Here is a 144,179-nt window from a genome sequence, read left to right on the forward strand (position 1 = left end):
CCCGAAGGAATAGATCGATGTTTCACTCTGTGTAGTAAGAGACGCCTGTTGCTGTAAAAGAGGCATAGTTTCATTCATGAAAATGGTAAAATGTATATGCATTATACCATTTTAAATCTTTGCGATAATTAAAAATTATTTTAATTTCTGATTAATTTAAAAAATCAATATGATGTTGTTATATTTTTATTGAAAGACTTTTGTATTTTTAATGAGTGATAGTTATACAATAATTATTTATTAATTTACTAGAAATAATCATATTACTTGTGTTTTCCAGTATCAGTATTCTAGCTTCTCAATTATTTCCACGTAGAGTTATTAACTTTCAAGCTTTATGTTATTATAAATATAATTACATTAGAAAATACATATGCGTAATATTTATCCTAAATTGTATCTTGCAATTCTATATTTATAGATACTAGATACTAAATGGTGAATTTTGTAATTAAGTTTATACAACACATTTTTATTGATTTCACGTTCAAGAACATTTGAATGAGAAATGTAAACAAAGGAAATATTTAATTTCACATTGCGAAGTTTGCATTTTAATAACATTATTCAAAAATGACAAGATGGCTGTGGCAATACCGCTTTCTGTTTAGTAGATTGGATTTTTAAATACGTGATGGTGTCAATTTTATTAATATAAATATATATGTTGAGTACTAAATAAGTGGATTGCATGATCTTTGATGATAATTAATTCATCGTATTCAATGCAATAATAAAACGAGTGAATAAAGAGCAAAATATGGCAAGACAATCGTACAGTATTGTTGAGTATTATGGTGAACAGGATGGATATAAATGTGGTTATTGCAAAAGCCCAAACACAAATTTCAGTCATGGCAAGTATCAAAGCATACAGCAAATATCAATTATGGATTTTTATTTTAAATTATTTTACTTATATATACAGTATTTCATACTTTTATTAATAGGTTATGTAGTCTCAATGATTATTTCATACATGTATAATTTTTGTTCTTGTCATGCTAAGTTTCATTTATTAATGCGTCAATGTTATTTGAATAATATGTCTTGTATTGCATCTTTATCTTAATTGTAGTACATTTTAGGTATGGGCACACATAGATTGACTGTGCAAGATTACCAAGCTCTAGTAGATAGAGGTTGGAGAAGGTGTGGTTCTTATTGTTACAAATCTACAATGGATCAAACATGTTGCCCAATGTATACAATTAAGTAAGATTAAAACTTCTAAAATGTTTTAAAAACGAATTTCCTACATATTAAAAAATATGTATATGTATATATTATTACAAATTATATTACAAATTTTTCATATATATAAATATTTATAATAGATGTGAAGCATTACAATTTAAAATTTCTAAATCACAAAAAAAGGTTTTGAAAAGAATGGCAAAGTTTTTAAGAAATGAATTACATAAAAATGATACTATGGATACGTACGATGGAGATTTTCGTAATAACATTGGTAAAGATTCAATATGTTAAATTATTATTCAATATGCACTTTAACATGTGATTTTATGAAACCATTTTTCATAGATATTGAAGAAATTCCTAATCACAGTAAGCACTTTTTAAAAGTTGACAAAGATATTTCTGATATGAATGTGAAATTTATTAATGATGAAGTTAATGCAAGGTTACATCCTAGCACATCAGATAGAGAACAGAAAAAACGTGGTCTAGAAAATAAAAAACATAATTCTGAAAGTGTACCTGCTGCATCAAGTTATATCAATGATTCTCATAGTACACCTCAAAGTCTACAATCTGTAGAAATGAATCCTACTCGAATACCTTGTATGAAAGCAAAGCTTTTACGTAAACAACGAAAACAAAACAAATTAATGACACAAGGAAAAACTCAGGAAGAAATAGAAGCTATTTTCAAAGAAAATAAACAAGAAAACCAGGCTAAAAGTTTAGAGCAAATATTTGATGAAGTTTATAATGGAACCAACAGATTAGAGGTAGATACACATTTATTCCATCAAGTTCAGTAAATGTTGCATGCAAATGGTTTCTATAAATGTTGGTCCTCTTTTCTCCAATTTATTTAATATTTAAAAAGTAGGTAGGGAAATATTGAAAAATACTCGAATGATGTTTTCACTATTTCATACTTTTTTAACTGTTCAGTTCAGTTACAATATTTCGTTATTAGTTCATTGTTAGTTCAATTTCGTAATTATTTTGATAAAGTTTTGTAAAATTTACGACTTTTATTAGCTGAAACTAGTTAGAACTTCACCAATGAGCTCTGGATATTTAAATACCTCGAAACAATCTTATGAGGTATATAAAAAATATCAAACAACAATACATGGAGTTCTAGCAGAAAAGGTTACAGAGATGCAATATATGGGATTTCTTGTGAACTCACCTTTACAGGTAATTTTGCAATTTCTATAATTTCCTGCTGAGCTATCTTAGAGCTTTACTTGTTAAAGAAGGATTATTACAATTTTTTTATTTTCATTTACATAATATCGTACATAATTATTGTTAAAGTAGATAGTTATACAACAGTATTACAGATTATTAGATATTAATTAAGAAATATATGTATAAAATACTGTTTTGAAAATTGAATAATTGAAACAATGCTTAATTGGAGCAAAGTGGACCACATTTAAATGTGTATTCTGTACATTGTGTTCATCAAGTATTATTCACATGTTTAAATTCATCAGATGAAGTTGGTGAGAACAATGTCGGACGAGTTTATTAAAACACTTAAAATAAGTGCAAACCTGTTTAAAAAATATCAAATGACTATTCATGGTGAAACAGAAAAGGAGTCAGATGATAAATCATTCTTCAACTTTCTTGTAAAAAGTTCTTTACAGGTATACTTCGTATTCAGGTTGCTATTTCAATCTGATTTTATAATCTAATCTTATATGACATAAAAAGAAATATTTGTTCATGTTGTTCCTTAACATATTAAAATGTTTAACAAAATTATGTATGATATTTTTACAATCCTTTTTATTAAATATTGCTTAAAAATTTCATTGCTTTGGCTAAAGAATATATACAAATAAGGAGTTTATAATTTTGAAGCCATGGACACCAGATGATGGACCACCAAGTGGATATGGTTCTTTTCATGAACAATATTGGTTAGATAATGAATTAATTGCAGTTGGTGTGATAGATATTTTACCATCTTGTGTTTCAAGTGTTTACTTTTTTTATGATCCGGCTTATTCTCATCTCTCACTTGGCACATTTAGGTTGGTACATTTGGCACATTTTGATATTTAAATTATCTCCAATAAATTGTTAACTTTCTATATTTTATTTAGTTCACTTCGAGAAGTTTATTTAACAAGACAATTAAATAAAATTGCAAAAGATCTGAAATATTACTACATGGGATTCTACATACATTCATGTCCTAAAATGCGATACAAGGCACGAATGAGACCATCAAAACTATTATGTCCTGAAACTTATGCGTGGTTTGATATTGAACCGTGTTTATTAAAATTAGATAAACAAAAATATAGCAGACTGAATGATGATATTGATGCTATTAACGAGGATAATATAGTTGATATTCGTAAGGTAATAAACGACGTTATTTTCATATCTAGTATTACAAACTGTTTAATTTATTGTAATTAATGTCATTTGTCTCCAGGTATTAATTTTGTATCGGCAAATTGCGATGCCGTATGAAATCTATAAAAAGCAAGCTCAAACCATCACGCAAGATGAAGAAGATGAGATTAAAGAATATACTAGTTTAGTTGGCATGAAGTGTGCACAGAGATTGTTGCTTTATCGCTGTTAAAGTATGCAAAAAGTTTTAACTTATTTATGAAAACAATCGTGTATTTTATCAAAAGACGAATTGGAATCTTATTATGGATAATTATTAGTAAGTGAAATTAATAAAATTAATTAATAGCTTCAAATAAAGTATTTGTGATGATAAGTGTGTAATAAATTAATAAATTCTTATCAAATAAAAGTGATTCTTTTCATGCTATGCATACGCTCTACAATATTTACTTCCTTTTCCTCTTATTTTGCAATATCAAATAAATTACTCTTATTCTCTGATATAATAAACTTAATTGTATAAAAATTTCAAATTCAGCTAATGTACAAAACACTAAGACACTAAATTGAAAATATTGTACGTTTCGTATGCAGTCTTTCAATTTCATGCATAAATACTTTATTTTTATGTGTAAATATAGTCGTTTCATTATATTGATATGAAATATTTTTCATTGAGATGGCAGAAGTGAATGATAATATCGTATAAATTTATTTAATAACGAAACATTTAATAACAATTCTTATCATATAAAAAATTAAGTTTCATTTGGTATATAAAATTCGTCAGTTCAAATTCTAATAAAATTTTGCATTATAGCTATCGTTGACCAATTTATAAAATATTTACAATATTCTTCGGCCCACGATAATTTGTTCTAGTTGTTAACGTCTCAAATATTATAAAATGTAATTCTAGTTTTTATAGATGTGAAATTGAAAATACATCTTAATACTTGTTTTTGATCACATTCGCGTTCACATTAAGATATTCAATATTAATAAAAATGTAAGTCAGAATTTAATTAGTTTCTGCCGCGCTCCGCATCCGGTTGGGTTCGAATCTCATTCCAGCTTTGGATATTTCCACTTCCTCCCAACAGAAAGATAATCATACAAATTATGCACACACCCGAACCAATCCAGAATAACGTTTGCCATCTGTCAATAGGATTCTAAAAGAGAAAGGCAATTGTGTATAAAATCAAGATAATTCTCTACAGGATGAAAACATTCATAAATTAATAAAAATGACATATTATATAGACTAATTTATATAAGCGTAAGCGTTAACATATATATATGTAGTGTACATAAATTTGGAATACACATACCGATACACTTGCACATCTTTGTTAAGAGTGATGAAAATAGCAAAATGTTATACTGCAGTATGGATGAATCACTTAGTGATGCGTCTTATAGGTACTTTTCGTACTATAAATTCGATAATATAGAGACGACTAGTACCCACGAGGCGACATCACGAGTATTTGGATGCATGTGAGGATTAGTTTGGCAAAGCCTTCTATTTGACTTATGCAATTTCCTACACTGTATACCTTACTGATATTGACACATTAATTAATACTTTATGCACATGTATGATGCGAAAATTACAGAATATGTACTTCGAATTATATGTTACATATCCAATAACATGTTAATTATTTAAACGGTAGAGAAATGAATTGCAAAAGTAGGATATAAGAATAAAGCTTGTTTTAGCTAAGAGAAATCCTAAATCGATCATAGTGAAATTTTGTGTTGTTAAAGTGTTTCATTTTGAATGCATCGCAGACACGATTCCTCAGTACTGCCCGTACTATGAATTACGTAACATAGTACATGGCTGGACTGAGGTTTCGAATATGCCAAGAGCACCTCTGCCCGTCAACAACTCGGCTGTAACAAGATATTCGTTTCTCTATGATGACGACACACGACCAAAAAAAGTTATGTAATTTGTACGAATAATTTAACATGTGATTTCTCACGAAAATTGTCAACTGTTGCGAAAAAGCGATAAGCAGATGCAAAGTAAAGCTAGCAAGAAATATATACCATGCCACAGTGAATGACATAGAAAGCTACTTACTCCGTATTTTCCAGCTATTTCCTCCACCATAGGAGAAATAATCATGCCAGAAGCGCAACCAACTGTGTTCATGATACCGTATATAAAGCCGGCGAAATTCGGCGATAGATCTTGATTGTTAGACAAATTAGAGATACTCGCTGCTCCATTGAAACCTAATGCCAGCACGAGAAAAACGTTCGCGAGAATTAAGTCACATCCAACGTAGCCGACTAGAATGAGGAAGATGCCTGGCAAAAAATGGGCTGCAGCAAAAGAAAAGAAACTCATTTCTGTTCTTGATGAAAATCGAAATTAGATTACTTACAGAAGAATGTGGCGCCTTTACGTATTATGGTAACAGAGACTATTTCCTTCCGCTTGAGCGTATCACCAGCCCAACTAAAGAAAAATCCGAACAACATCCTGCAAGCCCAAGGCAGACTAGCAGCGATACCTCCTTTCGTCAATTCGAATCCTAGAGCTTTCGTTAAGTAAAGCATCATGGCATTCTGGTAGAAGAATAAAAGAAACAAATTCCCGAAGTGGCAGCAGACTAAACTGAGGAAAGGTATCGAGGTAAATATTTCCTTGACTGGAGTTTCCTTCAGTGAAGGTTTTTCTTTCCTCACTGTACCTGCTTGCGAACTGAAAAATTTACAGAACAATTTATATAAGAATAAGTTAGTAATCAACCAATGGCAAACTTTTTATCAACAAAAGCAAATAACAAAAAGTATAGTATTCAAATGGTATTAGTTCAACTATATTTACCTTTGAATGTATTCCTTTTCTTCATCTGAGATACCAGGATGCTCTGCAGGTGTATCGTATGTAACTATAGCCCAGAAGAATATCCAAATCATCATTAGTAGCGATGGAATGTACCATCCGTTCTCCCAGTGTATATTTTCTGCAATACCAGCTATCATAGGATACGTCAAGATGGTACCGAACGTACCGCCGAGTAAAGACCAAACAAAACGGGCCTTCTCGTTCGGTGGTGCCCATTGTGCAACCAAACTATGACAGGCTGGAAAAGTTACTCCACCAGTAACACCGATGATTATTCTTGAGAATAGAAGAACTCCCCAGTGAAACTGCGCAAGAATCGGGCTGATCAGTGACACTATAGCGGCTACTATGGATGTCCACAAGATCGACTGCTTAGCACCCCATTTGACAGCCATCAAGCCACCGATGAAGTTACCAGGAACATTTCCGTAACTGTATGCAGCAATCAGTTGACCGCGAATCTCAGGCCTCCAGTCGAAAGGTAGGCCATTAAATAGTTCTATGGGACTGTTTGTTGGACGAATCTTTCCTTTGTCATTATTCCTGCGTACACGAATATTGTGTGCCATTGGATCCACTGCATTTTGTGTAGCTTCTATCCTCTCTGACAGGATGTAGTCTTCCAGATAGGCGCCCGGATCCAACCAAGAAATCGCGCGGCGAACTCGAGACTGCTCGGCTCTGCAGACACCCTCGGTTATGTTACCCGGTAGAGCTTTTATCATTGGCACGGCGAGGATTGGCATTTGCAGACGGCACATGTAGTTGGTCCAACAGGCCGTGAACATCATTATGCAGATCAGAACTCGTGTCGGAATCCATTCTGCAACAAATAAAAATGCCGGTGATAATAAGTTTAAAGTATTTTAATTTTAAAAAGTCTTTTGAAGTCTAACTGCTATATTCCTATTAGTTATTTCGTTTAGGAAAATGATTATTTCCGACAAAATGTTTGCAATCTACACAATAATTTATTAGCTTCAAATAATGTTCCTCGCTTTCACGATTTTTCACTCACTTAAAGAGGTCCAAAATGGAGAGTCAGGATTATTAAAAAATCCGGGTATACCGGCTACCTTTTCTTGGATAGATCTGAGGATGAACATTTGGAATCAAAGAAAATTGAAAAAAAACGTAGCAATATATCCTATGATTGACCAGTGATTAATGAAGAGAATTTGACGGATTGCCATGACGACTATGATCGCTCGATGTTTAGCAATGAATTTGACATTTGTTTTTCAATAAAATGTGCTTATTTCGCGTGAATGTAACTTTTATATGTTCAATCATATTGCTACACGGATCTTGCATTTACTTTATATTTGTGTATTATCAAGATCTAAAGGAGATTAATTTGATATAAAAATATAAATTAGAAACATTCTAATTTTAAAATGGAATTTTTAAATTAAAAAATTTTAATCCAGCATAAAGCGATCGAAGTTTTTACGCGGAGAATGGAGACAATATTACGTTCTATTAAAAACTTCTCTAAGTAATTGTCGTTACAGCTAGTTAGTACATACATATAGTGCGTATTTCAAAGAAAGTTCCCGACCACTTTCTAAACATTCCGCTGAGTATTTACAAACTATCGCTACCGTATGCTGTTATTTACAAAATTCAAACTGTTCCTGTTACAGATCCTACTTCCGTTTCGTGTGCTATTCCGATGAAAGTTTCCTTTGGATACTCGAATCAGCTTACCAATCGATTTCCATATGAAAACAGTATCCAATGATAATGAAGAAAAAGAAATAATACCGAACAATATTAATCTTTATACACTATTAATCTTATCGGCTCTCGATGATCCAGAGACCAATCGATATGGAACAAAAAATAGTTTTTTGATTAAATGAATAGTGAGGCCGTTACAAGAAACAATGGAGATTTTTCAAAGGAAAATTAAGTGACCTAAGTAAGCAATCTAAGTGATTGTAAGAAGGTTAAATAACGGACATGATTCGAAAACTGTGCCGACAAGAGTGGAATTTGTGTTGAATACATACAAGTTTCGACATTCGTCGAAGATCAGACTTCGTACTGCCGGTAGCAACAGTTTGAAAACAGAAAACCGCTTTCATTGAAGACAGAGAAATACAGAAGTGAAAACTGATTCCTGATCGAACTATCCGATCGTTTCTCAAAATTTAGTTTAAATTGGAAAGTAAATAAGCGAATGAAATAGGAAAATACATGCTTTACTCACGTGGGAAAAACTTCTCGTAATAATGCTTGTACATTCTGCGATTTTAGCAGAGGAATTTACAACATGCACCAACTAACGCGATATTCGAGAAGTTTCCTCAGGACATCGTTTGAGAAAGACGTGGAAGCAAAACAGAGGACAAAACGATGCCCACGAAAACTAGCTTTCAAACACGACACACATCGGAAACTGCCGAAGGAGTAACTGGATGACATTGGTTATCCAGCCAGCTTATTTAAGTAGTCAGTAGGTAAGAGTAAGTGGGGGAGCCAGGTATATACATCCCTTCCATGAAAAGTTAGGAAAGGGCACCGAAATTTGGGGATAGACACTCGCCACCCCTGCAGACCTGCCACTGACCATTCTGTTACATTACACAGGGACCCAAAAGCTTTGAAGAATATTTTTAACTGAAAATTTTTCAAATATTTCTTATTCATTCTCATTGCGAGAATTGATTGTAAATTTCAATAAATAAAAAAAAAATATTTCTTATTCAATATCTTTCAACATCTTTTATTGAATTTAGTTTCTATTAAAAGTACGTTATATTTGTAACGAATGATTGCTACGTTCAATTGTATTGAATTGTAAAAATCGTCCAGTTATGCTATTGTTGTTTATGCCGTTGCAGCAAAATTCTAATTATACGTATTTTCACTTGTGTTAAAACAATCTGACAAAAATTTACGAAATAAGCGTTCTTTGTTAGGATTGTAAATATTTTGCATTTACATAAACAAGACCGAACGAAACATAAATGCAAAAAGTCGAGCTCATTCTTTTTTTTCGTCGCGTGTTCCTCGCGCGACTCTGATTTGACATCATGAAACAAGGCTTCCTTAATTTTCAATAATTTGCCATTTTACGTAATTCCGCGGTCTGCAGATTGCACCACGAATTTGTGCGCTGGCTACGGAATTTCTGTGTCGGTTTCTTTTCTAATGTAGCGTTACCGCATTTTTTCACCGAACGAATAAAGGTCGACTTATACTATGCGGCACAAACCGTCACGTAACAGCAACGTCACGTATCGGTCAGTGACGAATAGCGTGAGCAGTTTTGTTTAAAACACATGTTTCGATGTTCTGTCGTACCGGTGCCGATCCCATTTCGTACGTAACATGTCGGAACGAATCCGCTACGGTGAACAGTCTTATCTTAATATCCGCGAGAATGTTTGTCGGAACATGATCGTGTCGTTACCGTGTCGTAACCGTGCCGTGTGGAAACAGATAATGTAAATCCGTTTTATTCGCCAAAATATTCAACGGCGATTTATTTTGTTGATGATACATTTTGTTTTACAGGAATGTCACGATCGAATTTCATCGTTGTTCCAAATGGAACACATTGATTCGAATTATCGCGCGTGCTTAAAATATTCGCGGCACGTTAACTCGACTGGTGTTATGCAAAAGATCATTGTGTTCGATAGCCACCGATAAATTTTCGCCCGACGGTAGCGGGCTATTGATAACACGCCCTGTTGCTACCGTTTCAAACCGCGATTTTAATTGAAAGAAGATGCTATGCATCAGTAGCATACTCTGATAAAAAGGAAGGAGGAAATTGAAAATATTGAAAATATTGAAAAGCTGATTGTTGATTGATAGACAGGTTGATCTTAAATTTATAGAAAAAATTAGGATAAGACGTTGTGAAAATTAAGAGTACGAATACTTTTTTAGGCTAAATTCTTTGTTTAACGAAAATATTTGTAATTATGTTATATTTTTAATTATGAGTATAATTAAAATGCGCTTTTGCTTGTATCACCGTAAACAGCGGAAACAATTAAACTATATGCTCGTATGTTGCATCGATTAATGGTAGTTGTTCAGTTTTAAATAAAATTTGATCTTAAATTTAGATAAAGAAATATGTGATGTTTTGATAGGATGATTACGTAACCCACGTGGGGAATTTCCATTTATTGAAATGAACACTATAGCTCCATCTCTCCTTTTGAACATTTATAGAAAAGGTTTCAACTGTAAATTAAATAATCATACAATGTACCGTAGTTCCAGAGAAGAAACGTGATTTATTAGTTAAAATATTCCACGCTTAAAATATACAAACTACTTTCTAAAAATTTCATGGACAACTCTGTTCCACAAAAATTAATTATACATTTTAACCGTTAATTTACCGAATATCCAGCTGGACAAATTGTAAAGTACAAATTAGATAATAGAAAAAAGAAAAAGAAACATTTTAACCGGTAGGTCGTCTTATCCGCTGGGACTATTCTATATCCTTGGACAATAAACATTGTGTATTTCTTAGCAAAATTCTTCGTCCCAAGTAAATCCGCGGTTCCGTGTACAGAAGTGTTCAATGGACCTATCTACCTGTAGGATAATTTTAAGCTTCAGATAAGGTCAACAGCAGGTAAAATATTCGTCGTTTCTAAAGTGACGACTATAGACAAGATTTTTACTCGATATTCCTACTATACCTAAATAAATTTTTCATACAATATTCAAAATTAATTTTTAAAATTTATTTAAAAATAGGAGTCCATATAATGCGTAGTTATATCTCGAATCTTCTAATTTACTCTAGCAAAATAATACATTAAAAATGGAATCGTCTGTGGACGAAGATGTTAGTAACTCGCAACACAATACCATAATAAATCATGGATTTCCGTCACAGTACATTTTTCGAGGGCTAGGCATTGACAATAAGGCAACTCAGAAATAAAGGAAACGGTGAAAGTTTTTGAATAGGAAAACTCTTGCAAACCTCGAACGGTCGTGTTTCAGGTATCCTGCAAGTCATAATTTGGAGACCCGTTATCCTTTTCGCACTAAGCTCCGTTCAGGTACGTGCTTTTAAATAAAGAGACAGCAGTCCGAGAAACGACCTGCCGCCCAAAAGACGGCGTACATTCAATGTTACAGTAAAATTAACTTTCCTTTTGTTTAATAAAAAAATCCAGCTTTCTAACTTTTTATTTATTTTTATTTATTTATTTTAATTTTATTATTTAAAATTCATATTTGGATAAATAGATAAGTGTTTATTGATATCAATTCTGTCGTTTATAAAAAATAAGTTTGTTATTTTTCTTGAAGGACACGTGCGACTTTAAAACTGACGACCATGACCTTGAACCCATTAGCAATTAAAGGAAATGATTACTACGAATGATTATAGGTGTTCCGTTTTTGGAACAATCTCTACATGGTAAATTTAATGTTTAAGTATGTAAATACCACAAACAGGCTGACGGTGCCCAGAAATTTGTCTACTAAAGGTCTGTTAGAATTACAAGAAAATTGAATTTTTTCTCTTTTTACTAGTTATAAAATTCATCGACGCGTCGACAATGGATACGAAGTACATCACCAGATTTATCAGTTGCTTGGAATTGTTGTAACGGATAACATCGTATTGTGGGAATCATATTGATAGAATCGATTTAAAAATGAAAAACGGAAATCAAATAACCGCGGAATCTTTAAAAGAACAAGTATGTAATCAGACTTTATTTATGTTTTTCTTGTCCCTTCTGCTTTTCTCTTTTTTTTTATTGTTGTCATAATGACATTTAAGGTTATGAAATGTTTTTATTTATTAATGTTATAAACATATATCCTTATAGTCACCTAGATAAGTTTTGTTTGCAATATCATAATTAGAATTATAATCGAGCTGCGAATTAATCGTCATAAATTACAAATCAGATTTATAAAAATTCCATTGTAACATTCATGTCAGATGATAAAGCGATTATCACTTATGACATATATGAATGCAATAAACTGACAAATGACATTATCATGTAACATTATCAAAGACTGTTTTTAATAAAATCCTTTTTTAATAAATGCAATCGGTTGGTCGAATTTTAATTAGAAAATTCAAAGGAAGTGTACTTCAATTAAAAAGTCTCTTAAAATATGTTTCTGTTAAAATATGTAAATAATTTTGATTTTAGTTAAAATTAATTAAAAAGTTTCTTAAAGTATGTCCTCTTTTTGTTTTGTTTTGAAGATTTAACTAATTAAGTTCAATTAGAAATTTCCCAGAGATCTATGACTTGTACCTTACAAAATGAACTATGAACTTTTTAAATTGTACAATCTAAATACATATAACTCATGTTACAGGCAACGTTTACGAATAATCTATTTCTTAAGATATTTTATATTTATTTCGTAACATAAACTTACAAAGTTGATCAAATTTTGTCTCATAAATCATTATGATTGTTACGACTTCATAAATAGTTACTTACGTTTCTTCACTCGTGATATAAGCGGAACTCGCTCTTCACCATGACGGAACATTTCCCTTTCGTTCCAACTAACTTTTAATTTAATTGTATTCTAATTACTTTCCCAATGGATTGTTGTATAATAAAATATATAAAATGCAGTAAAATACAAATTACGTTATCTTTAAAGAATCATGAACAAAATTCGAACCTTTATTTCAATAAAATACTTATACAAGAAATTTATCACTCCACTGCAACGCGCAGAAACATTCTTGATAACGAATACACATACAAACAAAACATTTATGTAGAAACTTCCGATTCTTTGAATTTGTACTCGCTTTATCATTTAAATTTGTATAACTAATCACCATCAAGATAACTATTTATCATCCTTGTTCTTAGTATACAAAATACAAAAAGCGTAATTAACTTATCCATTGTACTCTTAGTTTCTTCAGGAAAGCTTATCGTCTTTTAACTGATTTCTCATTCATCGTGTATCAACCTGATAACATTGCTAGAAGTATACACGTATTATACATACATATTCTAAAAACACATCATACTAATTACGCTATACAATATATTAAAAATATAAACATTATTTTATTAAATTTTTCATTTTGGAAATACTACACATTTTCCTTTTTTTTTTTAACAGGGTGTCGAGTATACTTTTGGTATAATGGGACATCCTGTAATTGAACTAGCACTATCCATACAGATGGCGGGTATTCAATATCTTGGATTTAGAAATGAGCAAGCTGCATGCTATGCTGCGCAAGCTTACGGATATTTAACGAGTAAGCGCGAAAAAGTGTGAATAATCAGTATAAAATATAAACAGAGCATAACATAAAATATAAACCTCAGCATAGAAATCGAAAGATGTAATTAGAATTCATCATAGCCCATAACAATCTTTTTTTATTGCGATGTCCTTGTATTAATTAGATTAATCTGATTAGGAAAACCAGCCGCCGTACTGTGCGTTTCTGGACCAGGATTGCTTCATGTTATCGGTGGTATGGCGAACGCTCAAATAAATTGCTGGTGAGACTTACTCAAGTTTTTTTATTGCATATAATGCAGCATGGTTCATATTATAAAAATTTGTAATCAAAAGTGCGTGTCCTAGCTGAAGGCAAACACAGAGTTAATATATCTTCTGTGGGAAATTCATTAGCGCAATATGTTGCAACGATTTAAAACTTTATATTATTGTCAGATTACAACTAATGCATTTCTGTGATATACAAATCTTTCGTCTCGTAAAAAAAATAGTAATCTTACATGAAACGTTTATAGTCGATTATGTAACCAGTTTCGCATTCATTGTGCAATATTATTAAAGAAAACACATACTATATAAATTAGATTATGATTATGTAAAGCGTGTCGTATAAGAACCATGTTAAAAGGTGCAAAAACGTTGGAAAACAATTTTTAATTTTTTGCTATGTTACTATTAGTACATATTATAAATTCTTAAACAGGCCGCTCATAGTACTTGGTGGATCATGTGCTCAAGATCATGAGGGCGTCGGGGGTTTTCAGGAATGGCCGCAGGTAGAATCCAGTAAACCCTATTGTAAATATGCTGCCCGGCCGCCGTCTGCAGCGGTAATACCGCTTCATGTGGAAAAGGCCGTCCGACTTTCTACCTACGGTCGACCAGGTACATTCACTGCATACTATTTTTAGCAAACATATAAAATATTGCGCGGTCCTACGTTATGAATATTTGTAGGTGTTACGTACCTGGATTTACCAACTACTTTATTAATTCAATCAATCGACGAAGAAAACATTTATAAAGTTGCATCATGTCCACCACCGCCACTGGTATTTCCCGATGAACGATTAATCCAACAAGCAGCTAATTTGCTTATGAGAGCAAGGAAACCATTGTTGATTATAGGAAAAGGTAATTAATAATACAATATTATTAAAAGAGCTATTAATTATAAGAGAATACACAAATAAAAAATTTCCGATCAATATATAATTGCAAAATTGTATTGTAGGAGCAGCCTATGGAAGAGCAGAGAATGAAGTCCGTAGTATGGTATATTTAACCGGTATTCCTTTCCTTCCGATGCCGATGGGAAAAGGAGTCGTTCCAGACACGAATGAACGATGCGTTTCTAGTGCTAGAACATTTGCATTGCAACAAAGCGATGTCATTTTATTACTAGGTGCTAGATTAAATTGGATGTTACACTTTGGCAAGCCACCCCGTTTCCAGCCTGATGTTAAAGTGATACAGGTATTACAATTTTATTTGTATGAAATAATTTTTGTGAACAAAAATTCAGTGTTTATATTTTAGGTCGATTTGTGTCCAGAGGAACTGCACAATTCTGTTCCTTCCGCAATCGCAATTCAATCTGATATATCTACAGCTGTAGATAGTCTTGTTACCATTTTGAAAGAACGTAAATGGTTTGTTGAAGAAAATAGTCCATGGTGGAAAGATTTACTAGCCAAATCAAATAAAAATAGAGCTATAATTCAAGTAAGCATCATGTATTAATATTAGTTTGAGAAATAATATATTTTGTTTTTATTATTAACATTTTTTGCCTATTTTACAGAAAATGTCAATGGATGTTTCGGTACCGTTAAATTATTATGCCGTTTTTAAACATATTCAAGATATAATTCCATCTGGTTAGTAACATTTCTCATTTAAATTAAACGATATTTTATAATGATAATTATGGAAATAAGTAATAAAAATATTTAATTTCTTCTTGTAGATTGTATTATTTGCTCAGAAGGAGCTAATACAATGGACATAGGAAAAACGATTTTATTAAATAATCAACCCCGTCACAGATTAGATGCTGCTACCTTTGGTACAATGGGGGTCGGTTTGGGGTTTGCTATAGCAGCCGCCCTTTATTGTAAAAAAAATGCTTCCACAAAAAGAGTTATTTGTGTAGAAGGAGACAGTGCATTTGGATTTTCTGGCATGGAAATTGAAACAATGTTTAGGTAGGTAACTGAGATTACCAAATATTAAGATCATAAAAGTTAATTTTCTTAGTAATTTTCAATATTTTAGGTATAAACTACCTATTATTGTCATCATTATAAATAATAATGGTATTTATAGTGGTCTGGATAATGAAACATTTAGACAAATACAAGCTTCAGGAGAACCAACACAGGTGTAAGTCCTATTTTTTAAGGATTCATAAAAATTGACAAAATTACACATGTATTTACATATATAACTTTTAGAATACCGCCAAATTCTTTAACATCAGAAACACATTATGAAAAAATGTTAGAGATGTTTGGTCGCAAAGGTCACTTCTGCACCACTGTACAAGATATACAACGTGCACTCAAAATATGCCTTCAAGTAAATATAATTTATATTTTTCATTTAATTCTTATAACAGTCAGTAGCTTTAATGAATAAATTCCTTATAGGTCAATGATTCTCCTAGCATGATAAACATTATGATTAATCCCCAGGCTGAACGTAAACAACAAAAGTTCGATTGGTTGACAGAATCAAAGCTTTAATAATGAAAAGCAGGTAAAGGTAAAAAAAAATATGAACTTTGTACTTGTTTCTACTTTTTGTATAAGACAATTTGTAAATATAAATATATAAAATGTTTACCAAAAATAATAAAGATCACATATTATTTAAACATGCCAATATTTTTTCTTGGAAAGCAGCAGAAGATATAATATCCCTTAAGTTGAATTGAGATTCATTTTCACTTTTCTCATTATTTAAAATATTCTCAACATTTATGCCCATATCTTGGGCTACTACAGATAATGTTTTATTTGCATCAACCACAGCTGTGTGAAGTTGTCCATCCTTTTTCACGAGGTCATTAATTATGTTCAACTCATTTTTTCTGAAAAACAAAAGAAAACTGTATCATTTATTTTTGTTTATTGAATGAATGAGATTATTTTCTAGAATATCTTTGTATGCCAATTTTTTGCTAATTACAGACATAATTTATAACAGAATATAAAAAAAATTAAATTTCATATTTATTTGAAGCTTACATTTTTAATATTATTTCGTTAAGAGATATCAGAGTCTTTTGAATTTCAACTTTAGCATCAATATCACCACTATCCATTTAAACACATCAAAATTGTATACAACTGATGTATGATATAAATTCCAACCAACAAAATAATGGATTATAAGATATAATACATTATGGAGAGTTTCAACATATGTATGTAGAGTATACAATAAATAGTACAATATAACCAGTGATTATCAATTCTGATAATCAAATATAACTGACTTAAAATTTAACTTAAGACCATGCTTAAGACATAAGAAATGAGTTTAAAATCTTGTCGAGTACTACTTTTTCATTGGTCATCTTTGTACTTTAGATATATGTTAAGAAACTTTAATTTGTCAACAATACATGGATAGATGTTTATATAAAAAAATTACATTAGAATATATTAAATTATTATTATTAATATTTTTGCAAAACATACGATAAGTTAATTACGGTACACAGTATTGGTTGCTAGCTGAAATAACACTCTACCAATGGCAACACAGAAAGAGTGTTGACTGTCGTTTCACCAATGCATGCAGCTGACGTCACTTAAAATCGTGTCGCATGAAATAGAACCTTGAAACTGTAAATTATCGTAAAAAAAAAGTCATGACACCGAAAACATTGAGTATAGAACAGAGCGACGAGACAAAACGTGTCGTAATGATAATGAATGGAGGTCCATAAACTGGAGACCGTGTACACTAGAGGTTAATCTTTCTCGGTATCACACTCCAAATGCTTGCGCAGTTTGATCGTAATTTTGTTCGAGTGCCTGGTTTTTCTATTAGCTGATGAATTCAGAATCATTCTGTGGAATCGCATAACTGAACGATCGTCAAGGATTTTCTAGTCTTTTGAAGACAAAATAACATTGATATGGCAGATTTCGCGTTAAACGGATTTAGTAGTGATCAGACTGAGAAGATCCTGCAGTTTCAGGTGATTCATTGTATTACATGCTGCACCATACAATTTTAAATTCATTTTCTGGTGTCATTATAGAGTAACAATATTGAGATGATTTCAGGATTTAACAGGTATCGAGGATCTATCAATTTGCAGAGACGTCTTACAGAGGCATAATTGGAATTTGGAGGTTGCAGTTCAGGTGAATTTCTGTTGCTGTATATTGTTTAAATATCTTTAACTGCAGCAAAAAGTTTCATGCTTTTATAAGTATAAGATTGCATAAAGAAATTGACACATAAATTCGATTGTTTTGTAAAAATTACAAAGAAACTGTATTCTTATATCACATATAGGTCAATTGTGTAATAGAAGTATTTATGATATCTTAAAGATTGATAAAAATCCTTAAATAATTTTATATATTTATCTTGTTCATCTGAATATTTTGATGTTTATTAATTATTCTCTTAATTATTGACACAAGTAGATTTAAGCATAAATTGTTATAACTAAAATGTCCTCATTCTTTTTATTTAGGAACAACTAAATTTGTATGAAGGAAGACCATCAATGTATGCACAGGATTCAAGATCAAGACCACCACAAGTTGTTGATGATAGCAGTTCTAGAATATATTTTCATTATTCTGGAAGTCCTAGTGGCAGGGGTAGTTATTTATGGTATATCTTTTCATTGTGTTATGAAAGGGTCATTAGCATCCTACAACTACTTCTGTCAATATTTAGAAGAAATGTCAGACCTGGTATGTTGTATTTTTGTAATAATTAATTTTAGAGAAAGATTCTACAAAAAAAATTAACATATTGATTGCATTTCAAGTATCTTCTGATCCTGTGGAAGATGTGATTAATTTCATTCGATCTTATGAGGAATCTTATGGTAACAGTCATCCTGTTTTTTATCAAGGCTCTTACAGCCAAGCTCTTTCTGATGCAAAACAAGAATTAAGGTTTTTGTTAGTATATTTGCATAAAGATGAAGCACAAAATGTTGATCAGTGGTGCAGGTAATTTTATAAATCATGCACTAATTGCTGAAAATTTTGTAGAAAAGTAAATAACAGAATTAAATCTTTATTAACAGGAACACATTAGGTAATGTAGAAGTTGTTCAATACGTAAATACACACACCTTATTTTGGGCATGTAATGTGAAATCAGGTGAAGGTTATAAAGTAGCAGAAGCTCTTAAATCTGGCTCTTATCCTTTCCTGGCTATTATTGTTTTAAGAGATAATAGAATGACAATAGTTGGTCGGTATGTAAAATAATTTGCATATGTATATACCTTAATCTTTCATGTGTAATTCTTAAAATAATGAATGTAACACTGCCGAAAATTATATTTATTTTACAGGATGGAAGGTACACCATCACCTTCTGAATTAATATCTCGATTACAAACATTTATAGATCACAACGAAATTAATTTAATACAAGCTCGTCAAGAAAGGTAGAAAAAATATAAATATCTGTAAAATTAAGCTAAAATTTTAATTTTATTTAGGTGAAATATTGTTTAATCTACCTTACTATAGGGCGGAGCGTAGTGCGGCGCAATCTTTACGTCAACAACAAGATCAAGCATATGAGGAATCGCTACGTGCGGATCAAGAGAAGGATCGGAGGAGAGAAGAGGAACGAAGAGCACGCGAGGAACGAGAGGCTAGAGAAAAAGAACAACTAAATGCACAAGAAATGGAAATTCAACGTATTCGCCGCGAGAAAGAACTTACAGTTTGTAAAGTGCCCCTCGAGCCAGAGCCTACTGATCCTAATGCATGTCATCTTCAAATTAAGCTTGGAGAAAGGACAATGAAAAGACGTTTTCTAATGTCTGACACGTTACAAGTGTGTTATTTATTTTTTAACTTTTTCTTTGTTGCTTAATTTCAATGTTTTAAACAAATTATTTTCTTTTCTAGGATGTATATTATTGGATATTTAGTCAGCCGGATTCTCCAGTGAGTTTTGAAATAACTACTAGTTTCCCGAAGAGAATTTTATATCCGCGTAGAGAAATTTTAACATTATCAGACGCCGGTTTAACACACAGAGAAGTTCTCCATGTTAATGATTTAGATGATTAACCTCTATTGATATTTCAGTACTGCATTCTTTGTGTTTAAGTATCATTCCAAGGAAAAAATGATACTGTCGTAAGAGACATTTATCAAAAGATAATAATAATAATATATATATATATATATATATATCTAAAGATATATATATACATATATACATACAAATATATATATATATATATATATATTTAAGTATTTTATGTGAAGCGTACACTTGTGTCAGGAATGCAGTTTTACAGCAGACTTAAAAAATGTATTGGAAAAAAAGTCAAAGAATGGTTAATTATGCTGCATTTTCTGCATAGAACTATCGTATCAACTATGAGTACATTTATCATGTACTACGAACAATACGCTCCCTAAAGTACACATTAAATTGAAAACAACAGATCTTGTTGTAAAAACTAAAAAAGCAATTTATATATATATATCTACGGTATACATATATACGGTATATATATATCTATAATACGACATTTCACAAAAGCTGTACACCAAACATTTATTATATTTGTCTTAATACATTTTAGCTTAAGTCTTTTAATAAGCTGACTAAGAAATGTAAGTAATTTATAAAATAAAAGAACAAACCATGTAAATATTATAGTTAAAGCGCAGATTTAATACATATGTATATATACTTCACAATTTTATGAAAGTCGAAGTTACATTATTATAATATTGCATTGTTTTAAATCTGTACTTTAAGTATAATTGATAAAACAGTTTCTAGCAAGTGTGGTTCCTTTTGCATTTTACCGTCTCCACAATTTTGGTCAGTCTTATTAAAAAACGCTATTAGATACAATGAAAAAACGCAATAGATTTATTGATTACATTAAATTCTACTCGATACAAGTTTCTGTATCAGAAAAAAGAAAAGAAGTTAAGCGAAAATAGTTTATCTTAGATTAGAAAGTAATCGTATTCTTTTTTTTATCACAATTTTATGAGTGTGCACGCAGCGGTAGCTTCTTTTCCTTCGTATTAAGAGATGTCTTTCTCTCTTCTATGACTAAAGACTAAATTAAATGTTATTTTACATATTTTAAAGAATATCTTAAGAAAAATTGCTTGTTATCGTAAGTTCAAATAATTTTTGTTGCTTTACTTGTGGGTTGTAAGGAAATTGTTTAGCATGTGTTATTGGTTTATAAATGTTGGATATTGGAAATCAAATATCTATAATTTTTAAAGTATTCACTTGAAATGTTCGCGAATTAATTATTTTTTATGCTATGCTTTTTTCTGTAAAGAAACAACCGAACAAAACAAACATACGACTTTGTATTGCTTCTTCTAAATGTTCTATAGAAGAATATACAATATTCAAGAGCAATCTATAGCATTTATACATACATAAATATACACATATATATACATATGCATATATAAATCATTTGATAAAATGAATACAGCAATTTGTGCAATGCATCAGATTGTTAATCATTAAATGTAAACTTTTGTATACACATTTTGTGATCTAGTTTTGATACGTCTTTATTTTCCTTTAGATACTCTTCTGTATATACGTAATTGACAGTCCATTTAATCCCAGCTAGTGTCTGATGCTGGATATTGCTGTTTCTTTGTTACTATGCAATGCTTAAATAAACATGTTTGAGAATATATATTTTTCGTTTGTGGACATTTTATTACATAGTTTATTGCATTTTTAATATTATTATTAAGTATTTAAAACACCCCAACTATTTTAATTGAATATTATGTATTTGTATAATATACCTATTTATGTCAATATCAAGCATCAGATGCAGATACACCTGCTAAATAAAATGAATTGAGTGGTTACTTGGAACAAATAATTAAAATAAATATGTTGCAAATAGCTTCATAATAAAATAAAAAAATTTTTACAGTATGAAAAGATACAAGGGCTAAGACTATAACAAAATATGTAATTATATATAAGTTTATAAAAGCAAATTTCCAACGTATTTGAATGTATCTACATATGTATATGATAATACACAAAAATATTTCGTTATCTTTAATATATTTTCGAACATATTAAATTCTAATTTCGTTGTTGTTTTTTCTGAGATAAATACTCCGAAAATGGTTGATAATACAATTGAACAATTTGCTAGACAATTATTTTTATAGATATCAGAACTTCCATATCATTATTTTACATAAAATATGGAATAATTGTATCATGAAAAAAGAGACAAAAAATAAAAAATGGGAATGATGTCTTTATGAATACGATGTTTCAGAAGAGTTTCTTCATTTGTGAATATTGTGAATTTTAAATGTGAATAAATTTAAATATGATAAATGCGAATTCGTTAAATATCCTAAGGATTTAGATGATTTTTGGATTAAATTTCCTGCTGAATCACATCCTGTAATTAAAAACAATTAATTAACAAGTAAATTCGTTTGGCATCTATAGAAACTTTTTGCGTTGCTTCTTCATTGCTATAATACTAAGAAGAAATAATATAACTTTTGCTTTGTTATCTTGTTTTGGATTCATGCAATAGATCTTAGTAGGCTAAATCGAGCGTCTTTTGCCAAAAACTATAGTCAACTGACAAAATGATCCACTGAAGCATCACACTTCTTATAAACATATTAAAAATGTTTATTTATTTAGTAGCTCCAGTGGCTACGTTAGTTTTTATTTTTGGACTCTTGCACATCAAGTGCCTGTAAGTGAAATCACTGTGAATTGCATTTCAAGTAATTTTTTCTAATCAAATGTGTTTCTAATTTAGAGATAATTGGTTACGATCATCGATGCGGTGTTCGTTGGCCTTGTATAATGGATTGATATACAGAACCGCGATCCAAGCGTCATTAAATAATAGAAATTCGGAAAGTAATTTGACAGGTGAAAGTCCTATGGCTGTAGTTAGTGATAGAGATAGAGTAGAGTATGACGAACTATTGGCACAAAAAACAGTAGTTAACAATAATGAAAGATTACCGGATGCCTTTTTGGAAGAAATTGGAAACAAGTCGAAGAACTTGAATCCATCACGGTATTCTTTTGAAGATATAGTATCAGAGGAAAGGAACAAAGATCTTGGATTACGTGGTATAACGAATATTGAATTCTTTATATATATAAAGAATAAATAAATGAATAAAGAGAGAAAAAAGTAATTAACAGAATTATTCATATTTTATAGTCAAAACACATCAATTAGGAGTACCGTATGATAATATTACACGAACGAGCAAACAAGAAGGGAAGGAGAATATATTAGAAACGTTGAAGAATTCCGTTGAAAAGTCCAACTATCCGTCTTCTCGTTTAAATAAACAAATATATAATCTGATCTTGAAGGAAGGTCAGAAGGAATGTGAAGCGAGACAGAAATTACTTGACAGCGATAATAGCAAGTTCAATGAACCGTTACCGATTGAAATGTGAGATATTCATATTAATATAGTTGCGATTTATCATTTAGTATGTTAATTATGAAGTCATTAATAAACGAATTTTCACAATTTTGTTCATAGAAAGGAATACCTTCCATCATCATCGGAAAAAAAGCTGGATTGAAAGATAACATCCATAAATGATCTAAATTTAACAATTAAATGTTAAAATGTAATACGCGTCAAAAATAAAATTATACCATAGAAAAATATACAATTTTATTACTATTTTTATAAAAAATTAATATTTTAAATTTTTATTCCTGTTTCCCGGTTTTGAGCATAATTGGCGTAAATCGGAAAAAAGAATCTGTCACAACCATTTGTGAGTTGATCAAGGTTCCCAAATAAAACAGGAACACAAAGGAATAATAAAAAAGAAGCAAGTTTAGTAACAGGAATGTAGGGTAATGAAGGTCATAGACAACAGACTTAAAATAAAAAATTAGCAATTAATAAGTTCATTTATTTAATCTTTTTGTACCTTTGTATTACAATATAGTAATATTGATATCATTGCAACATTTAATAAAGTGTTTAATGTCAAAAATAATTACGTTTTAAATGTTTCTAAGACCAATCCATTTCTGATACAATTAAGCAGTACGCGTTTGCACATAACGAGAGAAAGCCTGTACAATAATAAATAGTATCGTGAATTCAAATTTAAATATATTATTATAATATATTTACACTTACAAGATATATAGTTAGTTTATTTTGTATGTGGTCGCGCTTTCGCTTTCTGTCTTGAACTCTGAGCATGACTATGAGCTCTTAAACTATTGAACACTTTATTGTTTAATTTGACATCAAATCCTCCTGTGTCCCCTGTATGAATACCTGGTGGGAATTGTAAAACTCTGCAGGCATTTATTCTTGATGTCATTAACATATCATGTTTTGTTACAATTTGGGATCCTTCACCACCCATTTTTCTATACCCACAACGTGGTATAGAAGCATATTCTTTTTCTATGCTCTATTAAACAATAGATATGTATTGAATGTTCAACTTTTTTATGAAGAATTTTGTATAGAATATTATGTTACAAAATATTTACCACAAATCTATCAAAATCTCTAGTTGTATCTTCACTGTCTGTGTCTTGCTCATCCTGGTCCTCACATAGAGAAGTTCGATAGTTCGTATAAGTTATATTAACTATAAAATATATGGTGACAAAAATAAAAAAATTTTAAATAAGATTTATTAAAAAGAATATCTTACCTTTAGAATCACGATTTAACTTTTCCTCTGTACGTTTTAACATTAGATCATATTCTTTGTTAAATTGATCTTGCAACATATGTGCAATCACTTCATCATTTTCTGTATCATTTGTTTCACATATTGTATAATTCTCAATGTTTACATTATCTACTGTCTGAATGCGACTCTTTTTCAATTCTCTATTAGAAGATAAATGCATATTTTTATACTTTTACTGACAAACCATAATAAAAATATAAGAAATTACTTATTACTTACTTTTCTTGCAAGCTCTTTGCAAGTTGTTCCGAAGCAATCTCTAATAAATTGACAGGGCCTTCTACTGGCTGAATTTTCGCCCATGGAGTTGACATTCTTATAAATAATAAATTAAATTACAAATCTTGAAAAATAAATGTATCACGGATATAATTTTACTCTGTTTTTACTGATATAACGTAAACAATGGTTAAGTTATCTAATATGAAAAATTGAACTAATACAAAAGAAAAAATATATCAAACTTCATTATTTAACTAAATTTTGTGATTGTTTGATTCCGCTGTGATTCATACGTAGAGATAGCCATTTCGTAGAAGAGTCTTTCTCAATATTTTGCAATACTTGTTTGACAAATCGTACCATAAAATAATTTCGATTGTTTTAACATAAAATTAAGAATATTTGTTACACAAGAAAATTAAGAAGAGAGTGCGTACTTACCTTAAAATTAGAATAAATAAAAATGTGGAAGACGATGAAAAATAAACGAATGAAGAATTAGAAACGCCTAGTACACTAAAATATATCGCGTGAAGTTAAGCCAAAGTGAATCGATAAGGGTGTTTGAAATAGATTACAGTTAGAGTGGGAATTTAAGTTAGCGATGTATTCAATAAAAAATTTGTTTAAAAATAACTTTATATATAGTTACATTTCCTTTTATTTTTGAAATTTTTTATTTACTAACCAAAATATTTTTTTGAATACTTTCTTTTGATGATAGAACAAGTATACATAGAAAGGTATAAAATGAGAATACAAAATGATCTATACATGTAATATTGTTATACATTTTATTTTATATAGATATCTAAATTTAAAAATCAAGTGAAAATCAATTTTAATTTCCTTATTGTGCAGCTTCAATTTCTCCCAGATATATTTGTTTATCACTGGACCCAGAGCAAACTAAAAGTAAGAAAAAGACATTTAAAATTATTATGATAGACTAATCATTACAGTATTTTATAATTTTATATGTATTACCAATTGGTTCTTTTGGATGAAAGTCAATATCATTGACGGAACCATTATGACCAGGTAATTTGTATAATATCCTACGACTTGTAGTATCCCAAATATAATGAAATCTATCTGATGATCCAGCTGATACTTTACTACCATCTGGAGACCATGCACATCTCAAAAGATTCTGCAATCATTTAAATAAATAGAATCATAAAATCTTAATAATATATGTATCAAAAATTAAAAACCCACCTTTTCAAAATTATGCTGATGTCCAGAAATAATTTTTACACAACGTTCGTAAGGAGCAAATGGTCTTACATCCCAAATTCTTAATGTGTTATCCACAGCATTTGATAATATATAAGAACCATCCGGACTAAGACTTAATCCAGTTATAGTATCAGAATGTCCTTTTAGTTTATAAAGAATAGAATTTTTTCTTAAATCCCATACTTTTATATCATTATCTATTCCTCCACTTATTACTTGTTCTGCTGTATCATTAAATGTCACAGCAGTAACCTACATTAAAATAAAAAAAAAAGAAAAAGAGAATAGAAAATGTCAAAGCCTGATAAATACTGAATTCAAACAAATCAAAAATCATTATGAAAAAGGTATTACCTGATATGTATTATTTAGGGTATAACACTGTCCTCTTTTTCTGGGATCCCAAACACGTATTGTGCTATCATCGCTACCCGAACAAAGTTGTGTAAGGCCTCTCCTTGCTCCAGACACAGAGTTTACAAAGGAAGTATGACCTTTGAGTTTTTTTATTCTAGTTCCAGCAGCTATATCCCATAAACCTAATGTCATGTCTGTACTAGCTGTATATAAATGATTGCCATCAGGACTAAAGTGTAATTCCATAATCGCTCCACTATGTCCAGTTAATACAGAAATATTTTCACATTCCCCATAGACATTCCAAATAACTGTAAGTATATATATTATATTTGCATCTACTATAAAGTATATATAATGCATTCACGGTTTTCTAAATCATTGACAACATACAAATTTGTCTATCAAAGCCTGTGGAAGCAAGATATTGACCCTCTGGATGAAATTCAAGAGAAAATATATCTCCTTGATGTCCTTCAAGGAGCATAATAGGTGCAAATAGAGAAGATGTTCTAGGTGGACCCTGAAGAAAAAAATAAATTATTATTTCAAAGCTTTATTCAACAATTATAAGATGAATAACATTAGTTTAACTTACATTTTGTACAACTGCTTTTTCTCTACTACTAAAGACTACCTCATTTTTGGTACGTTTTGAGGCAGGAACTAATGCTAAGATATCATCTCCTTTACGTTTATCCAAAATTGGCATAATGAATAATTTTAGTTATTAATTATAATCACGATACTTTACAAATACGTTTATGACAGATAAAAACATAAACCAGCTAGCTGATAGCAGCGAGGAAATGAGACTACTCACGCCCGTAGTTCTAGCTATTTCACAGAACAGGTGCTGCACCATGCGGCTAAATGCTGAAGTTAATTAAAGTTAGTATATACAAGAACCTATTGAGTTTCACGTTATAAGAACCAATTTGTTCTTGAATCCGTTGTACAGTTAGTACTGTACTCTACGGAAATGTTCATATCTACTTTTCTATTTGAGATAGACAAGTATGAGAATGACAAAATCGCGCAATAATGATTTACGTCAGTAAAAGTTCAGTTTTAGGAAAGTAAAAAATAAAATAGGTTTCACTTATAAATTAATACCCAGATACATTGTCTCAGCGATATCTGATATTGGATCATGTTACACTATCTGATCGAGCTTCTTGGTGCGTTTAAAAGTGCCCCCCTCCCCCGTCGTAGTATGAGCGAGTGCTCAAGTGTGCAATTATGCAGAGGATCTTTTTGTACAATTATCGAATGTTTCCTGTATTCGACAAATGGAGGCAAGATATATCGATTTTGAATCTTTTCTTTTCTTTTTTTGCACGTGGAGAAATCCTCATGGACACACCGCTGCTGCTAATAACCGATAACAGCAGAGTAGTGTCGGTCTCCTACCGACTAAAACTCCACGATGACCATCCTACGCGTATGACAGGAGTGCTCCAGGAACCTCCTATGAATTATCTTCTGTTGCATCCCCTTCCCGCGTCCTCTTGTTCGAATCAGTCCTAATAATTTTCTGACTGTTGAATTTGGCGTTAGGGGGGCCATTGCCTCTAGCGCTATCCCCCCTTCTAGTCGTGGTCCGTTGGGACGGCGATGAAGCGGTTCTAGGTTCTTATCCTACAAGGGTGAGAGTTTTTCTTTCTCTCCCTTTCTGCTCGCTCCTTTGCGAGCATAACTCGCTCGCAGAAGAGGCGGACAGCCTCGTATTCCTGTGGCCCGCTCAACATCACTTCTACAATCGCCGAGGGGGTCAATCTTTCGCCTATGACGTGCCGCAGGGTGTAGCGGGACAGCTCCCACGCCGGACAGAGCTCCAGCGTGTGCTGCGTCGTGTCCCTGCCCTCCCCGCAGATATCGATTTTGAATCTGGAAATTACGGTTTGAAGTTCAAGAATCCATTGCTCTGGTTCAAAAATCATGCATTGTTAAAGTATGGTATTTTTAGGCTATTTGTTGTTTAGAGTATTTGTATATATAATATACTGTCTGTGATTAATATTGTCTATTTACATTTTCCATTAAACAAGTGTAAGCCTTAGGACCTAAGACTTGGGACCTCAGCCTATATTCTAACAGCTGGGAAGTAGCTGAAGATTCATAAGCACGATATAAGCCCGACACAACAAAAATATATAACAATATCGTGTTTGACCTCATTTTAATCGGGGAAGTCTCACAATTTAACAAATAATAAAAAATAAAGAATTTTTATTATTGCATTAACATTGTCTGACCTGTTTGAAGGCGATATAGATCTTGAAAGACAAGCCGCTACCGTGTCACATTACTTGCACATTCATGCTACAACTATTTACAAACACGTTAAGTAAAAAAATAGAAATGGGCACGCTGAAAATAGCAGCTTGGAGCTCCAATGGTCTACAACGACGAACCCTCGAAACTAAAACATTTCTGTATAACAATAATATTGATATATTACAGAGATAATATTGGGTTTATTATCTTTTGTAAATTTTTAGTTTATTTTCCATACTGAGTTTAGAGTTTCGACTAGTTAGCCAGTACATCTGTCTTCTTTTTATCCGTATTTTGTCTATAATTGTTTTAGTATGTTGTTTCCATGTAAGTGGTGTGTCTAAGTGTAGTCTTAGATATTTAACTTGCCTTGTTTGTGTTATGTGCGTGCCATTTAATTGGATATTTGGTGGTTTCCGTTTTCGTAAAGTAAATGTAATATGGTTGCATTTACTGGGGTTTGCTTATATTTGTTTATTTTGTAGCCATTTTTTTATTTTTGTGATATGCTCTTGTAGTAATGTGACTGCTGTTTCTGAGTTAGTGTGTCTGATTAGACAGCCGTGTCGTCCGCGAATGTCAGTAGTTTGCTGTTGGTAGTTGTTGGTATATCGACCGTGTATAGTGTGTATAATATTGGTCCTAAGACGCTTTCTTGCGGTACCCCTGCTTTGGTATCTCTTACTTCAGATATCTTATGCGTCTTTTATTTTTACAACAAAGGTTGCTTAGATATGATTTGAGTAAGCGGTGAATTTGTTCTGGTAAATGTTTTTTGATTGTTTGTAAGAGGCTTTCATGGTTCACTTTGTCAAATGCTTTCTCGATAAATAAAAATTGTGATATTAAATTTTCCAATTAGTTTTTCAGCTTAATTTTCAAGAAAATAGAATTTGAACGTGTTTAGTTAAGAATTGTTCTAGTGTACACGTACGATAAATTTATTTTTCTCGAAAACAAACCGTTTTGTGAATAAATTTTATTTTACATTTCCGACTTATTCTCACATGTAGAATAATCTGATTATTTACTTCTATCTAGTCTGAAATTAGCAATGTTCAAATATACTTAATAAATTTTCAAACTCAATTTTCGTAAAAACAAAATGTCATACGAAGATTTTATTTTATATTTTCTTCTTATTTCTTCATAAGGAATCACCTTACGTCCGCTTGTATTGTACCATATATACATGTTCTAAGAATAAAATGTGTTCTGTTTTAACATATACACTATTATTTCTTTTTAAAATAATATTTTTTTAAATATAAAAATACGAAAGAATTTTTTCATATGGAAGTTAAACCTATCGCTTAGTGTAGAAACGAGATACTTCAACAAGAAATTACACATTCATGCACTTTAATAAACAATTTACATTTAAAGTGAAAAATGTACTTTTATAAGCTACTAGTTTTTTAACATTTTTCTCTCTTTTTCCTTTTCTCAAAGTGTTTTTATTCTTTGCAAAGTCATCAGTCGTTAATTCTTCTTATTTCTCTGATCATTTACTGTACGTATCATACGTATCAACGAAAAGAGTGAAAGTTCTATTAAATCTATGATACCTTCTGAACGAATACTATAGGTTATTTTCTTTAACGACATATATGTTTATTTATATGTATTGAGGTTTTCTACAGCTGAAGGTACGTACCGAAGCTTCTAGAATTTCCAATTACATTTTAATAATGGAATAGAATTCACATTCATATTTACTAAGTCAAACATTCAGCCACGTTTAAGTGAAAAGTCACGACCTTAACTTTAATTTCATCATTATTAACAAACGTTAAATATCGTCACAAATATTTCGCTTGTAATAATCAATAATTCACAGAAAAATCAATATATACACTGTATGTAGCACCGGCACATGAAGACGAGCCTAAGAATTTCTTCTTTCGAAGTCGATCCAAAATCTTTGGTCAAGAGTCATCAGAAAGATCGTCTTGCTGAATTCGGTATGTGTTTGCGTCTTTTCAGTGATTTTCATGCGGAATATGTGCAATGGATTAGCTACCAGAATCTTGATAGTTTTAAGGCAAAACGATTACCGATGCATTAAACGGAAAGTACGTACAAGCAACAATGTTATGCTTGTTCTTGTCGCTGAAACGTTCTGTATCGAACTTCTTTGGACTAGGGAAATACATGGGATCGTGTAGTATATAACCGATGAAGAAGATCTCGAAATTACCACAACTGGCATAAAGAAAATTATTATACTAGCATACTTTAACACTTTAACAACCATTTTAACAATCGGCACCGTGAATTGAGAGAACCGTGAAAACGAAATGGGGAAAGGGCCTCGATGTTTGTAAGAATGTGAATTTCATCGTAATTTACAATAACTATGGCACCCGAATGCGATTTTGAATAAAGAAAAAATACATTGTAATTACATTTCAGACAAGCATAATCCAAGATATCAGTTATTACAAAAAAATTAAGCTATATATGAGAACAGAACCGGATTCGCTTGCTTGCTTCGAAGCTTCAAAGTGCACAGGGACATGAAATCATCAGGCGAAAACTTGCGAGACTCGCTTTCTCAGCGATTGTCCTCTCTATTATGACATCTTTCATTTACGAAGAGACCTATAGTAGTTTGCTGATTTTAACAAATTATATCGTGTTTCATGTTATCTTAATTATAAAAATATCACGGACATGTTGATGAAAATTTCATAAAAAATGGGTCACTAATATAGAAGTTTTATTGTTGCATTGTTGCTTCGTCGATATCTGATCTCAGATCGAGTAATATTGCTTGCCACTATCTTTATGGTCAGTAGTAGACGTTCAATAAAGAAAAGCTATGTAATTGTTTTATTGTAAATCCTAAGATATCATCAAAATGCTGAAATGCCTCTATTATGAGCATATTTTAATTGAAAAAATAGCTGAACTTTGTCTCCAGGTACAATTCTCCCTCAATTATTATTGCGTCTTTTGACAATACAGGAAACATTTGATAATTGCACAAAAATCGGGATTCGGGAAGCTGAGATCTTAGACGCGTCGAAAGTAGAAAAGAACAATGCGAATGAAAGAGAAGGATAGACTGAGAATCTAAATGATCAAATATTAAACATATTAAACACACGACAAATATTAAAGGCCCGCGATAAGCTGAGACTCAAAACTCAAACTTTCTTATTTTTGCTTCGTGATCAATGAAACATTTACCAACATGTTTCTTACATTTTTGTAATTAAAATGACACAAAACACAATATAATTTGGAGCATATTTGTTTACTTATTTTAGTCAGAAAGATCTCACAAATACGTTAGTAAAAGTTTAATCTTAAAAAGATAAAAATAAAAAGTTTCACTTTTAAATTAGTACCTAGATACATTGTCTCGGCGATATCTGATATTGGATTATATTATATCACTCGATCGCGGCAGACTATCGAGCTTCTCGGTGCATTACGGGAACCTCCGTAGTAGGGAAAAGTGCACGAGTGTGTAATTATGCAAAGGATCGTTTTGTATAATTATCGAATGTTTCCTGAATTCAATAAATGAAGGAGAGATATAACGACTTTGATTACAGGAATTACGATTTGAAACCCAAGAATTCATTGCACTGGTTCAAAATTTGCACATTGTTAAAGTTTAATATTTTTTTATTAAATTATCTGGCCTATTACACATGACTCTTTTTTCCTTATACGTTGTTCGTCTTTGTTGGTACTGTGAGTGTAACTGAATATTGTCTTATGGAAATAGAAAAATACAAGTAATATTAGTTGCGCCACGTATATAATCATTATTCAAAACGTTATTTGACAAATCGATTTATACATTGATGATAAAGCGATATTACGTTATTCTGAACACAATATGTGTTTAAATAAATAATAAAATTTACTGTTTAAATGCCTGTCATGTTAAAGTAAGCTATACAGTAATCTAAAAGTACCAAACTTTAAAAACGCAAGACTTTTGAGCCAATGGATTCCTAAATTGGAAACTTCTATATGTCGTCTCTATTCTTCTCTATTCATGAGAGCTATCAGAAAATGCTAAAAAAGCATTATAACATTTTACAACAACAAATGACCTTATATGCAAGATCGTTTAATTCATTTCAACGAGCATCATCGTACTAAAGAAAAAGAATATATGATTTTATGCGACGATGAAAAATATTCATGCCAATACAATTAACACACCAAGTGCCAAAGATTAAAGTTAAATCTAAATGGTGTATTAAATATAAGTAATGGTGTATTAAAATTATTGCATCATTCCACTAATCCATAATCATTTAAAAGGGAATATTCTTTTATCTCCTCCAAATGATGTTTTATTGTTGCGCGATTTTGTCATTCTCATACTTTTCCATAGAACTGTACAATTAAATAGGTTCTTGTAGCGTGGAACTTAGTAGATTCTTGTCTATTCTAGTGTGTAACCAAACAGGACAGATCCCTGACTTTAAGCTTCGATGTATAGGTTCTTGTATCTGCTAATCTTAGTTAAATTCAGCATTTGGTCGTATGGTGCAGCACTAGTCCGGGAACAACCAGGTCCATAATCCACTCTCATTTCCTTTCTGATCACGCATGCGGAGAATACATTTTTCACAACTAGTCACGACTCAATTTTCGAACGATTTTCCCTAGCGAGTCTGGAGATCTATTTATATGGTGGTAGTCACGACTTGATTTTTGGACAGTTTTCCCTAGGTTTCGCTATATGAATATCGAGACCTCTATATATAATCTTGACTACAACCTATATTCCCACGTCCATGATAGTTATTCATTTTTTTGCACCGATTCATGTCTCATCAACTCAACAATGACCAAATCCAAGACAGTAAACCAGCTATAACTTCGCCAGTGCGTAGGCTAAGATTGGCTCATAGAAACGGCTCAGTGCAAAGCCCGAAGCTGTAGTTGGGCGACTGCAACGCCATTCTCTGCCAATTATTACGAATCTAACCACGCAAAAAGATAGTTATATATTCGTATGTGTAGTCAAATTTAGCGGGAGTTTCTCAGCACGTGAGATATTCATATATTTTATTAAATTCGTTTTCTCCTTGATTTGAAGTTGTTTTTTTATCAAATAAATATTAAAAGTTACTTTTAATCACTTCTCGAAATGGAAAGTAATAATTGTGGCACAAAAATTCTTATTTCTAGCAATACGAGTTTAGTTACAGGTAAAACTCTCTTATTAAAATTATTCAAATTGTTATGAAAATAAAAGAAAGTTGTCACATACATCACTATTTCTTTCAATAACAAGATTTACATCAACTTTTCAATATTTCTAATATAAATTTTATTTATGTGAAACAATTAGCGATCTCATTTTAAACGCAACATGTAATATAAATTTAATATTTCTTTCTATTGAAAAGTCAAATATTCAAAATTATTCTGTTATATTTTATTGTTGGTTTACTCCTTACTTTTTTTCATTTATTACTTTTTAAAATGACTTAAAATTAAAATTTTGTTAAGTAATTGTGAAAAATAATATTTTTCTCTAAAACAAGAATTTAATCAATATGTATCATAATTCTTATGATATTAAAAAAAGCGGATATTAATTTTTTATGTTTACTTAATATTTTTGTCATATATTTATATTATTCTTATTTCTTATATATGGAAAGGCAATTCTAGAAGCATTGTAGACAATGTCAAATTTAACAATGAACCACTGGAAGAATCTAAAATAAATCAGAAGAAAAGAAAACGACAGGAAAAAGCAGAAAATAAACAATTAGCTGAAGAAGAGTATAATCAACAAATTCAAGAACAACAATATAAACAATTAATGCATTTGTTAAGTAGAAGTAAATTTTATGCTTCATTTATTGTTAGTAAAATTGACAAAAGTTTGGAGAAAAATGCCAGTAAATCTAACAAATCCACAAAAAGGGATGGAAAGAAAATACAGTATGCAAATGAAAACATAGCGCCACATGACAAAGGAAAAAAAAGAAATAATAATACACAAAAATATATATCTAAAGATGTAAATAAACGTAGTAGTACTTATAATTATATGATAATTATAATTTTTATACACATTATTTTATGATTTGTTAGTGTTTTCTTTATTGTTATATATGTAATTTCTAGGTACAAAAGAAAATACATATAAATAAAAACAAGTTGAATTTAAGTGAAGATGAAATTGAAAATGAATTAAAAAATGATTTTAAGGGTGAAACAGAGAATAGCAACAATGTTATTATTGAAACACCAAAATATTTTAAAGGAGAGTTACGAGACTATCAGAAGGAAGGACTCCAATGGCTAAAAGTTCTTTATGAAAATGGTATAAATGGAATTTTAGCTGATGAAATGGGACTTGGGAAAACAGTTCAAGTCATAGCCTTACTGTGTCATCTCATTGAAAAACGGCAAGGTGGACCGTATTTATTAGTTGCTCCTCTATCAACTCTACCAAATTGGATGTTAGAATTTGAAAAATTTGCACCAAACTTGCCCATTGTGTTATTTCATGGAACACCAGAGGAAAAATTAATACTAAGGAGTAAAATTAAACATAAATATAAGATTACAGAAACTTATAGTACATTCCCAATTGTACTTACATCTTTCGAAGTGCCATTACTTGAAAGCAGTTTTATTAAATCTTTGAGCTGGAGATATATAATCATAGATGAAGGACACAGAATTAAAAATCATGAATGTCAACTTATAAAGTATGTTGTTAAAATTTAACTACTTATTTATATCATAAACATTGAATTGTAAATAATATAATTCATTACTATTTTATAGGATTTTAAAGGCTTGTAAATCCATGAACAGACTTTTATTAACAGGCACACCACTACAAAATAATTTAGCAGAACTGTGGTCATTGTTAAATTTTTTGTTACCAGAAATTTTTGATGATTTAGCTGTTTTTGAATCATGGTTTGATGCAAAAAAACATCAGGGTGATGAAGGAGCAAAAAAATTCTTAAAGTTAGAAGAAGAAAAACGAGTACTGTCATCATTACGTGAGATATTACAACCATTTCTGTTGAGACGTGAAAAGAGCGAGGTTTGTTTGGACATACCACCAAAAAAGGAATTAGTTGTTTATGCCCCTCTGACAGAATTACAGCATAGTTTATATAAAGCAGTATTAAATCATGATATAGATCAATTAAGTAAGATTGAGGAAGAACCAATTATATACACAGAAGATGGTAAAAGACCAAAAAGAAAATGTGCCTTAAGAAATATGAATAATATTATGAGTACACATCTTGATAATGACGTCTCATCAAATAGTTCACTTCAACAAATTGATGATAGCGGAGACAGTGAAACTTGGATAAATGTAAAATCTGGAAATGAAGAAAATTTATTAATGTGGAAAAAATACACTGATGTTACAGAGCGTAATAGAGACTTCTTAATTAATGTTCAGACTAGACATAGTAAGTTATTATTTAGTGTAGAATATATATTAACTATTCAAATATTTTATTCTTATGTTTATCTCTTCATTGTTTCAGTTAGTTTGTACAAAAAGATTGTAAATCACCCATATTTAATACATTGCCCATTAGGTCCAGATTTCTTGCCACAAATAAATGAAGAATTAGTTAGATCATCTGGTAAGCTTTTAGTATTAGATGCAATGCTTGCAAGACTTAAAAAGCATGGGCACAAAGTTTTATTATTTTCCACCATGACAATGATATTAGATGTTATAGAAGATTATCTTTCATTACGTGATTACAAATATGTCAGATTAGATGGCTCTACTAAGCTTGTGGATCGAAAGGAAAATATTCACAATTTCAATACAAATCCTGAAATATTTCTATTCCTTATATCTACAAGAGCAGGTGGCATTGGATTAAATCTTGTTGGGGCAGATACTGTTATCATATATGATTGTGATTGGGTATATTGTTGTTTGTTTTATTACTTTTATTATAGAAATTGTAACTTCTAATACTAACTGATACTAATTTCTTATTATTATTACCTATGATAATAAGTATAAAGATCCTGATATCATATTGTTAATTAAAAGCAATTTGATACATTTGCAGAATCCTCAAGCGGATATACAAGCTATGGCACGTTGCCATAGAATAGGTCAAACACGTCCAGTAGTAATATATAAATTATGTACCAAAGGAACTATTGATGAAGCAATTATTAATCGCGCTGATGCAAAACGCCTTCTAGAGAAAGTAGTAATCTCCAAACACATTCAGTCGATAAATGTGAATAACAAAACAGATTTACTGAAGTTACAAAAACTTTTAGAATCAAAAGAATGTCAAATAGTTGCATCTGAAAATGAAGGTAAATTATTGAAATGTACATAATTTTAATACCCACATTTCATAATTTTTATAATCATAAGTAATTTTGTATAATTTTTAATCATTTTTAATGATTTTCAATGCAGTGTTTACGGAGGAAGAACTTAACAACCTATTAGATAGGAGTGACTTATACAAAAAACAAGGAGAAACTTAAATGCCTCAACTTCTTCCTTGAATGGATAATACAGTATAAATATATAAGTTTGTTTTAGTTTCATATTATTTTTAGTTACTATATAATATTTATTTTTGTATCATTTGTCATATAATACTAAGGTTTATTTAATGATGTTTAAACAAAAAGTAAAAGAATATTTTATTTTATGAAAGAGTTCAACATACAAAACAGTCAGTAACAGTTATACTAGTCTGATATACTTATGATTTATTTAATTTCGTACGTAGAAAATACTTCCCAGTTATATTTTTATTTTTATAAGATTGATTTAGTTGATCACGAATTTCTGCTTCCAATCTTGTATAAATTCCTCCTGCTTTGAATAATATTATTTATAAAAACTGTATATTTTCTAAAAATATAATATGTAATAAATATACCATTTAATTGTTTTTTTATCCGATTATGTTTAGTAGATGATTTTAATAGCGAAGAAGAATCTACAGATACTCTCTTTGTTAGTAGCGTTATCATTTGTAAAGCTGCATTCTCTTCAAAATCTCTTTGATTATCTTGATTGTGTCTTACATTTAGATTACCACTCCACGAACGACCATTATTTCTAAAATTATCTTATATCAGTAAGCATGAATAATTTTGTCACTTTAAAACAATATCATAATATAAATTTCTTTCATATGACATTAATCACCTCCACATGATGTCATTTCTTGATTTCTTTTTTATTTTACTTTTTGATTTTAATGAAGACCGTGCATGAGATTCTTCACTATGATTTGATTCTTCATCAATACTACTATATTCATAAGTTGTAATACCATCATCCATATCGCTATCTGTTGTCGAAGATGTAATTGATGAAGTATCAGTTGTAATAGAAACTTGCTGACGAACCCTTTGTGATGATTTTTGTAAATCATGCATTTGAGATATTCGTCGGAATCCTGACCCGCTCCAAATTTTTCCTAAATATTTAGAAAATATACTGTTATTATCATTACTTATAAGCATTAAAATATGTTAATTTACCTAAAAGTCCAAGTCTTGGTCGCTGTGGTGTAAGTTCTATACCAAGCCACCACATTACATCTTTACATATTAATTTTCCTGGTTGAAGCGATGCATCACGAGCTACTAATCTAGTAATCTTTTCTGGGAAAAACAATTGCGGTGGTTTCATAACTATTACTTCCTTATGTACTGTAAAAATATTCAATACACTTATGTCTGTTTGAGTCTTAATATCTGGAATATGTTCCTAAGGAAGAAAGAACACAGTAGTTATGAAGTTCATATTTTTGAAAACTTTCAAACTTCAGAAGTGATATTAACAAATGCGTACCCTATACCTACAACCTTCATGATTTGGTAATACTCCAAACTTATATGCCCGTTGACTACAACATGGATATCTGCCCAGAGGAAATGGTATAGGCCTTTGTTGTTCATTAATAAAAAACTGTGGAAATTCTGTATGATAGCAGCACCACTCAAAGTGATGGATTGGAAAATATATGTTACACTGTGTACAAAATAAAAAGTGACAATCTCCCCATAGCCTCCAATAAACTTTACGCCAAGAACGTAACTCTGTTCGAAGACTAATAATGTAATCATTTAAAGTCCATGTCAAATCTCTATAATATAGATTTTATTACAATTATACATTTCTTGATACTAAGTTTGAATACTAAAATCGTACCTTATGTGTTTGCTGTGAATATTCCCATGGTTGTCAATTTTCATTGCACTTGAAATACATGGTACATAATTAGAAACTGATTGAATAATATTTTTCCCACATTTACTGCACTTAAATAAAGTAGCTAAAGAACTATAGTGTCCTCTCTTATTATCTGGCATTACCTCGGCAAGAGACATAATCAACTTACAAAATAATTTACTTTGAATTTTATCCTTTTTGTCTTTTAATGCTTCAATATCTTCATTTGTAAATTGTTCTACTAATCTGAAAAGAGATATTAACTGGATTTGATATATTATTAATCAATTAAGAATAAATGGTATAAATTTTGCAAATATTGAATAAATAAATATTTTTTTCTATGCATTTTGTTGCAATAGTAAAGAAATAAATTTTTTTGCTTAATGAACATTTAAAATATTTAAAGCTGTATAAAAGTAAAACACCTACCTTATTAAAAGATTATCATCTAAACCAGTTAAAACTGTTGATGTTTTTAATATATCAGATATGTTTTCACGACAATATTGTAAACAGCTTTCTAGTAGTGGTTCCATTTGTAAAAATGATGCAGACACCATTATTGGAATAACATTATTAATTTCCAAAACTGGCCATTCAGATTTTTTTATAATATCTTTTTTCACCCATCTCATTAGCCAATCAAATATTGTAACATCACAATGAACTGATATATCTATTTCCTCTAATTTTTGACCTGCTGTCACATCAGCAAAATAACGCATTTTTTGAATAAGAAGCTTTTGAGGACAATGGAAATTTTTTTTAATGTTCTTTTCTTCGTCACAGACGTGAATTTCCACTTCATTGCTGTACAAGCGTAGAATAAACTGTTATTAATTCTATAAAAAATTATTTTCAATGTCAATATTAAATTTAATTTCGATTGATATTACTTATTGGTACACTTACTCAGTTGATCTCTTACTTGATTTACTTTTATCTTTTTCCTTCTCTTTATGCATGACATTCGTAAGTACCTTGGTTTCAATATTATTAGTCAATGAATTACATTTCTTCACCTCGGTACTTATAATAGATTTTTTAATAATAGGCTGTGAAATAGTAGGTTTTGGAATCATATATGGCAATATTGAATCTAATAAACCTTCATGCAGTACATCACTTAGATTTGTTTTCATTAAAGTAATTAAAAAATTTTCTGTTGTATCTACAGATCTTCCAATGTTCATATCCTCTATTCGTAATGAACTTTGCATAATTTGATTGCATCTTTCAAAATCAGATATTACATTTTGATCATAAGTATGTGTTTGCTTATTTTTAAGTTGCATATTTGGAGGTACAATGCAATGTAGAGAGTATTTAATATTGTTATCATCTGTATCAGATGAAATTTCTTCTGCTGTATGAATACTTTTATGTTTCTGCATGACATTACTATTAATGTATTTTTCATCAGTATTATTATAATTCTGTATTTTACAATGTATATCAATTTTTGTTAACTTGCCCCAATCAAGCTTGTTCTCTGTGGTTAATATCGTAGTTAAACTTCCACAATTGTCATTAACTTGGAATGCAAGTTTTATGAATTCAAAAAACATTCCAATTGTCAACTTTGATTGATTACAATCCTCAAGTTTATAAAATATTTCTGACAAATCTGAAGCAAATATTTCTTGTTATTTTATGTTAAAAAGACAGTATGATAAATTTATAAATGATAATTTCAACTTCTTCTTTCAACTATATTGATTAAATAAAACTTAGATAAATATTTATTGTGAAAATTAGACAACAAAGATAAAATGAAAAGTGATAAATATCAAATACAACAATCTGAAGTTGTGCAATATATGAATTAGTTCATCAATACCTTCTTTAGTTGTTGAACCGCATATCGCTAATAATTTGTGTATATTCTCTTTCAAAGATAAATTACTAATCTGATTTATTTCCATTTCTTTTAATTAATAAATTCTATTTAATAAATTCAGATTTCAATTACTACAATTACAATTTATATGTTAATTAAATGTACTTTTAATTATCACTGTATTTAACAATTGCTATATGCAAATTAGTCATTTGTATATGAACTTTTAATTTCAATACAATTCTTAATTTAATGAAAAAATTCATATTTGTAGCTTGAAAACTAGTGTAGATTCGACAATATTGACAAAACAGTAGTATCTCCATATAAATTTGTTTATTTGGAAAATTTACAGTAGTTATCCCCAATAATTCGAATTTAAATATAACTCATAATTAATTAACATCGTATCTTAAATTATATATATTTATCCACCGCATTTATTATTATATATATAATAAATTATATTATATTAGCATATATTATATATATGCTAACTGATATATATGATGATAGTGTATACATATACATATATATACTACATATGTATACATACTTGTGTGATGTCAAATTTTCTTTTTGATGTTGAAATATTACCAAAAAGATAGTTACATAACTTACGTTCCGATATAAAGTTACAGTTATAGCTAATATCTTTCCTAAAAGTTAAACCCGTTAATTATTTTATCTTTATCTGTTGTTAGTTATTTTTGCTAAAAGTCATTAATATTTATGATATCTATTTTTTAAATAACGTTTAAATATTTGACATCATATCATGTTTTTATTCAAAATATATTTAAAATGTAAACCTACAAAAATATATCTTTTTATATTTTTATTTTACATATAATTAATATAACTAGATTAAATCTGGGGAATGAGCTTTATCGAAACGTTGATATAATAGTTCCATGAATTTGTATAATATCATTCATTATTGTGTTATGAACTATGATTTAACAGATCCATGCACCGAATAGAATCTAAAAGGTGGCTATAATTAACATAATATAAGAAATTTGTCCGTATGTAATACTACCATTGTTATGATCGAAACTAATGAAAGAGCGATATCTACTTTTTTGTAGTTTAAATTGTATAGGAATTTTTTCTGTCTTTCAAAAGTGTGGCTACATTTTCTTCAGAAAGAAAAATATGTATGTGAATTACAAATGTAATGAATACTGTACGTGGGCGTAGAATACGTGTTAGAATCTTATTAATATATGTTTTTAGCGTAAACGAAACATCGACACTATTTTCCGAGATCTCCCGTAGAAACTTTTGATCATTATTATCTATTTTTTATCGTTATCACGTAGAACAGATTATATTGAACAAATATGAACTAACGTAAAAAGCCGGACATGCAATAACTTTCATACTACGTTCAAGAAGAGTAAAAATAATTGCTCATAATAATTATGGGTAAGTTCAAAATGTTTATTTACGTTTTATAGACTATTTTACACTTCATACATTTCAGAAGATTCTACAGAAGCTCAAAAATGGCAACAGCATTTATCTTTATTACGAGAGCAGTATGTTAATTTATACAATACAAATACGGAACTTCAACGTGAATATGCAATTGTTACTGCAAATAAACAAGATACAGGATTTATTGGTAGACTTTTGACAACCATTGGATCTCTATATAGTCAACAACGTTATAGGTTTATAACTTTTCCAAATCATAATTTATTATATAAACTTTGTCACTAATAAACATATATCTTTTAGCGATGTGATCATCAAATTAAAAAATCAGGAAATACCAGCACATAAATTTATATTGTCTGCTAGAACAGATTTTTTCAGTGAAGCAACACTATCAGAAGTGACCATTTTAGGTAAAGCATTAAAATATAAACAGAAATGTATGAAGAAAAGTTACATGTATATAGATATAATAAGAAACACCTTCTCTAGATTGGACTTATTTGGAGCCTAAGATTGGATTAATATTGTTGAAATGGATGTACACAGGGAAGGTGCCTCAAGAGAATTTAACTTTAGAATTAATGAAAGCAGCATCTAATTTTCAGCTGACAGAATTAGTTGAACAATGTGAAAAATATTTAATTGGAATTGTAGGATTCAAAGATTGTGTTCAGTTGTACGCAGCTGCTGAGGAATTAGGTGCACAGAAATTAAAAGAACATTGCAGTTCTTTGATTTCTGCACATTGGGTAAGAGAGATAGAAACATATATTGAATTGCGTAATTTCAATTTCTTAACTGATCAAAATTTCATATTGTTAGGAAGATTTAACAGGAGAAGACTTTAAAGAAATGCCTGGATCTCTATTATACAAATTATTACAGACTAAAAGTAAATACCCATTGCATGCCGCTGTTCGACTAATGAGGGAAGATGTGGTTTTTTTATATTTAGTGGAAAATAATTCAGGGGTAAGTTGCATATTTTAAATTATTACAAATGTCTATTTATATATAATAGGTCTTACTTGTAAGTTTAATATACTTACAAGATTTTATAATAACAATCATGTTTTGGTGTTTCCATATTATTCCTTTAATTTTTATAAATAGTAAAGTAATATTTATGTAGTAAATTAAAAACATTCATAGCCTATGTTATTGTTTCACAAATATTAATAGTAACAAACTTTATTGGAATTAATTTTTGGAATTATTATTTGGTATATATAATTATCATATATAATTATAATTGGAATATATAATTATTATAGAAAATTATTACAATAAATTACTAGATATAGTTCAATAATTATAGATGATACAAAAAAATTATTTCGTTTTTTTATTTAGATGTGTTTATTGATTTACAATCTCATAATTTATAAGGATTAATATCAAAAAGTAAAGCAAATATCGATTTTTATAACATTTTTTATACCATTTTTAAATAGTAGTGAAATATATATATGTATTATATATATATATATATTAAAAAAATTTCTTACCATAATAAGTACTTAGAGAAAGGATATCATAATAGTGTTGCAAACAGTAGTACTGTTATTAGTATAAAAATATAGAACATATTGATGGTTTTGGTTGGTTCTGATGAATTGCATAAATGATGACCACAAAAGCAATATTCTGATGGACCTGCTGGTGCTCCCCTATCTTCACCAATAAAGCAACCTTCTTTGTAAGCTGATGTTACAATTTCCTCTCTGTTTTGCCACTTATTATCGCTATAGGTTATTACTGTACGTTTTTGAGGTGCACAGTCCCTTTCTACAGTTGTGATCATAGGTGCTGGTGAAGATGATAAATTAATGGACATATATATATGCCAAACATATTTTTTCAATTTACATATAGCAGTACTTTACTTACTTTTGAATTTAGAATAAATCGTTCTTTTTCCACAAAGTGTGGATGAAGGACAATACACTTGAAACCTAGGACTTCCATCAAAATGAGAACATAATAAATCAGTTTTTTCATGTCCTGATTGTGATGCATAACATTTGAAGCATGCAATACCTCCTGCAGTTATTTGCATTATTAATGTAACTAAAAATATTGAATATTCCAGACATACAATATGATTAAAAATATTTATTAAACAGTAAAGAATAAATGCTTTCAATGTGAATATAAATTATTTTATATAAAGATAAAATATATAAGTTAAATGTAAACGTACATAGAAAAACTATAGCAATTAATAAGATCTTTTTTGACTGTATTTGGAAAGTCATCTCATTTATAATTAAACAAAATATGGTTAGAATACAATAATACTATTTACACCAATTTTAGCACAATTTTTATTTATATTTATTTATTTATTTATTTCATAGTTCAATTTATCATCATCATTATGCAAACCTGAAAAAATTTTATTTATCAACAATAAGTTTAGTTACTATTAGAAATGACATTCAAAAATAAAAATGATTTAATATAAAGATTCCAAATTAACTGTATTTTTTAATACCGTAATAATTATTATATTTATTTGGATGCATATAGCTGTATATTTTTGTTAGATATAATATAAAATAATTATTTTTGTATCTGAATTTCCATAAAAAAATCATTCATTAAAATTAGTTTGTGAGTCACTTTTGATGTACAGAATAAGTGTTTAGTTTATAAAAATAGATTTAATTAAATTTAGTTCTATATATTTTCGTTTTTCTGTTAAAAAATAATATTTGCATAAGCATAACCTCAATAACTTATTTAAAGGAAAACAATAATGTTTTGTATACTCTCTTTGCTTCAAACAAAAAACTTTTAAAGTGATTTAGATTTTTATAAAAGGTTACAAATAACTTTTATATCGCAATTTGTAATCAATATAATGAAACCATATGTTGCACTAATCTTCAATATATTGTAATATTATTTTTACACAATGAAAAATACATTTTTTAAATTTAATTTATGAATTAATTGGATCAGTACAAAATAAGAGGTATTTATTAATTTCTTTTATGAAAAAGACTGATTTATGTGAATTTAACTAAATAAATATTAATTGAAAAATGTAGGAAAAAATCTGCACTTAATTCGTACTTAAATGTTTCAAAATTCAAAATATCATAAGAAATTCAATATTTACGTTCGATTCCATCAGAGATCATTTCAACTATATTCTACTAAACACTGTCACTCATTCTTAAACAGCACCCTTTATTAATATTCACTAAATGCCATAGAGCAATCGTAGGATTTTGATTAACTGTTTTTCGTTCTGCTACGAAGAAATATGCTCCTTTAATCGGAAGCTGACTGTTAGATGAGCCTATCACACGCCACATCATGGCTTTTCTATCCTTTACAAACGACTGTTTCTGCTGAATCAGTGCATCTTCATATTCCTTCCCGTTTTAATCGTTCACATTGTTTATGTAATCTTTAATACTAACTATGTATGTATGTAACTAGCACTAATGCGTGCATGAACAAACATCCGTTTCGTTGGGCGTACCGCATCGTATATCTTTTGCATAAAATCAAAACAGTGGTTCTCAATCAATTACATATCACGAACCTTTTAAATTACAATTTCAGTAAATAAAACTTTATTATTTTAATCTTATCAGATACAATCATGAATTAAATAAATTAAACTTTCAACTAAAAATGTCTTTCTCTATAAATTATTACTTTAGAACAATATATATGTATAAGAAATATTTTATACAATATTGAATGAAAAAATTATATATATTTTATAAATATCATTCTATAATTAAATGTTTTATTATCTTAGTTAACGAAAGCCATTAATGCTTTGGATCATAAAGGAGAAATGCCTTTGGAAGTTGCTTTAAAAACTCGTCAACCATCACTGGCGCGCACTTTAGTTGAACACGGGGCTGATTTAAGCGCAAAAGATTCAAGAGGTCTTTCTTTACTCCAAGCTGCTATTTTTAAAGGAGATTCTTATTCGGCTGAATTCGTAATAGAACAGCTAGAAAATAATGGAAATATGAAAGAATTATGCGAGCCCATGAAACTTACCCGAAATGTGAAAGATATAAAAAATCCCGAAGAACTTGAAGGATGTACTGCGTTACATTTAATAACAAAACATAATTCAGAAAATATGTTAACAGTCGCATCCAGGTTACTTCATGCTGGTATTGACCCTAATCTACAAAATCACAGAGGATGGTATAATTATTTAATTATTTTTACTTGATTATCTCATTGAAAGTCACTGTAAAAATTAAAATTAAAATTGGTTCAAAAGTAGCAATTTATACATAGAACTTTGATAGAATTTTTAAAAAACTGTATTAGTTTTACAGATTATCTCATAATTAGATTGCAGACATTTATGAAAATTGAAGTGGAATCCACACAAAGACTTACTTTACTTACTAAATATAATAAGTACTATACTTTGGATATTTCACATATATAGATATTAGCCAAGAAATTTAGATTTGATTTACACTTATCCTAACTCACAATATTAACTTAACTTAAGTATTCTTTAATTTATTCTCTCTTTACATTCTTTTTCCATCTTAAATATTAACTTGTTTGATATTATCAACTTCTTATAACTCACCCCTACCACATTCCTTTTCCATTTTAAATTCCTAAGCCAATTTTCTATTCTCTTGTCCTTCCTTTCACTCACTACATCCTGTATACTAACTCCCCTTCCTATTTTCTTACAGTATCTTATTAGATGTTCCACCAATCCAAATCTATCCCTATATTATTGTTGATTCCTATTCTTGCAGGACTGCCTTACATAATTGTATTCAGGAGAGAAATGAACCACTTTTTGATGTCTTATTAGAATGTCAGAGTATAGACTTGGATAAAAGCACTAATGAAAATGATACTCCATTGTGTATCGCAATGAAAACAGATCCATTTAGTGGATTTTTTGCTAAGAAACTTTTAATCAAAGGTGCAACTCCGAATCCTGTATATAAGAATACAGGGGACACTCTATTACACGTTTTGATAAGAGAATATAAAGAAGAAGCTGCATTATTTTTAATCGATTATTGTAAGGATAACTTAATGCAAAAGAATAATGATGGATATTTGGTTTTACACGAAGCTTGTAAAGTTGGTTCGAAGAATTTAACGCGAGCTTTGTTGAAAACTGGTTTCCCAGTCGACGAAGTTGCATTATCTACTGGCGATGCACCGATACATATTGCTGTTTCCAATTTGTATTTTGATATTGTAATGGAATTGTTACATGCACCTAATTCGAATTCCCAATTGAATTTAAAAAATAACGTGAATGAAACCCCTTTAAGTTTGGCTATTAAGGCTCCGTTTAAGAAGGGCAAAGATATAATTTTGGCTTTAATAAAAGCTGGAGCAAATATCAATCAATGCAATAATGATGGTTTAACATTGTTGCATCAAGCGATATTAAAAGAGGATTCGGCGACAGCGATTTTTTTATTAGAAAATGGTGCCGATATGAATACTAGGTAAATAGCATTGATATTAAACATTTTAGAAACAATTGTATTTTATTTATTTCATTTTTAACTTAATGGTATTTATCTCTTTGACATTAGATATTGCAAGAAATTTCAGGTTGAGATAAGTTTTATCAAAGTAATTTTATAACTATCTGTGTTGCTTTGCTAGTATAAATAAAACAAAACCTAAAATCACTAAATAATCTGTTGCCAAATGGTTTTATTAATTATGTGATATTCAGTAAAAACTTTATTTCATTCAGAACTGCAGATGGAGAAACTCCGCTGCAACTTTCCATACACTGTAGACTGGGTGAAGTTGTAGAAGCACTTTGTAAAAGAGGAGTAGATACTTCTATAGGATGTCCATTATGGGATGCACTGGATTCAGATCAAGAAGATGTAGCATCTATTCTAGTTAAATATGGAGCAGACACTGACTGTTGGGGTCCTGGTCCAGATGATTGCCAACAAACATTGTTACACAGAGCAATTGACCACAACAAAGAAGATATTGCACAGTTCCTTATAAGAAGGTATATTACATATTAAGATATGTAATTATTAAAAATATATAAGAATTTGAAATCAGGATATTTAATATTTGGTTTGGTCCAATTAGAATTTTGAAAATATTTAGTTATATAAGAATATCGAAAATATAATAAAATATTTCGTAATTCTAATTTAATTCAACGTACTCAGATTTCTATATAATTATTATTAAAGATTGTAAAGATATCTTTTCTTATTATTTATTATTATTAAAAATCACAATAATTAAATTCTAAAATTATGTATGTTACAGTGGCTGTGATTTAAACACACCTAGAAAACCTGGCCCAGATGGTATTGGAGGTGATGAAGCAAGGGATGAATGTACTCCATTACATTTATGTTGTCAGTGGGGTTTAGAACAAGTTGTACAGACACTTATTGAACATGGTGCTGATGTGAATGCTCGAGATGTTGAGGGCAAAACTCCAGTGCACGTTGCCATACAAAATCAACATTCACAAATTATTTCTCTTCTACTTTGTCATCCTAATATAGATTTAAATAAACGAGATAAGAAAGGTTTAACACCATTTGCAACAGCTTTAACATTTCGAAACAACAAAGCTGCTCAAGCGATATTGGAACGACTACCTAAAGCTGCTGAACAATATGACAATAAAGGCAGAAATTTTTTACATACTGCTATTCAAAAGAATGACATGGAAAGCATATTATTTCTATTATCTATACAGGTAAATATTGTTTTTGTAGTAATTAAAATGCATTTGAACTTATATTTATTTCATAAAAATTTTGACGCATTTAAAAAACTGATCAAACAAAATACATATGCAAATAAAATGATTCATGATTCTTATTTTATAGGTAGACGTAAATTCCAGAGTCCATGATGTTACACAAACTCCACCTCTACATCTTGCTGCGGTTTCTGGAAATGAAATGTTAGTAAGAAGTTTAATATTGGCTGGTGCACGTGTTAATGATACAGATGCAAACAGAAATACTGCATTGCATGCTGCTGCAAAAGCTGGTCATGCAGCAATTGTATCTGCTTTATTGCAGGTGAATACCATAACTTATCTATATGTTTGATCTAAATGGTATTATAAAATAAACTACTTCAGAAATCTTATTAAATGAAATATATGTATCTTTAGTTATAAGTTGAGTATAACAGAAAATAATTGAATATATTTACTTTCTTATTATAGAACAATATAAACTTCGATGCAGTAAATGCAGATGGTGACAATGCATTACATGTAGCTGTAAGAGAAGGTCATGTATCGGTGGTAAGAGCACTTTTGACTGAATGTACATTAGATGCAGAGGCTGTAAATCTTAAAGGAAGAAATCCCTTACACGAATTAGCTAGGTGTGGAAAAGATAACGCTGCAACTATATGTGAACTTTTCTTGGAATGTATGTCACAATATCCAGTAAATAATGCAGGTAAAGATACATCAAACTACTCTAAAATATTAATATGTTCATATTAGAAGTATTTACATTATAATATTTAACCGTTTGAGTCCCAAGTAGCGCGATCGCACTGTTTAGATTTTGTGTCGAAAAGTCCCAGTACATTAGAACGCTATGGACGACTGACGGTATTTTATATTTCATTGTTATCTTATCTATTTTCATTTCATTGTTATCCATGTTAATTTTTATTGAACAAAACTTGAAATATTTATAAACTAATAGTACGAATATATAATAATATAGATATATTTCATAAAATAACAAATATGACAAGTGCTATTGTGCCGCTTATTTCTCTTCGCAATCGATTAAGATAAGCACTATCGCGCTGTTCGGGATTTTTCGACCCTGTTTTTTCAAAAACCCCTGGGACTCACACGGTTAATTAGAAAAAAGTAGTATTTCTGCTGAATTTCTGATATATTTTTGTACATATATGTATATATATATATGTGATTGTTTATATTTGAACAATATAGTAATAATTGATTTTATCCATATGATACAGAAAGTATTATATATATTAAATTATAAGATTATTTTTAAATAGAACTGCAATATTATTTTATTATAAGCTAAATAAAACGATATGTATTTTATCCAAGATTTGGATGGCAATACTCCATTACTGATAGCTTATATGAAAGGAAATGGTCAACTTTGTCGTACTCTGGTAAAGGCTGGTGCATGCCTAGGTTCTATGAATAAAGAAGGCATTACAATTTTCAATTATCAAGTAGCAACAAAACAATTACTATACAGATTACTAGATTCCTTGACACAAGAAGCACCATGGGCAGATAAAGATCTTTGTCTGGAATGTGGTACAAAATTTTCCCTTACAATGCGAAAACATCACTGGTACAGAATCTTTGAACTTACATAAATTTATAAATCAGTGTATTTAAGATTTACCTAAAATGAATTATTTTTATTATTTTTAGCCGCCATTGTGGTCGAATTTTATGTAATAAATGCTCCGATCAAGACGTTCCAATCGTAAAATTTGGATTAAATAAACCTGTGCGTGTTTGTGCAGTATGTTTTGATGTATTGCAACTAGGTGCTGAATGAACAAAGAAATAAATAAAAAAGTACATATTCATATGTAAATAAAATAAATATCATTCCATATGCATTTTTTATAAAAAAGTATACCAAAAATTTATATCATTTTGTGTGAATCACACTATATATATTTTGCTGTATTATATGATTATTCTTGTTGAAAGTTTGTTAAATTTATAGCTATTAAATTTTAAATACAGATGAAAGGAGAGTCGATGAAAGTTAATATTTATTGATATATTATCATTTATTCCTAGCATTACTTATTCATCTACAATGCATTGAATTAATTTGTAACATATTTTATAATAAAGATCACACATTTTTAAATAACATAATCTTACTTAAGCTTACTAAAAAGTGTTTTTGCTACGCAATGATCTACACACTCTACATAATCAATTAATTCTTCCATACAGGTTTCCTCTGTATTACTCCTTGAATTAACACGCTGATTGCAAGTGTCCAGTTTTGCTTGTAAATTGGAACATTTAGGTTGTCTCGAGCATTTTTCCTAAGAAGAAAATAATCATGTATTCTAACATTGAATTTATGTTTTAATTATAACTAATATTTACGAAAATAATTTAATTGATATATTATATGTGTTCATTGTATTAACTACTTTGACAAACAGATTTTAATTGTAAAAGAAAGATGACTATAAATGAATATACACCAAATTTTTTGTTACTTAATTTTTGTCACAATTGATTACATATCAACAAAAATTCTTTCAATAGTTTTATAGAAGTAAATTTTGACTTATATACGATAGAGAGATCACATTTAAAAGAATAGAATGAAACAGCAATTACAATAACGAATAATAATTACAAACGTTAAAACTTGAGACATGAAATTCTTAATTATTGGGAACAAATATTATATAACAATTTTTACTTACACGAAGTATTTTTTGAGGATCAATCAATTCTTCTTCTTCTGCTTTTACAGTCGGCATATAACGTTGGAGAAAACTTTGTAAGAAAGACATTTTTTTAAGGTAATATTTATTTCAACCTACTCGATTACTGTGAGCTAATTTTAAATAGGAACCGAATTTTCCGACTTGTTCTGTAAAATTTAACAGATCTGTAGAAAATGTTGGCCAGACTTGCATGTCTTACAGATGGACTATAATTGACGGCAGTGTAAGAAGCTTAAGTGCGATTTCTATAAATCTTCATGAATTTAACCAATTGCAACAATACCTGAATAAAATTTCAAAAACATTTAAACTATATCTTGGACGAATAAAATCATTTCCATTGAAATGAAAATGAATGCATTAATTTATTAAAATTTAATTATTAACTATATAACTTCTTATTTATATTCCGTTTATAAACTGTTATACAAAGTGTCTCACTAATTATAACGTGATCGCTGACGAATCGATCCTATGTGTAAAAAATTAAAAAACGTAGAGTAAAATTTTTTGTACGCATATTTGATAAATTTTCAAATTTCATTTCTTCATAAGCAAAGCGTCACACAAAAAAATATTTGATTTTACATTTTCGATTTATTTCTACGTGCAAAACAATCTCCTATCGATTATACACTCTTATCCAATTTAGAATTGGTCAAATTTAAGCATACTTAATAAATTTTCAAATTAGATCTTTTTGAAAAAAAGCGGCATATAAAAAAATTTTATTCTACATTTTCAACTTGCTTTTTTACATAGGATCGTCCCCTTGCCGATTGTACTATGATTACTGGGACACCCTATATATTGCAATAATGAATATAAAAATAAGCACATTTGTAATTTGCTTATTAATATATTTATTTTATGATATTAAGTCCTTTTATTTTTAAGTTTATATCGGTGAAGAAAATATGTTATATTAAAAACTTGAGTTTGTAAGAAGTAAAGCATTCATATGTATATGTATATTCGTGTGCGCATTATAATGCGCAATTTTCTTTGAAAGCAGAAAGTTGATTTGCTAATAGGTAGCCAGAAAATTCTCTTAGATCAAGGTTGACCAATACGTGGATTAAATACTACACATTGTATGGGAAGAAGATTTTCAGCAATTATTTTGCAATACTGTCGTTAAGCATTTAATTACCTTTGCAAATTATTGGTAAATATACAGAATGCCAGCGGTAGGCGAGATTTTCGACTATCTTTTCAACTATACGAAAATTTGTGAATCAAGACAGAGTAGGAAACGAAAAAAAATGTTGAATATTTTGGCTCCGTTATCCGTTTACTTTGGACTTTCATTTTGGATACTTTAACGTAACAATTTTCATCGAGGAATGTTAGAAACGTTATTTCACGGATAACACAAAAATATCTATTCTCGTAGAAAATGTTAATATGATTTGTTTAGTAAAATGATTAAAAGAACCGTCATGTTCTTTATAACAAGGATGGCGTCATCTGAATCTCTGTTCGCGTAGTTTTGTTAAAGCTATGATTTCGTTGAATAACCATAAATGCATTTTAAAGATTATGTTCAAGTGGAATAAGTTTCACTGAATTAGGTAATTTGCATACCGTTGTTCGTAGTACTGATTGTTAGTTGTGAAAATTTAGGAAAATCAGGGCGCAGTGCGTTGTGCTTAACAGTCAAACATTGAGGTAGTTTTGCGCTGGTGTGTCGGAGAGGTAGTATCAATAAATCTGTATATTTTTCACTAAGAAAAATCAACGAAGAATAAAGAAAAGACAAGTATCAAGGCCGATGCATAAATCACGTCCATATAGTAAATACGACACTACACGAGCAAGTTGAAAAATTACAAGTTTTTGAAAAAACCGGAACATACCTCTGTAAAATTTAAGGGCTGTGTTTTTCCACAAAAAAGTCTTGACTCGATCGAAATTTATACAAGAAAATCAATTTGAAGGACATGATAGAAAGAATTCTTTTTACGAAATGATTGTCATATTATTTCTTCGCACTAAACTCCAACCTAAAAACTTCGAAATGTTTAAGGTTATGTTTTATTGAAACATGAATTTCTTGCATTAACTAGCAAAGCAATTTACCTGACAAACAAAAACAAACTGGACGTAAGTTAAAAGTAAGAGTAAATTTTTTTAATATACGTTAATTTTCATATTAATAGGTAATATTATTTGTATTAACTTAAATTCATATATTTTATTTTAAGAATGATGACTGTGTATCTAATTTTGTTTAATTTTTTGTTTATTTGTAATTTTAATTTTTTAAGTGTTTAATAGTTTCACAATTTTATATATTAAAAAATATATATTAGAGTTTTCAATCCTTAATTAATAATATGATTTTTAAACTTACATGTAATAATATGACATTTTATGTTAATATTCTGTGTGTATAAATTATGTCAAATTATAATTACTTATGTATTTAATTAAATTACTTAAGATTCACAATTTTGTGTATTTAATTACTATACATATGCATTTTTATAATCCATTATATTACATTACATATTTATAAACAATTCAAGAAAGCTTATATATTTTATATTGGAAACTTTGATATATATAATGTGCTTTTTATGTAATACAACTTTTATCAATAACTTTTATTTGCAGCAATTTATATGAGTGGATAATGCTTGGAGGCAATGAACGGAATGGAGAGACATGGGCATGGACACGGACATTCACATGCACATTCGCATCGTCATCGTCACTCACATGGAAATTTACAAAATGTATCTCAAAACTCCAGTCAATCATCAAAACATAGCCATACTCATACGCTGCATTTGCAAAAAGATACATCTGTGGTTCAAACACCTCAGAAACCAAGGAATTATAAGTTATTAGTTGATCCATTCTTAGTAAAGGGTGCAACAAAGTTATATAGATACGATGGCATGGTTCCAGGAGATCCAACCTATCCTGAAGTTCAACCTCGGGACCCTAGATCTCAGTTAACAAGAATTTGGACACGTTTAGAACAACTTGACTTACCTGTACCTAGATTTAAGATTGACTCTAATTACTGCGGTGAACCTCCTCCACTTGAAGTAACGTTCTGTCATTTAAATGATAATATTGATAAAACTTTTTTATCGGATATGGTTCAAAAATTTGGAGCTGTAGAAGAACTTATTGTTTATTATCATCCTGTAACTAACAAGCATCTTGGAATTGCAAGAGTGGTGTTTGAAACTACGAAAGCTTCAAAAGCTTGTGTAGAAAAATTAAATAACACGTCTGTGATGGGTAAAGTTTTAAAAGTATTTCTTGATGCATTTGGAGAGGAGTGTAAAAAGATCTATGATGAATTAACTATGGAAAAAAAACCAGAAAAGAAAATTGAGAAAGAAATAAAGTGTGAAAATGATCAAGGAAAGCAAACTCCAATTGAAAAAATTATTAGTGAAGAAAGAGATGATTTCAGAGGTAATAAAAAGATATCCAATATAGAAAAATCAAGAGATATATATATAGAAAACTCAAGATACAACAAATATAGGGATTATCCTACTCCTAGTGGCAGTGCAGGAAGTGATTTAGGATATGGTACTGCGCCTAGTGAATTAAATTATTCTAGTAATTATTCTCAAAATTCTACTCCAGCTACAAATTATGATTTTTATTATAGTAGTTATCATCATCAACCTCCAAATAATTATTTAGCAAATATGCCACAAAATGTATCGCAAAATCTTTCAATACAGCAAAATTCGGGTATATGGTGGGGAAATAATACAGGGACGGCAAGTTATGCATCATCTTCTATGTGGCCTGTTCAACATGGGACAAATTTAGATAATTCTAATTCTAATCCAGTTTCAGTTTCTAAGGCTTCTAATGTAAAGGTACATCATACACCTAAGAAAGAGAAAGAAAATCAAAATGTAACAAAAAATTCATCACGAGATTCACCAATAGAGACTCGTAAAACATTAGATTTGGATACTAGAATCGCTATGTTATTGAAAGACAAAGCAGGAGGAATGGCACCACCTTTCCTACAGTTTGGTAGCGATTCTGAGGATGAAAAAAAGTCTATCACTGCAGATAATGAGATGCTCTCAGAACCACCAAGCCCTTTTCTCTCTCATGAAACATACAAATCATGTTTTGAAAAAATGAGAGAAAGAAATAAAGAACGATGGAAAGTACATGAAAATAGCATCAATCAAATTTCTGTTGATGAAGATTTAGGTAGCGTTATAAGTTCGAGCGAAGATGAAGCATTATTGGGAAGTTATAGTCCTGCACCAGATGAAATTGAACCAGAACCACCAAAAGAGCCGCCACCTCCACCTCCACCAGATGATGATAGAATGTCATTAAGTCCATTAAGTTCAGGGGATGAAAAAATTGAAGAGGTAATATTTAACACTATGAGTATTAAATAGTGAATATAAATATTTGTTCATGTATCTTATTATTTAAATATACAGGTTATAGCTCAAACAGAACCTACAAGTCAGTTATATCCAGGAGCTGGCTATCCTGGACATTTAACTCATTATTCTACCAGTGATATGTACCATTGGCCAAGACCAGCACAATATCCATACCCTTATGGAACAACATATTTACAAAGTCATTATCAACCAAATACTACATCATTTTCTAGCACAGTAGGGAATCATCAAGGAGCTAATTATTATCCATCTTTTCAATCGAGACTTCATGCTATGGCAAATCATAATATTACGAAAGATAATCCACAAGTACATATATATTTCTTAAGTGCAAATATGATATAATATCAATTTTGACCAATTTGAATATTATTTAATTATAACTTAATTTCTGAACATTTAGGGTCCTACTATTAATGGTGTATTAAACAGAGTTGTAAATGAATTAAAACAAATTCTAAAAAGGGATTTTAACAAAAAGATGATTGAAAATACTGCGTTCAAACTGTTCGAAGTATGGTGGGACGAAAAGAAGTCAGAGAAAATTCAAAATCAAGGAGGCGAGAACACCATTGTTAATAACAGTAATAAGGAAGAAGGACAGAAACCTCAAGGATTATCATTACTTTTAGAACAAGGAACTCCACTTGGATTTAATTATGATGGATTTGGTCTGGGCATTAGAGCCAGCATGCCAAAGATGCCTTCTTTCAGGGTATTTATTTTCATTATATGAAAGTTTATCTTTAGTGACATTATGTATAGTAAATATTTAATAATATATAAAATAATGATAAAGTACTTATTTAAAGTAATAATACACTTTATTTAACATATTACTTAAAATTTATACTATTAGCGCAAAATCAAAGCTCCAAGCCCATTACCACAGGACGAAGATAGTCGTCAATCTGATCATGGTGACACAGAACTTATAGGAAGTGATAGCGATCTTGACCTAGCATCAGTGCAAAAGGTTAAAAGGCCAGTTACTTCTCTTCCAAGCGTTTCTTCGTCATCTTCCTCGTCATCCTCGTCGAGTGAGAGTAGTAGTGAAGAAATGAGTTGCAGTGAATCTTCCAGTAGTTCGAGTGATAGTTCTGATGAAGAAGTATGTTCTGGAAACTTTGAAGATGAGGTATATAATTTATTAAAAGTACAAATAACTATTTTCTTGTAGCTATAAAATTGTATAATTATGTAAAATATATAATAACTAAATAACTTGTAACTATTTTCCTAAATATTCATGTGTGATACTTTTTCATATCGTTTCATAGAAATAATTATTATTTTTAGCAAGATACAGACAGTCGTTTGTCAGATCATCGTCCACTGGCCTGTAACAGTGAAGATCCTGACATTCTAATGGAACTCGCAATTCAGAGATCGTTAGATTGTCCAACCCCTACTGGTAGAGAGACACCAGTACCTAATATTGAAATAAAAGATGTAAATTCGAATGAATTCCCACAGTGTGATAATGAAGCTAGCCCTGTATCATCTCCATTAAAATATGAAAGTGATAAAGATGACATTGAGAAGACAAATGAAATATCTGTCAATGAGGATTATCTTGAAAAGGTTCGAACAGTGCATGAAGAGATGGAGACAAAGAATGTGGAAGATGAGATACAAAGAAAAGTAAAGAGTACTTCAGTAGCACCAGGTAAACAAGAACCATGTGATATACAAAAAATGGAAAATTCTGCAGCAGAAGCTTTGATAACATTAGCTGGCCAAGATAATATTATAAGGCATAGAAGTCCGGGACCTGTACAACCAAATATTATTAGAGCTCTTCAAACTATGTCTGCTAAGTACATTAACGACGAACCTATATTAAAAGAATCAGAAAAGATCGAAATGTTTAGTGAAATACCTACCACCGATTCAGAGGAAGAAAGCTTAGAAATTAGAAGATTAAGGTGCGTAAAATTACTTACTATAAATCTAAACTTGATCAAAATAAAAATATATTTCCTAAAAGTATTGTTTTATACTACATAAACTAATGTAAAATATAATGTTGTATTGTTTTCAATTAATTAGGTATCAAGCTGAAGCTGACCTCCGACTTAATGGTCAACAGAGTCCTAAAAATTCTCAAGCTTCACAAGTGTTTATGGAGCATTCGTATTCATTACCACCAACACAATCAGAAATTACGAAGTCCGTAATTCGTACACCTTCGACACCAATGAAACCAGTGAAACTTAAATCCTCAAAGATTATGAAATTATCGAAGAGTAAAGACAAGATACACAAAGTAGAGAAACGAAAATACAATAAATACACGAAGATACATGCTCATCAGAATCATGAAGGAGAGAAAGAGAATATTGAAAATGAATATGTTTATGAGAAATATCCAAAGAAAGTTGAGGAGCCACTTGTTACATACAAAGAACGCGACCTTATGTCGGAGATGGCTATTTTGTATGAATTTTTAACCAGAGGAATAGATGCAGAGGATGTAGAATATTTAAGACGAAGTTACGAGGCTTTATTGGCCGATGATAGTCAAGGTTATTGGTTAAATGACACGCATTGGGTTGACCATCCTCCAACTGATATTCCAAGTCCTGCGAAACGCAGAAAGAGAGATGAACTTAGATTACATACGAGTGGAAGTGCAAGAACAGAAGGATATTATAAGGTTGATGTACGAGAAAAAGCTAAACATAAGGTATGTGTGACTGATCTTTTAATATAAGAATTAACATACAGTGGCGTACGAAAATATTTGAATACTTAACATAGATAACTTTTATGTATGTATATGTTACACAAAACATTTCGAAATTTCATTAACACTATAATAAGACATGATAATATTGGCAAAATTTGAGACTAATTAAAATCACAAGAAAGAGTCTTAAACATTTTTTACAATTCATTACATTTCATTTTATTTTATTGTGCTGTACTAGTATAACAAATAATTGGCTGTTCAAATACTTTGTTGATCTTTGCAAAGTGTAATGTAACTTACTTCCGGATATGTATATTTCCAAATTCGTATTACATCTTACCTAGTCAGCTAATGAAATTTCAAAATGCTTTGTATAACATAAATAATATATTCATAAAAAGTTTTGAATATTTTTATAAGCCACTACATTAATATCTTTCTTACTATAAAATTATTTTTGTATAGCATCACTATGCGCAAAGTATACAACGAAGTAACGACGTTGAGGATAGTAATGGTCCTTATGCTGGTAGTGATGGAATAATGAATGGTCCAAAGAACAATACTAAAGCTTTAACTGGTAAAATGCAAGCTCTGTCTCGTGAGGCCCGAAGTAATCAACGTCGATTATTAACAGCTTTCGGTATCGATACTGATAGCGATCTTCTTAAATTTAATCAATTGAAAGTAAGATTTCAATTGCTTTATTTGATCATTGGCTCTAAATTATTTTCAGCTACTGTGAAGTTAATTGATATTAAATGCGTTTATTTCATTTTACAGTTTAGGAAAAAACAATTGAAATTTGCTAAATCTGGTATACATGACTGGGGTCTATTTGCTATGGAGCCAATCGCTGCTGATGAAATGGTTATTGAATATGTTGGACAAATGATCAGGCCAGTTGTTGCTGATTTACGAGAGTCTCAGTACGAAGCTACCGGTATCGGTAGCTCCTACCTTTTCCGTATTGATTTAGACACGATTATCGATGCAACAAAGTGCGGAAATTTAGCACGGTTCATTAATCATAGTTGCAATGTGAGTATTGTAGTAGTGTTTATGTATAGTATTCCAATAATCATGGTAAAATCGACAGAGTGGACGATTCTTTATGAAAAAACAAATAAATTTAATTTTTTTACGTAGAATCTCTTCCTTACCAATTGTACCACGATTATCGAGACACCCTGTGGAATAAATTTTTATAACGATATAGGTCGTACTATTAATTTTCTTTTATGTTTCAGCCGAATTGTTATGCAAAAGTAATTACGATCGAAAGCCAAAAGAAAATTGTAATCTATAGTAAACAGCCGATAGGAGTTAACGAGGAAATCACGTACGACTATAAATTTCCATTGGAAGATGATAAAATCCCTTGCCTATGTGGAGCTCCTCAATGTCGGGGTACTCTCAATTGAATCGTTCATAAAACTATATTGTTCATCCCTTTTCCTGTCTTCTACATTTCATCATACCCTACTCATATTTTTGTAAATATTTCCCCATGTAAACATTTTATAAAATGCAATGGAAAAATGCTAAATTATGTTAATATGAAACTCCTCTTTTTTAACATCCTTCTCATAATTGCGATAATTGCATTAAGTACCTAAAATGAATTTCAAGAACGTTATAAAATATTTATAATTTACGATTGTTTTTGTATATACATAACTTAAGGTTTTATTCCTATTATGTTTCTGTTAAAAATAAAATAAGAATTTTTAAAAGCGCTCGTGTCAACCGACAATGAAAAAAATTTCCATTCTTTTTAACAAAGTCAGTTTAATCGAGTTATAAATATAATACTTTTTAATAATTTTTATATATTTACGTTTCTTATAAATAAAATATGTATATGTCGATATAATATATATATATATATATATATATATATATATATATATATATGTACGAATATATATTAAGTTTAGGGACTTTTTTTTATGTCACTTGAGAGTAATGATATCAGCAACATTCCAGTAGGTAGGAACTGAGAACTAGGAACTATTATATCGTCTCTATGTGTTTCTTTCGTATTCATAACTTCTGTTTCTAATAAAGGATATTTTTAAAGAAGCATTTAAATGACACATAATTAATTAAAATATAAAAACGATATATATATATAAAATTGACAAAAGTTTTTTGTAATGTTCTGTTTTGTTTTTAACAAAATGTTTCGATAATTTATATTTAAAAAAGAATTATATACTTAAATGCGTTAGAAACATCTAAAAAATTATATAATAATGCTATATCAAAAATAATACAATTTAAGTGACTTAATTCATAACAACACATATAACAATTTTATTAATCAGAATATTTTAATATTAATAATATATAATTACATACATATTTTAATGTCTTTACCTCAAAAATGGAATATATCAGTCAGAGTAATTATTTTATTAATATTTACTTTTATAACTTTCTATTTCTTCCTCTTTAAGGTTTTTCTTATAAATGTAAGTTTATTTGTAATACTTAAGCATTTCCTAAAGACCGTCATTAAAATAAAATAACCTCCCATAAAATTGAGATAAAATTTTTGTTTTTCTAACATTCATTACAAGGAATAAAATTTATTAATTAAGTTGTGAATATGTTTTTCATATCGAAAACTCAAGATATCTCGTACACAAACTATCCCCAGAACTCGAAATATCTCTCTTTAACGACATGTTCGCCAACATTCAAGACCTAACAACCAAATTTTAAGATTGGAATTGAACACAGCATAAAAGTTAATTTCTTAGAGTGAGGAACTTCACAGTTGCATTTTTTAGTAAAAAATTGAATATTATAGTTGATTACAGCAATGTTATACGTAGAATACCATTATTGATCATATTATAGGAATAATATAATTTTAAGGGTTATATTTTTAAAATATGGCAGATCGTTTAACACAATTGCAAGATACTATAAACCAGGTAATTGATTGTGTAACCTGTGTAAATAAATATAATATGTAACAATCTAATTTTTATGTTATTCCAGCAGGCAGAACATTTTTGTAACAGCGTAGGTATTTTACAACAATATTCAACACCTAGTAAATTTCCTGGTTTTGATCGTGTTGGAACACCTCAACCGCATCAACCTCAAGAAGGTATTTTTATATATAATTTATTTCATTAAATTTCATATTGGCAGACTTATATATGAATTATACTTATATTTTAGATTATGCAGCCTTGTTTGCAACGCTTATAGCAAGATGTGCAAAAGATATTGATACCTTGATAGAAAGTTTACCGAGTGAAGAGTCATCACAAGAACTACAAGTCGCAAGTCTTAGCCGTCTTGAACAAGAAAACCAAGAAGCTGGCGAACAACTAGAGGAAGTTGTAAAACAAGGAGAAGCACTTTTGCAAAGGATTCAAGCTGCTCTGCAAGATATTGCTCAAAGTCAATTAGATATGCAGGATCCAGCATCTACGTCTATAATTAATATTAATCTTAACACTAACTCAACTTTTAAGCAAGAAAATGTAAGCTCTGTAAATACTGTATCTTCGAATAGCGCACATCAATTGTCAGATCCTTCACCTAATTCTGTAAATCAATGATACATTTGTACTATAATTTGATTTTTTGATAAATTTATAAAGGAAATAAATTTTTCTAATAGTGTCAAAATATTAAAATTATTAAATAAATCTTAAAAGCTGTTTTATATTTATAAATAGCAAGAAATTAGTTATATGAAATGTCACGTCCCGCGCCCCGCGCGATCCGTAGCGTGAAAGTAAAATTGGTAATTTCTTTCAAATCAAGGTAATTTAAAACGTTTATTTGAAACCGTGTTTACAGTATTTGAAGTGAAAGCCGTTAAAAGCTATATCTTGCGAAAACTTATCTAACTATGTTTTTATATTTACCTAATTATATTTTTATAACGATATTAAGACAATTTAAATTGTAAACAAAGTTGGCAGTTGAACAAACGTTGGGGATGTTCCCAAACATTTTCAAAAAAAAGACCCTGACGTTTTTTCATCTCCGACAGATATAAATAAATGTAGCGACTCAGAGAAGTCAGCATATTAATTACCGTTCGTCTATCGAATACAAATAATTAATTACCGTTCGTCAACCGAATAATTAGTAATAAATATAATTACGAAAAGTTAGTTATCATTTTGTCAACCGAAGTATTCTATATCCGTCAGTTTGTCAGTCAATTGTCTATATCGAAATCGAGTAAGATTTAAATAAATCATTACATATTGTTAATTTACTTTCGAACAACTTTAATCCTCTCCCGTGCCAGTATTCCCGCACATAACACGTTAGCCGAAAGTGGAGCTTGTTGCCAGTTGCATTAAACGTCAGTTAACGCTACCGAACGCGGCAACTAAATAGAACGTAACATGAAAATATATTTAATAATTTATTTTAATATGATATATATCTATAGTTACATTAAATATAAAAGATAAAATGATAATAATTTTTATATTTATACTATTTCTTAAAAAGATCTATGAATGTTTCTCGTGGTATAGATATTTTTCCAATCATCTTCATTTTCTTCTTCCCTTGTGCTTGTTGAGCCAATAATTTCATTCTTCTAGTGATATCACCACCGTACTGAGATAAAAATGATTAATAACAGAAATATATAATAATATACAATGTATGATATAAAAAAATTATTTACCAGTTTCGCAGTTACATCTTTCCTGTATGGTTTTAAAGTTTCTCTTGCAATTACTTTTCCACTTACTATTGCTTGAATTACTATTTCAAACAATTGACGTGGAAGAATATCTAGCAATCTTTCACATATTTGTCTACCTGTTGTACGAGCCTTGCTAATATGTACAATAGTACTGAGTTCTTCCACTACATTACCATTTAAAGCAATATTTAACTATAACAAGCAGTTATTAATGTAGTGAAGTAAACTATAAAATATTTCAATACAAAATCATTGCATTTATAATATTAAAATAACTATAATTACCTTTATAATATCTGTAGGCTGATAATTATGGTCTTCATAATCAAAAGTACCATACCCCGAAGTTGCTCGTTTTAATGTATCATGGAAGTCAACAATAATTTCGTTCAGTGGCAGTAAAAATTGAAACAGTGTTCTATTATGACCAATATCTTTTGTTGTTTGTTGCACTCCGCGTCTTTCAAAGCATAAATTTAAAACAGTACCTATATATTCAGCTAGTATCAAAATTATAAGTTATAAGTATTTTTTTTAATTAACTATATTATACGTAAAATTTAATTAATAATATATTAAATATACTTGGTGTTATAATAGATCCTAATACCATAGGTTCATATAATTCTTCTACAATGTTAGGATCAGGAAACTTTGCAGGATTATTGAATGAAATCATATCAGTTTTGTACTCTTTAATATTCTTTTTGCCAAAAATTTTTGCTTTATATGTAACGCTAGGTGTTGTCACAATTGAACATGTACCATATTCTTGCTCAAGTCGTTGCATAAATACTTCCATATGTAGTAAACCGAAAAATCCAAGTCTCCAACCATATCCAAGAGCTACACTAAAAAAAGAAGATATAAAGTGCTTAGATAAAGTAAGTAGATATAAAATATGTCTATTATTTTGTACCTGTATGTCTTCCATTTTATTTAACTGATTTAATAGGCTTAGAAAATATTAGAAAAAAATACCTAGTTTCCATTTCAATAGTAACGCTACTATCATTCAATGTTAATTTTTCAATAGCAGTTCTCATAACTTCAAATTGCGATTTTTCAATTGGATAGACGCCTGAAAAAACTATTGGTTTTGGAGTTTTAAATCCTAATAAAGGTTCAGCAACATGATCTTTTAAATGTAATGTATCTCCAATAATCATTTCCTTGGAAGATCTCATGTTGCATGAAATACATCCTATTTGACCTGCGAACCTAAAATATACTATTATGTTATTATATCATGTTATATTATTATATAATTAATAATGTAATATTTTCATAAAATTCATATTTACAATTTATTTACATTTTCTTCAGAAGGTCTCAATAGTGACATATTTTTAACTTCGTACGACTTCTTAGTATACATTGAAACAATATGTAGTTTAAGGGATAAAGATCCTTCCTTAATATATATCAATAAAATTGTTCCTTTATATTTATCATACCAACTGTCAAATATCAAAGCTCTGAAAGGTTTGTCTCTACATACATCAGGTGGTGGGATTCTTTCTACTATGGCATCTAAGACTTTAAGCACTCCAGTACCTAATTTAGCAGATATTTTTAAAATATCCGACTCTGTCATATCAAATAATGTTTCTAATTGATTTATAACTCTCTCAGGTTTGGCAGATTTTAAATCTATTTTATTAATTACTGGTATTATAACTAGATTATTTCTCATAGCTAAGTGAAAGTTAGCCACAGTTTGTGCTTGTACACCATCATTAGCATCTATTACCAGAACTACTCCTTGGCAAGGAGCTAATGAACGATGTACTTCAGCAGAGAAATCAACATGACCAGGTGTATCTATTAAATTAAGAAGATATTTAATTCCTTTATATGTATAATTAAGTGATGCTGTTTGTGCTTTAACTGTGATTCCACGTTCTTTCTCAACTTGTAGTTTATCTAATATTTGTTCACCAGAATTAATTTTCACTGCACCTGTTATTTCCAAAAGTCTATCAGCAAGTGTGCTTTTGCCATGATCAACATGTGCCACAATGCTAAAGTTTCTAATATTTTCTATTGGTAAATCATATTCTTTGGTAACTTCTGAGTTTGTAGAATAAAATCTATTAAAATAATATAAATGTTGCCTACAAACCAAACACATGATTAATATCAGTTTCAAACAATATTTTATCCCTTTATTTAAAATATTCAGAATTTTAAACATAAAAAGAACAGAATATTTGAAAAAGGGGTATAATACTTACCTTATGCGTATTTGGTTAATGTTACAATTTCTATGAAGTGACCATACATCATAAATAAATTTGTTTATCTTCATAATGAAATGATACAGTCGTTATTTAAGCACCAAAAGTGCGCAAATAGATATTCAAATATAATAAGTTGCCTTTATTAACGTATTATTTTCGGTCCTATTCATACATATGGTTATAATATAATGATTAAATTATTATTTTGTACCTTATAAAAATTTTAAATTATATCGTCAACAATATTTACGAGTAAATAAGACAATTTAAAATTAAATTCATACTGGACTTTTCATTGATCAATCAACGATAACATCAACAAAATTGTTACTTAGTGTACAAATAATGAGGTTATGTAGATTATGCTTATATATATAGTGTCTATCCAACAAGATGAGGCAGTAAACGTAAGTATTATTTGACTGCTACAGCTGCAATATACAGATTAAACATACTTCATCTACAATCTACATATGTATCTCTGTATATATTATTTGAAATTGAAGAGTTAGATTCATTACAGAATATCAAATAGAATATGGAATATATTGTGATGTCTTTATATAAAAAATGTATGTAAAATTAAAACAAGAAGTATCAGACAAGATTATTTTGCTGTAAACATGGAGTAAAAAATTCTACCGCATTTAATAAACTTAGAACTGCTAGAATTAAACTTTAGTATAATGTTAAGAAATTAAATTCGATACTTGTCTTAAACTAAGAATAATATTAAAATAACCATTGATGTTGCTGAACACTATAATTAGGCTTAAATCATTTCAGAATCTTTAAAAATTACTAATTAATTAAAATGATAAGCCTCTACGTTGCATATATGCTTTATAAATTTAAATGAATATAATAGTGAATAAATGAACAATATGAGTATGGAACATATGAGGGAGGCCAACAAAATATTACAACATATTTATACACAATTTATTAGTTTCATATTGTATTAGGCTGTATCATTGCACTCTTTTACTTCTGTATGGTTGGTGCAGACTGATTGGATGATTTGGAATCTCGCATAGAAGCGCTACGTCTTCGTTTTAGTTCTTCTTGACGCCTATTCTTAGCTTCCTTTTGCCGTTGTGCTAACAACTTCGCATATTCTGCTGCTTGTTGCTTGCGGGCCAAGCAACGCCTCCTCTTTAGAGCCAGTCTATGCCTCTTTCTCTATATAAAAATATTTTTATTTTATTATAAACCCCATACTTTTGGAAAAGTTCCAACCGAAACAAAACAACAATATAATACAGATACATATATGTACAAACCTGGAGTGTAAGTGGGGTAATAAGACGTTGAATTTTAGGGGCTTTCGACCGCTGTGGTTTGCCCTCTTTTTGAATTGGTCGTTTCACAACGAATCGACGGACATCATCTTCCTTGGATAAATTAAATAGCTTGCGAATTTTGCTCGCCCTCTTGGGTCCTAAACGCCGTGGTACTTCCTTGTCAGTTAAATCCGGGATATCCTGTAAGATTTAATCAACTTATACATTAAATGCTTTGCTGTACACTGAGAAAAAGTGCAAATTACATAACACAGTTTATCAAATCAAGAGACGATATTTAATTTTCCTCGTTTACGATAGTATCGTAAGATAATAAGTCAATTCTAATATACGCTCTGAAACATGAATAATAGATAGAAAGTACAGACAAATTAATACCTTTTCTCCTTTTTTGACAATGACGAGAGCAAGTACTGAAAGGTTGGAATCGACGATGCATCCACGAACAGATTTACGTTTACGCTCACCATCACGTCTAGGTCTATAGCATGAATGTCCTTTTGAGAGCAGTAAACGTACGCGCCCTAGATACAGGAAGTTTTAAAAAATTAAAATCAATGCATTGTACCAAATCTATAAAATTCATAAACACATAAAGCTGTTACAAATGAAATTACAATAGAAAATGCTTGTGTTACCATTAGTCAGAACACCCTGTTTCATAGGAAATCCTTGTTTATCATTGCCACCCGAGATACGAACGACATATCCTTTCCATTCGTTACCGAGAGCATCAGCCTCTACTTCTGCGCCCATACGCTTTTCATAAAAAATTCTCAGCTTATGTTCATCGGAGATTTCAAACAGTTTCTGACATCCTGTTGCAGGATATGATACGTTCAACTAAAAAACACATACATATTATACAGAATATGCAAAGATTTAACAGCCTTTGTCAGTTTATTCAATGTACATAATCAAACAAAAAATGTTATATATACATAGTCAAATAAAGCTTTATCAAAAGGTTAGAACAAAAATTCAAAATACAAGGGGAATAGTAAGAAACTCGTAATTACTATGGTATAAAATAATAGTAGATATATCACCTTGTAGTAAGGCTTCAACTGACTTATATTTATAAAGTACTTTTTGCTTGATAATAACCATAAAATATATTCACAAAGGTCGGCCGTTTATACTTGTACAGTGAAATATAGGTTAAACGTCTAAGACATTTTAATGAGGTTATGCTCACTTTCATAGTACAATAATGAAAATTGTAAATCTTAATGCTCTATATGAAGAAAATGTAATTATTCCTCGTTTGAATATGATCTGCTTTATGTTCTTCATAATGACAAAGTTAAATAAAATGTGTTATATTTTAATACTGGTTAAGCATACAGATAAACGAATGTTTCATAAATTATATATATCTAAAATTATTCATAACATTTCAATAGATAAATTTGCATGGAAATAGTTTGTAATATTTGTTAGATTTTGAAATTTACATTGGATACGTACTTTCATTGCGACAACTATCAAGCAATGCAGCGACCTATAAACAGAAAGACCGTATATCACACTAGCGGACACTGAGTACGTAGTAGAGTGCGTATACCGGATATCCGGTTTAAGTCCAATTAAATATTAAAGTGAAAATAACAATAAATAAAATCCTCACAAATCTGTAAAAAAATCATATTCATATTTATGTATATATAATAATTACAACTTAAATTGTTAATGCTAAATTAGTTCATCAACGAATTATATTTCTCTGACAGACAGATGTGAAGAAAATTAGTAACATTTCTTTTAAATATTTAAAACTACTAATGCGTACGTAGATATTCTATTACATAGAAAATATACAAATGCAAGAAGAAACGTTATTGTTTCTTTATGATTAAAAAATAAATAAATATCCAAATATTTTATCAAAACCATTATTTATATTGTTGTCTATTAGAAAGAATTAGTTTTTAGCTCCGGGATAGTTCTTTTGAAAAGTTGGAATTTCTGAGTACATGAGTAAATAACATTATTATAATAGATTGATGGTACTTCATGACGATATATGAATTATGGATAAATAAATCAAGAGTAGAATCGCGTTTTACGCGTAATAAGGTGGTTTACAATATGACAATAATTGACGTTTTGTAGAAACAGAAAGGAGCGCAATAAGTTGTCTTTATTAACGTATTATTTTCGGTCCTATTCATACATATGATTTGGTCATACATATGGTTATAATGATTAAATCATTATTTTGTACTTTATAAAAATTTTAAATTATATCGTCAACAATATTTACGAGTAAATAAGACAATTTAAAATTAAATTCATACTGGACTTTTCATTGATCAATCAACGATAACATCAACAAAATTGTTACTTAGTGTACAAATAATGAGGTTATGTAGATTATGCTTATATATATAGTGTCTATCCAACAAGATGAGGCAGTAAACGTAAGTATTATTTGACTGCTACAGCTGCAATATACAGATTAAACATACTTCATCTACAATCTACATATTTATCTCTGTATATATTATTTGAAATTGAAGAGTTAGATTCATTACAGAATATCAAATAGAATATGGAATATATTGTGATGTCTTTATATAAAAAATGTATGTAAAATTAAAACAAGAAGTATCAGACAAGATTATTTTGCTGTAAACATGGAGTAAAAAATTCTACCGCATTTAATAAACTTAGAACTGCTAGAATTAAACTTTAGTATAATGTTAAGAAATTAAATTCGATACTTGTCTTAAACTAAGAATAATATTAAAATAACCATTGATGTTGCTGAACACTATAATTAGGCTTAAATCATTTCAGAATCTTTAAAAATTACTAATTAATTAAAATGATAAGCCTCTACGTTGCATATATGCTTTATAAATTTAAATGAATATAATAGTGAATAAATGAACAATATGAGTATGGAACATATGAGGGAGGCCAACAAAATATTACAACATATTTATACACAATTTATTAGTTTCATATTGTACTAGGCTGTATCATTGCACTCTTTTACTTCTGTATGGTAGGTGCAGACTGATTGGATGATTTGGAATCTCGCATAGAAGCGCTACGTCTTTGTTTTAGTTCTTCTTGATGCCTATTCTTAGCTTCCTTTTGCCGTTGTGCTAACAACTTTGCATATTCTGCTGCTTGTTGCTTGCGGGCCAAGCAACGCCTTCTCTTTAGAGCCAGTCTATGCCTCTTTCTCTATATAAAAATATTTTTATTTTATTATAAACCCCATACTTTTGGAAAAGTTCCAACCGAAACAAAACAACAATATAATACAGATACATATATGTACAAACCTGGAGTGTAAGTGGGATAATAAGATGAATTTTAGGGGCTTTCGACCGCTGTGGTTTGCCCTCTTTTTGAATTGGTCGTTTCACAACGAATCGACGGACATCATCTTCCTTGGATAAATTAAGTAGCTTGCGAATTTTGCTCGCCCTCTTGGGTCCTAAACGCCGTGGTACTTCCTTGTCAGTTAAATCCGGGATATCCTGTAAGAATTTAATCAACTTATACATTAAATGCTTCGCTGTACACTGAGAAAAAGTGCAAATTACATAACACAGTTTATCAAATCAAGAGACGATATTTAATTTTCCTCGTTTACGATAGTATCGTAAGATAATAAGTCAATTCTAATATGCGCTCTGAAACATGGATAATAGATAGAAAGTACAGACAAATTAATACCTTTTCTCCTTTTTTGACAATGACGAGAATGTCACGTAAATTTTAAGGGTTGGTTGATGAAATAAAATAGCTGAGTAGTAACACAACTATTAACTTTGTTTTAATTAAACTTTATTATGAATTCAGCAAGCACAATGTAATAAACACTGAATTAACACAAATCACAATTCACTCCAACCGCGTTATGTAACACTTAGTACGCGACTGTTATAAGGGTAGAGACCGGTAAAGATATGTTGACTATTCTGAGGATAGAGAATAAGTGAGTTTTACTGACGATACTGTGTCTGAGGAAGTCTAGGGGTGGGTGTGTCTAAGGACACGGGACTATCGGATTTGTTGATGACAATTTTGATTAAGGAAGTGAGGGCAGTAGACATCGTCTCCGATTGGATAATAAGACGGTTGGTGGACCAGGAAGGGTTTTAGCCGCCCTCGTGAGAAAGTTGCTAACGGAACATACCAGACGTGAGGAAAACCTACTTTCCGTGTTAACCCGTAGTAAACAATAAACGTAAAAGGAAACCTAAGACAAGAGATACTCGCTTGGTTTGAAGGATCTTTTTTTTATTTATTAAAATTTACAATCAATTCTCGCATTGAGAATTTTCAGTCATTTTTTCTGGCGTGGCGCAGTGACATGGCTAATTATATATAATAAGTTAATATTTATTATAGATAAGTATAATTCATAAGTAAGTATTATAAATAAGTAAATATTACTTAATTTAAATAACTAATTGAATCTAGCGTTTAGGTCTGGCGGGTAGTGTCTTCATCCTGCGGATCTGGTCCGACGTATCAAGTAGTCCAGTGATTAGGGGGTTTCGGTGTTTGTAGACTCTTATCTGTCGCTATATTTTGTTATTTCCTCTTTGACTGTGGGTATCTTGAGGTCGCGATGTATTGTTTCGTTGGTAACATACCAAGGTGCATCTATTAAGGATCTTAGCATTTTCGATTGGAAGCGTTGAAGTATTTCAATGTTGGAGTTACTTGCTGTTCCACATAGTTGGATTCTGCAGGTCCAGACAGGTTTTATTACGGTCTTGTAGAGGGTAATTTTATTCTGTATTTTTAGTTTGGAGCGTCGGCCCGTGAGCCAATAGAATTTTTTTAGTTTGTCCTTCAGTTGCTTCGTTTTGTCTGTGATGTGGTTTTTCCATGTTTGTCTCCTGTCCAGAGTCATGCCCAGGTATCTGACTGAGTTCTTGTTAGGAATTGTTGTATTGTTGATGGTGACCTGGGGGCAGGTTTGTTTTCGGAGCGTGAAGGTTACATGTGAGGATCTTTTTTCATTAATTTTGAAGCCCCATTTATGAAACCACTTTTCCATAGAGTCGAGACATCGTTGAAGAGTGGATGAGGCAATTACCGGGTCTGCGTGAGAAGCTAATAGCGCTTGTTGCTATTGTTATCTCAGCTGATATAGGTAAATCGGCAGTGTAGATGGAGAACAGCAGGGGTCCAAGGACACTACCTTGGGGTATGCCAGATTCTATTGGGAATGTTGTGGAAGTGGCGTCGAAGCATTTGACCATGAATTGTCTATTGGTTAGGTAGGACTTTAGGATGGAGTAGTAGGTGTGTGGTAGGATTTTTTTAAGTTTGTATAGTAGCCCTTCATGTCATACCTTGTCGAATGCCTGTTGAATGTCTAGGAATACCGCTGAGCAATATTTTTTCTTTTCAAGGGTTTGGCTGATCATGTGGGTTATGCGATGGATTTGCTCTACTGTTGGATGTTGTTTCCGAAAGCCGGATTGATGATCTGGGAGTGTTTTCAGATCCTCTAGGAGTGGAAGGAGTCGATTCGTTAGCATCTTCTCAAATAGTTTAGACAGGGTAGATAAAAGACTGATTGAGCGATAGAAGCTAGTTTCATATTTCGGTTTTCCGGGTTTAGGGATGAGGGTAATCAGTGAGATTTTCCAGGCCTTAGGAAAGTATTCAAGGCGAAGAATAGCGTTAAAAATCAAAGTGATGAGTGCAATCCCTTTTATGGGAAGTTCCTTGATTGCTTTATTGCCTATTAGGTCGTGCTCTGCTGCTTTCTTGGGATTTAGGCGACTGATTGATTCTATAATCTCTGTAGAAGTGAAGGGTTCAATAGGAGGAGACATTTGAAAGGGAGGGTGCAGGTATTCAGTAATGTCCGCGACAGCTTTGGAGGAATGGGGTTTAAATACTTTAGACAAGTATTTAGCAAACAGGTTAACTTTTTCTATAGGGCTACGCGCCCATCCACCTTGCGGACAGCGGATTGGAGGGATTATTTGCGGGGGGCGCGTGAGTTTCCTGGAAGCCTTCCATAGTGAGTAGTTGGAGTCAGCTGTGGGGGACAAATTGGCGAGATACTTATGAAAACAGTCGTTTTTATAATTTTTTATGATTTTGGTTAGCTTTCTAGTTGCGTTGTTTAGTTTGTGTTTGTCATCCGGTGTTCTATGGGTCTGCCATACTCTTCTTAGTCTACGTTTTTCTGCTATTTTTTTAAATATGTAATGGGGATATTCACGTTTGCTGATGGAAGTCTTAGTAGGTGTGGAGGAGCGGATAGCGTTTATTATGCTCATGTTTAAGTATTCCGTGGCTGCTTCGATATCTTCATTAGTTTTTAGTTTGAAGTTAGGGCAGAAGTTGAGTGATTAAAGACTTCTCCAAAGAGATGCCAGTTGGTGAGTTGGTTATGAATAAAGCCATTAGGTGTATTCACGATAATTGTTGAACTGACTGTTGCTATCACGGGGGAATGATCAGAAGAGAGATCAGCCAAGAGTTGATTTGAACGTATCTTGGCGAGATATTTTTAGTTATGAAAAAGTCAAGTAGGTCGGGTATTTTGTTAGTGTCAGTGGGCCAGTGTGTGGGTTCGTATGTAGTGAGGTAGTTGAGATTGTTGGTTATTACGCTGTCTAAGAGATTGTTGCCTCTTACTGTGACCAGTCTGCTGCCCCATTGGGTATGTTATGAATCTAATGCCCAGGGTGTCAAGGAAATTATCGAAGTCTTCTTTGGCGATGGAGTGTCGGGGAGGGCAGTATACTGCTGAAGAGGTGATTGTACCCTGGCAGTCTTCTATTGCTACATTTGTTGCTTGGAGGTAGTCTTCCTGGAATGATGGAAGTTCGTAGTGCTTAATGCTGGATTTGATTATGATTCCGGTGCCGCCGTGGGCCTACAATATAACGTTCTGCTATATAACGTAATACGTTATAACGTTATACTATATAACGTAATACCATATAACGTAATACGTAATAACGTAATACTATATAACGTAACTCCATATAACGTTATAAAATATAACGTAATACTAAATAATGTTGTACTGTATAACGTTACACCATATAACGCTATACTATATAACGTATACCATATTACCTAATACGTTATAATGTTATACTATATAACGTAATACTATATAACGTAATACTATATGACGTTATACTATATAACGTAATACTATATGACGTTATACTATATAACGTATACCATATAACGTAATACGTTATAATGTATATGTCGGAGATGAAAGGACATCGGAGCCTTCCCTTTGGAACTTCGGGAAAATCGCTTAACACCGTAATCTAGATTCTATTATAGGCGTAATTAAACAATTGTCGTCATTTGATCCGATTGTATTTGTTCGAGATTTGTGATAATGAGCTTGGTCTCGAGGCGACAACCAGTCGCCGAACGTAGCCGCGGTCACGGGATGGACGCTTTGTCTAACAAAGGTATGGAGTAATTCTATAGCTCTCCTTAAAAGAAATATTTGTGACGGCACGCGACAGTAAACATTCCAACGGTTTCTGTCCTATGGCTCGCCACACGCAGGCCCTATTCTTTGAGTAAGATGATTGCCAGATGTCGATGCGTCTTCGCAGTACATGTTCGGCTAGCCTGAGGGCCCGTTATAAATCTTAAGATTTAGTTGGCTAAAGTCCTTCAGATAGACAAACAATCTTTGTCCCAGCTACGGGAAGATAGGAGAGACCTATTTTTCAACGAACGGCGTCTCCCACTAGCAACTTTCCCTCGAGGGCGGCTAGCATCTTTTTCTAACCACCGATATGGAGATTGACCAATTAGCAGCAACGCCAATTTCGCTCACCTTCTAAACGAAGGCTATCCTCGACGAATCCAAGGATCTCGTGTCCTTAGACACACCCCATCATAGTTTTCCTCTGCAGCATCATCGCGACGGAAAGTCATTCTCTCGTGAGGCCGTATTAGCGAGTTACTTAGCGCCTGTACGCTTGGTGGATATTCCACGTTTTAACAAAGAGTCCGACTTAGATTTTGTGAGCATGTTCATCCGTCATCCCGTTGACCGCGGATTCGTTGTAGAACCTAGGATCATTGTCATTAGTTTCTCGAGTGTCTGATTACCACGGTTACTTGTCCAATCCTGTAATAATCGTATTTGCACTAGTCACTGTCTTCTCTATTGCATGGCGACACTGTGTAATCCAAACGAAGATTCGTTTCACGCCTCTAACTCTAAATTCCAACCTTCTTCGACATATATATAACGTAATACGTTAGAACGTAATACTGCATAACGTTATACCATATAACGTTATACTATATAACGTAATACGTTATAACGTTATACCATATAACGTTAAACCATATAACGTAATACGTTATAACGTTATACCATATAACGTTATACTATATAACGTATTACGTTATAACGTTATACCATATACCGTTATACTATATAACGTTATACGTTATAACGTTATACTATATAACGTTATACTATATAACGTATTACGTTATAACGTTATACCATATAACGTTATACTATATAACGTGATACGTTATAACGTTATACTATATAACGTGATACGTTATAACGTTATGCCATATAACGTAATACGTTATAACGTTATTCCATATAACGTAATACGTTATAACGTTATACCATATAACGTTATACTATATAACGTAATACGTTATAACGTTATACCATATAACGTTATACCATATAACGTTATACCATATAACGTAATACGTTATAAGGTTATACCATATAACGTTATACTATATAACGTATTACGTTATTACGTTATACCATATAACGTAATACGTTATAACGTTATAACATATAACGTTATACGATATAACGTATTACGTTGTAACGTTATACCATATAACGTAATACGTTATAACGTTATACCATATAACGTTATACTATATAACGTATTACGTTATAACTTTATACCATATAACGTAATACGTTATAACGTTATACCTTATGACGTTGTACTACATAACGTAATACGATATAACTTTATACCATATAACGTTATACTATACAACGTATTACGTTATAACGTTTTACCATATAACGTTATACTATATAACGTAATGGGTTATAACGTTATACCATATAACGTAATACATTATAACGTTGTACCACATAACGTTATACTATATAACGTGATACGTTATAACGTTATACTATATAACGTAATACGTTATAACGTTATGCCATATAACGTTATACTATATAACGTTATACCATATAACGTAATACGTTATAACGTTATACCATATAACGTTATACTACATAACGTAATACGTTATAACGTTATACCATATAACGTAATACGTTATAACGTTATTCCATATAACGTAATACGTTATAACGTTATACCATATAACGTTATACCATATAACGTAATACGTTATAACGTTATACCATTTAACGTTATACCATATAACGTAATACGTTATAACGTTATACCATATAACGCCATACCATATACCGTAATACGTTATAACGTTATACCATATAACGTTATACCATATAACGTAATACGTTATAACGTTATACCATATAACGTAATACGTTATAACGTTATACCATATAACGTAATACGTTATAACGTTATACCATATAACGTTTTACCATATAACGTTATACTATATAACGTTATACCATATAACGTAATACGTTATAACGTTATACCATATAACGTTATACTATATAACGTATTACGTTATTACGTTATACCATATAACGTCATACGTTATAACGTTATACCATATAACGTTATACCATATAACGTAATACATTATAACGTTATACCATATAACGTTATACTATATAACGTGATACGTTATAACGTTATACTATATAACGTAATACGTTATAACGTTATGCCATATAACGTAATACGTTATAACGTTATACCATATAACGTAATACGTTATAACGTTATACAATATAACGTAATACGTTATAACGTTATACCATATAACGTAATACGTTATAACGATATACCATATAACGTTATACAATATAACGTATTACGTTATTACGTTATACCATATAACGTAATACGTTATAACGTTATACCATATAACGTTATACCATATAACGTAATACGTTATAACGTTATACCATATAACGTAATACGTTATAACGTTATTCCATATAACGTAATACGTTATAACGTTATACCATATAACGTAATACGTTATAACGTTATACCATATAACGTTATACTATATAACTTATTACGTTATTACGTTATACCATATAACGTCATACGTTATAACGTTATACCATATAACGTTATACCATATAACGTATTACGTTATTACGTTATACCATATAACGTAATACGTTATAACGTTATACCATATAACGTTATACCATATAACGTAATACGTTATAACGTTATACCATATAACGTAATACGTTATAACGTTATACCATATAACGTAATACGTTATAGCGTTATACCATATAACGTAATACGTTATAACGATATACCATATAACGTTATACTATATAACGTATTACGTTATAACGTTATTCCATATACCGTTATACTATATAACGTAATACGTTATAACGTTATACTATATAACGTTATACTATATAACGTATTACGTTATAACGTTATACCATATAACGTTATAGTATATAACGTAATACGTTATAACGTAGTACTACATAACGTAATACGTTATAACGTTATACCATATAACGTTATACTATATAACGTATTACGTTATAACGTTATACCATATAACGTTATACTATATAACGTAATACGTTATAACGTTATACCATATAACGTTATACCATATAACGTTATACCATATAACGTAATACGTTATAACGTTATACCATATAACGTTATACTATATAACGTATTACGTCATAACGTTATACCATATAACGTAATACGTTATAACGTTATACCGTATAACGTTATACTATATAACGTATTACGTTATTACGTTATACCATATAACGTCATACGTTATAACGTTATACCATATAACGTTATACCATATAACGTTATACCATATAACGTAATACGTTATAACGTTATACCGTATAACGTTATACTATATAACGTATTACGTTATAACGTTATACCATAAAACGTAATACGTTATAACGTTATTCCATATAACGTAATACATTATAACGTTATACCATATAACGTTATACTATATAACGTGATACGTTATAACGTTATACTATATAACGTTATACCATATAACGTTATACCATATAACGTAATACGTTATAACGTTATACCATATAACGTAATACGTTATAACGTTATTCCATATAACGTAATACGTTATAACGTTATACCATATAACGTAATACGTTATAACGTTATACCATATAACGTTATACTATATAACGTATTACGTTATTACGTTATACCATATAACGTTATACCATATAACGTATTACGTTATAACGTTATACCATATAACGTTATACCATATAACGTAATACGTTATAACGTTATACCATATAACGTAATACGTTATAACGTTATTCCATATAACGTAATACGTTATAACGTTATACCATATAACGTAATACGTTATAACGTTATACCATATAACGTTATACTATATAACTTATTACGTTATTACGTTATACCATATAACGTCATACGTTATAACGTTATACCATATAACGTTATACCATATAACGTATTACGTTATTACGTTATACCATATAACGTAATACGTTATAACGTTATACCATATAACGTTATACCATATAACGTAATACGTTATAACGTTATACCATATAACGTAATACGTTATAACGTTATACCATATAACGTAATACGTTATAGCGTTATACCATATAACGTAATACGTTATAACGATATACCATATAACGTTATACTATATAACGTATTACGTTATAACGTTATTCCATATACCGTTATACTATATAACGTAATACGTTATAACGTTATACTATATAACGTTATACTATATAACGTATTACGTTATAACGTTATACCATATAACGTTATAGTATATAACGTAATACGTTATAACGTAGTACTACATAACGTAATACGTTATAACGTTATACCATATAACGTTATACTATATAACGTATTACGTTATAACGTTATACCATATAACGTTATACTATATAACGTAATACGTTATAACGTTATACCATATAACGTTATACCATATAACGTTATACCATATAACGTAATACGTTATAACGTTATACCATATAACGTTATACTATATAACGTATTACGTCATAACGTTATACCATATAACGTAATACGTTATAACGTTATACCGTATAACGTTATACTATATAACGTATTACGTTATTACGTTATACCATATAACGTCATACGTTATAACGTTATACCATATAACGTTATACCATATAACGTTATACCATATAACGTAATACGTTATAACGTTATACCGTATAACGTTATACTATATAACGTATTACGTTATAACGTTATACCATAAAACGTAATACGTTATAACGTTATTCCATATAACGTAATACATTATAACGTTATACCATATAACGTTATACTATATAACGTGATACGTTATAACGTTATACCATATAACGTAATACGTTATAACGTTATACCATATAACGCCATACCATATACCGTAATACGTTATAACGTTATACCATATAACGTTATACCATATAACGTAATACGTTATAACGTTATACCATATAACGTAATACGTTATAACGTTATACCATATAACGTAATACGTTATAACGTTATACCATATAACGTTTTACCATATAACGTTATACTATATAACGTTATACCATATAACGTAATACGTTATAACGTTATACCATATAACGTTATACTATATAACGTATTACGTTATTACGTTATACCATATAACGTCATACGTTATAACGTTATACCATATAACGTTATACCATATAACGTAATACATTATAACGTTATACCATATAACGTTATACTATATAACGTGATACGTTATAACGTTATACTATATAACGTAATACGTTATAACGTTATGCCATATAACGTAATACGTTATAACGTTATACCATATAACGTAATACGTTATAACGTTATACAATATAACGTAATACGTTATAACGTTATACCATATAACGTAATACGTTATAACGATATACCATATAACGTTATACAATATAACGTATTACGTTATTACGTTATACCATATAACGTAATACGTTATAACGTTATACCATATAACGTTATACCATATAACGTAATACGTTATAACGTTATACCATATAACGTAATACGTTATAACGTTATTCCATATAACGTAATACGTTATAACGTTATACCATATAACGTAATACGTTATAACGTTATACCATATAACGTTATACTATATAACTTATTACGTTATTACGTTATACCATATAACGTCATACGTTATAACGTTATACCATATAACGTTATACCATATAACGTATTACGTTATTACGTTATACCATATAACGTAATACGTTATAACGTTATACCATATAACGTTATACCATATAACGTAATACGTTATAACGTTATACCATATAACGTAATACGTTATAACGTTATACCATATAACGTAATACGTTATAGCGTTATACCATATAACGTAATACGTTATAACGATATACCATATAACGTTATACTGTATAACGTATTACGTTATAACGTTATTCCATATACCGTTATACTATATAACGTAATACGTTATAACGTTATACTATATAACGTTATACTATATAACGTATTACGTTATAACGTTATACCATATAACGTTATAGTATATAACGTAATACGTTATAACGTAGTACTACATAACGTAATACGTTATAACGTTATACCATATAACGTTATACTATATAACGTATTACGTTATAACGTTATACCATATAACGTTATACTATATAACGTAATACGTTATAACGTTATACCATATAACGTTATACCATATAACGTTATACCATATAACGTAATACGTTATAACGTTATACCATATAACGTTATACTATATAACGTATTACGTCATAACGTTATACCATATAACGTAATACGTTATAACGTTATACCGTATAACGTTATACTATATAACGTATTACGTTATTACGTTATACCATATAACGTCATACGTTATAACGTTATACCATATAACGTTATACCATATAACGTTATACCATATAACGTAATACGTTATAACGTTATACCGTATAACGTTATACTATATAACGTATTACGTTATAACGTTATACCATAAAACGTAATACGTTATAACGTTATTCCATATAACGTAATACATTATAACGTTATACCATATAACGTTATACTATATAACGTGATACGTTATAACGTTATACTATATAACGTTATACCATATAACGTTATACCATATAACGTAATACGTTATAACGTTATACCATATAACGTAATACGTTATAACGTTATTCCATATAACGTAATACGTTATAACGTTATACCATATAACGTAATACGTTATAACGTTATACCATATAACGTTATACTATATAACGTATTACGTTATTACGTTATACCATATAACGTTATACCATATAACGTATTACGTTATAACGTTATACCGTATAACGTTATACTATATAACGTATTACGTTATAACGTTATACCATATAACGTAATACGTTATAACGTTATTCCATATAACGTAATACATTATAACGTTATACCATATAACGTTATACTATATAACGTGATACGTTATAACGTTATACTATATAACGTGATACGTTATAACGTTATGCCATATAACGTAATACGTTATAACGTTATTCCATATAACGTAATACGTTATAACGTTATACCATATAACGTTATACTATATAACGTAATACGTTATAACGTTATACCATATAACGTTAAACCATATAACGTAATACGTTATAACGTTATACCATATAACGTTATACTATATAACGTATTACGTTATAACGTTATACCATATACCGTTATACTATATAACGTAATACGTTATAACGTTATACTATATAACGTTATACTATATAACGTATTACGTTATAACGTTATACCATATAACGTTATACTATATAACGTAATACGTTATAACGTTATACCATATAACGTTATACCATATAACGTTATACCATATAACGTAATACGTTATAAGGTTATACCATATAACGTTATACTATATAACGTATTACGTTATTACGTTATACCATATAACGTAATACGTTATAACGTTATAACATATAACGTTATACGATATAACGTATTACGTTGTAACGTTATATCATATAACGTAATACGTTATAACGTTATACCATATAACGCTATACTATATAACGTATTACGTTATAACTTTATACCATATAACGTAATACGTTATAATGTTATACCTTATGACGTTGTACTACATAACGTAATACGATATAACTTTATACCATATAACGTTATACTATACAACGTATTACGTTATAACGTTTTACCATATAACGTTATACTATATAACGTAATGGGTTATAACGTTATACCATGTAACGTAATACATTATAACGTTGTACCACATAACGTTATACTATATAACGTGATACGTTATAACGTTATACTATATAACGTAATACGTTATAACGTTATGCCATATAACGTTATACTATATAACGTTATACCATATAACGTAATACGTTATAACGTTATACCATATAACGTTATACTACATAACGTAATACGTTATAACGTTATACCATATAACGTAATACGTTATAACGTTATTCCATATAACGTAATACGTTATAACGTTATACCATATAACGTTATACCATATAACGTAATACGTTATAACGTTATACCATTTAACGTTATACCATATAACGTAATACGTTATAACGTTATACCATATAACGCCATACCATATACCGTAATACGTTATAACGTTATACCATATAACGTTATACCATATAACGTAATACGTTATAACGTTATACCATATAACGTAATACGTTATAACGTTATACCATATAACGTAATACGTTATAACGTTATACCATATAACGTTTTACCATATAACGTTATACTATATAACGTTATACTATATAACGTTATACCATATAACGTAATACGTTATAACGTTATACCATATAACGTTATACTATATAACGTATTACGTTATTACGTTATACCATATAACGTCATACGTTATAACGTTATACCATATAACGTTATACCATATAACGTAATACGTTATAACGTTATACCGTATAACGTTATACTATATAACGTATTACGTTGTAACGTTATACCAATAACGTAATACGTTATAACGTTATTCCATATAACGTAATACATTATAACGTTATACCATATAACGTTATACTATATAACGTGATACGTTATAACGTTATACTATATAACGTAATACGTTATAACGTTATGCCATATAACGTAATACGTTATAACGTTATACCATATAACGTAATACGTTATAACGTTATACAATATAACGTAATACGTTATAACGTTATACCATATAACGTAATACGTTATAACGATATACCATATAACGTTATACTATATAACGTATTACGTTATTACGTTATACCATATAACGTAATACGTTATAACGTTATACCATATAACGTTATACCATATAACGTAATACGTTATAACGTTATACCATATAACGTAATACGTTATAACGTTATTCCATATAACGTAATACGTTATAACGTTATACCATATAACGTAATACGTTATAACGTTATACCATATAACGTTATACTATATAACTTATTACGTTATTACGTTATACCATATAACGTCATACGTTATAACGTTATACCATATAACGTTATACCATATAACGTATTACGTTATAACGTTATACCGTATAACGTTATACTATATAACGTATTACGCTATAACGTTATACCATATAACGTAATACGTTATAACGTTATTCCATATAACGTAATACATTATAACGTTATACCATATAACGTTATACTATATAACGTGATACGTTATAACGTTATACTATATAACGTAATAGGTTATAACGTTATGCCATATAACGTAATACGTTATAACGTTATACCATATAACGTAATACGTTATAACGTTATACCATATAACGTAATACGTTATAGCGTTATACCATATAACGTAATACGTTATAACGATATACCATATAACGTTATACTATATAACGTATTACGTTATAACGTTATTCCATATACCGTTATACTATATAACGTAATACGTTATAACGTTATACTATATAACGTATTACGTTATAACGTTATACCATATAACGTTATAGTATATAACGTAATACGTTATAACGTAGTACTACATAACGTAATACGTTATAACGTTATACCATATAACGTTATACTATATAACGTATTACGTTATAACGTTATACCATATAACGTTATACTATATAACGTAATACGTTATAACGTTATACCATATAACGTTATACCATATAACGTTATACCATATAACGTAATACGTTATAACGTTATACCATATAACGTTATACTATATAACGTATTACGTTATAACGTTATACCATATAACGTAATACGTTATAACGTTATACCGTATAACGTTATACTATATAACGTATTACGTTATAACGTTATACCATATAACGTAATACGTTATAACGTTATTCCATATAACGTAATACATTATAACGTTATACCATATAACGTTATACTATATAACGTGATACGTTATAACGTTATACTATATAACGTAATACGTTATAACGTTATGCCATATAACGTAATACGTTATAATGTTATACCATATAACGTAATACGTTATAACGTTATACCATATAACGTAATACGTTATAACGTTATACCATATAACGTAATACGTTATAAAGATATACCATATAACGTTATACTATATAACGTATTACGTTATAACGTTATTCCATATACCGTTATACTATATAACGTAATACGTTATAACGTTATACTATATAACGTTATACTATATAACGTATTACGTTATAACGTTATACCATATAACGTTATACCATATAACGTTATACCATATAACGTTATACTATATAACGTATTACGTTATAACGTTATACCATATAACGTAATACGTTATAACGTTATACCTTATGACGTTGTACTACATAACGTAATACGTTATAACGTTATACCATATAACGATATACCATATAACGTAATACGTTATAACGTTATACCTTATAACGTTGTACTACATAACGTATTACGTTATAACCTTGTACCATATAACGTTATACTATATAACGATATACCATATAACGCCATACCATATACCGTATTACGTTATAACGTTATACCATATTACGTTATATTATAAAACGTAATACGTTATATAGTTGTACTACATAACGTTATACCTTATGACATTGTACTACATAACGTAATACGTTATAACGTTATACCATATAACGTTATACTATATAACGCATTACGTTATAACGTTATAACATATAACGTTATACTATATAACGTAATTCGTTATAACGTTATACCATATAACGTTATACCATATAACGTTATACCATATAACGTTATACCATATAACGTTATACTATATAACGTATTACGTTATAACGTTATACCATATAACGTAATACGTTATAACGTTATACCATATAACGTAATACGTTATAACGTTATACCATATTACGTTATATTATAAAACGTAATACGTTATAACGTTATACTATATAACGTAATACCTTATAACGTTATACCATATAACGCAATACGTTATAACGTTATACCTTATGACGTTGTACTACATAACGTAATACGTTATAACGTTATACCGTATAACGTTATACTATATAACGTATTACGTTATAACGTTATACCATATAACGTAAACCATATAACGTAATACGTTATAACGTTGTACCATATAACGTAATACGTTATTACGTCATACCATATAACGTAATACGTTATAACGTTATACCATATAACGTAATACGTTATAACGTTATACCATATAACGTTATACTATATAACGTATTACGTTATAACGTTATACCATATAACGTTATACTATATAACGTATTACGTTATTACGCTATACCATATAGCGTTATACCATATAACGTAATACGTTATAACGTTGTACTACATAACGTAATACGTTATAACGTTATACCATATAACGTTATACTATCTGACGTAATACCTTAATCGTTGTACTATATAACGCAATACGTTATAACATTATACCATAAAACATTATTTTATATAACGTAATACGTTATAACATTATATCATTTAACGTATACGTTATAACGGTATACCATATAACGTTATACCATATAACGTAATACGTTATAACGTTGTACCATATAACGTATTACGTTATAACGTTATACCATATAACGTTTTACCATATAACGTAATACGTTATAACGTTGTACCACATAACGTAATACGTTATTACGTTATACCATATAACGTAATACGTTATAACGTTATACCATATAACGTAATACGTTATAACGTTATACCATGTAACGTTATACTATATAACGTATTACGTTATAACGTTATACCATATAACGTTATACTATATAACGTATTACGTTATTACGCTATACCATATAGCGTTATACCATATAACGTAATACGTTATAACGTTATACCATATAACGTTATACTATATAACGTATTACGTTATAACGTTATACCATATAACGTTATACTATATAACGTTATACCATATAACGCCATACCATATACCGTATTACGTTATAACGTTATACCATATAACGTTATAGTATAAAACGTAATACGTTATAACGTTGTACTACATAACGTAATACGTTATAACGTTATACCATATAACGTAATACGTTATAACGTTGTACCATATAACGTAATACGTTATTAAGTTATACCATATAACGTAATACGTTATTACGTTATACCATATAACGTAATACGTTATAACGTTATACCATATAACGCCATACCATATGCCGTATTACGTTATAACGTTATACCATATAACGTTAAACCATATAACGTAATACGTTATAACGTTATACCATATAACGTTATACTATATAACGTATTACGTTATAACGTTATACCATATAACGTAATACGTTATAACGTTATACCATATAACGTAATACGTTATAACGTTATACCATATAACGTTATACCATATAACGTAATACGTTATAACGTTATACCATATAACGTAATACGTTATAACGTTAAACCATATAACGTAATACGTTATAACGTTATACCATATAACGTTATACTATATAACGTATTACGTTATAACGTTATACCATATAACGTAATACGTTGTAACGTTATACCATATAACGTTATACCATATAACGTAATACGTTATAACGTTATACCATATAACGTAATACGTTATAACGTTATACCATATAACGTTATACTATATAACGTATTACGTTATAACGTTATACCATATACCGTTATACTATATAACGTAATACGTTATAACGTTATACCATATAACGTAATACGTTATAACGATATACCATATAACGTTATACCATATAACGTTATACTATATAACGTATTACGTTATTACGTTATACCATATAACGTTATACCATATAACGTAATACGTTATAACGTTATACCATATAACGTAATACGTTATAACGTTATTCCATATAACGTAATACGTTATAACGTTATACCATATAACGTAATACGTTATAACGTTATACCATATAACGTTATACCATATAACGTTATACTATATAATGTTATACCATATAACGTAATACGTTATAACGTTATACCATATAACGTTATACTATATAACGTATTACGTTATTACTTTATACCATATAACGTCATACGTTATAACGTTATACCATATAACGTTATACCATATAACGTAATACGTTATAACGTTATACCGTATAACGTTATACTATATAACGTATTACGTTATAACGTTATACCATAAAACGTAATACGTTATAACGTTATTCCATATAACGTAATACATTATAACGTTATACCATATAACGTTATACTATATAACGTGATACGTTATAACGTTATACTATATAACGTTATACCATATAACGTTATACCATATAACGTAATACGTTATAACGTTATACCATATAACGGAATACGTTATAACGTTATACCATATAACGTAATACGTTATAACGTTATACCATATAACGTAATACGTTATAACGTTATACCATATAACGTTATACTATATAACGTATTACGTTATTACGTTATACCATATAACGTTATACCATATAACGTTATACCATATAACGTATTACGTTATAACGTTAAACCGTATAACGTTATACTATATAACGTATTACGTTATAACGTTATACCATATACCGTTATACTATATAACGTAATACGTTATAACGTTATACCATATAACGTAATACGTTATAACGATATACCATATAACGTTATACCATATAACGTTATACTATATAACGTATTACGTTATTACGTTATACCATATAACGTTATACCATATAACGTAATACGTTATAACGTTATACCATATAACGTAATACGTTATAACGTTATTCCATATAACGTAATACGTTATAACGTTATACCATATAACGTAATACGTTATAACGTTATACCATATAACGTTATACCATATAACGTTATACTATATAATGTTATACCATATAACGTAATACGTTATAACGTTATACCATATAACGTTATACTATATAACGTATTACGTTATTACTTTATACCATATAACGTCATACGTTATAACGTTATACCATATAACGTTATACCATATAACGTAATACGTTATAACGTTATACCGTATAACGTTATACTATATAACGTATTACGTTATAACGTTATACCATAAAACGTAATACGTTATAACGTTATTCCATATAACGTAATACATTATAACGTTATACCGTATAACGTTATACTATATAACGTTATACCATATAACGTTATACCATATAACGTAATACGTTATAACGTTATACCATATAACGTAATACGTTATAACGTTATTCCATATAACGTAATACGTTATAACGTTATACCATATAACGTAATACGTTTTAACGTTATACCATATAACGTTATACCATATAACGTTATACTATATAATGTTATACCATATAACGTAATACGTTATAACGTTATACCATATAACGTTATACTATATAACGTATTACGTTATTACTTTATACCATATAACGTCATACGTTATAACGTTATACCATATAACGTTATACCTTATAACGTAATACGTTATAACGTTATTCCATATAACGTAATACATTATAACGTTATACCATATAACGTTATACTATATAACGTGATACGTTATAACGTTATACTATATAACGTGATACGTTATAACGTTATGCCATATAACGTAATACGTTATAACGTTATTCCATATAACGTAATACGTTATAACGTTATACCATATAACGTTATACTATATAACGTAATACGTTATAACGTTATACCATATAACGTTAAACCATATAACGTAATACGTTATAACGTTATACCATATAACGTTATACTATATAACGTATTACGTTATAACGTTATACCATATACCGTTATACTATATAACGTAATACGTTATAACGTTATACTATATAACGTTATACTATATAACGTATTACGTTGTAACGTTATACCATATAACGTTATAGTATATAACGTAATACGTTATAACGTAGTACTACATAACGTAATACGTTATAACGTTATACCATATAACGTTATACTATATAACGTATTACGTTATAACGGTATACCATATAACGTTATACTATATAACGTAATACGTTATAACGTTATACCATATAACGTTATACCATATAACGTTATACCATATAACGTTATACCATATAACGTAATACGTTATAAGGTTATACCATATAACGTTATACTATATAACGTATTACGTTATTACGTTATACCATATAACGTAATACGTTATAACGTTATAACATATAACGTTATACGATATAACGTATTACGTTGTAACGTTATACCCTATAACGTAATACGTTATAACGTTATACCATATAACGTTATACTATATAACGTATTACGTTATAACTTTATACCATATAACGTAATACGTTATAACGTTATACCTTATGACGTTGTACTACATAACGTAATACGATATAACTTTATACCATATAACGTTATACTATACAACGTATTACTTTATAACGTTTTACCATATAACGTTATACTATATAACGTAATAGGTTATAACGTTATACCATATAACGTAATACATTATAACGTTGTACCACATAACGTTATACTATATAACGTGATACGTTATAACGTTATACTATATAACGTAATACGTTATAACGTTATGCCATATAACGTTATACTATATAACGTTATACCATATAACGTAATACGTTATAACGTTATACCATATAACGTTATACTACATAACGTAATACGATATAACGTTATACCATATAACGTAATACGTTATAACGTTATTCCATATAACGTAATACGTTATAACGTTATACCATATAACGTAATACGTTATAACGTTATACCATATAACGTAATACGTTATAACGTTATACTATATAACGTTATACTATATAACGTGATACGTTATAACGTTATACTATATAACGTAATACGTTATAACGTTATGCCATATAACGTTATACTATATAACGTTATACCATATAACGTAATACGTTATAACGTTATACCATATAACGTTATACTATATAACGTATTACGTTATTACGTTATACCATATAACGTAATACGTTATAACGTTATTCCATATAACGTAATACGTTATAACGTTATACCATATAACGTAATACGTTATAACGTTATACCATATAACGTTATACTATATAACTTATTACGTTATTACGTTATACCATATAACGTCATACGTTATAACGTTATACCATATAACGTTATACCATATAACGTATTACGTTATAACGTTATACCGTATAACGTTATACTATATAACGTATTACGTTATAACGTTATACCATATAACGTAATACGTTATAACGTTATTCCATATAACGTAATACATTATAACGTTATACCATATAACGTTATACTATATAACGTGATACGTTATAACGTTATACTATATAACGTAATAGGTTATAACGTTATGCCATATAACGTAATACGTTATAACGTTATACCATATAACGTAATACGTTATAATGTTATACCATATAACGTAATACGTTATAACGTTATACCATATAACGTAATACGTTATAACGATATACCATATAACGTTATACTATATAACGTATTACGTTATAACGTTATTCCATATACCGTTATACTATATAACGTAATACGTTATAACGTTATACTATATAACGTTATACTATATAACGTATTACGTTATAACGTTATACCATATAACGTTATAGTATATAACGTAATACGTTATAACGTAGTACCACATAACGTAATACGTTATAACGTTATACCATATAACGTTATACTATATAACGTATTACGTTATAACGTTATACCATATAACGTTATACTATATAACGTAATACGTTATAACGTTATACCATGTAACGTTATACCATATAACGTTATACCATATAACGTAATACGTTATAACGTTATACCATATAACGTTATACTATATAACGTATTACGTTATAACGTTATACCATATAACGTAATACGTTATAACGTTATACCGTATAACGTTATACTATATAACGTATTACGTTATAACGTTATACCATATAACGTAATACGTTATAACGTTATTCCATATAACGTAATACATTATAACGTTATACCATATAACGTTATACTATATAACGTGATACGTTATAACCTTATACTATATAACGTAATACGTTATAACGTTATGCCATATAACGTAATACGTTATAACGTTATACCATATAACGTAATACGTTATAACGTTATACCATATAACGTAATACGTTATAACGTTATACCATATAACGTAATACGTTATAACGATATACCATATAACGTTATACTATATAACGTATTACGTTATAACGTTATTCCATATACCGTTATACTATATAACGTAATACGTTATAACGTTATACTATATAACGTTATACTATATAACGTATTACGTTATAACGTTATACCATATAACGTTATAGTATATAACGTAATACGTTATAACGTAGTACTACATAACGTAATACGTTATAACGTTATACCATATAACGTTATACTATATAACGTATTACGTTATAACGTTATACCATATAACGTTATACTATATAACGTAATACGTTATAACGTTATACCATATAACGTTATACCATATAACGTTATACCATATAACGTAATACGTTATAACGTTATACCATATAACGTTATACTATATAACGTATTACGTTATAACGTTATACCATATAACGTAATACGTTATAACGTTATAACATATAACGTTATACGATATAACGTATTACGTTGTAACGTTATACCATATAACGTAATACGTTATAACGTTATACCATATAACGTTATACTATATAACGTATTACGTTATAACGTTATACCATATAACGTAATACGTTATAACGTTATACCTTATGACGTTGTACTACATAACGTAATACGATATAACTTTATACCATATAACGTTATACTATACAACGTATTACGTTATAACGTTTTACCATATAACGTTATACTATATAACGTAATAGGTTATAACGTTATACCATATAACGTAATACGTTATAACACTGTACCACATAACGTTATACTATATAACGTGATACGTTATAACGTTATACTATATAACGTAATACGTTATAACGTTATGCCATATAACGTTATACTATATAACGTTATACCATATAACGTAATACGTTATAACGTTATACCATATAACGTTATAGTATATAACGTAATACGTTATAACGTAGTACTACATAACGTAATACGTTATAACGTTATACCATATAACGTTATACTATATAACGTATTACGTTATAACGTTATACCATATAACGTTATACTATATAACGTAATACGTTATAACGTTATACCATATAACGTTATACCATATAACGTTATACCATATAACGTAATACGTTATAGCGTTATACCATATAACGTTATACTATATAACGTATTACGTTATAACGTTATACCATATAACGTAATACGTTATAACGTTATAACATATAACGTTATACGATATAACGTATTACGTTGTAACGATATACCATATAACGTAATACGTTATAACGTTATACCATATAACGTTATACTATATAACGTATTACGTTATAACGTTATACCATATAACGTAATACGTTATAACGTTATACCTTATGACGTTGTACTACATAACGTAATACGATATAACTTTATACCATATAACGTTATACTATACAACGTATTACGTTATAACGTTTTACCATATAACGTTATACTATATAACGTAATAGGTTATAACGTTATACCATATAACGTAATACGTTATAACGTTTTACCACATAACGTTATACTATATAACGTGATACGTTATAACGTTATACTATATAACGTAATACGTTATAACGTTATGCCATATAACGTAATACGTTATAACGTTATACCATATAACGTAATACGTTATAACGTTATACCATATAACGTAATACGTTATAACGTTATACCATATAACGTAATACGTTATAACGATATACCATATAACGTTATACTATATAACGTATTACGTTATAACGTTATTCCATATACCGTAATACTATATAACGTAATACGTTATAACGTTATACCATATAACGTAATACGTTATAACGTTATTCCATATAACGTAATACATTATAACGTTATACCATATAACGTTATACTATATAACGTGATACGTTATAACGTTATACTATATAACGTAATAGGTTATAACGTTATGCCATATAACGTAATACGTTATAACGTTATGCCATATAACGTAATACGTTATAACGTTATACCATATAACGTAATACGTTATAACGTTATACCATATAACGTAATACGTTATAACGTTATACCATATAACGTAATACGTTATAACGATATACCATATAACGTTATACTATATAACGTATTACGTTATAACGTTATACCGTATAACGTTATACTATATAACGTATTACGTTATAACGTTATACCATATAACGTAATACGTTATAACGTTATTCCATATAACGTAATACATTATAACGTTATACCATATAACGTTATACTATATAACGTGATACGTTATAACGTTATACTATATAACGTAATAGGTTATAACGTTATGCCATATAACGTAATACGTTATAACGTTATACCATATAACGTAATACGTTATAATGTTATACCATATAACGTAATACGTTATAACGTTATACCATATAACGTAATACGTTATAACGATATACCATATAACGTTATACTATATAACGTATTACGTTATAACGTTATTCCATATACCGTTATACTATATAACGTAATACGTTATAACGTTATACTATATAACGTTATACTATATAACGTATTACGTTATAACGTTATACCATATAACGTTATAGTATATAACGTAATACGTTATAACGTAGTACCACATAACGTAATACGTTATAACGTTATACCATATAACGTTATACTATATAACGTATTACGTTATAACGTTATACCATATAGCGTTATACTATATAACGTAATACGTTATAACGTTATACCATGTAACGTTATACCATATAACGTTATACCATATAACGTAATACGTTATAACGTTATACCATATAACGTTATACTATATAACGTATTACGTTATAACGTTATACCATATAACGTAATACGTTATAACGTTATACCGTATAACGTTATACTATATAACGTATTACGTTATAACGTTATACCATATAACGTAATACGTTATAACGTTATTCCATATAACGTAATACATTATAACGTTATACCATATAACGTTATACTATATAACGTGATACGTTATAACCTTATACTATATAACGTAATACGTTATAACGTTATGCCATATAACGTAATACGTTATAACGTTATACCATATAACGTAATACGTTATAACGTTATACCATATAACGTAATACGTTATAACGTTATACCATATAACGTAATACGTTATAACGATATACCATATAACGTTATACTATATAACGTATTACGTTATAACGTTATTCCATATACCGTTATACTATATAACGTAATACGTTATAACGTTATACTATATAACGTTATACTATATAACGTATTACGTTATAACGTTATACCATATAACGTTATAGTATATAACGTAATACGTTATAACGTAGTACTACATAACGTAATACGTTATAACGTTATACCATATAACGTTATACTATATAACGTATTACGTTATAACGTTATACCATATAACGTTATACTATATAACGTAATACGTTATAACGTTATACCATATAACGTTATACCATATAACGTTATACCATATAACGTATTACGTTATAACGTTATACCATATAACGTTATACTATATAACGTATTACGTTATAACGTTATACCATATAACGTAATACGTTATAACGTTATAACATATAACGTTATACGATATAACGTATTACGTTGTAACGTTATACCATATAACGTAATACGTTATAACGTTATACCATATAACGTTATACTATATAACGTATTACGTTATAACGTTATACCATATAACGTAATACGTTATAACGTTATACCTTATGACGTTGTACTACATAACGTAATACGATATAACTTTATACCATATAACGTTATACTATACAACGTATTACGTTATAACGTTTTACCATATAACGTTATACTATATAACGTAATAGGTTATAACGTTATACCATATAACGTAATACGTTATAACACTGTACCACATAACGTTATACTATATAACGTGATACGTTATAACGTTATACTATATAACGTAATACGTTATAACGTTATGCCATATAACGTTATACTATATAACGTTATACCATATAACGTAATACGTTATAACGTTATACCATATAACGTTATAGTATATAACGTAATACGTTATAACGTAGTACTACATAACGTAATACGTTATAACGTTATACCATATAACGTTATACTATATAACGTATTACGTTATAACGTTATACCATATAACGTTATACTATATAACGTAATACGTTATAACGTTATACCATATAACGTTATACCATATAACGTTATACCATATAACGTAATACGTTATAGCGTTATACCATATAACGTTATACTATATAACGTATTACGTTATAACGTTATACCATATAACGTAATACGTTATAACGTTATAACATATAACGTTATACGATATAACGTATTACGTTGTAACGTTATACCATATAACGTAATACGTTATAACGTTATACCATATAACGTTATACTATATAACGTATTACGTTATAACGTTATACCATATAACGTAATACGTTATAACGTTATACCTTATGACGTTGTACTACATAACGTAATACGATATAACTTTATACCATATAACGTTATACTATACAACGTATTACGTTATAACGTTTTACCATATAACGTTATACTATATAACGTAATAGGTTATAACGTTATACCATATAACGTAATACGTTATAACGTTTTACCACATAACGTTATACTATATAACGTGATACGTTATAACGTTATACTATATAACGTAATACGTTATAACGTTATGCCATATAACGTTATACTATATAACGTTATACCATATAACGTAATACGTTATAACGTTATACCATATAACGTTATACTACAAAACGTAATACGTTATAACGTTATACCATATAACGTAATACGTTATAACGTTATTCCACATAACGTAATACGTTATAACGTTATACCATATAACGTTATACCATATAACGTAATACGTTATAACGTTATACCATTTAACGTTATACCATATAACGTAATACGTTATAACGTTATACCATATAACGCCATACCATATACCGTAATACGTTATAACGTTATACCATATAACGTTATACCATATAACGTAATACGTTATAACGTTATACCATATAACGTTATACTACATAACGTAATACGTTATAACGTTATACCATATAACGTAATACGTTATAACGTTATTCCATATAACGTAATACGTTATAACGTTATACCATATAACGTAATACGTTATAACGATATACCATATAACGTTATACTATATAACGTATTACGTTATAACGTTATACCATATACCGTTATACTATATAACGTAATACGTTATAACGTTATACCATATAACGTAATACGTTATAACGTTATACCATATAACGTTATACTACATAACGTAATACGTTATAACGTTATACCATATAACGTAATACGTTATAACGTTATTCCATATAACGTAATACGTTATAACGTTATACCATATAACGTAATACGTTATAACGATATACCATATAACGTTATACTATATAACGTATTACGTTATAACGTTATACCATATACCGTTATACTATATAACGTAATACGTTATAACGTTATACCATATAACGTAATACGTTATAACGTTATACCATATAACGTTATACCATATAACGTTATACCATATAACGTAATACGTTATAACGTTATACCATATAACGTTATACTATATAACGTATTACGTTATAACGTTATACCATATAACGTAATACGGTATAACGTTATAGCATATAACGTTATACGATATAACGTATTACGTTGTAACGTTATACCATATAACGTAATACGTTATAACGTTATACCATATAACGTTATACTATCTAACGTATTACGTTATAACGTTATACCATATAACGTTATACCATATAACGTAATACGTTATAACGATATACCATATAACGTAATACGTTATAACGTTATACCATATAACGTTATACTGTATAACGTATTACGTTATAACGTTATACCATATACCGTTATACTATATAACGTAATACGTTATAACGTTATAGTATATAACGTTTTACTATATAACGTATTACGTTATAACGTTATACCATATAACGTTATAGTATATAACGTAATACGTTATACCGTAGTACTACATAACGTAATACGTTATAACGTTATACCATATAACGTTATACTATATAACGTATTACGTTATAACGTTATACCATATAACGTTATACTATATAACGTAATACGTAATAACGTTATACCATATAACGTTATACCATATAACGTTATACCATATAACGTAATACGTTATAACGTTATACCATATAACGTTATACTATATAACGTATTACGTTATAACGTTATACCATATAACGTAATACGTTATAACGTTATAACATATAACGTTATACGATATAACGTATTACGTTGTACCGTTATACCATATAACGTTATACTATATAACGTTATACCATATAACGTAATACGTTATAACGTTATACCATATAACGTTATACTATATAACGTATTACGTTATAACGTTATACCATATAACGTAATACGTTATAACGTTATACCTTATGACGTTGTACTACATATCGTAATACGATATAACTTTATACCATATAACGTTATACTATACAACGTATTACGTTATAACGTTTTACCATATAACGTTATACTATATAACGTAATACGTTATAACGTTATACCATATAACGTTATACCATATAACGCAATACGTTATAACGTTATACCATATAACGTTATACTACATAACGTAATACGTTATAACGTTATACCATATAACGTAATACGTTATAACGTTATTCCATATAACGTAATACGTTATAACGTTATACCATATAACGTTATACCATATAACGTAATACGTTATAACGTTATACCATATAACGTTATACTACATAACGTAATACGTTATAACGTTATACCATATAACGTAATACGTTATAACGTTATTCCATATAACGTAATACGTTATAACGTTATACCATATAACGTTAAACTATATAACGTAATACGTTATAACGTTATACCATATAACGTTAAACCATATAACGTAATACGTTATAATGTTATACCATATAACGTTATACTATATAACGTATTACGTTATAACGTTATACCATATAACGTAATACGTTATAACGTTATACCATATAACGTAATACGTTATAACGTTATACCATATAACGTAATACGTTATAACGTTATACTATATAACGTTATACTATATAACGTATTACGTTATAACGTTATACCATATAACGTAATACGTTATAACGTTATACCATATAACGTAATACGTTATAACGTTATACCATATAACGTAATTCGTTATAACGATATACCATATAACGTTATACCATATAACGTTATACTACATAACGTATTACGTTATTACGTTATACCATATAACGTTATACCATATAACGTAATACGTTATAACGTTATACCATATAACGTAATACGTTATAACGTTATTCCATATAACGTAATACGTTATAACGTTATACCATATAACGTAATACGTTATAACGTTATACCATATAACGTTATACCATATAACGTTATACTATATAACGTTATACCATATAACGTAATACGTTATAACGTTATACCATATAACGTTATACTATATAACGTATTACGTTATTACGTTATACCATATAACGTCATACGTTATAACGTTATACCATATAACGTTATACCATATAACGTATTACGTTATAACGTTATACCGTATAACGTTATACTATATAACGTATTACGTTATAACGTTATACCATATAACGTAATACGTTATAACGTTATTCCATATAACGTAATACATTATAACGTCATACCATATAACGTTATACTATATAACGTGATACGTTATAACGTTATACTATATAACGTAATACGTTATAACGTTATGCCATATAACGTAATACGTTATAACGTTATACCATATAACGTAATACGTTATAACGTTATACCATATAACGTAATACGTTATAACGTTATACTATATAACGTAATACGTTATAACGTTATACCATATAACGTAATACGTTATAACGTTATTCCATATAACGTAATACGTTATAACGTTATACCATATAACGTTAAACTATATAACGTAATACGTTATAACGTTATACCATATAACGTTAAACCATATAACGTAATACGTTATAATGTTATACCATATAACGTTATACTATATAACGTATTACGTTATAACGTTATACCATATAACGTAATACGTTATAACGTTATACCATATAACGTAATACGTTATAACGTTATACCATATAACGTAATACGTTATAACGTTATACTATATAACGTTATACTATATAACGTATTACGTTATAACGTTATACCATATAACGTAATACGTTATAACGTTATACCATATAACGTAATACGTTATAACGTTATACCATATAACGTAATTCGTTATAACGATATACCATATAACGTTATACCATATAACGTTATACTGTATAACGTATTACGTTATAACGTTATACCATATACCGTTATACTATATAACGTAATACGTTATAACGTTATAGTATATAACGTTTTACTATATAACGTATTACGTTATAACGTTATACCATATAACGTTATAGTATATAACGTAATACGTTATACCGTAGTACTACATAACGTAATACGTTATAACGTTATACCATATAACGTTATACTATATAACGTATTACGTTATAACGTTATACCATATAACGTTATACTATATAACGTAATACGTAATAACGTTATACCATATAACGTTATACCATATAACGTTATACCATATAACGTAATACGTTATAACGTTATACCATATAACGTTATACTATATAACGTATTACGTTATAACGTTATACCATATAACGTAATACGTTATAACGTTATAACATATAACGTTATACGATATAACGTATTACGTTGTACCGTTATACCATATAACGTTATACTATATAACGTTATACCATATAACGTAATACGTTATAACGTTATACCATATAACGTTATACTATATAACGTATTACGTTATAACGTTATACCATATAACGTAATACGTTATAACGTTATACCTTATGACGTTGTACTACATAACGTAATACGATATAACTTTATACCATATAACGTTATACTATACAACGTATTACGTTATAACGTTATACCATATAACGTAATACGTTATAACGTTTTACCATATAACGTAATACGTTATAACGTTATACCATATAACGTAATACGCTATAACGTTATACCATATAACGTAATACGTTATAACGTTATACCATATAACGTAATACGTTATAACGATATACCATATAAAGTTATACTATATAACGTATTACGTTATAACGTTATGCCATATAACGTTATACTATATAACGTTATACCATATAACGTAATACGTTATAACGTTATACCATATAACGTTATACTATATAACGTAATACGTTATAACGTTATACCATATAACGTTAAACCATATAACGTAATACGTTATAACGTTATACCATATAACGTTATACTATATAACGTATTACGTTATACCATATAACGTTATACTATATAACGTATTACGTTATAACGTTATACCATATAACGTAATACGTTATAACGTTATACCATATAACGTAATACGTTATAACGTTATACCATATAACGTTATACTATATAACGTATTACGTTATACCATATAACGTTATACTATATAACGTATTACGTTATAACGTTATACCATATAACGTAATACGTTATAACGTTATACCATATAACGTAATACGTTATAACGTTATACCATATAACGTTATACTATATAACGTATTACGTTATAACGTTATACCATATAACGTAATAAGTTATAACGTTATAACATATAACGTTGTACTATATAACGTATTACGTTATAACGTTATACCATATAACGTAATACGTTATCACGTTATACCTTCTGACGTTGTACTACATAACGTAGTACGTTATAACGATATACCATATAACGTTATACTATGTAACGTATTACGTTATAACGTTATACCATATAACGTTATACCATATAACGTTATACTATATAACGTGATACGTTATAACGTTATACTATATAACGTAATACGTTATAACGATATGCCATATAACGTAATACTTTATAACGTTATACCATATAACGTAATACGTTATAACGTTATACCATATAACGTAATACGTTATAACGTTATACCATATAACGTTATACCATATAACGTATTACGTTATAACGTTATACCGTATAACGTTATACTATATAACGTATTACGTTATAACGTTATACCATATAACGTAATACGTTATAACGTTATTCCATATAACGTTTTACTCTATAACGTATTACGTTATACCATATAACGTTATACTATATAACGTATTACGTTATAACGTTATACCATATAACGTAATACGTTGTAACGTTATACCATATAACGTAATACGTTATAACGTTATACCATATAACGTAATACGTTATAACGTTATACCATATAAGGTTACACTATATAACGTATTACGTTATAACGTTATACCATATAACGTAATAAGTTATAACGTTATAACATATAACGTTGTACTATATAACGTATTACGTTATAACGTTATACCATATAACGTAATACGTTTTAACGTTATACCTTATGACGTTGTACTACATAACGTAATACGTTATAACGTTATACCATATAACGTTATACTATATAACGTATTACGTTATAACGTTATACCATATAACGTTATACTATATAACGTAATACGTTATAACGTTATACTATATAACGTATTACGTTATAACGTTATACCATATAACGTTATAGTATATAACGTAATACGTTATAACGTAGTACTACATAACGTAATACGTTATAACGTTATACCATATAACGTTATACTATATAACGTATTACGTTATAACGTTATACCATATAACGTTATACTATATAACGTAATACGTTATAACGTTATACCATATAACGTTATACCATATAACGTTATACCATATAACGTAATACCATATAACGTAATACGTTATAACGTTATACCATATAACGTTATACTATATAACGTGTTACGTTATAACGTTATACCATATAACGTAATACGTTATAACGTTATAACATATAACGTTATACGATATAACGTATTACGTTGTAACGTTATACCATATAACGTAATACGTTATAATGTTATACCATATAACGTTATACTATATAACGTTATACCATATAACGTAATAAGTTATAACGTTATACCATATAGCGTTGTACTATATAACGTATTACGTTATAACCTTATACCATATAACGTAATAAGTTATAACGTAATAACATATAACGTTATACTATATAACGTATTACCTTATAACGTTATACCATATAACGTAATACGTTATGACGTTATACCTTATGACGTTGTACTACATAACGTAATACGTTATAACTTTATACCATATAACGTTATACAATATAACGTATTACGTTATAACGTTATACCATATAACGTTATACCATATAACGTTATACTATATAACGTGATACGTTATAACGTTATACTATATAACGTAATACGTTATAACGTTATGCCATATAACGTAATACTTTATAACGTTATACCATATAACGTAATACGTTATAACGTTATACCATATAACGTAATACGTTATAACGTTATACCATATAACGTTATACTATATAACGTATTACGTTATAACGTTATACCATATAACGTAATACGTTATAACGTTATACCACATAACGTAATACGTTATAACGTTATAACATATAACGTATTACGTTATAGCGTTATACCATATAACGTATTACGTTATAACGTTATACCATATAACGTTATACTATATAACGTATTTCGTTATAACGTTATACCATATAACGTAATACGTTATAACGTTATTCCATATAACGTAATACGTTATAACGTTATACCATATAACGTAATACGTTATAACGTTATAACATATAACGTAATACGTTATAACGTTATACCATATAACGCAATACGTTATAACGTTATACCATATAACGTTATACTATATAACGTATTACGTTATAACGTTATACTATATAACGTATTACGTTATAACTTTATACCATATAACGTAATACGCTATAACGTTATACCATATAACGTAATACGTTATAACGTTATACCAAATAACGTAATACGTTATAACGTTATACCATATAACGTAATACGTTATAACGTTATACCATATAATGCAATACGTTATAACGTTATACCATATAACGTTATACTATATAAGGTATTACGTTATTACGTTATACCATATAACGTAATACGTTATATCGTTATACCATATAACGTTATACCATATAACGTTATACCATATAACGTTATACCATATAACGTAATACGTTATAACGTTATACCATATAACGTAATACGTTATAACGTTATTCCATATAACGTAATACGTTATAACGTTATACCATATAACGTAATACGTTATAACGTTATACCATATAACGTTATACTATATAACGTATTACGTTATTACGTTATACCATATAACGTAATACGTTATAACGTTATACCATATAACGTTATACCATATAACGTAATACGTTATAACGTTATACCATATAACGTAATACGTTATAACGTTATTCCATATAACGTGATACGTTATAACGTTATACCATATAACGTTATACCATATAACGTATTACGTTATAACGTTATACCATATACCGTTATACTATATAACGTAATACGTTATAACGTTATACCATATAACGTAATACGTTATAACGATATACCATATAACGTTATACTATATAACGTATTACGTTATAACGTTATACCATATACCGTTATACTATATAACGTAATACGTTATAACGTTATACCATATAACGTTATACTATATAACGTATTACGTTATAACGTTATACCATATAACGTAATACGTTATAACGTTATTCCATATAACGTAATACGTTATAACGTTATACCATATAACGTTATACCATCGAACGTAATACGTTATAACGTTATACCATATAACGTTATACCATATAACGTAATACGTTATAACGTTATACTATATAACGTTATACCATATAACGTAATACGTTATAACGTTATACCATATAACGCCATACCATATACCGTAATACGTTATAACGTTATACCATATAACGTTATACCATATAACGTAATACGTTATAACGTTATACCATATAACGTTATACCATATAACGTAATACGTTTTAACGTTATACCTTATGACGTTGTACTACATAACGTAATACGTTATAACTTTATACCATATAACGTTATCCTATATAACGTAATACGTTATAACGTTATACCATATAACGTTATACTATATAACGTAATACGTTATAACGTTATACCATATAACGTAATACGTTATAACGTTATACCATATAACGTTATACTATATAACGTATTACGTTATAACGTTATACCATATAACGTTATACTATATAACGTAATACGTTATAACGTTATACTATATAACGTATTACGTTATAACGTTATACCATATAACGTTATAGTATATAACGTAATACGTTATAACGTAGTACTACATAACGTAATACGTTATAACGTTATACCATATAACGTTATACTATATAACGTATTACGTTATAACGTTATACCATATAACGTTATACTATATAACGTAATACGTTATAACGTTATACCATATAACGTTATACCATATAACGTTATACCATATAACGTAATACCATATAACGTAATACGTTATAACGTTATACCATATAACGTTATACTATATAACGTGTTACGTTATAACGTTATACCATATAACGTAATACGTTATAACGTTATAACATATAACGTTATACGATATAACGTATTACGTTGTAACGTTATACCATATAACGTAATACGTTATAATGTTATACCATATAACGTTATACTATATAACGTTATACCATATAACGTAACAAGTTATAACGTTATACCATATAGCGTTGTACTATATAACGTATTACGTTATAACCTTATACCATATAACGTAATAAGTTATAACGTAATAACATATAACGTTATACTATATAACGTATTACCTTATAACGTTATACCATATAACGTAATACGTTATGACGTTATACCTTATGACGTTGTACTACATAACGTAATACGTTATAACTTTATACCATATAACGTTATACAAAATAACGTATTACGTTATAACGTTATACCATATAACGTTATACCATATAACGTTATACTATATAACGTGATACGTTATAACGTTATACTATATAACGTAATACGTTATAACGTTATGCCATATAACGTAATACTTTATAACGTTATACCATATAACGTAATACGTTATAACGTTATACCATATAACGTAATACGTTATAACGTTATACCATATAACGTTATACTATATAACGTATTACGTTATAACGTTATACCATATAACGTAATACGTTATAACGTTATACCACATAACGTAATACGTTATAACGTTATAACATATAACGTATTACGTTATAGCGTTATACCATATAACGTATTACGTTATAACGTTATACCATATAACGTTATACTATATAACGTATTTCGTTATAAAGTTATACCATATAACGTAATACGTTATAACGTTATTCCATATAACGTAATACGTTATAACGTTATACCATATAACGTAATACGTTATAACGTTATAACATATAACGTAATACGTTATAACGTTATACCATATAACGCAATACGTTATAACGTTATACCATATAACGTTATACTATATAACGTATTACGTTATAACGTTATACTATATAACGTATTACGTTATAACTTTATACCATATAACGTAATACGCTATAACGTTATACCATATAACGTAATACGTTATAACGTTATACCAAATAACGTAATACGTTATAACGTTATACCATATAACGTAATACGTTATAACGTTATACCATATAATGCAATACGTTATAACGTTATACCATATAACGTTATACTATATAAGGTATTACGTTATTACGTTATACCATATAACGTAATACGTTATATCGTTATACCATATAACGTTATACCATATAACGTTATACCATATAACGTAATACGTTATAACGTTATACCATATAACGTAATACGTTATAACGTTATTCCATATAACGTAATACGTTATAACGTTATACCATATAACGTAATACGTTATAACGTTATACCATATAACGTTATACTATATAACGTATTACGTTATTACGTTATACCATATAACGTAATACGTTATAACGTTATACCATATAACGTTATACCATATAACGTAATACGTTATAACGTTATACCATATAACGTAATACGTTATAACGTTATTCCATATAACGTGATACGTTATAACGTTATACCATATAACGTTATACCATATAACGTATTACGTTATAACGTTATACCATATACCGTTATACCATATAACGTAATACGTTATAACGTTATTCCATATAACGTTTTACTATATAACGTATTACGTTATACCATATAACGTTATACTATATAACGTATTACGTTATAACGTTATACCATATAACGTAATACGTTGTAACGTTATACCATATAACGTAATACGTTATAACGTTATACCATATAACGTAATACGTTATAACGTTATACCATATAACGTTACACTATATAACGTATTACGTTATAACGTTATACCATATAACGTAATAAGTTATAACGTTATAACATATAACGTTGTACTATATAACGTATTACGTTATAACGTTATACCATATAACGTAATACGTTTTAACGTTATACCTTATGACGTTGTACTACATAACGTAATACGTTATAACTTTATACCATATAACGTTATCCTATATAACGTAATACGTTATAACGTTATACCATATAACGTTATACTATATAACGTAATACGTTATAACGTTATACCATATAACGTAATACGTTATAACGTTATACCATATAACGTTATACTATATAACGTATTACGTTATAACGTTATACCATATAACGTTATACTATATAACGTAATACGTTATAACGTTATACTATATAACGTATTACGTTATAACGTTATACCATATAACGTGATACGTTATAACGTTATACCATATAACGTAATACGTTATAACGTTATTCCATATAACGTGATACGTTATAACGTTATACCATATAACGTTATACCATATAACGTATTACGTTATAACGTTATACCATATACCGTTATACCATATAACGTAATACGTTATAACGTTATTCCATATAACGTTTTACTATATAACGTATTACGTTATACCATATAACGTTATACTATATAACGTATTACGTTATAACGTTATACCATATAACGTAATACGTTGTAACGTTATACCATATAACGTAATACGTTATAACGTTATACCATATAACGTAATACGTTATAACGTTATACCATATAACGTTACACTATATAACGTATTACGTTATAACGTTATACCATATAACGTAATACGTTATAACGTTATTCCATATAACGTGATACGTTATAACGTTATACCATATAACGTTATACCATATAACGTATTACGTTATAACGTTATACCATATACCGTTATACCATATAACGTAATACGTTATAACGTTATTCCATATAACGTTTTACTATATAACGTATTACGTTATACCATATAACGTTATACTATATAACGTATTACGTTATAACGTTATACCATATAACGTAATACGTTGTAACGTTATACCATATAACGTAATACGTTATAACGTTATACCATATAACGTAATACGTTATAACGTTATACCATATAACGTTACACTATATAACGTATTACGTTATAACGTTATACCATATAACGTAATACGTTATAACGTTATAACATATAACGTTATACGATATAACGTATTACGTTGTACCGTTATACCATATAACGTTATACTATATAACGTTATACCATATAACGTAATACGTTATAACGTTATACCATATAACGTTATACTATATAACGTATTACGTTATAACGTTATACCATATAACGTAATACGTTATAACGTTATACCTTATGACGTTGTACTACATAACGTAATACGATATAACTTTATACCATATAACGTTATACTATACAACGTATTACGTTATAACGTTTTACCATATAACGTTATACTATATAACGTAATACGTTATAACGTTATACCATATAACGTTATACCATATAACGTAATACGTTTTAACGTTATACTATATAACGTTATACAATATACCGTAATACGTTATAACGTTATACCATATAACGTAATACGTTATAACGTTTTACCATATAACGTAATACGTTATAACGTTATACCATATAACGTAATACGCTATAACGTTATACCATATAACGTAATACGTTATAACGTTATACCATATAACGTAATACGTTATAACGATATACCATATAAAGTTATACTATATAACGTATTACGTTATAACGTTATGCCATATAACGTTATACTATATAACGTTATACCATATAACGTAATACGTTATAACGTTATACCATATAACGTTATACTATATAACGTAATACGTTATAACGTTATACCATATAACGTTAAACCATATAACGTAATACGTTATAACGTTATACCATATAACGTTATACTATATAACGTATTACGTTATACCATATAACGTTATACTATATAACGTATTACGTTATAACGTTATACCATATAACGTAATACGTTATAACGTTATACCATATAACGTAATACGTTATAACGTTATACCATATAACGTTATACTATATAACGTATTACGTTATACCATATAACGTTATACTATATAACGTATTACGTTATAACGTTATACCATATAACGTAATACGTTATAACGTTATACCATATAACGTAATACGTTATAACGTTATACCATATAACGTTATACTATATAACGTATTACGTTATAACGTTATACCATATAACGTAATAAGTTATAACGTTATAACATATAACGTTGTACTATATAACGTATTACGTTATAACGTTATACCATATAACGTAATACGTTATCACGTTATACCTTATGACGTTGTACTACATAACGTAGTACGTTATAACGATATACCATATAACGTTATACTATGTAACGTATTACGTTATAACGTTATACCATATAACGTTATACCATATAACGTTATACTATATAACGTGATACGTTATAACGTTATACTATATAACGTAATACGTTATAACGATATGCCATATAACGTAATACTTTATAACGTTATACCATATAACGTAATACGTTATAACGTTATACCATATAACGTAATACGTTATAACGTTATACCATATAACGTTATACCATATAACGTATTACGTTATAACGTTATACCGTATAACGTTATACTATATAACGTATTACGTTATAACGTTATACCATATAACGTAATACGTTATAACGTTATTCCATATAACGTTTTACTCTATAACGTATTACGTTATACCATATAACGTTATACTATATAACGTATTACGTTATAACGTTATACCATATAACGTAATACGTTGTAACGTTATACCATATAACGTAATACGTTATAACGTTATACCATATAACGTAATACGTTATAACGTTATACCATATAAGGTTACACTATATAACGTAATACGTTATAACGTTATACCACATAACGTAATACGTTATAACGTTATAACATATAACGTATTACGTTATAACGTTATACCACATAACGTAATACGTTATAACGTTATAACATATAACGTATTACGTTATAACGTTATACCATATAACGTTATACCATATAACGTTATACTATATAACGTGATACGTTATAACGTTATACTATATAACGTAATACGTTATAACGTTATGCCATATAACGTAATACGTTATAACGTTATACCATATAACGTTATACCATATAACGTATTACGTTATAACGTTATACCATATAACGTTATACTATATAACGTATTTCGTTATAACTTTATACCATATAACGTAATACGTTATAACGTTATTCCATATAACGTAATACGTTATAACGTTATACCATATAACGTAATACGTTATAACGTTATAACATATAACGTAATACGTTATAACGTTATACCATATAACGTAATACGTTATAACGTTATACCATATAACGTAATACGTTATAACGTTATACCACATAACGTAATACGTTATAACGTTATAACATATAACGTATTACGTTATAACGTTATACCATATAACGTATTACGTTATAACGTTATACCATATAACGTTATACTATATAACGTATTTCGTTATAACGTTATACCATATAACGTAATACGTTATAACGTTATTCCATATAACGTAATACGTTATAACGTTATACCATATAACGTAATACGTTATAACGTTATAACATATAACGTAATACGTTATAACGTTATACCATATAACGTAATACGTTATAACGTTATACCATATAACGTTATACTATATAACGTAATACGTTATAACGTTATACCATATAACGTAATACGTTATAACGTTATTCCATATAACGTAATACGTTATAACGTTATACCATACAACGTAATACGTTATAACGTTATACCATATAACGTTATACTATATAACGTATTACTTTATTACGTTATACCATATAACGTAATACGTTATAACGTTATACCATATAACGTTATACCATATAAAGTAATACGTTATAACGTTATACCATATAACGTAATACGTTATAACGTTATTCCATATAACGTGATACGTTATAACGTTATACCATATAACGTTATACCATATAACGTATTACGTTATAACGTTATACCATATAACGTTATACCATATAACGTAATACGTTATAACGTTATACCATATAACGCCATACCATATACCGTAATACGTTATAACGTTATACCATATAACGTTATACCATATAACGTTATACCATATAACGTAATACGTTATAACGTTATACCATATAACGTAATACGTTATAACGATATACCATATAACGTTATACTATATAACGTATTACGTTATAACGTTATACCATATACCGTTATACTATATAACGTAATACGTTATAACGTTATACCATATAACGTTATACTATATAACGTATTACGTTATAACGTTATACCATATAACGTAATACGTTATAACGTTATTCCATATAACGTAATACGTTATAACGTTATACCATATAACGTTATACCATCTAACGTAATACGTTATAACGTTATACCATATAACGTTATACCATATAACGTAATACGTTATAACGTTATACCATATAACGTAATACGTTATAACGTTATTCCATATAACGTAATACGTTATAACGTTATACCATATAACGTTATACCATCTAACGTAATACGTTATAACGTAATACTATATAACGTTATACCATATAACGTAATACGTTATAACGTTATACCATATAACGCCATACCATATACCGTAATACGTTATAACGTTATACCATATAACGTTATACCATATAACGTAATACGTTATAACGTTATACCATATAACGTTTTACTATATAACGTTATACGTTATAACGTTATACCATATAACGTTATACCATATAACGTAATACGTTATAACGTTATACCATATACCGTTATACTATATAACGTAATACGTTATAACGTTATACTATATAACGTTATACTATATAACGTATTACGTTATAACGTTATACCATATAACGTTATAGTATATAACGTAATACGTTAGAACGTTATTCCATATAACGTAATACGTTATAACATTATACCATATAACGTTATACCATATAACGTTATACCATATAACGTAATACGTTATAACGTTATACCATATAACGTTATACTATATAACGTATTACGTTATAACGTTATACCATATAACGTAATACGTTATAACGTTATAACATATAACGTTATACGATATAACGTATTACGTTGTAACGTTATACCATATAACGTAATACGTTATAACGTTATACCATATAACGTAATTCGTTATAACGTTATACCATATAACGTAATACTATATAACGTAATACGTTATAACGTTATACTATATAACGTATTACGTTATAACGTTATACCATATAACGTTATAGTATATAACGTAATACGTTATAACGTAGTACTACATAACGTAATACGTTATAACGTTATACCATATAACGTTATACTATATAACGTATTACGTTATAACGTTATACCATATAACGTTATACTATATAACGTAATACGTTATAACGTTATACCATATAACGTTATACCATATAACGTTATACCATATAACGTAATACCATATAACGTAATACGTTATAACGTTATACCATATAACGTTATACCATATAACGTTATACTATATAACGTGATACGTTATAACGTTATACTATATAACGTAATACGTTATAACGTTATGCCATATAACGTAATACTTTATAACGTTATACCATATAACGTAATATGTTATAACGTTATACCATATAACGTAATACGTTATAACGTTATACCATATAACGTTATACTATATAACGTATTACGTTATAACGTTATACCATATAACGTAATACGTTATAACGTTATACCACATAACGTAATACGTTATAACGTTATAACATATAACGTATTACGTTATAACGTTATACCATATAACGTATTACGTTATAACGTTATACCATATAACGTTATACTATATAACGTATTTCGTTATAACGTTATACCATATAACGTAATACGTTATAACGTTATTCCATATAACGTAATACGTTATAACGTTATACCATATAACGTAATGCGTTATAACGTTATAACATATAACGTAATACGTTATAACGTTATACCATATAACGCAATACGTTATAACGTTATACCATATAACGTTATACTATATAACGTATTACGTTATAACGTTATACTATATAACGTATTACGTTATAACTTTATACCATATAACGTAATACGTTATAACGTTATACCATATAACGTAATACGTTATAACGTTATACCAAATAACGTAATACGTTATAACGTTATACCATATAACGTAATACGTTATAACGTTATACCATATAACGTAATACGTTATAACGTTATACCATATAACGTTATACTATATAAGGTATTACGTTATTACGTTATACCATATAACGTAATACGTTATATCGTTATACCATATAACGTTATAAAATATAACGTTATACCATATAACGTAATACGTTATAACGTTATACCATATAACGTAATACGTTATAACGTTATTCCATATAACGCAATACGTTATAACGTTATACCATATAACGTAATACGTTATAACGTTATTCCATATAACGTAATACGTTATAACGTTATACCATATAACGTTATACCATCTAACGTAATACGTTATAACGTTATACCATATAACGTTATACTATATAACGTATTACGTTATAACGTTATACCATATAACGTAATACGTTATAACGTTATTCCATATAACGTAATACGTTATAACGTTATACCATATAACGTTATACCATCTAACGTAATACGTTATAACGTTATACCATATAACGTTATACCATATAACGTAATACGTTATAACGTTATACCATATAACGTAATACGTTATAACGTTATTCCATATAACGTAATACGTTATAACGTTATACCATATAACGTTATACCATCTAACGTAATACGTTATAACGTTATACTATATAACGTTATACCATATAACGTAATACGTTATAACGTTATAATATATAACGCCATACCATATACCGTAATACGTTATAACGTTATACCATATAACGTTATACCATATAACGTAATACGTTATAACGTTATACCATATAACGTTATACCATCTAACGTAATACGTTATAACGTTATACCATATAACGTTAAACCATATAACGTAATACGTTATAACGTTATACCATATAACGTTATACTATATAACGTATTACGTTATACCATATAACGTTATACTATATAACGTATTACGTTATAACGTTATACCATATAACGTAATAGGGTATAACGTTATACCATATAACGTAATACGTTATAACGTTATACCATATAACGTTATACTATATAACGTATTACGTTATAACGTTATACCATATAACGTAATAAGTTATAACGTTATAACATATAACGTTGTACTATATAACGTATTACGTTATAACGTTATACCATATAACGTAATACGTTTTAACGTTATACCTTATGACGTTGTACTACATAACGTAATACGTTATAACTTTATACCATATAACGTTATCCTATATAACGTAATACGTTATAACGTTATACCATATAACGTTATACTATATAACGTAATACGTTATAACGTTATACCATATAACGTAATACGTTATAACGTTATACCATATAACGTAATACGTTATAACGTTATTCCATATAACGTAATACGTTATAACGTTATACCATATAACGTTATACCATCTAACGTAATACGTTATAACGTTATACCATATAACGTTAAACCATATAACGTAATACGTTATAACGTTATACCATATAACGTTATACTATATAACGTATTACGGTATACCATATAACGTTATACTATATAACGTATTACGTTATAACGTTATACCATATAACGTAATAGGTTATAACGTTATACCATATAACGTAATACGTTATAACGTTATACCATATAACGTTATACTATATAACGTATTACGTTATAACGTTATACCATATAACGTAATAAGTTATAACGTTATAACATATAACGTTGTACTATATAACGTATTACGTTATAACGTTATACCATATAACGTAATACGTTTTAACGTTATACCTTATGACGTTGTACTACATAACGTAATACGTTATAACTTTATACCATATAACGTTATCCTATATAACGTAATACGTTATAACGTTATACCATATAACGTTATACTATATAACGTAATACGTTATAACGTTATACCATATAACGTAATACGTTATAACGTTATACCATATAACGTTATACTATATAACGTATTACGTTATAACGTTATACCATATAACGTAATACGTTATGACGTTATACCTTATGACGTTGTACTACATAACGTAATACGTTATAACTTTATACCATATAACGTTATACAATATAACGTATTACGTTATAACGTTATACCATATAACGTTATACCATATAACGTAATAAGTTATAACGTTATACCATATAGCGTTATACTATATAACGTATTACGTTATAACCTTATACCATATAACGTAATAAGTTATAACGTAATAACATATAACGTTATACTATATAACGTATTACGTTATAACGTTATACCATATAACGTAATACGTTATGACGTTATACCTTATGACGTTGTACTACATAACGTAATACGTTATAACTTTATACCATATAACGTTATACAATATAACGTATTACGTTATAACGTTATACCATATAACGTTATACCATGTAACGTTATACTATATAACGTGATACGTTATAACGTTATACTATATAACGTAATACGTTATAACGTTATGCCATATAACGTAATACTTTATAACGTTATACCATATAACGTAATACGTTATAACGTTATACCATATAACGTAACACGTTATAACGTTATACCATATAACGTTATACTATATAACGTATTACGTTATAACGTTATACCATATAACGTAATACGTTATAACGTTATACCACATAACGTAATACGTTATAACGTTATAACATATAACGTATTACGTTATAACGTTATACCATATAACGTATTACGTTATAACGTTATACCATATAACGTTATACTATATAACGTATTTCGTTATAACGTTATACCATATAACGTAATACGTTATAACGTTATTCCATATAACGTAATACGTTATAACGTTATACCATATAACGTAATACGTTATAACGTTATAACATATAACGTTATACGATATAACGTATTACGTTGTAACGTTATACCATATAACGTAATACGTTATAACGTTATACCATATAACGTAATACGTTATAACGTTATACCATATAACGTAATACGTTATAACGTTATACCATATAACGTAATACGTTATAACGTTATACCATATAACGTAATACGTTATAACGATATACCATATAACGTTATACTATATAACGTATTACGTTATAACGTTATACCATATACCGTTATACTATATAACGTAATACGTTATAACGTTATACCATATAACGTAATACGTTATAACGATATACCATATAACGTTATTCCATATAACGTAATACGTTATAACGTTATACCATATAACGTTATACCATCTAACGTAATACGTTATAACGTTATACCATATAACGTTATACCATATAACGTAATACGTTATAACGTTATACCATATAACGTAATACGTTATAACGTTATTCCATATAACGTAATACTTTATAACGTTATACCATATAACGTTATACCATCTAACGTAATACGTTATAACGTTATACTATATAACGTTATACCATATAACGTAATACGTTATAACGTTATACCATATAACGCCATACCATATACCGTAATACGTTATAACGTTATACCATATAACGTTATACCATATAACGTAATACGTTATAACGTTATACCATATAACGTTTTACTATATAACATGATACGTTATAACGTTATACTATATAACGTAATACGTTATAACGTTATGCCATATAACGTAATACTTTATAACGTTATACCATATAACGTAATATGTTATAACGTTATACCATATAACGTAATACGTTATAACGTTATACCATATAACGTTATACTATATAACGTATTACGTTATAACGTTATACCATATAACGTAATACGTTATAACGTTATACCACATAACGTAATACGTTATAACGTTATAACATATAACGTATTACGTTATAACGTTATACCATATAACGTATTACGTTATAACGTTATACCATATAACGTTATACTATATAACGTATTTCGTTATAACGTTATACCATATAACGTAATACGTTATAACGTTATTCCATATAACGTAATACGTTATAACGTTATACCATATAACGTAATGCGTTATAACGTTATAACATATAACGTAATACGTTATAACGTTATACCATATAACGCAATACGTTATAACGTTATACCATATAACGTTATACTATATAACGTATTACGTTATAACGTTATACTATATAACGTATTACGTTATAACTTTATACCATATAACGTAATACGTTATAACGTTATACCATATAACGTAATACGTTATAACGTTATACCAAATAACGTAATACGTTATAACGTTATACCACATAACGTTTTACTATACAACGTTATACGTTATAACGTTATACCATATAACGTTATACCATATAACGTAATACGTTATAACGTTATACCATATAACGTTATACTATATAACGTATTACGTTATAACGTTATACCATATAACGTAATACGTTATAACGTTATTCCATATAACGTAATACGTTATAACGTTATACCATATAACGTTATACCATCTAACGTAATACGTTATAACGTTATACCATATAACGTTAAACCATATAACGTAATACGTTATAACGTTATACCATATAACGTTATACTATATAACGTATTACGTTATACCATATAACGTTATACTATATAACGTATTACGTTATAACGTTATACCATATAACGTAATAGGTTATAACGTTATACCATATAACGTAATACGTTATAACGTTATACCATATAACGTTATACTATATAACGTAATAGGTTATAACGTTATACCATATAACGTAATACGTTATAACGTTATACCATATAACGTTATACTATATAACGTATTACGTTATAACGTTATACCATATAACGTAATACGTTATAACGTTATACCACATAACGTAATACGTTATAACGTTATAACATATAACGTATTACGTTATAACGTTATACCATATAACGTATTACGTTATAACGTTATACCATATAACGTTATACTATATAACGTATTTCGTTATAACGTTATACCATATAACGTAATACGTTATAACGTTATTCCATATAACGTAATACGTTATAACGTTATACCATATAACGTAATACGTTATAACGTTATAACATATAACGTTATACGATATAACGTATTACGTTGTAACGTTATACCATATAACGTAATACGTTATAACGTTATACCATATAACGTAATACGTTATAACGTTATACCATATAACGTAATACGTTATAACGTTATACCATATAACGTAATACGTTATAACGTTATACCATATAACGTAATACGTTATAACGATATACCATATAACGTTATACTATATAACGTATTACGTTATAACGTTATACCATATACCGTTATACTATATAACGTAATACGTTATAACGTTATACCATATAACGTAATACGTTATAACGATATACCATATAACGTTATACTATATAACGTATTACGTTATAACGTTATACCATATACCGTTATACTATATAACGTAATACGTTATAACGTTATACCATATAACGTTATACTATATAACGTATTACGTTATAACGTTATACCATATAACGTAATACGTTATAACGTTATTCCATATAACGTAATACGTTATAACGTTATACCATATAACGTTATACCATCTAACGTAATACGTTATAACGTTATACCATATAACGTTATACCATATAACGTAATACGTTATAACGTTATACCATATAACGTAATACGTTATAACGTTATTCCATATAGCGTAATACTTTATAACGTTATACCATATAACGTTATACCATCTAACGTAATACGTTATAACGTTATACTATATAACGTTATACCATATAACGTAATACGTTATAACGTTATACCATATAACGCCATACCATATACCGTAATACGTTATAACGTTATACCATATAACGTTATACCATATAACGTAATACGTTATAACGTTATACCATATAACGTTTTACTATATAACGTGATACGTTATAACGTTATACTATATAACGTAATACGTTATAACGTTATGCCATATAACGTAATACTTTATAACGTTATACCATATAACGTAATATGTTATAACGTTATACCATATAACGTAATACGTTATAACGTTATACCATATAACGTTATACTATATAACGTATTACGTTATAACGTTATACCATATAACGTAATACGTTATAACGTTATACCACATAACGTAATACGTTATAACGTTATAACATATAACGTATTACGTTATAACGTTATACCATATAACGTATTACGTTATAACGTTATACCATATAACGTTATACTATATAACGTATTTCGTTATAACGTTATACCATATAACGTAATACGTTATAACGTTATTCCATATAACGTAATACGTTATAACGTTATACCATATAACGTAATGCGTTATAACGTTATAACATATAACGTAATACGTTATAACGTTATACCATATAACGCAATACGTTATAACGTTATACCATATAACGTTATACTATATAACGTATTACGTTATAACGTTATACTATATAACGTATTACGTTATAACTTTATACCATATAACGTAATACGTTATAACGTTATACCATATAACGTAATACGTTATAACGTTATACCAAATAACGAAATACGTTATAACGTTATACCATATAACGTAATACGTTATAACGTTATACCATATAACGTAATACGTTATAACGTTATACCATATAACGTTATACTATATAAGGTATTACGTTATTACGTTATACCATATAACGTAATACGTTATATCGTTATACCATATAACGTTATAAAATATAACGTTATACCATATAACGTAATATGTTATAACGTTATACCATATAACGTAATACGTTATAACGTTATACCACATAACGTAATACGTTATAACGTTATAACATATAACGTATTACGTTATAACGTTATACCATATAACGTAATGCGTTATAACGTTATAACATATAACGTAATACGTTATAACGTTATACCATATAACGCAATACGTTATAACGTTATACCATATAACGTAATACTATATAACGTATTACGTTATAACGTTATACTATATAACGTATTTCGTTATAACGTTATACCATATAACGTAATACGTTATAACGTTATTCCATATAACGTAATACGTTATAACGTTATACCATATAACGTAATGCGTTATAACGTTATAACATATAACGTAATACGTTATAACGTTATACCATATAACGCAATACGTTATAACGTTATACCATATAACGTTATACTATATAACGTATTACGTTATAACGTTATACTATATAACGTATTACGTTATAACTTTATACCATATAACGTAATACGTTATAACGTTATACCATATAACGTAATACGTTATAACGTTATACCAAATAACGTAATACGTTATAACGTTATACCATATAACGTAATACGTTATAACGTTATACCATATAACGTAATACGTTATAACGTTATACCATATAACGTTATACTATATAAGGTATTACGTTATTACGTTATACCATATAACGTAATACGTTATATCGTTATACCATATAACGTTATAAAATATAACGTTATACCATATAACGTAATACGTTATAACGTTATACCATATAACGTAATACGTTATAACGTTATTCCATATAATACGTTATAACGTTATACCATATAACGTAATACGTTATAACGTTATTCCATATAACGTAATACGTTATAACGTTATACCATATAACGTTATACCATCTAACGTAATACGTTATAACGTTATACCATATAACGTTATACTATATAACGTATTACGTTATAACGTTATACCATATAACGTAATACGTTATAACGTTATTCCATATAACGTAATACGTTATAACGTTATACCATATAACGTTATACCATCTAACGTAATACGTTATAACGTTATACCATATAAAGTTATACCATATAACGTAATACGTTATAACGTTATACCATATAACGTAATACGTTATAACGTTATTCCATATAACGTAATACGTTATAACGTTATACCATATAACGTTATACCATCTAACGTAATACGTTATAACGTTATACTATATAACGTTATACCATATAACGTAATACGTTATAACGTTATACCATATAACGCCATACCATATACCGTAATACGTTATAACGTTATACCATATAACGTTATACCATATAACGTAATACGTTATAACGTTATACCATATAACGTTTTACTATACAACGTTATACGTTATAACGTTATACCATATAACGTTATACCATATAACGTAATACGTTATAACGTTATACCATATAACGTAATACGTTATAACGTTATTCCATATAACGTAATACGTTATAACGTTATACCATATAACGTTATACTATATAACGTATTACGTTATAACGTTATACCATATAACGTAATACGTTATAACGTTATTCCATATAACGTAATACGTTATAACGTTATACCATAAAACGTTTTACTATATAACGTTATACGTTATAACGTTATACCATATAACGTTATACCATATAACGTAATACGTTATAACGTTATACCATATAACGTTATACTATATAACGTATTACGTTATAACGTTATACCATATAACGCCATACCATATACCGTAATACGTTATAACGTTATACCATATAACGTTATACCATATAACGTAATACGTTATAACGTTATACCATAAAACGTTTTACTATATAACGTAATACGTTATAACGTTATACCATATAACGTTATACCATATAACGTTATACTATATAACGTATTACGTTATAACGTTATACCATATAACGTAATACGTTATGACGTTATACCTTATGACGTTGTACTACATAACGTAATACGTTATAACTTTATACCATATAACGTTATACAATATAACGTATTACGTTATAACGTTATACCATATAACGTTATACCATATAACGTAATAAGTTATAACGTTATACCATATAGCGTTATACTATATAACGTATTACGTTATAACCTTATACCATATAACGTAATAAGTTATAACGTAATAACATATAACGTTATACTATATAACGTATTACGTTATAACGTTATACCATATAACGTAATACGTTATGACGTTATACCTTATGACGTTGTACTACATAACGTAATACGTTATAACTTTATACCATATAACGTTATACAATATAACGTATTACGTTATAACGTTATACCATATAACGTTATACCATGTAACGTTATACTATATAACGTGATACGTTATAACGTTATACTATATAACGTAATACGTTATAACGTTATGCCATATAACGTAATACTTTATAACGTTATACCATATAACGTAATACGTTATAACGTTATACCATATAACGTAACACGTTATAACGTTATACCATATAACGTTATACTATATAACGTATTACGTTATAACGTTATACCATATAACGTAATACGTTATAACGTTATACCACATAACGTAATACGTTATAACGTTATAACATATAACGTATTACGTTATAACGTTATACCATATAACGTATTACGTTATAACGTTATACCATATAACGTTATACTATATAACGTATTTCGTTATAACGTTATACCATATAACGTAATACGTTATAACGTTATTCCATATAACGTAATACGTTATAACGTTATACCATATAACGTAATACGTTATAACGTTATAACATATAACGTTATACGATATAACGTATTACGTTGTAACGTTATACCATATAACGTAATACGTTATAACGTTATACCATATAACGTAATACGTTATAACGTTATACCATATAACGTAATACGTTATAACGTTATACCATATAACGTAATACGTTATAACGTTATACCATATAACGTAATACGTTATAACGATATACCATATAACGTTATACTATATAACGTATTACGTTATAACGTTATACCATATACCGTTATACTATATAACGTAATACGTTATAACGTTATACCATATAACGTAATACGTTATAACGATATACCATATAACGTTATTCCATATAACGTAATACGTTATAACGTTATACCATATAACGTTATACCATCTAACGTAATACGTTATAACGTTATACCATATAACGTTATACCATATAACGTAATACGTTATAACGTTATACCATATAACGTAATACGTTATAACGTTATTCCATATAACGTAATACTTTATAACGTTATACCATATAACGTTATACCATCTAACGTAATACGTTATAACGTTATACTATATAACGTTATACCATATAACGTAATACGTTATAACGTTATACCATATAACGCCATACCATATACCGTAATACGTTATAACGTTATACCATATAACGTTATACCATATAACGTAATACGTTATAACGTTATACCATATAACGTTTTACTATATAACATGATACGTTATAACGTTATACTATATAACGTAATACGTTATAACGTTATGCCATATAACGTAATACTTTATAACGTTATACCATATAACGTAATATGTTATAACGTTATACCATATAACGTAATACGTTATAACGTTATACCATATAACGTTATACTATATAACGTATTACGTTATAACGTTATACCATATAACGTAATACGTTATAACGTTATACCACATAACGTAATACGTTATAACGTTATAACATATAACGTATTACGTTATAACGTTATACCATATAACGTATTACGTTATAACGTTATACCATATAACGTTATACTATATAACGTATTTCGTTATAACGTTATACCATATAACGTAATACGTTATAACGTTATTCCATATAACGTAATACGTTATAACGTTATACCATATAACGTAATGCGTTATAACGTTATAACATATAACGTAATACGTTATAACGTTATACCATATAACGCAATACGTTATAACGTTATACCATATAACGTTATACTATATAACGTATTACGTTATAACGTTATACTATATAACGTATTACGTTATAACTTTATACCATATAACGTAATACGTTATAACGTTATACCATATAACGTAATACGTTATAACGTTATACCAAATAACGTAATACGTTATAACGTTATACCACATAACGTTTTACTATACAACGTTATACGTTATAACGTTATACCATATAACGTTATACCATATAACGTAATACGTTATAACGTTATACCATATAACGTTATACTATATAACGTATTACGTTATAACGTTATACCATATAACGTAATACGTTATAACGTTATTCCATATAACGTAATACGTTATAACGTTATACCATATAACGTTATACCATCTAACGTAATACGTTATAACGTTATACCATATAACGTTAAACCATATAACGTAATACGTTATAACGTTATACCATATAACGTTATACTATATAACGTATTACGTTATACCATATAACGTTATACTATATAACGTATTACGTTATAACGTTATACCATATAACGTAATAGGTTATAACGTTATACCATATAACGTAATACGTTATAACGTTATACCATATAACGTTATACTATATAACGTAATAGGTTATAACGTTATACCATATAACGTAATACGTTATAACGTTATACCATATAACGTTATACTATATAACGTATTACGTTATAACGTTATACCATATAACGTAATACGTTATAACGTTATACCACATAACGTAATACGTTATAACGTTATAACATATAACGTATTACGTTATAACGTTATACCATATAACGTATTACGTTATAACGTTATACCATATAACGTTATACTATATAACGTATTTCGTTATAACGTTATACCATATAACGTAATACGTTATAACGTTATTCCATATAACGTAATACGTTATAACGTTATACCATATAACGTAATACGTTATAACGTTATAACATATAACGTTATACGATATAACGTATTACGTTGTAACGTTATACCATATAACGTAATACGTTATAACGTTATACCATATAACGTAATACGTTATAACGTTATACCATATAACGTAATACGTTATAACGTTATACCATATAACGTAATACGTTATAACGTTATACCATATAACGTAATACGTTATAACGATATACCATATAACGTTATACTATATAACGTATTACGTTATAACGTTATACCATATACCGTTATACTATATAACGTAATACGTTATAACGTTATACCATATAACGTAATACGTTATAACGATATACCATATAACGTTATACTATATAACGTATTACGTTATAACGTTATACCATATACCGTTATACTATATAACGTAATACGTTATAACGTTATACCATATAACGTTATACTATATAACGTATTACGTTATAACGTTATACCATATAACGTAATACGTTATAACGTTATTCCATATAACGTAATACGTTATAACGTTATACCATATAACGTTATACCATCTAACGTAATACGTTATAACGTTATACCATATAACGTTATACCATATAACGTAATACGTTATAACGTTATACCATATAACGTAATACGTTATAACGTTATTCCATATAGCGTAATACTTTATAACGTTATACCATATAACGTTATACCATCTAACGTAATACGTTATAACGTTATACTATATAACGTTATACCATATAACGTAATACGTTATAACGTTATACCATATAACGCCATACCATATACCGTAATACGTTATAACGTTATACCATATAACGTTATACCATATAACGTAATAAGTTATAACGTTATACCATATAACGTTTTACTATATAACGTGATACGTTATAACGTTATACTATATAACGTAATACGTTATAACGTTATGCCATATAACGTAATACTTTATAACGTTATACCATATAACGTAATATGTTATAACGTTATACCATATAACGTAATACGTTATAACGTTATACCATATAACGTTATACTATATAACGTATTACGTTATAACGTTATACCATATAACGTAATACGTTATAACGTTATACCACATAACGTAATACGTTATAACGTTATAACATATAACGTATTACGTTATAACGTTATACCATATAACGTATTACGTTATAACGTTATACCATATAACGTTATACTATATAACGTATTTCGTTATAACGTTATACCATATAACGTAATACGTTATAACGTTATTCCATATAACGTAATACGTTATAACGTTATACCATATAACGTAATGCGTTATAACGTTATAACATATAACGTAATACGTTATAACGTTATACCATATAACGCAATACGTTATAACGTTATACCATATAACGTTATACTATATAACGTATTACGTTATAACGTTATACTATATAACGTATTACGTTATAACTTTATACCATATAACGTAATACGTTATAACGTTATACCATATAACGTAATACGTTATAACGTTATACCAAATAACGAAATACGTTATAACGTTATACCATATAACGTAATACGTTATAACGTTATACCATATAACGTAATACGTTATAACGTTATACCATATAACGTTATACTATATAAGGTATTACGTTATTACGTTATACCATATAACGTAATACGTTATATCGTTATACCATATAACGTTATAAAATATAACGTTATACCATATAACGTAATATGTTATAACGTTATACCATATAACGTAATACGTTATAACGTTATACCATATAACGTTATACTATATATCGTATTACGTTATAACGTTATACCATATAACGTAATACGTTATAACGTTATACCATATAACGTTATACTATATAACGTATTACGTTATAACGTTATACCATATAACGTAATACGTTATAACGTTATACCACATAACGTAATACGTTATAACGTTATAACATATAACGTATTACGTTATAACGTTATACCATATAACGTAATGCGTTATAACGTTATAACATATAACGTAATACGTTATAACGTTATACCATATAACGCAATACGTTATAACGTTATACCATATAACGTTATACTATATAACGTATTACGTTATAACGTTATACTATATAACGTATTTCGTTATAACGTTATACCATATAACGTAATACGTTATAACGTTATTCCATATAACGTAATACGTTATAACGTTATACCATATAACGTAATGCGTTATAACGTTATAACATATAACGTAATACGTTATAACGTTATACCATATAACGCAATACGTTATAACGTTATACCATATAACGTTATACTATATAACGTATTACGTTATAACGTTATACTATATAACGTATTACGTTATAACTTTATACCATATAACGTAATACGTTATAACGTTATACCATATAACGTAATACGTTATAACGTTATACCAAATAACGTAATACGTTATAACGTTATACCATATAACGTAATACGTTATAACGTTATACCATATAACGTAATACGTTATAACGTTATACCATATAACGTTATACTATATAAGGTATTACGTTATTACGTTATACCATATAACGTAATACGTTATATCGTTATACCATATAACGTTATAAAATATAACGTTATACCATATAACGTAATACGTTATAACGTTATACCATATAACGTAATACGTTATAACGTTATTCCATATAATACGTTATAACGTTATACCATATAACGTAATACGTTATAACGTTATTCCATATAACGTAATACGTTATAACGTTATACCATATAACGTTATACCATCTAACGTAATACGTTATAACGTTATACCATATAACGTTATACTATATAACGTATTACGTTATAACGTTATACCATATAACGTAATACGTTATAACGTTATTCCATATAACGTAATACGTTATAACGTTATACCATATAACGTTATACCATCTAACGTAATACGTTATAACGTTATACCATATAAAGTTATACCATATAACGTAATACGTTATAACGTTATACCATATAACGTAATACGTTATAACGTTATTCCATATAACGTAATACGTTATAACGTTATACCATATAACGTTATACCATCTAACGTAATACGTTATAACGTTATACTATATAACGTTATACCATATAACGTAATACGTTATAACGTTATACCATATAACGCCATACCATATACCGTAATACGTTATAACGTTATACCATATAACGTTATACCATATAACGTAATACGTTATAACGTTATACCATATAACGTTTTACTATACAACGTTATACGTTATAACGTTATACCATATAACGTTATACCATATAACGTAATACGTTATAACGTTATACCATATAACGTAATACGTTATAACGTTATTCCATATAACGTAATACGTTATAACGTTATACCATATAACGTTATACTATATAACGTATTACGTTATAACGTTATACCATATAACGTAATACGTTATAACGTTATTCCATATAACGTAATACGTTATAACGTTATACCATAAAACGTTTTACTATATAACGTTATACGTTATAACGTTATACCATATAACGTTATACCATATAACGTAATACGTTATAACGTTATACCATATAACGTTATACTATATAACGTATTACGTTATAACGTTATACCATATAACGCCATACCATATACCGTAATACGTTATAACGTTATACCATATAACGTTATACCATATAACGTAATACGTTATAACGTTATACCATAAAACGTTTTACTATATAACGTTATACGTTATAACGTTGTACCATATAACGTTATACCATATAACGTAATACGTTATAACGTTATGCCATATAACGTTATACTATATAACGTATTACGTTATAACGTTATACCATATACCGTTATACTATATAACGTAATACGTTATAACGTTATACTATATAACGTTATACTATATAACGTATTACGTTATAACGTTATACCATATAACGTTATAGTATATAACGTAATACGTTATAACGTTATTCCATATAACGTAATACTATATAACGTAATACATTATAACGTTATACTATATAACGTATTACGTTATAACGTTATACCATATAACGTTATAATATATAACGTAATACGTTATAACGTAGTACTATATAACGTAATACGTTATAACGTTATGCCATATAACGTAATACGTTATAACGTTATACCATATAACGTAATACGTTATAACGTTATACCATATAACGTAATACGTTATAACGTTATACCATATAACGTAATACGTTAGAACGATATACCATATAACGTTATACTATATAACGTATTACGTTATAACGTTATACCATATACCGTTATACTATATAACGTAATACGTTATAACGTTATACCATATAACGTTATACTATATAACGTATTACGTTATAACGTTATACCATATAACGTAATACGTTATAACGTTATAACATATAACGTTATACGATATAACGTATTACGTTGTAACGTTATACCATATAACGTAATACGTTATAACGTTATACCATATAACGTAATACGTTATAACGTTATACCATATAACGTAATACGTTATAACGTTATACCATATAACGTAATACGTTATAACGTTATACCATATAACGTAATACGTTAGAACGATATACCATATAACGTTATACTATATAACGTATTACGTTATAACGTTATACCATATACCGTTATACTATATAACGTAATACGTTATAACGTTATACCATATAACGTTATACTATATAACGTATTACGTTATAACGTTATACCATATAACGTAATACGTTATAACGTTAATCCATATAACGTAATACGTTATAACGTTATACCATATAACCTTATACCATCTAACGTAATACGTTATAACGTTATACCATATAACGTTATACCATATAACGTAATACGTTATAACGTTATACCATATAACGTAATACTATATAACGTAATACGTTATAACGTTATACTATATAACGTATTACGTTATAACGTTATACCATATAACGTTATAGTATATAACGTAATACGTTATAACGTAGTACTATATAACGTAATACGTTATAACGTTATACCATATAACGTTATACTATATAACGTATTACGTTATAACGTTATACCATATAACGTTATACTATATATCGTAATACGTTATAACGTTATACCATATAACGTTATACCATATAACGTTATACCATATAACGTAATACCATATTACGTAATACGTTATAACGTTATACCATATAACGTTATACTATATAACGTGTTACGTTATAACGTTATACCATATAACGTAATACGTTATAACGTTATAACATATAACGTTATACGATATAACGTATTACGTTGTAACGTTATACCATATAACGTAATACGTTATAACGTTATACCATATAACGTTATACTATATAACGTTATACCATATAACGTAATAAGTTATAACGTTATACCATATAGCGTTATACTATATAACGTATTACGTTATAACCTTATACCATATAACGTAATAAGTTATAACGTAATAACATATAACGTTATACTATATAACGTATTACGTTATAACGTTATACCATATAACGTAATACGTTATGACGTTATACCTTATGACGTTGTACTACATAACGTAATACGTTATAACTTTATACCATATAACGTTATACAATATAACGTATTACGTTATAACGTTATACCATATAACGTTATACCATATAACGTTATACTATATAACGTGATACGTTATAACGTTATACCATATAACGTAATACGTTATAACGTTATACCATATAACGTAATACGTTATAACGTTATACCATATAACGTTATACTATATAACGTATTACGTTATAACGTTATACCATATAACGTAATACGTTATAACGTTATACCACATAACGTAATACGTTATAACGTTATAACATATAACGTATTACGTTATAACGTTATACCATATAACGTATTACGTTATAACGTTATACCATATAACGTTATACTATATAACGTATTTCGTTATAACGTTATACCATATAAAGTAATACGTTATAACGTTATTCCATATAACGTAATACGTTATAACGTTATACCATATAACGTAATACGTTATAACGTTATAACATATAACGTTATACGATATAACGTATTACGTTGTAACGTTATACCATATAACGTAATACGTTATAACGTTATACCATATAACGTAATACGTTATAACGTTATACCATATAACGTAATACGTTATAACGTTATACCATATAACGTAATACGTTATAACGTTATACTATATAACGTAATACGTTATAACGATATACCATATAACGTTATACTATATAACGTATTACGTTATAACGTTATACCATATACCGTTATACTATATAACGTAATACGTTATAACGTTATACCATATAACGTAATACGTTATAACGATATACCATATAACGTTATACTATATAACGTATTACGTTATAACGTTATACCATATACCGTTATACTATATAACGTAATACGTTATAACGTTATACCATATAACGTTATACTATATAACGTATTACGTTATAACGTTATACCATATAACGTAATACGTTATAACGTTATTCCATATAACGTAATACGTTATAACGTTATACCATATAACGTTATACCATCTAACGTAATACGTTATAACGTTATACCATATAACGTTATACCATATAACGTAATACGTTATAACGTTATACCATATAACGTAATACGTTATAACGTTATTCCATATAACGTAATACTTTATAACGTTATACCATATAACGTTATACCATCTAACGTAATACGTTATAACGTTATACTATATAACGTTATACCATATAACGTAATACGTTATAACGTTATACCATATAACGCCATACCATATACCGTAATACGTTATAACGTTATACCATATAACGTTATACCATATAACGTAATACGTTATAACGTTATACCATATAACGTTTTACTATATAACGTTATACGTTATAACGTTATACCATATAACGTTATACCATATAACGTTATACCATATAACGTAATACGTTATAACGTTATACCATATAACGTTATACTATATAACGTATTACGTTATAACGTTATACCATATAACGTAATACGTTATAACGTTATTCCATATAACGTAATACGTTATAACGTTATACCATATAACGTTATACCATCTAACGTAATACGTTATAACGTTATACCATATAACGTTATACCATATACCGTTATACTATATAACGTAATACGTTATAACGTTATACCATATAACGTTATACTATATAACGTATTACGTTATAACGTTATACCATATAACGTATTACGTTATAACGTTATACCATATACCGTTATACTATATAACGTAATACGTTATAACGTTATACCATATAACGTTATACTATATAACGTATTACGTTATAACGTTATACCATATAACGTAATACGTTATAACGTTATTCCATATAACGTAATACGTTATAACGTTATACCATATAACGTTATACCATCTAACGTAATACGTTATAACGTTATACCATATAACGTTATACCATATAACGTAATACGTTATAACGTTATACCATATAACGTTATACCATCTAACGTAATACGTTATAACGTTATACCATATAACGTTATACCATATAACGTAATACGTTATAACGTTATACCATATAACGTTATACTATATAACGTATTACGTTATAACGTTATACCATATAACGTAATACGTTATAACGTTATAACATATAACGTTATACCATATAACGTTATACCATATAACGTAATACGTTATAACGTTATACCATATAACGTTTTACTATATAACGTTATACGTTATAACGTTATACCATATAACGTAATACGTTATAACGTTATTCCATATAACGTAATACGTTATAACGTTATACCATATAACGTTATACCATCTAACGTAATACGTTATAACGTTATTCCATATAACGTTATACCATATAACGTTTTACTATATAACGTTATACGTTATAACGTTATACCATATAACGTTATACCATATAACGTAATACGTTATAACGTTATACCATATAACGTTATACTATATAACGTATTACGTTATAACGTTATACCATATAACGTAATACGTTATAACGTTATTCCATATAACGTAATACGTTATAACGTTATACCATATAACGTAATACGTTATAACGTTATACCATATAACGTTATACCATCTAACGTAATACGTTATAACGTTATACCATATAACGTTATACCATATAACGTAATACGTTATAACGTTATACCATATAACGCCATACCATATACCGTAATACGTTATAACGTAATACTATATAACGTTATACGTAATATGGTAATACTATATAACGTTAAACGTCATAACGTAATGCTATATAACGTTATACGTCATAACCTAATACTATATAACGTTATACGTTATATGATAACTCTATATAACGTTATACGTTATAACGTAATACTATATAACGTTATACGTTATAACGTAATACTATATAACGTTATACGTTATAACGTAATACTACATAACGTTATACGTTCTAACGTAATACTATATAACGTTATACGTTATAACGTAATACTATATAACGTTATACGTTATATGGTAATACTATATAACGTTATACTTCATAACGTAATACTATATAACGTTATACGTCATAACGTAATACTATATAACGTTATACGTTATATCATAACTCTATATAACGTTATACGTTATAACGTAATACTATATATCGTTATACGTTATAACGTAATACTATATAACGTTATACGTCATAACGTAACACTATATAACGTTATACGTCATAACGTAATACTATATAACGTTATACGTTATATCATAACTCTATATAACGTTATACGTTATAACGTAATACTATATAACGTTATACGTTATAACGTAATACTATATAACGTTATACGTTATATGATAATACTATATAACGTTATACGTCATAACGTAAAACTATATAACGTTACACGTTATAACGTAAAACTATATAACATTATACGTTATATGGTAATTCTATATAACGTTATGCGTTATAACGTAATACTATATAACGTTATACGTTACATGGTAATACCATATAACGTTATACGTTATAACGTAATACTATATAACGTTATACGTTATATGGTAATACTATATAACGTTATACGTCATAACGTAACACTATATAACGTTATACGTCATAACCTAATACTATATAACGTTATACGTTATATCATAACTCTATATAACGTTATACGTTATAACGTAATACTATATATCGTTATACGTTATAACGTAATACTATATAACGTTATACGTTATAACGTAATACTATATAACGTTATACGTTCTAACGTAATACTATATAACGTTATACGTTATAACGTAATACTATATAACGTTATACGTTATAACGTAATACTATACAACGTTATACGTCATAACGTAATACTATATAACGTTATACGTTATAACGTAATACTATATAACGTTATACGTCATAACGCAATACTATATAACGTTATACGTTATAGCGTAATACTATATAACGTTATACGTTATAACGTAATATATTATATAATGTTATACGTTATAACGTAATAATATATAACGTTATACGTTATAACGTAATACTATATAACGTTATACGTTATATGATAATACTATATAACGTTATACGTTATATGATAATACTATATAACCTTATACGTCATAACGTAAAACTATATAACGTTATGCGTTATATGGTAATTCTATATAACGTTATGCGTTATAACGTAATACTATATAACGTTATACGTTACATGGTAATGCCATATAACGTTATACGTTATAACGTAATACTATATAACGTTATACGTTATATGGTAATACTATATAACGTTATACGTTATATGGTTATACCATATAACGTTATACGTTATGACGTAATACTATATAACGTTATACGTTATATGGTAATACTATATAACGTTATACGTTATAACGTAATACTATATAACGTTATACGTTATAACGTAATACTATATAACGTTATACGTTATAACGTAATGCTATATAACGTTATACGTCATAACGTAATACTATATAACGTTATACGTTAAAGCGTAATACTATATAACGTTATACGTTATAACGTAATATATTATATAATGTTATACGTTATAACGTAATAATATATAACGTTATACGTTATAACGTAATACTATATAACGTTATACGTTATAACGTAATACTATATAACGTTATACGTTATATGGTAATACTATATAACGTTATACGTCATAACGTAACACTATATAACGTTATACGTCATAACCTAATACTATATAACGTTATACGTTATATCATAACTCTATATAACGTTATACGTTATAACGTAATACTATATATCGTTATACGTTATAACGTAATACTATATAACGTTATACGTTATAACGTAATACTATATAACGTTATACGTTCTAACGTAATATTATATAACGTTATACGTTATAACGTAATACTATATAACGTTATACGTTATAACGTAATACTATACAACGTTATACGTCATAACGTAATACTATATAACGTTATACGTTATAACGTAATACTATATAACGTTATACGTCATAACGCAATACTATATAACGTTATACGTTATAGCGTAATACTATATAACGTTATACGTTATAACGTAATATATTATATAATGTTATACGTTATAACGTAATAATATATAACGTTATACGTTATAACGTAATACTATATAACGTTATACGTTATATGATAATACTATATAACGTTATACGTTATATGATAATACTATATAACCTTATACGTCATAACGTAAAACTATATAACGTTATGCGTTATATGGTAATTCTATATAACGTTATGCGTTATAACGTAATACTATATAACGTTATACGTTACATGGTAATGCCATATAACGTTATACGTTATAACGTAATACTATATAACGTTATACGTTATATGGTAATACTATATAACGTTATACGTTATATGGTTATACCATATAACGTTATACGTTATGACGTAATACTATATAACGTTATACGTTATATGGTAATACTATATAACGTTATACCTTATAACGTAATACTATATAACGTTATACGTTATAACGTAATACTATATAACGTAATACGTTCTAACGTAATACTATATAACGTTATACGTTATAACGTAATACTATATAACGTTATACGTTATATGGTTATACCATATAACGTTATACGTTATAACGTAATACTATATAACGTTATACGTTATAACGTAATACTATATAACGTTATACGTCATAACGTAATACTATATAACGTTATACGTTAAAGCGTAATACTATATAACGTTATACGTTATAACGTAATATATTATATAATGTTATACGTTATAACGTAATAATATATAACGTTATACGTTATAACGTAATACTATATAACGTTATACGTTATAACGTAATACTATATAACGTTATACGTTATATGGTAATACTATATAACGTTATACGTCATAACGTAATTCTATATAACGTTATACGTCATAACGTAATACTATATAACTTTATATGTTCTAACGTAATACTATATAACGTTATACGTTATAACGTAATACTATATAACGTTATACGTTATAACGTAATACTGTATAACGTTATACGTCATAACGTAATACTATATAACGTTATACGTCATAACGTAAAACTATATAACGTTATACGTTATATGGTAATACCATATAACGTTATACGTTATAACGTAATACTATATAACGTTATACGTCATAACGTAATACTATATAACGTTATACGTTAAAGCGTAATACTATATAACGTTATACGTTATAACGTAATATATTATATAATGTTATACGTTATAACATAATACTATATAACGTTATACGTTATTACGTAATACTATATAACGTTATACGTTATGACGTAATACTATACAACGTTATACGTTATATAGTAATACTATATAATGTTATACGTTATAACGTAATACTATATAACGTTATACGTTATAACGTAATACTATATAACGTTATACCTTATAACGTAATACTATATAACGTTATACGTTATATGATAATACTATATAACGTTATACGTCATAACGTAAAACTGTATAACGTTATACGTTATATGGTAAGTCTACATAACGTTATGCGTTATAACGTAATACTATATAACGTTATACGTTATATGGTAATACTATATAACGTTATACGTCATAACGTAATACTATATAACGTTATACGTTATAACGTAATACTATATAACGTTATACGTTATAACGTAATACTATATAACGTTATACGTTATAACGTAATACTATATAACGTTATACGTTATATGGATATACTATATAACGTTATACGTCATAACGTAATACTATATAACGTTATACGTTATAACGTAATACTATATAACGTTATACGTTATATGGTAATACTATATAACGTTATACGTCATAACGTAATACTATATAACGTTATACGTTATTACGTAATACTATATAACGTTATACGTTATATGGTAATACTATATAATGTTATACGTTATAACGTAATACTATATGACGTTATACGTTATAACGTAATACTATATAACGTTATACGTCATAACGTAATACTATATAACGTTATACGTTATATGGTAATACTATATAACGTTATACGTCATAACGTAAAACTATATAACGTTATACGTTATATGGTAATACCATATAACGTTATACGTTATAACATAATACTATATAACGTTATACGTTATTACGTAATACTATATAACGTTATACGTTATGACGTAATACTATACAACGTTATACGTTATATGGTAATACTATATAACGTTATACGTTATAACGTAATACTATATAACGTTATACGTCATAACGTAATACTATATAACGTTATACGTTATGACGTAATACTATACAACGTTATACGTTATATGGTAATACTATATAATGTTATACGTTATAACGTAATACTATATAACGTTATACGTTATAACGTAATACTATATAACGTTATACGTTATAACGTAATACTATATAACGTTATACGTTACATGATAATACTATATAACGTTATACGTCATAACAGAAAACTGTACAACGTTATACGTCATAACGTAAATCTGTATAACGTTATACGTTATATGGTAATACTATATAACGTTATACGTCATAATGTAAAACTATATAACGTTATACGTTATAACGTAATACTATATAACGTTATACGTCATAACGTAATACTATATAACGTTATACGTTATATGGTAATACTATATAACGTTATACGTCGTAACGTAATACTATATAACGTTATACGTTATATGGTAATGTTATATAACGTTATACGTTGTATGGTAATACTATATAACGTTATACGTTATATGATAATACTATATAACGTTATACGTCATAATGTAAAACTGTATAACGTTATACGTTATATGGTAATTCTATATAACGTTATGCGTTATAACGTAATACTATATAACGTTATACGTTATATGGATATACTATATAACGTTATGCGTCATAACGTAATACTATATAACGTTATACGTTATTACGTAATACTATATAACGTTATACGTTATGACGTAATACTATACAACCTTATACGTTATATGGTAATACTATATAATGTTATACGTTATAACGTAATACTATATAACGTTATACGTTATAACGTAATACTATATATCGTTATACGTTATATGGATATACTATATAACGTTATACGTCATAACGTAATACTATATAACGTTATACGTTATAACGTAATACTATATAACGTTATACGTTATAACGTAATACTATATATCGTTATACGTTATAACGTAATACTATATAACGTTATACGTTATAACGTAATACTATATAACGTTATACGTCATAACGTAATACTATATAACGTTATACGTTATATGGATATACTATATAACGTTATACGTCATAACGTAATACTATATAACGTTATACGTCATAACGTAATACTATATAACGTTATACGTTATAACGTTATACTATATAACGTATTACGTTATAACGTTATACCATATAACGTAATACGTTATAACGTTATTCCATATAACGTAATACGTTATAACGTTATTCCATATAACGTTATACCATCTAACGTAATACGTTATAACGTTATACCATATAACGTTATACCATATAACGTTATACCATATAACGTAATACGTTATAACGTTATACCATATAACGTTATACTATATAACGTATTACGTTATAACGTTATACCATATAACGTAATACGTTATAACGTTATTCCATATAACGTAATACGTTATAACGTTATACCATATAACGTTATACTATATAACGTATTACGTTATAACGTTATACCATATAACGTTATACTATATAACGTAATACGTTATAACGTTATACCATATAACGTTATACCATATAACGTTATACCATATAACGTAATACGTTATAACGTTATACCATATAACGTTATACTATATAACGAATTACGTTATAACGTTATACCATATAACGTTATACCATATAACGTTATACCATATAACGTAATACGTTATAACGTTATACCATATAACGTTATACTATATAACGTATTACGTTATAACGTTATACCATATAACGCAATACGTTATAACGTTATTCCATATAACGTAATACGTTATAACGTAATACTATACAACGTTATACGTCATAACGTAATACTATATAACGTTATACGTATATAACGTAATACTATATAACGTTATACGTCATAACGCAATACTATATAACGTTATACGTTATAACGTAATACTATATAACGTTATACGTTATATGATAATACTATATAACGTTATACGTCATAACGTAAAACTATATAACGTTACACGTTATAACGTAAAACTATATAACATTATACGTTATATGGTAATTCTATATAACGTTATGCGTTATAACGTAATACTATATAACGTTATACGTTACATGGTAATACCATATAACGTTATACGTTATAACGTAATACTATATAACGTTATACGTTATATGGTAATACTATATAACGTTATACGTCATAACGTAACACTATATAACGTTATACGTCATAACCTAATACTATATAACGTTATACGTTATATCATAACTCTATATAACGTTATACGTTATAACGTAATACTATATATCGTTATACGTTATAACGTAATACTATATAACGTTATACGTTATAACGTAATACTATATAACGTTATACGTTCTAACGTAATACTATATAACGTTATACGTTATAACGTAATACTATATAACGTTATACGTTATAACGTAATACTATACAACGTTATACGTCATAACGTAATACTATATAACGTTATACGTTATAACGTAATACTATATAACGTTATACGTCATAACGCAATACTATATAACGTTATACGTTATAGCGTAATACTATATAACGTTATACGTTATAACGTAATATATTATATAATGTTATACGTTATAACGTAATAATATATAACGTTATACGTTATAACGTAATACTATATAACGTTATACGTTATATGATAATACTATATAACGTTATACGTTATATGATAATACTATATAACCTTATACGTCATAACGTAAAACTATATAACGTTATGCGTTATATGGTAATTCTATATAACGTTATGCGTTATAACGTAATACTATATAACGTTATACGTTACATGGTAATGCCATATAACGTTATACGTTATAACGTAGTACTATATAACGTTATACGTTATATGGTAATACTATATAACGTTATACGTTATATGGTTATACCATATAACGTTATACGTTATGACGTAATACTATATAACGTTATACGTTATATGGTAATACTATATAACGTTATACGTTATAACGTAATACTATATAACGTTATACGTTATAACGTAATACTATATAACGTTATACGTTATAACGTAATGCTATATAACGTTATACGTCATAACGTAATACTATATAACGTTATACGTTAAAGCGTAATACTATATAACGTTATACGTTATAACGTAATATATTATATAATGTTATACGTTATAACGTAATAATATATAACGTTATACGTTATAACGTAATACTATATAACCTTATACGTTATAACGTAATACTATATAACGTTATACGTTATATGATAATACTATATAACGTTATACGTCATAACGTAAAACTATATAACGTTACACGTTATAACGTAAAACTATATAACATTATACGTTATATGGTAATTCTATATAACGTTATGCGTTATAACGTAATACTATATAACGTTATACGTTACATGGTAATACCATATAACGTTATACGTTATAACGTAATACTATATAACGTTATACGTTATATGGTAATACTATATAACGTTATACGTCATAACGTAACACTATATAACGTTATACGTCATAACCTAATACTATATAACGTTATACGTTATATCATAACTCTATATAACGTTATACGTTATAACGTAATACTATATATCGTTATACGTTATAACGTAATACTATATAACGTTATACGTTATAACGTAATACTATATAACGTTATACGTTCTAACGTAATATTATATAACGTTATACGTTATAACGTAATACTATATAACGTTATACGTTATAACGTAATACTATACAACGTTATACGTCATAACGTAATACTATATAACGTTATACGTTATAACGTAATACTATATAACGTTATACGTCATAACGCAATACTATATAACGTTATACGTTATAGCGTAATACTATATAACGTTATACGTTATAACGTAATATATTATATAATGTTATACGTTATAACGTAATAATATATAACGTTATACGTTATAACGTAATACTATATAACGTTATACGTTATATGATAATACTATATAACGTTATACGTTATATGATAATACTATATAACCTTATACGTCATAACGTAAAACTATATAACGTTATGCGTTATATGGTAATTCTATATAACGTTATGCGTTATAACGTAATACTATATAACGTTATACGTTACATGGTAATGCCATATAACGTTATACGTTATAACGTAATACTATATAACGTTATACGTTATATGGTAATACTATATAACGTTATACGTTATATGGTTATACCATATAACGTTATACGTTATGATGTAATACTATATAACGTTATACGTTATATGGTAATACTATATAACGTTATACGTTATAACGTAATACTATATAACGTTATACGTTATAACGTAATACTATATAACGTAATACGTTCTAACGTAATACTATATAACGTTATACGTTATAACGTAATACTATATAACGTTATACGTTATATGGTTATACCATATAACGTTATACGTTATAACGTAATACTATATAACGTTATACGTTATAACGTAATACTATATAACGTTATACGTCATAACGTAATACTATATAACGTTATACGTTAAAGCGTAATACTATATAACGTTATACGTTATAACGTAATATATTATATAATGTTATACGTTATAACGTAATAATATATAACTTTATATGTTCTAACGTAATACTATATAACGTTATACGTTATAACGTAATACTATATAACGTTATACGTTATAACGTAATACTGTATAACGTTATACGTCATAACGTAATACTATATAACGTTATACGTCATAACGTAAAACTATATAACGTTATACGTTATATGGTAATACCATATAACGTTATACGTTATAACGTAATACTATATAACGTTATACGTCATAACGTAATACTATATAACGTTATACGTTAAAGCGTAATACTATATAACGTTATACGTTATAACGTAATATATTATATAATGTTATACGTTATAACATAATACTATATAACGTTATACGTTATTACGTAATACTATATAACGTTATACGTTATGACGTAATACTATACAACGTTATACGTTATATGGTAATACTATATAATGTTATACGTTATAACGTAATACTATATAACGTTATACGTTATAACGTAATACTATATAACGTTATACCTTATAACGTAATACTATATAACGTTATACGTTATATGATAATACTATATAACGTTATACGTCATAACGTAAAACTGTATAACGTTA

At 28.3% G+C, this 144,179-nt stretch overlaps 17 protein-coding genes across 34 annotated transcripts; 8 read left to right on the forward strand and 9 right to left on the reverse strand.

Annotated features, from left to right (window-relative positions):
• The first annotated feature begins 483 nt into the window (after positions 1-483).
• On the forward strand, positions 484-4,008 carry Ate1 (arginyltransferase 1). Of its 3 annotated transcripts, XM_069109597.1 has the most exons (9): positions 484-857; positions 1,089-1,215; positions 1,338-1,471; positions 1,546-1,976; positions 2,236-2,397; positions 2,700-2,855; positions 3,073-3,245; positions 3,318-3,579; positions 3,656-4,008. In XM_069109597.1, the coding sequence occupies exons 1-9, from the start codon at positions 761-763 to the stop codon at positions 3,806-3,808; spliced, it is 1,695 nt and encodes a 564-aa protein (XP_068965698.1). In that variant the 5' UTR covers positions 484-760; the 3' UTR covers positions 3,809-4,008. The 3 variants fall into 3 exon arrangements, with proteins under 3 accessions (XP_068965698.1, XP_068965697.1, XP_068965699.1); XM_069109596.1 differs by lacking the exons at positions 484-857; positions 2,700-2,855 and having other exon boundaries at positions 1,084-1,215; XM_069109598.1 differs by lacking the exons at positions 484-857; positions 2,236-2,397 and having other exon boundaries at positions 1,084-1,215.
• Positions 4,009-4,268: 260 nt separating this feature from the next.
• Positions 4,269-13,389, reverse strand: LOC138178105 (sialin). Of its 2 annotated transcripts, none has more exons than XM_069109591.1 (5): positions 12,919-13,389; positions 6,431-7,274; positions 5,985-6,304; positions 5,678-5,922; positions 4,269-4,754 (listed from the first exon to the last, which is right to left on the reverse strand). In XM_069109591.1, exons 1-5 carry the CDS (start codon positions 12,968-12,970, stop codon positions 4,605-4,607), a joined length of 1,611 nt encoding a protein of 536 aa, XP_068965692.1. In that variant the 5' UTR covers positions 12,971-13,389; the 3' UTR covers positions 4,269-4,604. The 2 variants fall into 2 exon arrangements, with proteins under 2 accessions (XP_068965692.1, XP_068965693.1); XM_069109592.1 differs by lacking the exon at positions 12,919-13,389 and adding an exon at positions 8,667-9,040.
• On the forward strand, positions 10,681-16,574 carry Hacl (2-hydroxyacyl-CoA lyase). 6 transcript variants are annotated; one of them, XM_069109585.1, is made up of 16 exons: positions 10,681-11,063; positions 11,189-11,279; positions 11,441-11,499; positions 11,753-11,864; positions 11,981-12,053; positions 13,565-13,706; positions 13,872-13,956; positions 14,400-14,581; positions 14,654-14,830; positions 14,931-15,172; positions 15,236-15,421; positions 15,501-15,576; positions 15,666-15,903; positions 15,974-16,081; positions 16,153-16,276; positions 16,348-16,574. In XM_069109585.1, the coding sequence occupies exons 4-16, from the start codon at positions 11,812-11,814 to the stop codon at positions 16,441-16,443; spliced, it is 1,782 nt and encodes a 593-aa protein (XP_068965686.1). In that variant the 5' UTR covers positions 10,681-11,063; positions 11,189-11,279; positions 11,441-11,499; positions 11,753-11,811; the 3' UTR covers positions 16,444-16,574. The 6 variants fall into 6 exon arrangements, with proteins under 6 accessions (XP_068965686.1, XP_068965685.1, XP_068965687.1 ...); XM_069109584.1 differs by having other exon boundaries at positions 10,681-10,893; positions 10,959-11,063; positions 11,189-11,499; XM_069109586.1 differs by having other exon boundaries at positions 11,189-11,499; positions 11,753-11,881.
• A 910-nt stretch (positions 16,575-17,484) lies between these two features.
• Positions 17,485-22,285, forward strand: Faf2 (Fas-associated factor 2). The gene is made up of 8 exons (XM_069109593.1): positions 17,485-17,909; positions 17,998-18,078; positions 18,417-18,642; positions 18,720-18,906; positions 18,984-19,157; positions 19,257-19,352; positions 19,438-19,750; positions 19,825-22,285. Exons 1-8 carry the CDS (start codon positions 17,847-17,849, stop codon positions 19,987-19,989), a joined length of 1,305 nt encoding a protein of 434 aa, XP_068965694.1. The 5' UTR covers positions 17,485-17,846; the 3' UTR covers positions 19,990-22,285.
• Positions 22,286-22,426: 141 nt separating this feature from the next.
• On the forward strand, positions 22,427-23,814 carry LOC138178110 (uncharacterized). The gene is made up of 4 exons (XM_069109600.1): positions 22,427-22,661; positions 22,728-23,050; positions 23,145-23,385; positions 23,479-23,814. The coding sequence occupies exons 1-4, from the start codon at positions 22,591-22,593 to the stop codon at positions 23,519-23,521; spliced, it is 678 nt and encodes a 225-aa protein (XP_068965701.1). The 5' UTR covers positions 22,427-22,590; the 3' UTR covers positions 23,522-23,814.
• Positions 23,815-23,842: 28 nt separating this feature from the next.
• On the reverse strand, positions 23,843-25,483 carry LOC138178111 (serine/threonine-protein kinase RIO3). The gene is made up of 6 exons (XM_069109601.1): positions 25,334-25,483; positions 24,890-24,985; positions 24,629-24,810; positions 24,462-24,562; positions 24,097-24,379; positions 23,843-24,029 (listed from the first exon to the last, which is right to left on the reverse strand). Exons 2-5 carry the CDS (start codon positions 24,982-24,984, stop codon positions 24,113-24,115), a joined length of 645 nt encoding a protein of 214 aa, XP_068965702.1. The 5' UTR covers position 24,985; positions 25,334-25,483; the 3' UTR covers positions 23,843-24,029; positions 24,097-24,112.
• Positions 25,484-25,656: 173 nt separating this feature from the next.
• LOC138178108 (U5 small nuclear ribonucleoprotein 40 kDa protein) lies at positions 25,657-27,308 on the reverse strand. The gene is made up of 6 exons (XM_069109595.1): positions 27,090-27,308; positions 26,885-27,014; positions 26,489-26,802; positions 26,114-26,386; positions 25,880-26,045; positions 25,657-25,801 (listed from the first exon to the last, which is right to left on the reverse strand). The coding sequence occupies exons 1-6, from the start codon at positions 27,201-27,203 to the stop codon at positions 25,743-25,745; spliced, it is 1,056 nt and encodes a 351-aa protein (XP_068965696.1). The 5' UTR covers positions 27,204-27,308; the 3' UTR covers positions 25,657-25,742.
• Positions 27,309-33,740: 6,432 nt separating this feature from the next.
• On the forward strand, positions 33,741-37,670 carry LOC138178102 (lymphoid-specific helicase). The gene is made up of 7 exons (XM_069109583.1): positions 33,741-33,957; positions 34,417-34,781; positions 34,889-35,478; positions 35,558-36,207; positions 36,286-36,680; positions 36,832-37,090; positions 37,197-37,670. The coding sequence occupies exons 1-7, from the start codon at positions 33,897-33,899 to the stop codon at positions 37,265-37,267; spliced, it is 2,391 nt and encodes a 796-aa protein (XP_068965684.1). The 5' UTR covers positions 33,741-33,896; the 3' UTR covers positions 37,268-37,670.
• Positions 37,405-41,129, reverse strand: LOC138178101 (SANT and BTB domain regulator of class switch recombination). 3 transcript variants are annotated; one of them, XM_069109581.1, is made up of 9 exons: positions 40,819-41,129; positions 39,891-40,605; positions 39,408-39,788; positions 38,955-39,221; positions 38,595-38,889; positions 38,282-38,510; positions 37,944-38,217; positions 37,672-37,853; positions 37,405-37,604 (listed from the first exon to the last, which is right to left on the reverse strand). In XM_069109581.1, the coding sequence occupies exons 1-9, from the start codon at positions 40,901-40,903 to the stop codon at positions 37,492-37,494; spliced, it is 2,541 nt and encodes an 846-aa protein (XP_068965682.1). In that variant the 5' UTR covers positions 40,904-41,129; the 3' UTR covers positions 37,405-37,491. The 3 variants fall into 3 exon arrangements, with proteins under 3 accessions (XP_068965682.1, XP_068965681.1, XP_068965683.1); XM_069109580.1 differs by having other exon boundaries at positions 37,405-37,607; positions 40,819-41,128; XM_069109582.1 differs by lacking the exon at positions 40,819-41,129 and having other exon boundaries at positions 37,405-37,607; positions 39,891-40,792.
• A 555-nt stretch (positions 41,130-41,684) lies between these two features.
• Positions 41,685-51,148, forward strand: LOC138178099 (rabankyrin-5). Of its 3 annotated transcripts, none has more exons than XM_069109577.1 (14): positions 41,685-41,978; positions 42,058-42,249; positions 42,308-42,497; positions 42,565-42,674; positions 42,754-43,013; positions 43,087-43,236; positions 46,046-46,449; positions 47,031-47,744; positions 48,002-48,274; positions 48,547-48,988; positions 49,122-49,319; positions 49,469-49,709; positions 50,348-50,603; positions 50,687-51,148. In XM_069109577.1, exons 2-14 carry the CDS (start codon positions 42,246-42,248, stop codon positions 50,814-50,816), a joined length of 3,372 nt encoding a protein of 1,123 aa, XP_068965678.1. In that variant the 5' UTR covers positions 41,685-41,978; positions 42,058-42,245; the 3' UTR covers positions 50,817-51,148. The 3 variants fall into 3 exon arrangements, with proteins under 3 accessions (XP_068965678.1, XP_068965679.1, XP_068965680.1); XM_069109578.1 differs by having other exon boundaries at positions 42,311-42,497; XM_069109579.1 differs by lacking the exons at positions 41,685-41,978; positions 42,058-42,249; positions 42,308-42,497; positions 42,565-42,674 and having other exon boundaries at positions 42,875-43,013; positions 43,091-43,236.
• On the reverse strand, positions 43,585-45,772 carry LOC138178112 (uncharacterized). 3 transcript variants are annotated; one of them, XM_069109602.1, is made up of 4 exons: positions 45,392-45,771; positions 44,468-44,652; positions 44,155-44,334; positions 43,588-44,073 (listed from the first exon to the last, which is right to left on the reverse strand). In XM_069109602.1, the coding sequence occupies exons 2-4, from the start codon at positions 44,520-44,522 to the stop codon at positions 43,799-43,801; spliced, it is 510 nt and encodes a 169-aa protein (XP_068965703.1). In that variant the 5' UTR covers positions 44,523-44,652; positions 45,392-45,771; the 3' UTR covers positions 43,588-43,798. The 3 variants fall into 3 exon arrangements, with proteins under 3 accessions (XP_068965705.1, XP_068965704.1, XP_068965703.1); XM_069109604.1 differs by lacking the exon at positions 44,468-44,652 and having other exon boundaries at positions 43,585-44,073; positions 44,155-44,307; positions 45,392-45,772; XM_069109603.1 differs by lacking the exon at positions 44,468-44,652 and having other exon boundaries at positions 43,585-44,073; positions 45,392-45,772.
• UQCR-11 (Ubiquinol-cytochrome c reductase 11 kDa subunit) lies at positions 51,039-51,973 on the reverse strand. The gene is made up of 2 exons (XM_069109605.1): positions 51,718-51,973; positions 51,039-51,324 (listed from the first exon to the last, which is right to left on the reverse strand). Exons 1-2 carry the CDS (start codon positions 51,805-51,807, stop codon positions 51,151-51,153), a joined length of 264 nt encoding a protein of 87 aa, XP_068965706.1. The 5' UTR covers positions 51,808-51,973; the 3' UTR covers positions 51,039-51,150.
• An 864-nt stretch (positions 51,974-52,837) lies between these two features.
• On the forward strand, positions 52,838-60,590 carry Set1 (SET domain containing 1). Of its 3 annotated transcripts, none has more exons than XM_069109574.1 (10): positions 52,838-53,858; positions 54,361-56,114; positions 56,190-56,465; positions 56,560-56,871; positions 57,016-57,294; positions 57,456-58,084; positions 58,209-58,845; positions 59,317-59,538; positions 59,635-59,892; positions 60,102-60,590. In XM_069109574.1, exons 2-10 carry the CDS (start codon positions 54,393-54,395, stop codon positions 60,273-60,275), a joined length of 4,509 nt encoding a protein of 1,502 aa, XP_068965675.1. In that variant the 5' UTR covers positions 52,838-53,858; positions 54,361-54,392; the 3' UTR covers positions 60,276-60,590. The 3 variants fall into 3 exon arrangements, with proteins under 3 accessions (XP_068965675.1, XP_068965676.1, XP_068965677.1); XM_069109575.1 differs by having other exon boundaries at positions 52,838-53,847; XM_069109576.1 differs by having other exon boundaries at positions 52,838-53,315.
• Positions 60,591-61,525: 935 nt separating this feature from the next.
• Positions 61,526-62,533, forward strand: MED21 (mediator complex subunit 21). 2 transcript variants are annotated; one of them, XM_069109613.1, is made up of 3 exons: positions 61,526-61,796; positions 61,867-61,975; positions 62,050-62,533. In XM_069109613.1, exons 1-3 carry the CDS (start codon positions 61,755-61,757, stop codon positions 62,433-62,435), a joined length of 537 nt encoding a protein of 178 aa, XP_068965714.1. In that variant the 5' UTR covers positions 61,526-61,754; the 3' UTR covers positions 62,436-62,533. The 2 variants fall into 2 exon arrangements, with proteins under 2 accessions (XP_068965714.1, XP_068965713.1); XM_069109612.1 differs by having other exon boundaries at positions 61,529-61,796; positions 61,864-61,975.
• Positions 62,534-63,227: 694 nt separating this feature from the next.
• waw (Translation factor waclaw) lies at positions 63,228-65,967 on the reverse strand. Its single transcript, XM_069109142.1, has 7 exons — positions 65,788-65,967; positions 64,855-65,667; positions 64,532-64,771; positions 64,136-64,401; positions 63,836-64,050; positions 63,530-63,742; positions 63,228-63,459 (listed from the first exon to the last, which is right to left on the reverse strand). Exons 1-7 carry the CDS (start codon positions 65,859-65,861, stop codon positions 63,334-63,336), a joined length of 1,947 nt encoding a protein of 648 aa, XP_068965243.1. The 5' UTR covers positions 65,862-65,967; the 3' UTR covers positions 63,228-63,333.
• Positions 65,968-66,713: 746 nt separating this feature from the next.
• Positions 66,714-68,714, reverse strand: LOC138177874 (small ribosomal subunit protein eS6-like). The gene is made up of 5 exons (XM_069109143.1): positions 68,568-68,714; positions 67,736-67,940; positions 67,476-67,621; positions 67,077-67,277; positions 66,714-66,975 (listed from the first exon to the last, which is right to left on the reverse strand). The coding sequence occupies exons 1-5, from the start codon at positions 68,571-68,573 to the stop codon at positions 66,778-66,780; spliced, it is 756 nt and encodes a 251-aa protein (XP_068965244.1). The 5' UTR covers positions 68,574-68,714; the 3' UTR covers positions 66,714-66,777.
• A 1,319-nt stretch (positions 68,715-70,033) lies between these two features.
• Positions 70,034-70,835, reverse strand: LOC138177970 (small ribosomal subunit protein eS6-like; the record flags this gene model as incomplete). Its single annotated transcript, XM_069109365.1, has 3 exons — positions 70,034-70,295; positions 70,397-70,594; positions 70,794-70,835. Coding segments are annotated over 3 exons (438 nt in total), but the record flags the coding sequence as incomplete, so codon positions are not given.
• Positions 70,836-144,179: the final 73,344 nt, after the last annotated feature.

Source organism: Bombus flavifrons, chromosome 3, assembly GCF_040668555.2.
Source record: "Bombus flavifrons isolate JBK064 chromosome 3, iyBomFlav1_principal, whole genome shotgun sequence".
Lineage (NCBI taxonomy): Eukaryota > Metazoa > Arthropoda > Insecta > Hymenoptera > Apidae > Bombus > Bombus flavifrons.

Excerpts from the sequence above, each read along its gene's own strand:
- Ate1 (XM_069109597.1), top strand. The coding sequence starts at position 761 with ATGGCAAGACAATCGTACAGTATTGTTGAGTATTATGGTGAACAGGAT. Across the intron at positions 1,472-1,545 it reads AGATTTTCGTAATAACATTG|ATATTGAAGAAATTCCTAAT; the intron begins GTAAAGATTCAA and ends CATTTTTCATAG. Across the intron at positions 1,977-2,235 it reads ATGGAACCAACAGATTAGAG|CTGAAACTAGTTAGAACTTC; the intron begins GTAGATACACAT and ends GACTTTTATTAG.
- Hacl (XM_069109585.1), top strand. The coding sequence starts at position 11,812 with ATGATTACTACGAATGATTATAGGTGTTCCGTTTTTGGAACAATCTCT. Across the intron at positions 13,957-14,399 it reads AACGCTCAAATAAATTGCTG|GCCGCTCATAGTACTTGGTG; the intron begins GTGAGACTTACT and ends ATTCTTAAACAG. Across the intron at positions 16,277-16,347 it reads CACTCAAAATATGCCTTCAA|GTCAATGATTCTCCTAGCAT; the intron begins GTAAATATAATT and ends AATTCCTTATAG.
- LOC138178105 (XM_069109591.1), bottom strand. The coding sequence starts at position 12,970 with ATGTTCCGTCATGGTGAAGAGCGAGTTCCGCTTATATCACGAGTGAAG. Across the intron at positions 6,305-6,430 it reads GAAAAGGAATACATTCAAAG|TTCGCAAGCAGGTACAGTGA; the intron begins GTAAATATAGTT and ends TAAATTTTTCAG. Across the intron at positions 4,755-5,677 it reads AAATAGCTGGAAAATACGGA|AATCCTATTGACAGATGGCA; the intron begins GTAAGTAGCTTT and ends TTTCTCTTTTAG.
- Faf2 (XM_069109593.1), top strand. The coding sequence starts at position 17,847 with ATGGCAGATTTCGCGTTAAACGGATTTAGTAGTGATCAGACTGAGAAG. Across the intron at positions 18,643-18,719 it reads TAGAAGAAATGTCAGACCTG|TATCTTCTGATCCTGTGGAA; the intron begins GTATGTTGTATT and ends TTGCATTTCAAG. Across the intron at positions 19,158-19,256 it reads AGAATGACAATAGTTGGTCG|GATGGAAGGTACACCATCAC; the intron begins GTATGTAAAATA and ends TTTATTTTACAG.
- LOC138178110 (XM_069109600.1), top strand. The coding sequence starts at position 22,591 with ATGTTTATTTATTTAGTAGCTCCAGTGGCTACGTTAGTTTTTATTTTT. Across the intron at positions 22,662-22,727 it reads CTCTTGCACATCAAGTGCCT|AGATAATTGGTTACGATCAT; the intron begins GTAAGTGAAATC and ends TTTCTAATTTAG. Across the intron at positions 23,051-23,144 it reads CAAAGATCTTGGATTACGTG|TCAAAACACATCAATTAGGA; the intron begins GTATAACGAATA and ends CATATTTTATAG.
- LOC138178111 (XM_069109601.1), bottom strand. The coding sequence starts at position 24,984 with ATGTCAACTCCATGGGCGAAAATTCAGCCAGTAGAAGGCCCTGTCAAT. Across the intron at positions 24,811-24,889 it reads GCAAAGAGCTTGCAAGAAAA|AGAATTGAAAAAGAGTCGCA; the intron begins GTAAGTAATAAG and ends ATCTTCTAATAG. Across the intron at positions 24,380-24,461 it reads GAGATTTTGATAGATTTGTG|AGCATAGAAAAAGAATATGC; the intron begins GTAAATATTTTG and ends ATTGTTTAATAG.
- LOC138178108 (XM_069109595.1), bottom strand. The coding sequence starts at position 27,203 with ATGCCAATTTTGGATAAACGTAAAGGAGATGATATCTTAGCATTAGTT. Across the intron at positions 26,387-26,488 it reads CCCTAAATAATACATATCAG|GTTACTGCTGTGACATTTAA; the intron begins GTAATACCTTTT and ends ATTTTAATGTAG. Across the intron at positions 26,046-26,113 it reads ATCAGCATAATTTTGAAAAG|AATCTTTTGAGATGTGCATG; the intron begins GTGGGTTTTTAA and ends AAATGATTGCAG.
- LOC138178102 (XM_069109583.1), top strand. The coding sequence starts at position 33,897 with ATGGAAAGTAATAATTGTGGCACAAAAATTCTTATTTCTAGCAATACG. Across the intron at positions 36,208-36,285 it reads TAATGTTCAGACTAGACATA|TTAGTTTGTACAAAAAGATT; the intron begins GTAAGTTATTAT and ends TCATTGTTTCAG. Across the intron at positions 37,091-37,196 it reads AGTTGCATCTGAAAATGAAG|TGTTTACGGAGGAAGAACTT; the intron begins GTAAATTATTGA and ends TTTTCAATGCAG.
- LOC138178101 (XM_069109580.1), bottom strand. The coding sequence starts at position 40,903 with ATGGAAATAAATCAGATTAGTAATTTATCTTTGAAAGAGAATATACAC. Across the intron at positions 40,606-40,818 it reads CGGTTCAACAACTAAAGAAG|ATTTGTCAGAAATATTTTAT; the intron begins GTATTGATGAAC and ends TATTTGCTTCAG. Across the intron at positions 39,222-39,407 it reads GATGATAATCTTTTAATAAG|ATTAGTAGAACAATTTACAA; the intron begins GTAGGTGTTTTA and ends ATCTCTTTTCAG.
- LOC138178099 (XM_069109577.1), top strand. Across the intron at positions 42,498-42,564 it reads TATAGTCAACAACGTTATAG|CGATGTGATCATCAAATTAA; the intron begins GTTTATAACTTT and ends TATATCTTTTAG. Across the intron at positions 48,275-48,546 it reads GCACAGTTCCTTATAAGAAG|TGGCTGTGATTTAAACACAC; the intron begins GTATATTACATA and ends TGTATGTTACAG.
- LOC138178112 (XM_069109602.1), bottom strand. The coding sequence starts at position 44,522 with ATGACTTTCCAAATACAGTCAAAAAAGATCTTATTAATTGCTATAGTT. Across the intron at positions 44,335-44,467 it reads AATTGCTATAGTTTTTCTAT|TTACATTAATAATGCAAATA; the intron begins GTACGTTTACAT and ends CAATATTTTTAG. Across the intron at positions 44,074-44,154 it reads GATTTATTCTAAATTCAAAA|CACCTATGATCACAACTGTA; the intron begins GTAAGTAAAGTA and ends CATCTTCACCAG.
- UQCR-11 (XM_069109605.1), bottom strand. The coding sequence starts at position 51,807 with ATGTCTTTCTTACAAAGTTTTCTCCAACGTTATATGCCGACTGTAAAA. Across the intron at positions 51,325-51,717 it reads ATCCTCAAAAAATACTTCGT|GAAAAATGCTCGAGACAACC; the intron begins GTAAGTAAAAAT and ends TTTTCTTCTTAG.
- Set1 (XM_069109574.1), top strand. The coding sequence starts at position 54,393 with ATGAACGGAATGGAGAGACATGGGCATGGACACGGACATTCACATGCA. Across the intron at positions 57,295-57,455 it reads CTGGAAACTTTGAAGATGAG|CAAGATACAGACAGTCGTTT; the intron begins GTATATAATTTA and ends TATTATTTTTAG. Across the intron at positions 59,539-59,634 it reads TTAAATTTAATCAATTGAAA|TTTAGGAAAAAACAATTGAA; the intron begins GTAAGATTTCAA and ends TTCATTTTACAG.
- MED21 (XM_069109612.1), top strand. The coding sequence starts at position 61,755 with ATGGCAGATCGTTTAACACAATTGCAAGATACTATAAACCAG. Across the intron at positions 61,797-61,863 it reads TGCAAGATACTATAAACCAG|CAGGCAGAACATTTTTGTAA; the intron begins GTAATTGATTGT and ends ATGTTATTCCAG. Across the intron at positions 61,976-62,049 it reads ACCGCATCAACCTCAAGAAG|ATTATGCAGCCTTGTTTGCA; the intron begins GTATTTTTATAT and ends CTTATATTTTAG.
- waw (XM_069109142.1), bottom strand. The coding sequence starts at position 65,861 with ATGAAGATAAACAAATTTATTTATGATGTATGGTCACTTCATAGAAAT. Across the intron at positions 64,402-64,531 it reads ACTATTGAAATGGAAACTAG|TGTAGCTCTTGGATATGGTT; the intron begins GTATTTTTTTCT and ends TTCTTTTTTTAG. Across the intron at positions 63,743-63,835 it reads AGCCTACAGATATTATAAAG|TTAAATATTGCTTTAAATGG; the intron begins GTAATTATAGTT and ends TGCTTGTTATAG.
- LOC138177874 (XM_069109143.1), bottom strand. Across the intron at positions 67,622-67,735 it reads ACAGGGTGTTCTGACTAATG|GGCGCGTACGTTTACTGCTC; the intron begins GTAACACAAGCA and ends TCCTGTATCTAG. Across the intron at positions 66,976-67,076 it reads TTACCCCACTTACACTCCAG|AGAAAGAGGCATAGACTGGC; the intron begins GTTTGTACATAT and ends ATTTTTATATAG.